Consider the following 144,179-nt stretch of genomic DNA (forward strand, 5'->3'; position numbering starts at 1 on the left):
CTAAGTCATTGTTTGAACAGGATTCCCCTGTAAAGAAAAAGGTAAAAACGCGCCAATACCCGATGAGGGAAGTCCCCCCGGTATGGAAGGAAGCAGTGGCGGCTGATGCCGCTCGCGGTATTGCTGCTGTACCAGCGCATTTTCAACGCGTTTGGGTACATGTTCCATGGAAGCGATCTGAAGTCATCGCGCTCAAGCAAACACTGCCCGACCCCCGAAAGAATCCCGCAGGATACTATAAGGAGTTGCCACAAACCACAGAATCATGCGTCATGAATTTGGCAGACATCGATATGTTGTTCAGGAATGTCGTTCCGCAGCCTTTGTGGGGACTGATCCGTAATGCGGATCATGCTGGTGAATTGGGTGATACGTGGGCTAATATCAGTGCCGCAGATGGTAGGCAAGTTGGTGGTGCAAAACCCGAGCAAGTAGTAGCAGAACTCCCGGGTAGGATACTAACTTAAATGAAAACTTTGATGCCCGCAATGCGCGTAAATTGGGACAAACTATCTGCGTGCAAGCAGAAGAAAGATGAAACAGTGTCCGATTTCTTCACTAGGTTTGAAGAAACGTTTCTCGACCACGGCGAACAAGATATGAGTACAGAAGGTGGTCAACGGTTGTTTGTCAATAAATTCGGACATAATTTGCTTCCTGAGTTATGCAAGAAGCTTAAGGACTCTGAGAGTTCTTGGGCGGTGTCTTCTTCAGCGCAAATACTGGCCACTGCGCAGTATTACGAAAATAGAGATAAGGATGAAAAAGAAAGAGAAGACAAGAAAACGAAAGAGTTAAAAACCAAGGTTCTATTGCAACAGGTTTACCAGCCACGTGGAAGTCAGAATAATTATCAGCAAGGCCAGGGTAACTATCAACAGCACCACCAGTTTCAGGATAACTTGCAAAGACTTGGGTATCTACAACGTGTTCCTGTAGGCCCGAATCAATGCTCGTATTGCAAACAAGAGGGTCATTATAAATATAGTTGCCCTATTCTGTCGCAGCGTACACATAATGCATATGGCGCGAGAGGTAGAGGTGGTCAACCAGCTCCCAGAGGAAGAGGACGTGGGAATGGCCCCCAGAGTGCGCGTCCCCTTCCACCTCAGAATACGATGAATGCCTTTGATCAGCAAGGCAATGAGACTGGCAAGACAGCACAGTACTATAATAACGACTATTACGCCGAAGATGGCAATACAGAGGAGAATGAATACTAGGGCTGCCACAGACAAAGAGAGGGAGTTGTTCCAGTACCAGTAGACCAAAGTGGGCCCTATGTCAAAGTAACTACAGCTGGTGTGTCAGAACCCTTTCTACTGGACACTGGCGCTGCAAAGAGTTCAATTATGCATTCGAAACTCCCTGGCGCACCTTTGTCTGGCGAAATGAACGTTTCCGTAGGTTTTTCTGGCGCCCCGGTTATGAACCCGATTTCCGATCCTATTGCCCTATCTGTTGGACCTTGTGAGCTGAAAGCACCTCTTATCCTGACGACAGGTTGTAATGAGAATCTGTTAGGATTGGATCTATTGAAGAGATTACATGCGACATTATATTGCTCCCCCTCAGGAGTGCAACTTACACTGGGCAGAGAGGTGATTTCTCCAATGTTTTTAGCAAAGGATAAATTGCCAGCTGAATTGTCGTCTCTTCCTAAAAGCCTCAGGGCCACCGGCCCTAATGATGTGGGTCTCTTGAAAATACCGCCATATGTGGTCACCTTGAAAGCTAATGTTGCAATGCCACGCATTCCCCAGTACAAGATCTCTAATGAGGACGAGAAAGCGTTATTAGCAATTGTCCATGATCTAATTGAAAAAGATGTAATTGAGGAGACAAGAGGAAACGTGTGGAATAGTCCTATCCTTCCTGTGTTGAAACGTACTGACCCTTCTCAACCACCTGTCTACAGATGTGTGATCGATCTTAGAGAGGTCAATAAGATCGTTGTACCACAGTTTCCAGTTGTCCCTGATATAACTGCCCTGTTAACGATGATTCCAGCTTCCGCTGCTTGGTTCTCGGTGATCGATTTAAAGAATGCCTTCTTTAGCATTCTGATCGCCGAGGAAAGCAGGGATATTTTTGGCTTTTGTTTAGGTGGCCGAAGTTTCCGTTTTAAACGCGCTCCCCAGGGCTACTGTGAGAGTCCGTCAATATACAGTCAGGCTTTGAAAGCACAACTTGACACAATTGTTTTACCTAATGGCGCAACGCTTGTGCAGTACGTTGATGATTTACTAATAACTACAGATACTGAGGAGAATTGTAAAGAAGCAACGTTGACATTGTTGCGTCATTTGTCTTCCCTTCATCATAAAGTATCTCTCTCCAAACTGCAATATTGTCGACAAGAGGTGACCTACCTAGGTCATCTCTTATCGAAGGAGGGAAGGAAACTGACCCCAGAGAGAATTCAAGCCATTGCACAATTAAATGTGCCTAGAACGCAAAGAGAAGTGCGTGCTTTCCTGGGTATAACCTCGTACTGTAGGCACTGGATCCCGAATTTCTCCTTGCTAGCAAAACCCTTGATAGCCTTAACGTATAAGGGCACACCGAATCCTGACCCATGGTCGGACGAATGTCAGAATAGTTTTTTGGAATTGCGCAGGGCTTTATGTTCAGCCCCTGTGTTGGGTACCCCTGACTACAGTTAGCCTTTTACATTATACGTGCATGAAAGGGACGGTTGCGCATTGTCCGTGTTAAGACAGCCTTTCGGTCACAGACCGCGTCCATGCGCATATTTTTCCTCGACTCTGGATCCGGTAGCGAGGGCATTGCCAAGTTGTTTAAGAGCCGCAGCAGCTGCCTCTATCCGGCAGTCTGCCGGGTTAGTAATGAATAACACATTGACTGTAATGGTCCCGCACGCAGTAGACACACTATTAAACAGGACCAAGACACAGCACTTAACTAGTGCTCGATTGTCAGGATATGAACTCACATTGCTAGTTAACCATGTACACGTAAAAAGATGCAACACATTGAATCCAGCTACGTTATTGCCGACTACGACAGAAACGGATGAGACAGAACAGCATGATTGTGTGTTTAGAACGGAAGAGGAAACGAAAGGAAGGGTGGATCTTAAAGACACCCCTCTGATTGGATGTGATGGTACCTTATGGGTGGATGGTTCGTGTTTCAAGCTTCCGAATGGTGACACAACTGCTGCGTATGCTATCACGACTTTGCACACGATTGTTGAAACTGCACAAATACCGCATGGCTCACCCCAAGCGGCAGAATTAATTGCACTTACAAGAGCATGCGCGTTGCCTAAGGGAATTAAAGTAAACATATACACTGACAGCCAATACGCCTTTGGCGTGGCCCACAGTTTTGGGCGCTTTTGGAAAGAACGTGGGTTCTTGACTTCTCATGGAACTAAAATTCTGAATGGCCAATTGGTAAATGACCTCCTAGAGTCATTAACATTACCATTGCAAGTTGCGATTATGAAATGCAGCGCACACAAGAAAGTGACGGATGATGTTGGTCGTGGTAATGCGTTTGCCGATGAAACAGCGAAAGAGACAGCGAAAGATGTGAAAAATCGAATGTATGTTGCAGGTCCTGCAAGATGGGCTGGTGATGTAGGTGTGTGCGAAGACACAATAGAAAGTGTGGAATCTATCCAAGCCGAAGCTACAGAGAGTGAGTTGAGTGTATGGAGAGAAAGCAAGGGTAAGTTGGATGAAAATGGTTGTTGGATTGATCTGACAGAACACCGGCGATGGTTGCTACCTGATGCGTATGTACTTGCAGTAGTGACCATGGCCCATGGAATGGCGCATATAAGTGTAAAAGGAATTTGTAAATTGTTGGCTCCAGTATGGCAAAATGTGGGAATTCCCAAGTGTGCAAGAAACGTAGTCAAGAATTGCATGGTATGTCTAAAACACAATCCTGGTAGAGGAACGCCAACTCCAGCTGGTCATTTCGAGCCTCCAATGTATCCGTTTGAGGTTTTGCAGCTAGATTTCATCCATATGGAAAGGTGCAACAATCTAAAATATGTACTTGTTGTTGTTTGCGCCTTCTCTAGATGGATAGAAGCCTATTCCATGAAAGACAATACCGCCTTATCCACAGCTAAGGTCCTTGTAAAAGAGTTTTTCCCTAGGTTTGGAATGCCGAGAATGGTCTGGAGTGATAATGGGAATGAGTTTGTTGGTCGCGTGATGAAGAATGTGTGTGAAGGATTAGGTATTAGGCAAAAGTTCCACGCTGCAAATCACCCCCAATCGGCTGGACTAGTGGAGTGCTACAATGGCACCCTCAAGCTTAAGTTGGCTAAAATACAAGCAAGCTCTGGTCTTAAATGGCCAGACGCTTTGCCCCTAGCACTCCTATCCACAAGAATGACTGTCCATTCAAGAGTGGTACTTAGTCCCTATGAAATCATCTTTGGCCGCCCGGCCAATATTTGGGGCGTGCCAAGACCAACTAAATTTAGCGAAATTGAACACCCAGTACTGCTTGACTATCTGTATGAATTGACGGCTAAATTGCGTGTCTTACACCAACAGGTTCACGGCACTCTGCCTCAGGTCTCTGAGACACCAGGACACCCTATCAATCCTGGCTCCTAGGTGCTGGTGAAAAATTTCCAGTGGAAAAGTAACGATGAGCCCCGCTGGACCGGTCCCCATCTCGTCCTTCTCTCGACAAGATCAGCAGTTCGAGTGAAGGGGAAAAAGAATTGGGTACACGGAGCCCACTGCAAATGGATTCCTTTGCCTTTACCTTACGACCAGTGGGTCCAGGAGGGGATCGCTGATTCAGAAACAGAGACTGTACCTCGTTTTATTCCTTTTAGCGATGCTCGCGTAAAGGGGACGACGTCTGAACAAGACAGCGATGACATTTTGCAAGAGACTGTGCCTCCGTCAGTTCGACTAGACACTTCCGAACCTGAACTTTTATTTCAGGACCAGACAGTACCTGGGAAAAATAAATACAACTTGAGGTCAAGATCTATGGACAAATAAAAACCTTCTTTCCTTTGCTAATTTTGATACTGCAGCTCTCCCATTTGAAGAACTTTTTTTTTGATTTTTGTTTTCCGAACCACCATCCGGGTTCAGCTGTAGGGTCGCGGTGCCAAGACTTTGGGATACAAGCCGGAGACGCTAGGTCAACGGTTCTGGTTGGTCTAGGGCGTTCCTCTGGACCATCAGGCGTATTCCTTAGCAGAAGACACCCAACCGCCGCGAACAGCACGATTAGAAGATGGAGTTTTTCAATGCGGGGAGACTTGCTGAGGAAGTGACTTTTAAGATCAGAATGTGCAGAGTGGTAAAAAGTAAAGATTTTATAGTGTTATGTTTATTTACCTTGTTTAGTTTGATAATATGTTCTGCAGGATCCATATTACTATCTTTCCAAGTATTGCCTACACCCACTATGCAACCCATACCTCCTCCTACTGTTTTTTTACACTCTTTTCACCCCTTGCCCGAACATGAACAAGCTAGACGTTCAGAGTTTGTAAACAACTCGTTCATCCAACCCCTGCATCAACACCAATTAGTTATAAATAAGACGAATTGCTGGGTGTGCGGCTTAATGCCACATAACATTGACAAGGGCATCCCATATTTGGTGCTGCCGTTTAGCTACAATGGGTCATCATGGGCGTTCCAGACTATGTTCCTCTATGCCCTTGAAACTTATTCCCCGAGAGCACCACGTTCCACTAAACCTAGCTCAAACAACAAAGCCTTGATAAGAGGGGTTGCAGATATGAGTAGGGATATTGATGCTTACACATCCATTCCTAAGGACGAATTGCGAGCATATGTGGGCTGGAATGCATCGGGATACAGGATTAGTCTGGGCGAAAAACAACGTGCAAATCCATCTCCAATTTGGGTAGTACCCCACATGGGTCGGTTTTGCTTACAAGGCAATGGTCTGAATCCAAGAGCGTAACTAGGGAAGAGTGACTGTGCCGAAACATACGCTTTCCCATCACAGTCTTCCCCTGCATTTTTGGCTGCCCAAGGTACATACTTCGTCTGTCACGATCGAGCATACACATGGTTGCCCCCGGATTTCTCGGGCGTATGTTATGTTGCGAACTTGTTGCCGCCAACATTTACCGCCGCCTCGGATTACCACAAAACAAGAGTTGTAAGAGGTGTTGTAAGTCAGGAAGATACTGCTGGTCAGGAAGCAGGAGACTTCTTTTTGGGTTTCCTGCCGTTTTGGGGACCAATGGTCAATAGTAGAAACCTAAGACAACTGGTCCGCGTGGTTGAGTCCACCATTAATGTGACGGCTGGTGCCCTTAGTAATTTGACAGCTGAGCTTCAAGCGGACCGCCTTATGACGCTGCAGAACCGTATGGTTTTAGATGTCATACTTGCCGACCGTGGTGGAGTATGCAGAGTGATCCAATCAAGTTGTTGTATTTTCATACCTGATAACGCTCCAACAGTCTTCCAGGCCATTTCAAAACTACACAGGATCTCCGAGTCCATCCATGTGGATAAAGGAGATTGGTCATTGATGGGATGGCTCTGGGGACTGGTATCCGCCTGGGGTTGGAAAATTCTAGTAGTCATTGGAACGGTCTTAGCAGTTCTGCTCTTGCTCTGTCTGTGTATGCAATGCGCACCTGCGCTGTGTAGCCTCTGTGTCACATCGTGTAAGAGGAGACATGTATCAAGAGACGAGCTGAGCAATAAGATGATGCTACAGCAACATCTCCATGACTTCGTGAATATAGACCTGGATTCGGATTAACAGGAGAATGGTTATTGCCCATGTAAGAGCAAAAGGAGGGTCTGTGGTACTCTGAAAATTCGGTACCCCGTTTTAGACTTAGCCCAACCATGTCGCTTCCTTTGCCAGTGAACCGCGTACTATAAATGCAGTACGCTTAAGTATTCACAACATGTAGAGGCAATATTTACACTGTAGGCATGACTTTAATGTCGAACCCCCGACTTCCATTTTGTACAATGGCTGTTTTTGTTGCCCTCACATAGGCAATACATGAAGCCCATGCATAGGCCTGAAAAGACACGTACACCTTCAAGTGACTTCTTCGTGACCCGTGCAAACTGCCCCGGCTGCCCGAGGTCGGGCTTGTCCGGCCAGTTGCTCATTCCCGCGGTCAAATGCGATTATCATCAGGGTCTGACACATCATAAAGTACTTCATTCCGCACGAGCCCTGCCTAAATCTCTTTCACACCTGTTTCTGCTTCCTACTTTATGGCTTGTTTACGAGGAGGAGGTGCCCGGTTTTATTAGGGTCTGCTGATATCTGATGAGGGATCTGAGCATTGCTGGGTAAATAATGATGGGTTTGGCAAACTGAAATGTGGGATTGTAATCATGACTCTGCTTGTCCTTTGAAGTAAGATATGTGAATGACCAACTGCAAGAGAAGGGCGGTGTTGCCCAGAGCGTAATATTTTGTATATAAGAGAAGATGGGTTTCTGGCTAAGAAGCAGTCTCCTGAGAACATACATAGTGACTGTACTTCTCGGATACCTGTGATTGGTCTGCAGCCAATAAAAGCGATCTTTGACTTCACCAAGAAGACTCTGTGTTTCTGTGGGTCTGAAACAGGAAGAACCCGAAGTCTTAGGGTGTGTTCCCCTGCACCGCTGGGTCATATAAAAACCCGGTACTTCATCTCTTGCGTAGAGTATTTCTGTCCCTCCACTCTCTGTGCGAAAAACTTTGATTCAGGCACTGGTGATCAGTTGTCTGGACTACTGTAACGCACTTTTGGCTGATACCAATGAATCTTTACTGAATAAATTGCAGGTGGTTCAAAACACTGCAGCCAGACTGCTCCAGAATAAGCCACCCGGTACAGCCTCTATCCTGCTTTTGTGACATCTACACTGGCTCCCTATACGCCAGAGTATTAGGTTTAAGATCAGTTGCATTGTACATAAAGCGCTAAATGGCACTGGACCCAGTTATTTAACCTATAAACGTATTCCTTATCTGCCGAGCAGATCCTTATGCTTAGGGGGAGAAATTCCTTCTTATCACCCCCGTTTTATGAAGTCCCACACCGGAGGTAAAACCATTTCCTACCTTGCCCCCCTCTACTGGCACCCTCTACTGGAATCTGCTGCCTTTGCAGCTTCACAAGTGCACAGATCTCCTCACTTTTATTAAACTTCTTAAAACCAAACTCTACCGCAATTAATCACACTGGGCTGGTGCTCCGTCTCCTATAGCGTGGAGATAGCCATTAGGGGGTGAGTCGGGCGCTTTATATAATTCATTCATTAACCACCCCTGCCCCTGAGCTGATCATGACCTTTGAGTCATCAGTTAAGCTCCCATTTTCTCTCTGTTGAATTGACTCATCTGTGCCAAGAGTCAGGTGCTGCCCAGTGACTGACAGGCTGAGCCAGGGCGTCTTGTCACCGGACCGGTCCGGGGTGCCACCGGGTGGTGGAAGTGGCTCGGCTGTGCCAAGAGTCTGGTGCTGCCCAGTGACTGACAGGCTGAGCCAGGGCGTCTTGTCACGGTCCGGGATGCCACCGGGTGGTGGAAGTGGCTCGGCTGTGCCAAGAGTCAGGTGCTGCCCAGTGACTGACAGGCTGAGCCAGGGCGTCTTGTCAGCGGACCGGTCCGGGGTTCCACCGGGTGGTGAAGTGGCTCGGTGTTAGACCTGGCACCTTGGCATGAGTCTCCCTTCCACTTTTTGTCGCTGTGCCTCATGTGTTTTTATGGTGTTGGCCGCTCAGAGTGCTGTGCCACTGCCAACCAGTGCCACAGTGCAAGTGCTCCCTATGTAAAATGTATATGTTGGTTGGATTCCATGATTGGCTTATTTGGTTTACTATCAGACCCCAGTAAAGTGCACCAGGAGTGCCAGGGCGTGTAAATACAAATACCGCTGGTGGGCTCGCAGCACTGGTTGTGCCACCCACAGAAGCGGCCTGGTAAGATGTATCTAAGGTCTGCCATTGCAGAACCTGCGTGCAGTCCGGTACTGACATGCTGACTGGGCAAGTGCACACACTTGCCAGTCCCTAGAACCTTCCCTTAACTTCATATTAGTCACCCCTATGGTAGGCCCCAGGGCAGGGTGCATTGTAAGCATAAGGTAGGACAAGCCCTGATGTGTGTGGCATGTCCTAATAGTGAATTGCCGCCATTTTCGTTTTTCACTATTGTAAGGCTACCCTGTTCTCACAGGCCAGAATGGGCTGTTAGGATTGTTACATCCTATGATCCTAACAGGCCCAGGGAACATGGTAGAAGATCGAGTTTAGTATGCCTGAACTCAGAACAATAAGGTACATCTTTTAGTAAGGTTTATTTTAATATTCTGCGTTTGCAAATGCCGCTTTTAGAAAGCCGGCCTTTGCTTGCCTGACCATTTCATCCCGCCTCAGCTTGATGTGTATCTGCGGTCTGGGTTGCGTGAGTGACAGGCCTGGGGAAACCCAGATGGGCAGGGCTAGGTAGCCTGGTGGTGAATAGGACGATTGACAGGTAGATGGGTGGGAGGAGTGCACCTGGACTCTGAATAGGACTGTGCTCTGCCACCACAATGCCGGCTCCGCCCCCTGTGGAGCGTCTGATGACTCTGCCCTGCATCCTGAATGAAGAAGCCTGCATCGCGTAAACAAAGTGCTCCCGAACTGGACTGAACTAGGCAAGGGCCCCCCTGGCCAGGGAGAACAAAAGAAATGTAGTATAAATGTAGGAGCCCTGCTCCTAAGAAATCAGATCCTGTAACAAGACGAACCTCTGCCTGAGGAGAAGGAACCGGGAAAGCTGTGGGAGGAATACTGTCCCTGACCTGAGGGATTGGCCTGCAGTGGTTGCCCTGCCTTGAAGGAGAGGAGAAAGATTGCTGATAAACTTTGCTTCAACTTGTGCTGTTTAAGATCTCCAAGGGCTTGTGCTGAGCTTGCCCCCTGAACGAAGTCCCAGGACCAGTGGACTTCACCGCCGTGTGAGAGAGCCGGAAAACGGACCGTTTTCCCTGTAATCTGGAAGAGAACTGCTGCATGCGCTTCCCGAACGAAGCGTACTTTCCCTGAAGCTTGCACCCGCTGTCCGGCCCGAACAACGTGATTGAGTCGCAACTCGCTCTGTAACGGAAGGACTGTGACCGTATTGCTTCACCCCCCTACGAACCAGATTGCCTGCGTACGCGCCTTCCCTCTGCTTTGGGGAAAGCCACGGCACATGTGGTGATCCCGTGCGTCTCCCCTGTGAGTAGCGTACGAGTGTTTGTGCCCCGCAGCTTGATCTTCAAGTTACCCATCACTGGCACAGCGCGAACGCCGCAACCCGCTGGAAAGTGCCCCCGGATGCCCGTCCCCTGAGCCTGCACACCCAAGGTCGCCGAGTACCGTAGTACGCATCGCCAGGACGACTCCGCATCAGAGATCGCACTGAATGCCGCGCAGCCTTCGCGCAGACTTCCACAAGTTAAAGGTACTGTGCCCGATCGCACCTTGAGGTGCACGCTCCCCCTTGGAGCGCCCGTAGAGCGAGTGAGACCCGTTCCCCCAACAGAACCGGGAACGAAGTGCACGGACCTCGTAACCATACGCTGAACTAAGAACTCTTTTTGCCAAGTAATATTGTGGGCCCGTTTTACACGTTTTTGGGTCTTGTGATAATTCTGAAATCTATAAACGAAGTCTATTTTTGATACACCCAGTGTGGAGTCCATTTGTGGGGGTAACATTGGATTGTTGTATGTGATCACAAATGCTTAACCATTACGCCTAATATAACGCCTTGTCTGCTCGCGCCAAGCTATCTAGAGGGTGAGCAGGGGTTATTGTTAGAGTGTAACCCCTTACCCTGACTGGAAGAAGGACCCCCTGTTTGTCCCAGGTACTCACCTGTGCCACCCACAGAATCCGGATTCTAACACTTGGCTGTGCCAAGAGTCAGGTGCTGCCCAGTGACTGACAGGCTGAACCAGGGCGTCTTGTCACCGGACCGGTCCGGGGTGCCACCGGGTGGTGAAGTGGCTCGGCTGTGCCAAGAGTCAGGTGCTGCCCAGTGACTGACAGGCTGAACCAGGGCGTCTTGTCACCGGACCGGTCCGGGGTGCCACCGGGTGGTGAAGTGACTCGGCTGTGCCAAGAGTCAGGTGCTACCCAGTGACTGACAGGCTGAGCCAGGGCGTCTTGTCACCGGACCGGTCCGGGGTGCCACCGGGTGGTGAAGTGGCTCGGCTATGCCAAGAGTCAGGTGCTGCTCAGTGACTGACAGGCTGAGCCAGGGCGTCTTGTCACCGGACCGGTCCGGGTTGCCACCGGCTGGTGAAGTGGCTCGGCTGTGCCAAGAGTCAGGTGCTGCCCAGTGACTGACAGGCTGAGCCAGGGCGTCTTGTCACCGGACCGGTCCGGGGTGCCACCGGGTGGTGCTGATGATAGGCTGAGGTGGAGACAGCTGGTGCACTAGTTTGTTGAAAGCCATTCATTGTGCAACTCTCGCTCGCTTCTTCACCCATCATCACGCTGTAACTGCACGTTGGTGGTTCTAACGCACAACAGGGAAACATAGTGCCAATATCGGCCACACTCACCAGCCCTCCTACAGCAACATACAGGTAGCATAAATAAGCAGACAGGACAACTTTTGGTGGAGAAAATTGCTTCAGGTTTATTAGCATACCAATATGCTAACATGGTGGGTTATCTTACAAGCGATCCAAAGGCAAGCCGCTCCTCGCGGCCTACCACCTGATGGGCCAATTTGCATCGTGGTCTTAGCCAATCGGTGCTTAGCGGTTGTGGTGAGGGGGTAGCTGCTCCCACTTCCGGTGAACCATTGGTCCACCATATAACTCACACCCCCACCTAAAGGGACGGAGCGTTCAAGCGACCCCCGGTTGTACAGGTTTCCAACCGCCCGTAGGACAGATGGGGCGCCGTACCACCCCAGGGTCCACCGCACAGACTTCCTGGGGATATTCGGCCTCAGTACCCTTTGTGCTCCTGAAGAGGGTATCCCTGAGTACCTTTCCGCCTCTGGATCCCCATGTAACTCCGCCACAGCCCTGGGTGTGGCAACCGTCGCAGCCAGGGCCCCCCACCAAGGCCGGCATTCCTACTTACATCCTGCTAATTCTAGGGCCTCTCCCCTATCCAGCAAGAACAGGTCCATGCTTGTACTGGACAGATGTACCCCATCGTCCTAAAAGCACCCTGTGAATTTGGCATGTAGCACCCGTGCCTAATAAAGCCAAACACCCTCTGCTCAGTGAATGTACGCATAGCGCAGATAAATCTCCTGCGTGCAGGCTCCATCGCCTCCCCCGTGTGAGCTCCATGCCACGGGAGCTGGGGGTGATTTCAGACCACTGGAGATCACCTGTCCCCAACTGGTTGCTCATTTGCACATTGTGGCCTTATTCTAGGGTGCATTACTTCGCCACATTGACCAGACAATTTCAAGTTATTTTCGATTGGTCCCTGGTGAACATAGTAATGGTGTCACAACAGGTTTGAGGGAATAAGTGTATGGTGTCCGTTAATAGGCACTGCCCCCTTTAGTGAAGTGACAACTTACGCAGCCTACCCTGCTTGCTGAACCTTCGACAGGTCACAGAATATATGACATAAGCAAGGGTGTCATCATGTACCTGCAGTGTAAGAGAGGGAGCAACATGAACGAATACTTACCCCTTCTTGAGCAGTGGGAACGCCAAAACAATCCTTCTTCGATCATTGTAGCCAAATATGCTCTGACCCCATGTTCCCCTCAGCTTATTGCACCGCAACCCACAAGTTAGCTGGCAGCTTCTGCAAATGCCTGGCTCCCTGGCTATAGGGCAGGTCTTTTTGTCTGGCCTGGATGGTCTCGCGGATCCATCTCTTGGTGCATGCTTGCAACCCTTAACATTATCACATTAGTTGGACAAGCCCACTGCCTGGCCGCAAGCTTAGCTGACGCTGCCAACGTTGGCGATATGCCGTCTATGGTGTTTAGCTTCCCTTTGCTCCAGGGGAGAGCAGCCCTGTCTGGCGGTGTGTGTACTGAAGGAGATGTGTCCTGGAAGTACCATTGATACGAGTTCAAATGTCACTACTTCACAGTACTTGGTGTGTTTATTAAAATTAATAACAGGTCCAACCCATCACTCGGGCATTCCTCGCTTACTTAGGCATGTTGGTTGACGGAATTCCGTGAAATATGTAAGCTATCTCCCTTGGCATACCCTCCCTTTAACACAGGTTTTTCCTCTTTAGGCATGTCACTAATTGTCTTCATCATGCGTTTAAGGCCAGTTTGAGTTCTGCTTAGGCTACATCCCTTCTAACACACCGTGTTGAGTAACTACTCATGTTTATCTCTTGTACAAGTCGTCCCCGTTTGCCTGGCACTCGTTGGACCCAAGGAAGCTTTCAACAAGCACCCTATACAAATGTATATACATGTTGCGCAACTAGGGGAACTATTACTTCCTCCCTACGTACTTCCCGGCATGTAAATACTGCAAAAGGTATCCCTACTTTAGTACCTGAATAGCCACTAAATAAATACTGTCTAGGTAAAAGCTTACCAGTGCACCTAGCCAAGGGCCCTCCTCTGCGTGTCAACCCCTGTTGTTTAGTTTTCGACTGTTGATTTTACCTGCCCACATCCGGACCCTTCATGTAAAACCAGCCACACCAATTGCCTACATGGCCATTAACGTGCCAACATGTGTCCAATGAGATTAAACAAGTTAGAGGCTTTATTGTATCAGCCAGACCCGAAGTGGAGCCTGAGCTGAATGGTCTTAGTGGGGTCAGACTGGAGGAGGTATGTGTGTCTAATGCAGGCCCGAAATCTGTGCAAATTGATAATGCATCACCATAGTGCCAATGGGCCTGAGTATAAGAAACTGGAGATGCTGTGATACAACTTATGTAAATGTCTCAGCGTGGGCCAGAATGTAGGAGGTATATGTGTGGCTTGTGCAGGCCCAACTAATCTGCAGGGCTACCCAGCTTGCTCAGGCAATGTGCTGAATATTGCCTGGTTTTTAGCCGCTATGTCATTGCCTCCCTATATTTACTACAAAAGGAGCACTACACCTACAACAAGCCCTTCTGTTGGCTTAGTCAATGCTTCTTAGTTGCATAAGATAAATAAGCCACACTTATAGCTTTCTTGCATAGCCAACCGAGAGCTAGCCGCCCCCATCCATGGCTGCCAAGGTTTCAACTGCTATGTGTGACATTTCCATCATTTCGGTGCACTATGAGTGACATTTAAAAGACTATGAATGACACTTTCTTGCTAGCAATCAAACAATGAAGATGAGAGAGACATACCGTTATCGGTAACTACTCCCATTTGAACAACAAGAAACCCTAAGAAGACCAAGGTTTAAGGCTGCTTTTGTGAGATATTCCCAAGCTTGGAGTGTGCATGTGTGAGATGGTAACATATATACGATACTTTGGGAGTCAAAGTGCCTAGTATGGTATGAGACTGACGTAGCTCAGATGGAACAGAGTATCACAAATATACACAGTCAGTCTGAACAGCCTGGCACCGTAAGTACAGGAGATGGGCGCATGCAAACTACAAGCCTTGCGCAATGTACACACCTTGCGCTGAGGGAGGAACCGGCTTGTGCCGGCTTCGCCTCATACTGAGCATGCCGCTCACTGACCCATGGTGCCATCATCAAGCTGAACCCCAAAGGCCCCCCAAGCAGCAGCTGCACCTAGAGAGAGAACTGCCCTCCCCTACCCAGGGACGAGAGGCCCAAATCTGTCCCTCTCGAGCACAGGACACCAACCAGGCGAACAGCCCCAATATGGCTTTGGTGTAGTGATATACTGAAAATGCAACGATTCTGGACAGGTGTCACATGTGCTTGAGAAGAACACAGTCCCTTATCAAATTGGCGCCAACCAAGTACAAGTCTCTTTTTATTCTTCTCAACCTGTGAGAGCAAAACTAACACCAATGGTCGCACTACCAACCCACAGCACTCCGATTCCCGAGCCCAGTATGTCTCCTTGCAAAGTTTCACCATGCGCCGCTTGGGCCATGTGTTCCACCCTTACAACATCACTAAAAGGTTTCTTTTAGATCAAAACAGAACCTTCTATATGCTAGTTGGTAGAGTCACCTATTATTTTCATTACTATTAGTGTGCTGCTGCTGTGTTAACGTATTGCAAACACGTCACCATCCCCGAATATTGTATGGAAACACATTTAGAAATTGGGAAGAGTATGCCCGTGCACTGTCAGTAACTCTTCCCAAAGTGGGCATGAAAGAGCTGGACTGTATCAAATTCAAAGCTGTTCCAAACAGGGCCCCCCAAATAAGTTTCTACCAAGGGCAACTGATAATATTACCGCATGTGCTGTTGTGCACGAGTATGCACTCCTGACCTGGTTTGGAAATTATATGAATTGTGCCCACTGTGGCGCCACTGCACCCTTTCGCGGAGTGACAACTTACTCAGTTCTCCCTGCAACTGACCCTGTTGTTTAATACAGCCCCTTGATGCCATTGCCTGTCAGTCACAGACCCTACCAACATAATGCCCAGCAGCATGTTGGAGGGGAGAGTCCCACGTACCAGTTTGCGTTTCCAGCATACCTTTACAGAGGCTCCAGTTCGTGTAAAGTGTGCGTCACTGTCCTGGCAAGGCATACCCAGTAACCCATCCCAACCCTCACAAGTTAACCAACCCTCTATCCCTATTTGGTGTAAACATTCCATTGAATCCATTGTTGTGGTCTGCACAATAGAGCAGTAGATTGGGGATCTGTAGGAACGGCATGCATTCTCTACATCATATTGTAATGCTCCTAGTATCCTGATTGTGCTACTACAGTGACAAAATGTGGCCCAAAGCCTGTATGTGGAGCACATGATCCACTTAATCGCAAATCACTCCACCCCTCCCCTAGTCAGGAACCAAGAGGGGATGGAAAAGTCCATGGCCCCTCAAAGGTACGACATTTGAGAGGCATAGTCCTGTTCAATAATACCCCATTCTGCTTACCCTACGTTCGTTTTTCCAAGCTTCCCCTACCTAAAATTCTGTTGATATCATTGTTCATGCACCACCTCCCGTTTCATAAATGTATATGATATGCCGATAGCCTGCAGGTGACCACTGGCGGTCAACAGGGTTCCATTTGTACCAACAGGGCTCTTCAATTCTATATTGTTAGGGAAACAACACAATACAGTCACGGGTATTGAACGGTATTTCCAACCCATCAAGCTCTTTTTCCATCTGAGGTGTATTAAAAGATTGCATATTCAGGGTCAGCCAAGTTCTAACTGCATATCCCTTACCACCGACAGCCAGCACATGCAGTTGGGTATGGGCCATTTTAACGAACAAAGCAGGAACGCCCGGACTGCTAACCACCTGCATGCCCAATAGTAATGGTGAAGTGTCACCCATGGTCGTAGAACTGTCCTATTATACTGAAATTAGGAACATGTCGGCCAGGCGCCATACGGTGTTAGTAAACACTCCAACCAATGTGTTGAACCCGAGGTTATTACATTGCTTCATTCTCTTTTAACCGAGTTCTTCCGGATATCCTTTGCACTAGTTGTAGCCGCTTTGTAGAGCGCGAACCCGCCCAGCATGTAATGGAGCGCTCCACGTGAGGACCCGTTACCTTCCACAAGGACAAGGTCAATTATTGTAGACCTGGGGAGAAAGGGATTTGCCCAGGATCAACGTTTTGCAATTCGAGCCAAGACTCGGACCACATGCTGCAGGCACAGAAATGTGCACTGGTTTAATAAGCAGTTGAGAACCCTGCCACCTGTACATTTCAACGCGGGAACATTGTTGTTTTAATCACGTACCCACAAGTACCTCTGGTGAACCCTGGGAAATGACTATTTTAATTAACCTGGTGCAGTCTGAGCAATAAGTTCTCTTCATTTATTCCAAAAACGTGGGGTGAAGGAAAATGTTTTTTCATGAAAAGGGACCAGAAAAGTTGGAAAAACAATGATGACCAGGGATGACTAGACTTTCGATTGTATAGTTTTAAAACAATGCAGCGTCAATCCATTTTTTAAATGGTCTGCTCTCTGTATTAATAAATACAGCAGTACTGTAGCGCTAGCCTGCGCACCACCTTCCCTTGTACATAGGCACGGAAGATAAGTGAGAAGCCAAGAAGCCCACCAACTGTATTGACGCATCGCATTACAATGCACTTGGCACGGTAGGTAAGTAATTTGCCCCGAAGCACAAACGGGATTGACTCGCTATGTGCACACGCAAAACCCGCAAAGCTAACCACCCACTGTGCCCCCTCAACCTGCTCTGCAACTACGGCTGATAATTGGCCCCATAGCAGGAGAATGCATGCAACATAGCTGGCAAGGAAACATAGCAGATCAGAGAACATATCCGACCCCGGTTATACACATTAGCATACCATACTCCTTGGAATTTCGAAACAGATACCTTGACTTCTGGTATCAGAGCACTTTACATGAGCACCAGGTCCATTATCTGGTAACGCATTCAATTTATAAGGTACGAAAAAGAATACAAATATGCCTGGAATAACCTGCAGTTAAGTGTCGTTGCAGAGGCTCCAACTCGTTTCCCCTGGTTCGCTGTATGACAAATGTCTTCCCAGTACCCCCATGACCGGCAGCAGCTCCGGGGAAATGCTCCTGGTAAGTGTGCGTGCAGGCAGGGGGGACAAGCCATACCTCTGCACTGACCCCCACATGCACAACCACTCGGGTGGCCGTGTTCAGTTAGTAAGTTACCCGGCATGGGAGGCTGCGACCTGGGCGACGGCCGGGCAGCTGCTGCGTCACACTGCCCGCCCGCACCGCGGGCACCTTGCCAGGCGTTTGACTCATGCCTCAATACCCGGGGCTCCAATCTCAGCCCCTCATCGCGCGCATTCAACAATAAACCGGCTCGCCGCAAAGCACCCACCGAGCTCCAAAACCCTGAGCCACCCGGCGAGATGAAAGATAGACCTGAAATGAATGTCGCAAACGGGCGCCGTGCTCAAACCTGGCATACCGCTCCCAGTTGGCAGCTCACAGCTTGCAGAAAGGCATATGAGCTGTGAACATTATGGCTGCAGGACGGCTTCAAATGCAAAGCTCTAGACTAGCCTAAGGTGAAAGCAGCCCGGCCGGAACGCCGCACGTCAGACTGTTTTGCAAGCGGCACCTACATTGTGCGAGGATGTGAACCCAGTCGCCCCGGGGAAGGTGTGATCAGGACAGCAAGTGCACCCTCTACCCCCGTTAAGCCGGCCCTGCCACCCGGCCGAGTCGCCAGTCATGGACAGCATAGGTACGACCTACGCCCCAGCGGCTCTAGTGCCCGATTCCCTCCCCCAACGGACCCCAGCCCAGCCGCCGAAGGCTCCGCGTACGAAGCCCCCATGTCCTCCTCCCTGCCGGAGCCATTTGCTCGCCCGCGCTAACCGGGCAGTGAAGCGATCATGCCCCCTAAGTGTGCGCCCCACACAGTGGAAGTTTGCAGTTCTAGCTCGACCCCCGCGAGCTCCAAGAAACCTTAGGAAGAGAGGGGGGGGGCACCACGGTGCTACCTGCTCTCCCCCTCTTCCACGCATCGGGAATCCCAGGCCCTGGAAGACCTACCCGCAGTCCGACTGCTGCCACGTGGGGGCCCCAAAGGACAGACCCCATTCCCTCGCTGCCAGCACAACCACTCAGGTGGTCGAGTTAAGTGAACGAATTACCCGGCATAGGAGGCTGCGACCTCGGTGACGGCCGGGCCGCGCGGCTGCTGCCTCGTTACCGCACCCCGGGCACCTTGCCAGGCACCACATGTGGCCAGAGACGACCGGGCCCTCCGCATACGGGAGGCCCAGAGAGAAGTGACTGTGCTGGGTTGCGGGTTTAACCCCACAAAGGAGGCCTAACCTCGTGGAAGCTGCCTTGTGGGCACACCACCCTTCACTACTGTTCCACACCCCCCAGCCCCACCACGCAGGCAGGCGCCGGCCTCTCGGGGCTGGCATGCACCCTATTTGGGACGGGGTCCCTCCCGGGCATGGCCCGCGTGGTGAAACATCCGGCGGGGGGGGCAACGAGGGCAAATGACTAACTGACTGGGTCTGAGGAAGCTGCTGCCAGCGGGACCACCATCCATCCCGCCCCGACCCCCGTCCTGCTCCTTAGCCCCAAAATCCATGGTACGTCAATATGATGGAAAGGGAGCATAGTGACCACACCGTCATCCGCTTCAGTCAACACGCATACACAGACATCACCCAATGATTACACTGACACTTTCTTTGTGGGTGAAGAACTGCTGCAGGTTTATTTCATACAACATAGTATGATAATAAAATTGGGTTATCTTACGGGCGATCCAGGGCAAGCAGCCCCTTGCTGCTCCGCCCGCCTGGTGAGCCAGCACACACGGTGGGTCGATGCCCGGCAGTGTGGCACATAATTATTTACAGATCATCCACTGGGTCACGTGATCTGTCTCCTACTCCCGCCCCTTCCGACAGGGGCGGAGCGTGTTGTGGCACACCCCCGGTTGGTCAGGCCCCCCAACCGCCCGAAGGACTAACGGGGCGCCGTCGCGGTCTTCCCAGAACCCCTTCGGCTCGTGGACCTTGGCTCGAGCACCCTTACTGTGCCGGACAGGGGTACCCTTACTGTACCGCCTGTCGCAGAGGTACCCTTACTGTACCCGTCTGCCTCCAGATCGCCCTGTAACTCCGCCACAGCTCTGGGGAGGCTACCGTCGCTGCCAGAGCCCCCCTTCCTCCCTTCGCTGTTATAGGTGCCCCGCCCCTGCGAGCCAGTTGTTTGTGGGCTAAATTATGGGTCCTGTTCCGTAACCCGAAAATGACGGCATTACTTTGCAACCTTACTCAGAAGCCCAGGGCAGGCTAACAAAGGATGTTGCTTGGCCCTACTGCCGTTCAGCTTAGACGTGACTGCTGTTCCTATCTTTCTTAGCAATGCCACTGCAGATTTTCCTAACGTAATTAGGGAAGATCTAGCACCTACATATGGAGCCAGAACCGAACCATAGCTGAATTCGTCAATCCATCGATTCCCTTCATATCCTAGCACGAAGGTTTTAATTTCACTTTGTCTACGAAGGTGATGTATAGATAGCGTCATGGTTCCTGAATTGCTGCTGTGGGGGATTGCATGATTTCTCAGCAGGACAAAACATTTTAACGTAACTGCTAAATGAACGCATTCTTATCATGACTCTGGATAAAGCCAATATGACTGACTGAGCTGTGAAAGAATACATCTCTCCGCTCGAGGGCCCAAATTTGTGAACGTTTCCCACCTCCCTGGCTCCAAGGAAAGGCTGAGCGAGAAGAGCAACACCTAAATCTGCTTCTCAGGCTGGAAAATATGGCATGGGTAACAAGGCATTGGAGAAATAGGCGCTTATGGACCTGTAGTCCTATTCAGATTTTCCAATTGGCCAAATTGGGTGCCTTCCTGGCTCGGAATTGTGTTCCCAACAGCTACAGCACAATAAGCCGGGAGAAGGTAACGTGTGGGTTAACCACTTTACCTACATATATAGACCCAGGCTGACATCACGAGTACCTAAATTTGCTTCCTTTCGCATCGTATCATCCTATTGTTTACTATAAACTGACCCATATCTTAGCAACATCCCCCCGTCTAAGCCTTTCTACTTGCAAATTAAGTTACATTAAATTGGACGATAGAGTCTTATACCAGTCCCGCTGTTTATCCCAATCTTTTCTTACTCTCCACTGGGACAGTGTATCCAATTTCCTTGCTTGTTGAATAGAAGCTAGCTTTTGGACTTTGTTGCTGCTGAAAGGGGTTAATAGGTTTGCCTAGAGTCCTTGTTATACCGGTGTTGCTGTGCTATAGGTATGTCGTGGCACCAAAATCGTGGCTTGAAAGGGAATCTTCTTATTTTTCAAATAATTTGTTGTGAGCCCCAGTTATGCTTTCGTTCCTATCCTCATAGTTGGCAGTGTCTCTCTCCTGCCATTACCTGGGTCACGTCCGCCTTAAATAATGACAATACATCTGGCTTTTCCGCTAGCCTTGCCCATTAACCTGTCAAATGTCAGTGGAGAGCAGCACATCTCTGGTCATGCTTATTTCAGACGGTGTTAAGCCCTTTCCATTACTAGAAAGTTTAAGTGCAAAATTCACGAGGTTTGGTCGCTCTCTGATCTCTCAATTATTACCATGTAGCTGAGGGCATGCCATTCACGGGTGTCTGGTTGAAGTATGCACCGGTAATTGACACTCGTTCTGGGGTGTCGGTTGAAGTATGCACAGGTCCTAGATACTCCCCCATGTGCAGTGCTGTGAACGTTTGAAGTAGTTCATCAAATTCAGCCAGTCACCCCCTAGGTGGAGGCTTGCACTCCCAAACTTCTGCTAGTGTAAAACCCGGCCACACCTCCAGTTCAGTGAAATTTAGTAATTCACGACACTGACAACCCCAGGGCCAGATACTGGGCTTTGTAAATGCGGCCCAATATCACCATGAACAATTAGCTTGGAGTGGAGGGGTGTTAACCCAGGCTGGCTGGAGGCAAAAACTTTTGACAGTCACTCCTGGCAGGATGTGCCAACGCAGGTAGAATTAAGACTTATCCAGCCCGCCTTACTTCCTTTCCCAGTTCGACACAGGTCGAAGAAGAATGCCCCTTCCAGAAAGGTCATGGCCTTATCCCTGAAGCCTATCCATACAGCAGTCTACCGTAACTCTACAGCATTGCTTTGTAAAGCTTTTGCTGGTTCCACAATTAATTGTGGTCGATATGCTCTCCCTCAGCTTGAACAAAATCTTAGCTAATCGTACGCCTGCCTAATTCCCAGGGCTGTCTGGCTTAATGCTTTACGCCTGGAATCGCCCCACCAAATGTAGCCTGCACTGAAACTTAACTGGGTTGTCTCAACTTTCCATTTAGAGCTAGAAACGCCCCCCGTGCTCCTTGTCCTTACTAAATGGACCCGCTCCTTAGTTTTCAGCGCACAATGCACTTAAAATGTCATCTGGCCATGGTGCCTATCAAACAACAGTGACAACCTCTGCCACCTTCATGTAATACAGAAACAAAACCTCACAAGGTCGCAGAGGCGGCAAGCCAGGCTAAGTCTCGGCAAACCGTGTCACTCTGTGCTTTCCCTGGCCTCCCTGTGGAACAGTGAGAATAACCTCAACGATGTTAAGCATGATAGACAAACCCAGGGCTTCCGCATGTCTCAAAAACAGCTCAGGCTGCTCCCTTTCCTGTATAGACTAAGCTGCCACTATGACAGGGTTGCAGAAAATATCACACCAGCTGTTACCGAATAGCAAGGCTAAAGATGAAAGGCAGCCGCATCTCTTGATTTAAGCGTGGAACTCACAAAATACCTTAAGATGTTACGTATGACACACAAAACCAGGCTTACAACTTGCCTCAACACAGCTCAGGCTGCTGACTTTTCTATTTACACCAAGCTGCCACTATGACTGATTTGAGAGAAACCTTACCCCAGCTGTTCTCAGGCTGCTGGCTTTCCTGTATAGACTAAGCTGCCACTATGACTGAGTTGAAGAAAACATTACACCAGCTGTTTCCGCATAGCAAGGCTAAAAATTAAGGCAGCAGCATCTCTTGGCCTAAGCGTGGAACTCACAATAATAGATCAGTATTCCGAATCCAAATATTTAACCAATATTCGATCTCATGTGACAATCTTAATCACCATCAGCCATGCCTATTTCCTTATTAAAATCACGAGTGGCTGGCAAAGGGTACGTTAGCAATATCAAAGCCATGCATGTTCGACCTGAAGCCAGGAATCCCAGGAGTCTGCCTAAGACACTGCATAAGCAATGTGGGTTTTTATTCCTATTAAATGCGTGCCTATGCACGATGATGCCGGGCCGATACCGAAGGCCATTGGCACTGGTGCGCCACAATGCAAGCCTGCCTGTATCCCCCAGAAAACCTTCCCCTATTGGACATACACACCCCCGCTTCTAGTGTCCTGCACTAACAGCTATTCCGAAACTAGCTGACGGAAGCTACCCTTGGCCAGAAATTAGGAAAACTAAACCCATTGTGCGACAAGCGCCAATCATTGACACCAGTCTTAAGAAAAGCACCATCAGCGAGTAAAAGAAGAAAGCATAAAAAGACCTACTAAAGTAGCATACCTTAATCATGTTTATAATGATTATAAGGAAAATAAATATACGTTCTTGTATATCGAAAGCTACACGAGCAATGCGTTTTTTTTTTTTTGGTTTTTTTTTTGCACTTGCCACAGAAAGTTTCATGATCTGACATTTATCTATTTATTTATTTATTTTTTAAATGTCATGCAACGTGTAATATGTCTCAGCTTTCCTGCAAGGAACCTCTTGCTGTAGCACAAAACTGCATCACGCTAAGGTGGCCGCTTCATTCCAAATGCCTGGCGTCCCTGTTTGTTTGTTTTGTTGCCCACTCGTCTCTTCGTATGGAAAGCTAGGAGGCCTGGCAGCAGTTCCCGGCCATTTTACCCGCTGCTACTTTCCTAAGACAACTGTCCACCTCGACAGATGATGGGAGCCGTGTTGTGTATCGGATTTGTTGGACTGCGTGTGGTTCACGCAAGGACAACATTACACTCTAAGGTCACTTGTAAACGGCTATGAGAATTAGTACATATATTTTGTGCCCTTACTTACTAAGTCGTAACTACCTTGTAAGTAACAAAAGAATGCCTCTTTTGAACATAAGAACCTGCTGACCTATTAACGTCATAACGGTATGTGCCGGAAGTAACACAATGCGGCAGTGCCACCCGGTGGCTAAAGCACCAATAGCCTCGATCCTACAACAAGACAGGACTATGGACTTCGTCCAAGGTTGTTAGTTGCATAAGAAAATTAAGCAGCAACTAAGGCTTGTGTATCATATTGAAAAAGCTTCCTCTCCCCCCTTTCCCTAGATTCAACTACCCGAGGTCCAGCCCTGGTAGCCGTCTGCGTTCAGCACCACCGGGCCGTTGTAGGTCGAGCCAGGGCCGGAGTCATGACAGGACTGGCAGAAACTATTACGCAAAAGGGGGGGGGGAACCACTCTTCTTCCCTATTCACCCCCAAAACGTGGCAGACCGAGTTTCACTCCTGCTTAGGTGGGTAACAATTTGCTAGCTATTATTTATTAATAACGAACCCTCCCCCAAGCCCGCTCACTCATTCTGGCCAAGCGGTTCGACGCACTGCCCGCACCACTATACCCGCCTCTCCTGTGTGCTTCGTAGTCAACGTTCTGAATTTGCCAGGCGCCCGCTCACAAGGGAATGTCAGACCAAAGATAAGGGGGACCGAGAAGGCAAAGTTGGTGCCCCTCCCTCCAGGGAACTGTGCCAAGCCGTGCTTTGCACAAGACGGAGGCGGCACTTACCCCCCTGGGGACATAACCACCACCTTGCAAGGACAGGGGATACCCGTCGCATCCGTGCCACAACTGGGCTCGGCATGTCACGCAGCAATATGGACACATGGACACGGCGAGTTCAGCCAGCGTGCTGCACCAAGTGTCTTGACTCCGACATCACGGCACTGGGGGTTTGGCATGCAGCATGATTATATCGCGCGAAATAGACCCGACGGCCTTGAAGCGCTATGCGTGAGCGCCGGTCTAACAATGCACCCATAGACACGTCGTACACTGCAAGGTACCTATACCGCATTACCATGCCCTAAGACAGCAGCCACAGACCATGCAGCCAGGTCAAACTAGCAAAACAAAACATAGCTATCACAAGCGAAAGCGGGAGAGCGCACCTAGTGTTCCCGCCTAGCTCCACCCTCCCGCCATTTTCCGTGACCTGTTACAGAGAACGGTTCTTATTTCGCATATCTTATATATAGCGCGAGCTTGCCCCGAAGGTAATTGATCGCGTTACATGGCATTTACATTACACATTCAGGCCAAGGATTCCTGCACGCACGACTTCAGTATTGTCGCTGTACTGAGGAGTGCTAAACATACATCCAGGTAAAATGACCCACAGCGCTGCGCTTGTGTGTGACACCCGGTACCTCGAAAGCATTCTCTCCATGCGCGCAGCGGTAGGCTGAAGGCGAGCGCCGTCGGGAGAATTGGCGGGGGATGGTTGCCAGCGCTAGAGCGCGCTGCCGGGGAGGGTGCGGGAGGCACAGGTGTAAGATGCAGGATTCTCGAGCCTCCGTGCTCACTGCAAGGCCGCGCTCCCGAACTTTGGGGGGGATCAGCGACGCCATCTTGTCTTACAGGGATGGCTTACGAAGCTGAAACGCATTCAGAACGGCACCCGCGCTTTGCAGCAAGCAAACCCGCGCACCAACACACAGCAGTAACTCGGCATGTTCTATCTGTACAAGGTGCCCCTAAACTAGCTGCCCCGGCAGCAGGAGCTTAGCATCGTGGATGCCGTTTTCTTGGCGATTTACTCTTAACCTCATGCCCCTACCCCTCAACTAATGAAGCGCACAACGCACACATAATTTGCCATCCGTGATCGCTTATCAAATGGTTGCTTTAAGAACCTATGCCCCTAATTAACAATTCAACCTAATAAACGTGGGGCCAAGCACCCATCAACAGCGTGTGCGGAGCCCGAACCCGTGTCCTGTAAAGTAGAATTTGAAACTTTTTGCCAACTTATGACACTTTGACAGCGTTTGCAGGACCCGGACCCTTGTCCTGTGAGATCCTTTATAACCCCAGGCACAGGACTCACCACCGAGCTACACCCGAAGAAAGTTTGCAATTTCGCCATACTTTCGGTCATAATAAAATGAGTTGCATGGAGTTCAGGAAGTGTAACATCCAGAGTTTAAAGGCCTGGTCGAACCACGGACCAAGATGGCCGGGTAGTGCTGGGGCTCCGCCGTAATCCCGGGGACAACGGGCATCCCTGAGCCCACACGCCGATATGCAGCACAGTGGGGCAGCGTGATTACACTCCCCAAGGCACCCTGATTGCAGCAACTCCTCTGTGTCTGGCATCGGACGTCGGGAACCGCTGTGACTCCGAGGCGCGTGTTGTGGCCTGCAACGCACTACCAAGCTGCGGGCTCAACTGATGCTCGCACGCCGTCTGGGGCAGCGGGCTGCGCTCCCTTGACTCCGGCGCGATCGCGCTTTCTCAGAAAGGGCGGCGGTACTGCACAACCCGGAGGCTCGTTGCACCTCGATTGCCACCGACACCACGGAGCGGCCAAGATCCTCGTAGGCTATCCGGTTGGCTGGGGGTAAACCCGCGCGTCCCTCCCGAAGCCCGGGACATTCGACAGACCCTTACTGAGGCCTGGTGATCATCCGTGTGCCAGACTGAAGGCGCCCCCTCTCTTGCGGGTTGGAGCCCTCGCCAAAGCCTTAATAAACGCAGCACCCTCTCTGTTACTATCCAGGCAGCAAGAAATGCATAACTTATGACACTTTGCAGCGTTTGCGGGACCCGAGCCCGTGTCCTGTGAGAGACTATTTTTTCCTAGGCACCAGGCTTAACATGAGCTATGGCTCCTGGTGGCGGAAACAAGTATTCAATTCGCCCAGTTATTCTGCTGGCTGAGAACGCGGCCCGCATGGGAGGCGCTGCATGCGAGCGCCTTGCTCCCCTCCCAGTCCCCCCAATATCGCGGCCAAAAGTCATCAGATTACCGAGTCAGGCTCGCGCTGGTTCAACGCTGCCTTTGCCGACACTGCATGAGAGCCGGTTTCTGGACAGTAACCAGAGGGTCACAGCAAGATGGCCGCGCGGGATGGGATGGGGAGGGGGGGAAGGTTAAAGGACGGCCGGCCGAGCAGAGTTTTGGCGCGAAAGTGCGGCTATCCATCATTCTCTCCCCCCCCCGATGCCCGACAGGAAAACCGCACGTGGCCGGAACGACCCACTCGCAACCTGCCGCCCTGGCCTCACTCGCACCACGCAAGAAGCCCCCTGACACCGCTTGCGCCCCCCACACCCGTGGCATCCTAGCCACAAAGGCCCGTCCACCTGGTCATGCCCAGGGACAGGGCCGGGGTGGGAGGGGTTAGCAAGACTCACCGCGGTATAGCTGCTATCTCGAAGAGCACGACGACGCTGAAGGGGGCCGGTCGTAATCGCGTGGAGCGGGCGGGAATTACGCGTGTCCAGGCTGGAGCGGCGTGCAGGGAACAGAGGAGGAACTGGGCGAGAGGGCCTCCTAAGTAGGGGGGCAAGCCTCGCCCCCACCCCCAACGGCCCGCCTCCACCTACACACTATTGGGAGGTCATAACCTTCGTGGGCGTAGCCTCGCGCGTGAGGCAGAATGGGGGAAGGCTCCGACGGGCGGCCACTAGAGGGCTGCCCTGCTGATGTCCAACTGCTTGGGACGCGGGCAGCGGCAAACCCGGGGCTGGAGTTTGGACAGGGCCCCCCTCGGGCGATGCCTGTGTGGCTGGGCCCTCTACTAGGGCCAGGGAGGAGGTGGGGGTAGGTAAGGCCCGCATAGCACTAACCTCATGGTCGACAATGCGACCTCGGCAGCAGTTACCAGCTCGGCGTCAGGGTAAGGGGACAAAGAGGCCGCCAGGTGGGCGGGGGAGGAATTTATACCTCTCCCCGACCCCACCCCGGCAGGAAGTGACGCGCGGGACCCCCAAGGGGTCTCTGGACACTAGGCTGCCCAGTGTGCCATCTTGTGGCACTAAAGGGGCCGCCCTCTTATGAGGGTCCCCTGCGGTGACTATGTCGGTCAGCCCGCACTTCTGCCACACAGGATGAAAACAAAGACACCAGCTTTCCAACCACACACACTAAATGGTGCAGTATTCTGCCCATAAAGGCTAGCGCTTCAAGGTCTCATTTCGGTGTAGTAAGTGCTATATAAATGTGGAAGTACAGAATAACCTAATACAAAACGGTTGGGCACCGGAGGGTCCGAGGGAGCAAGTTTAGAGACCGCACAGGATTAATTCCCCCATACAAGTACATATAACACAAAAGAAATCCTGGGGTCTAATAGTAAAGAGAGAAAGGTGGTGTGTATGGTGAGGAGGTAAAACCTAATGTACGTAGTGGAGAAAGTGCTTTGTTCTATGGGTATTATGCACTAGGAAAGAGGAATAAATCCACAAATGAGCCTGAAGTGAGTGGGGATCGCAGTGCTGATAGTAGTGAAAAAAACAGGGGAAGTGTATTAAAACTAATGACGGGACGGCCAGAAGACTTCTGTGAAACAATGCCGTACCGATATTAGATTAAAAAAGAGTAGGGGCAACACTAATCTGGTTTGATCAATGAGGCAACGTGAGGGAATCTAATATCGGTACGGCATTGTTTCACAGAAGTCCTCTGGCCGTCCCGTCATTAGTTTTAATACACTTCCCCTGTTTTTTTCACTACTATCAGCACTGCGATCCCCACTCACTTCAGGCTCATTTGTGGATTTATTCCTCTTTCCTAGTGCATAATACCCATAGAACAAAGCACTCACGTCTCATACAAGGGCGCTGCCGCCCCTTGAGATCTTGAGATTTTCTTTGGGATGAAAATCCCATGTGATGGGGTTAGTTACCCACGGTGATTGGATGACCATGGTCTTGGAGCTTTCTCCACTACGTACATTAGGTTTTACCTCCTCACCATACACACCACCTTTCTCTCTTTACTATTAGACCCCAGGATTTCTTTTGTGTTAGAAGTACAGAATAACACAATATTTACTGTAAATGCTCTTTTTTGCCACGTTTCTGATCGCGTACCCACACTCACGGCACTGTACACCAAAGAAAGAGAATGATTGCATTTCCGAATCTCCGCAGTATGAGCTGCTACAGAAACTTTATCTAAAGCTCACGTAAAACGACACCGCATTCATTTGCTTTCAGTACAATCAATGACTGGATGAATAGAGAGTTACATAATCATAGCTCGTTCATCGCAATCTTATTTTTATTTTTTTAATACTTTTAACAGTGTGAAGAACACCTTGCAGAGAATGTGTGTGCCTGGCATTCGGTACTTGCTGATTGAAAATGTCTTTAGGTCACGCGGATCGCGCTTCGTTCCAACATAGTTCAGAAAATCCCACCTCTTTGAACTTTCCTAGTGCGCGAAGCATAAACCGACACTTGGTTATATTCAAAGTAAAACAAGCATTTGCAATGCAATAGGTCTCGCATTTACGGGAGTTTGAGCGATTGGCATTGTAAATGACAATGCCTTTTATTTATGTTTTGGTTTTTAAAACATAAAATAAAAGGCATTGTCATTTACAATGCCAATAGCTTCCTCGCGTAAATGCGAGACCTGTTGCATTTTCAATGCTTGTTAGATGAGCTTCAAAGACTTTTGAATGGAAGCATTAAAAGAAAACCTCTCATAACTGTACCAACAAATAGGTCCTTTTTCTCACCAGGCACATGGCATGCATGATTAGAAGCTGTGTAGAAATAGCGCTTCGCGGTACTGTGGTAAACACTAATGTACTGGAATCTTTATTTGAATCCCTTTCGGAGCAGTCAGTAAAAGTGGCAAATATAATAGAAAAATAGAGCAGTTAACATGCACCTTTTGGTTTCACCTTTCCAAAATTATCCTACATAAAATCCTACTGAGCAATGTGCTGGGGGTTACTCACTTGGTGCACATGGGGTCTAAGTTTATACTTTTTGACAGGGCTGTTTTAAATTACCAGTCCGGTCCTGGACGTGTTCCAGAGTCGAGTCAATGACAAAGAAGTGGTCCAAATGCTACGTTCAGAAGGGGGAGAGTGTGGCTTAACGGCCAGTGCAGCCGACTTGGGCGCTGAGAGATCCAGGTTTAAGTCTCGTTGTGTGCTCAACATGGGCAAATCACTTCCCCCTGCCTACAGACAGCGCCTACAGACCCTCACGGGTTATTAGCGGCACTATACAAATCCAAGTATTATATTATAGTATAATTATTAAGAAGAGAAAGAGGCAGCCAAAAGACGAGGATCAAATGTCCAAGCAAAATGGAAAAAGTGGCCTAGAAGGAGACTAGATAAGAAGGGGGGGGAGGAGTGGCCCGAACGCTACTCTTAAAAGCTGATGAAACACAACTAGTAGAAATGGACAAAGTATTGAGGAACTATATGCAGCCGTTCCAGGCGTTCTGAATTTCCGGTACCGACGGGAATCTCTGTACGCAATTACGAGTTTGCAGACCAAGAATTACTTGGCATAATTCTGCATGGAAAGCTGCATGTTTAAAGCTACAGATCACATTTGTAATGAAACTGCACTACAGCAACAGCACCGACCCTGATATAATATTAATGGCCGCCGAGCAGCACGGTAGCAGCAGAAAGCCTTTTAGGCTCTTACGCAACACGTAGCTAAATTAATTATTTGCAGGGAAAGGATCCCATACCCCCGGCAGCCTCCGAAGGATCAGTGAGAGCCGGACTGCGGAGGCACTCATTAGCGACCCTCAAATGTCAGACATAGGGAGGAAAGAAGAGGCCTGACAGGGAAAGAGACACAGCGACACAGAGATCTGGAAGGGAGGGGGCGCGAGAAAGACAGGGACAGCGAGGTACAATGATGGAAGAGCTGGCGACGGAGCGGGCACAAAGAGGGGAGAGGGCGCGAGGTAGACGGGGACTGCATGTTAGACAGGGACAGCGAGGTACAATGATGGAAGAGGTGGCGACGCGAGAAAGGGAGCGGGCACAAAGAGGGGAGAGGGCGCGAGGTAGACGGGGACCACAGGTTAGAGATAGGAAATGATGGACGGCTCGTGAGAGAGAGCAGGATAGAATGGGGAGAGCGGGAGAGACAAAGAGCAGTAAATTCAGACATAAGCGAAGAGAGAGAGAGAGCAGTAAATACAGACATAAGCGAAGCGAGAGAGAGCAGTAAATACAGACGTAAGCGAAAGGGAATGGGGTCGTAAGAGAGACAGAGGCCTAGGAAAAGGAGGGGAGCCAGGTAGAGAACAAATGCGTATTACGAAGAAAACAAGACAAGCCCGGCTTCTAAAGTGCTCCGGACGCGAGCGAGCGCCCGCCGCGCGAAAGTGCAAGCAAATTTGTCACGGCGAGACGCGGCGGAGCATGGGGCGCGCGATTGGCGCGGGCGGGGGAGTGCATTCCAGGCGGGGGAGCGGACCCTTTGAAGTATGATGCCGAGGGCGCCAGTGGGCTGAAGCGCTTCCCCAAACGGATTGCATGGCAGCACGGTGATTGTGCGCGTGCTCGCCATGCAATCCACTCTGTGTCCCAGTGTAAAGTGTGTGCGCTCTGTGTTACATGTAGTGAGACTGGCCTGCCCTCCCATAGGAATGCATGGGGGATATGTGTGTCCATGGTAGTTCCTGATGTGAGAAGAGTGCAGGGGTGAGTTTGGTATGTGTGAACTCGTGAGAATAAATGCTGCGCAATGGTGCGCGCAGATTTATTGTGACTGGTGGAGAAGTGCCACTTCTAGAAGTTGGCATGTCTGTGTGCTGTGTGATGTGAATTGCCTGTCTGGCTTGTGATTGACAGGAGCTGGGAGGGCTGGGGAATTCCAGGAGCCAGGGGGAGTCTGCCTGGTGGTGAATGGAGAGATCTGCATGTAGATGGGAGGGAGGAGTTGCACCTGGGACCTGAATGGGGCTGGGCCTTCCCTTCACAATGCTGGCTCCACCTTCTGTGGTGCGTCTGATGTCTCTGGCCTGTCCTGTGAATAGAGAGGGGAGCTGAGCAAAACAAAGTGCTCCAGAACCAGTTGTATCTGGTTCTCCCCTCGCCCTACAGTTTTAGACAAAGGATTTAGCTGTATAAATATGGGGCTGTGACCCCAAGTAAATGTTCTTGTTCTGGACTTGAATCTACCAGGGGCGTGCTGCTGCTGGGTCTCAGGGGAAGGCTTGCCTCCCTGGGCCCTGCCCTGCCCCTGGATGCCTGAGGGACTTTCTCTTCATCTCTGGGACCCTTTTGCTGCATTTTTCTAGCACCTGGGAGCGCCTTGCCTTAAATTTGGCCCTTTATTTTGGGAGGGGCGCTGAGGCTTTGCAGCGCCGCGCTGATTCCTGGGAGAAAGGGGGAACCCCCAGCTGAGGGATTCCCCAGTGATACCAGCCTTGCGGGTGCCCACCCCACTTATTTTTAGCTTTTGGTGCGTTGGTGCCCACCCTGCGTCTTCGTTTTACTTGATGGATTGAAGCGGGTGCCCACCCCGCTTACGTGAGCCCTAGCGGGTACCCACCCCGCATGTTCACTTTATTTCCACACCGAGGGAGCCTACCCCTCTTGCCGCCGAAGGGAGATCGATGCCGCTGCCGCTGATCGGGGAGAGGAGGTCCGGCACGTCCGCCTGACCTGGGGCGGGGCCTGCGGACGGAAGCAGGAAGAGGAGTACGGCCGGAAGTCAGTGCGGGGCTCCTGTGAGCCTGGGAGAGCCCCGCAGGTATGGTGACATCAGCGGAGGGGGCCCGAGGCACATTGCCGGTGCCTGCCCCCACCGAATATGAAGAGGAGCCTCCCCCGCATAGTCGGTGAGTTCGGGATGGTGGGAGCGTGAGGTGCCGGTTGCGGGCACCAATCCGGAGCGGCCCCGTTGTGGCAGTGGGCCGCTCCAACATGTTTAGTATCTCCTTTTGTTTGGATGAGCGGACCCGCCGTTGCGGGCTGCTCCAGATCCTTTGGGGGAGGCCAGAGATAGGCACACGGTGCCCATTTGGTGAGCGGGCTCGCAGTTGGCGGCTGCTCCGACAGCGGGGCATCTTTTTATTTTAGAGCCCGCGTGGCCCTAGTGATGGGCAGGTTTATTTTCAGAGCTAGATGGCTCCAAGGCCCGCAGTATTTGTTATAGAGCCAGGTGGCTCCAAGGTAGGACATATTTGTTTTAAGGGCTACTGAAAGCCCAGGACGCATTTGAGTATTTACAGCTGCCCAGCAAGTAGTGGGCAGCTGCATCGTTTAGGCGTGCCGTTCTTTTGGGGTCTTGTGAAGTCAGGAGTCAGATGCGCTCCTTTGCCCCACACTTTCCCAGCTGCCCAGCAAGTAGTGGGCAGCTGCCACGTTTAGGTTGGCGCAGTGGCGCACCCTTGACTTTCGCTGCCTAGACAGCAACCCTGACTCTTGGGACCTAGGGCATTTGAGCCCTGTTTGAGAAGGCCAGTTGGCCAGGGGGGGACTGTGAGTTGTGTAGGGCGTCAGGCCCTAATGTGATTTATGTTCATGTGATTATGCCTACTGTGAGTTATGAGTAAGATGTTAGTGTCTAATGCGTTAGACTTCTAACGTGAGTGTGGTGCTAGGAAATGTAATGTATGTAGAATGATTTACGCACCTGTGTTGATACCTCTAAATGTGCGTTATGATTATGAGGTTGGTTCGCATATAATGGTTTATGCTAGTGACAGTTATTCCCTAATGTAGTTATACTTAGGAGGGTAGGGTCTAATGTGTTTAGACTTGTCAGAGAATTGCATAATGTGGCTATGTTGATGAGGTTGGCGTACAATGCGTTTGGCGCCTAATGTGATACTGTGCATAATGTAGTTTATGTTACAGGCTGATGCTAAGTGCAGTGATTACCAGTAGTACTGGTTGTGTTCTATGTTTATGCTAAATTCTACATTTACTAATTTCACTTTGTGATGGTACTGACAGTGGTCCAGTTGGCCCTGTCAGGTGTAAATAATCCCTTGTAAATATTGTCCAGTGCCAGTTGGCACAGTGTATAATATGTGCGTACTATTCTAATGTGTTCTGATAATACAAAGGCTATTTTTTATATATAACCTGCTGTGGAGTTCCTTTTGAAGTGTGCCTGGGATGTTGTTGCTGTGTGTGCGCAAATGCTTTACACATTGCCTCCGGGATAAGCCTGACTGCTCGTGCCAAGCTACCAAGGGGGTGAGCAGGGGTTATCTTTGGCGTGTAACTTCCTTGCCCTGACTAGAGTGGTGGTTTCTGCCTGGCTTTGGCGCACGCCTTAGCCAGCCAGAAATCCCATTTCTAACAGGCTGTAATGCGCGCCTCGTGGTGGGTGATCCCAGTGGTGCCCTAATGCGTGACTCATGGTGGGTGATCCCAGTGGTGCCCTAATGCGTGACTCATGGTGGGTGATCCCAGTGGTGCCCTAATGCTTGACTCATGGTGGGTGATCCCAGTGGTGCTCAAATACGTGCCTCATGGTGGGTGATCCCATGGGTGCTCTATTGCGCGCCTCGTGGTGGGTGATCCCAGTGGTACTCTAATGCGTGACTCATGGTGGATGATCCCAGTGGTGCTCTAATGCGTGCCTCGTGGTGGGTGATCCCATTGGTACTCTAATGCGTGACTCATGGTGAGTGATGCCATGGGTGCTCTAATGTGCGCCTCATGGTGGGTGATCCCAGAGGTACTATAATGCATGCCTCGTGGTGGGTGATCCCAATGGTACTCTAATGCGTGACTCATGATGAGTGATCCCATGGGTGCTCTACTGCGTGACTCTTAGTGAGTGATCCCAGTGGTGCTCCAATGCTCGCCTCATGGTGGGTGAACTTAGTAGTGCTCTAATGCGCGCCTTGTGGTGGGTTATACCAGTGGTGCTGTAATGCACGCCTTGTGGTGGATGATCCCAGTGGTGCCCTAATGCGGGACTCATTGTGGGTGATTCCAGTGGTGCTCTAATGCGTGCCTCGTGGTGGGTGATCCCATTGGTACTCTAATGCGTGACTCATGATGAGTGATCCCATGGGTTCTCTAATGTGCGCCTCATGGTGGGTGATCCCAGAGGTACTATAATGCATTTTCTCGTGGTCGGTGATCCCAGTGGTACTCTAATGCGTGACTCATGGTGGGCGATCCCAGTGGTGCTCTAATGCATGCCTCATGGTGGGTGATCCCATTGGTACTCTAATGCATGACTCATGATGAGTGATCCCATGGGTGCTCTAATGTGCGCCTCATGGTGGGTGATCCCAGTGGTGCTCTAATGCTCGCCGCATGGTGGGTGATCTCAGTAGTGCTCTAATGCGCGCCTTGTGTTGGGTGATCCCAGTGGTGCTCTAATGTGTGACTCATGGTGGGAGATCCCAGTGGTACTCTAATGCGTGACTCATGATGAGTGATCCCAGTGGTACTCTAATGCGTAACTCATGATGAGTGATCCCAGTGGTGCTCTAATGCGCGCCTCGTGTTTCCAGGCAGGTCGCTCTCCACGCCGCACAGCTCCACCTAACTGTGCCCGTGCTCCCGGCCTCTCTGCTGCCGCGAGTTCGAGCCACCAGTGGTGCCTTCTCCATTTTTCATATTCGCCATTTTTTGCTTAGTTAATTGCCGTTCTACTTGTCTGCTGTATCTATATTCTCTCTTTTCTTTCCCGCCTACTTTGCCATTTCTGCTTTTTCTCCATAGCCTCTCTCTAACTGTTGGCATTCCTGCCACCTCACTTTCCTGCCGCTGCGTCTCCTGCGTCCCTGCCCCCCTCGCTCGCCCATTCGCACCCTCCTCCCACCTGCTCCTCCCTCCCTCCCACCTCCCTTTCTTAATGGCAGCCGCTGGCGCTCCATAGGCGTGCCTAAGGCAAGCCCGTCCGCGCCTGGACCGCGCCCAGCACCAGACCCCTGGCCCCCGTGAGCACCACGACACACGACACGACGGCAAAATTTCTCCACAAACTCAACGCCGGCCGATCACCCACCTGCTTCCAGGCCACCCGAAGCTCACCCACGGACCCTTCACCTGCTGAAGATGCCGCTTCACCAGCCACCGAACATCAGCACGACCTACCCCTCCCACCAGAGCAGGTCACAACCATTTCAGATGCATACTTCTCAACACCCGCTCCGTCCACAAGCACGCCATCGAACTCTGGGGCCTACTCGACTCATCCTCCCCGGACGTTGCCTTCCTGACGGAGACCTGGATGAACCCCTCCTTGGCGCCCAACATTACCATAGCCATCCCAGACGGCTACAAAATTACCCACAGGGACCGCACCAACAAACCAGGGGGAGGAATCACCATCGTCCACAGGAACACCCTCAGAATCTCGACAAGCACCGAAGACACACTCAGCACTGCCGAACACCTGCCCTTCCAGATCCACATCGATCCCAACACCACCCTCAGAGGAACCCTCATCTACAGACCCCTCCGAGCCCCGACCACAGTTCAGCAACTCCATCACCGACGTCGTCAGCACACACTCCCTTGCATCCACAGACTACATCCTCCTCGGAGACCTGAACTTTCACCTTGAGAACACCAACTACAGCAACTCCATCACCCTGCTCGACAACCTCACCAACCTCACCGACCTCGGCCTCAAACAGCTCATCACGACACCAACACACTCCGCCGGACACACACTCTACCCCATCTTTTCCGCCAGCAACCACGTCTCCTTCAGCCACACCACCGGACACCACTGGACCGACCCCCGCTGCATCCACTTCTCCTTTAAGAAACACAACGCACAACCACCCGCAACAAATCCCTCACCGCAGCTGGAACAAACTCACCGAAGACCAGCTAATCACTACCCTCGCCCGTGACCCACCGACCAACCCTGCCGACACAGCCACCAACAACTTCAGGCAATGGATCGATGACTGCGCCAACACCCTCTCCCTGATCAGAAAACCCTCAAACAGACGCACCAACAGGAGGGCCATCTGGTTCACCACCGACCTCCAGGCATCCAAGCAGACTTGCCGAAGACTCGAGAAGAAATGGCACCACGAACAGACACCGGACAACCATACAGCCCTCAAGAACGCCAGCCGCAAGCACCACCAACTCATTCGAACCACCAAAAGGACCTCCTTCAAGGAACACATCAACAACAACACGCACAACAGCAAAGAGCTCTTCAGCATCGTGAAAGAACTCGCCAACCCCAGCTCCAGCTCCAATGACATCCCGCCATCGCAAGACCTCTGCAACTCCCTAGCCACCTTCTTCCACCGCAAGATCGCAGACATCCACGACAGCTTCAACACACAGACCCCCCCCCCCGACAGCCGCTGACACCTCAGACTCACTGCCCCCCAACCACACTGGCCTCCTGCTCTCCTGGACCCACGACGACAACACCATCAAAATCATGAACACCATCCACTCCGGCTCACCATCGGACCCCTGCCCTCACCACATCTTCAACAAAGCGAGCTCCATCATCGCACCCCTACTCCGGAAGATCATCAACAGCTCCTTTGTGACCGCCACCTTCCCGGAGAGCTGGAAACATGCCGAGATAAACGTCCTCCTCAAGAAACCCAAGGCAGACCCAAAGGACCTCAAGAACGCCCGGCCCATCTCCCTGCTCCCGTTCCTGGCGAAAGTCATTGAAAAGACTGACAACTGACCTGCTTCCTCGAGGAGAAGAACATCCAGGACTCATCCCAATCCAGATTCCGCAGCAACCACAGCACCGAAACCGCCCTCATCACTGCCTCCAACGACATCACGGCCATGCTGGACAACGGCGAAACCGCAGCCCTCATCCCTCTGGACCTCTCGGCCGCCTTCGACACAGTCTGCCACCACACCCTACGCACACACCTCCATGATGCAGGGATCCGTGACAAAACCCTCGACTGGATCACCTCCTTCCTCACCGGCAGAACCAAGAGAGTCCGCCTCCCCCATTCCGATCCAAAGCCACCAAGATCACGTGCGGCGTACCCCAAGGATCATCCCTCAGCCCGACCCTTTTTAACGTCTACATGGCACTGCTCGCCAGCATCGTCCGATCACACGACCTCAACATCATCTCATACGCCGACGACACCCAGCTGATCCTTACCCTCATCAGGGACCCCGCCACCGCCAAAACCAACCTCCACGAAGGAATGACGGCTGTCGCAGAATGGATGAAGAACAGTCACCTGAAACTGAACTCTGACAAGACATAGGTCCTCGGCTCCACCCCGTCCGCCTGGGACAACTCCTGGTGGCCAACCACGCTGGGAGATGCACCGAGACCCACCAACCATGCACGCAACCTGGGATTCATCCTGGACTCAATACTTTCTATGACCCAGCAAGTCAACGCCGTCTCCTCCTCCTGCTTCAACAACCTCCGCATGCTTCACGAGATCTACGGATGGATCCCCACCGGAACCAGAAGGACGGTCACCCAAGCCCTCGTCAGCAGCCGGCTGGACTACGGCAACGACCTATACGCAGGAACCACGGCCAAAATCCAGAAAAGACTCCAACGCCTCCGGTTGCCTCATTCTCGACATCCCCCGACACAGCTGTGAGAAGTTGGCCTGATGTATGATGTCACTAGTTATAGTGTACACCTTATATCAGTCCAAATACCCTTATGGTGATTGGTTGTAAAGTCAACCTTATAGACCAGCTATCCTAGTGGTAGCATGGACAAGAGCAGTCTTAGGCTAAACTCTGAATGGCATGTGAAGCCAGCTGTGATACCATATATAATCCCTTGAATACCAAATGAAAGGACACCACAACAGATATATATATAAAATAAAGTGTATTTATTCTAAGCAAACCCTCAGCACTCTTTATGAGATTAGAGGTAAGTACAACACAGTCTTATTAATGCATACAGTAAGTCACACAGGTAAGTAATACAGTTAGGCCCTAGGGGCCACGCAAACCATATACTAAGTAAGTGGTATAAGGACCACTGTCACGGAAATAGAGTAGGCCTAGGCCTAGGGAATCGCTGGGGCTACACTGCACTAGCAACAGTTAGGAAGTGGGAGGCCCACGGGATTCGTATGCAGAGTGGAAACACTCACGCGTAATGCGTAAAAGTCACTAGCAATAGTACAGTTTGGAAATAGATAGATTTAGGACACTTCCGGAGTAGCTAGGAAGTCGACACTTGAAACTTAGACACTAGGATAGTCACTATCCTGATGAGCACCGGAGTACCCAAGTTACCTAGCCCACAGGCTGCGGGTGCATAGGGTTGAAGTTGCGTCGGGTTTCGTCGTCGACTCCTATGGATGCCTGAAGGAAAGGTGCTGACAGGCAGTCAGTGAAGAGTGTCCGGTGGATCCCAAGGCTGGGATCAAGAAGAGAAGAGACCTGCAAGCAGAGGGGACAGAGTCAAGATCACTAGCCAGTGACCACGTGGAACCAGGAAGGAACCAGACGATGTCGTGAAGATTGCAGGAGAAGGTGAAGCTTGTCGCTGCAGCCAGGAGGACCAGGAAGCGTCGAGGACGACCAGGACCAGGAGGCGAGCTGTCCCACGAAGGCTCTTGCTGTCGGCGGCGTCGAAGCTGGGCTAGGACTCACCAGGCCTTGGCAAGCGGAACCCACGAGGATCGGAGGACTTGCTTCAGGATCAGACCAGGAAGGTCTGGGGTGCTTCTTCTTTGCAGGGAAGCAGGAGCCAGTCTGGAGGAGCCAAACCAGCGCAGAAGATTTCGGGGTGCGTCGTCACAAAGGCCACTAGCCAGCGGGCAAGCAACCGGACAGACGCGGCAAGCAGGAAAATGCTGAAGGGCCCCACGCAGGACTCGTTGAGTGTGGGGGGCTGGTCTTCGGTGCAGATGGTGCTTGGGGGTGGGGCTTCTCAATCCCCGGTGCACAACTTCGAGGGTACCTCAGAAGCTGCGCTTTAAGTTACTAGCCACTTTTTCCAGGTAGCCGGTCCCACGTCGCTCGTCGCCTCCACGGATCTCAGCTCTGCTGCAGATGTGGATGAGGGTCGGAGAAGTCTGAGAGTCAAGGCTCTGGTCGGGCTCTGTAGTCGGTTCCTCGTAGAACGTTCACAAAGCAAAGGGTAGTCTCTTGATGGTGCCTGTTTGCACAGGGTAGCCACTCCTTGGCCACAAGGGAGATTCTTCAGTCTTCTTCTTTCGTCGAATGTCGAAGGTCCAGAGTTTCTGTTCAAGATTGCAGGTTCAGGATAATCTAAAGTCTTGAGGCCCAACTCCCACTCTTATACTAATCTGGGGGGCTGGGATACCTGCTAGGTCACGCCTTATGGGTGGGACCTGGGAGGGGGTGGTTACACCCACTTCCCTTTGTCCAGTTTCGCGCCAGAGCTGGGGCTGGAGTGCCCCAGCGCCGGTTTGAACTGGACTATGCAAGGAACACCTTGTGTGCCCCAGGCATGTCTCATTCCTTTCAGCCCACCCTGCCCCAATACACTAAAGGCTGTCTGGAGAGGTGCTAGCACCTCCCCAAGCAGGAAACCTATTGTCCAGGCCTCCCTGGCTGGGATCACTCCCAGCTGCAGGAGGTCAGACTTGTGTCGTGGGAGCAGCATCCATTTTGTGATGCTGAGGCTTTGGTCAGAGGCTAACAGTGAAGTATGATTTTAACATGTCTTTCCCTCTAGAAGGGGGGAATAATATCCTCATGTCCAGAAATGGTATGGGGGTATTATTCCACAGTGTTAGACACCTTACACGACATGTTTCGATAAAGCCAAACCATAGTTACCATAACCGTCTAAGATTATAAGGCACTTTAAGAGTATATGGTAGGCTATATCATAGAACAGCTATAAGGACATGGTTCCGAAAGCTGCAGACAGGCTTAGCTCATGCTAGAGCCCCATCTCACATGTTACCAAGCACTCTGCCTCCAGGATTGTTAAGGCCTGCCATAGGAGTGACTGATAGGTACACATGTGTCTATATATAGGTTAGGTATAGGAATACTACACCTAAGCAAGGGGTGATTACACAACCTTGCCCCAGCTGAGTGATCAGCCAGTTGTGTCAAAATGGAAGGCCAGGCCAGGGGTGGCATAATACATGCTGCAGCCCCTGGTAGGCCTAGGGTACACCTATGCCCTGGGTACCTAGGGTACACTGTACAGGGGCCAATAAGGTGATCCTATCCAAATGGGTTATGCACCTAAAGTACATAGTATTAATTTAGAGAGAGAACAGCAGGGCTGTGGGTCTGATCAGCAGGCCCACAGCCACATCTAAGTCGAAAACCAGTAAAGCAAAAGCAAAAAGTGGGGGTGAACATAGAAAGCAGACCCTACTCTTCTACACAACCCCCCCCCCCCAAACTTAGGGACATTAAACTAACCTTGACCAGTTGAGTCTTCATGTTCTAAGTGGAAATATCTGGAGAGTCCATCTGCATTGGCATGGTCAGTCCCAGGTCTATGTTCCACTGTGAAGTCCATCCCCTGTAGGGAAATGGACCACCTAAGAAGTTTGGGATTTTCACCCTTCATCTGATTTAGCCACAAGAGGGGCTTATGGTCTGTCTGAATCTTGAAGTGAGTGCCAAACAAGTATGGCCTCAGCTTCTTCAGGGCCCAAACCACAGCAAAGGCCTCCCTCTCAATAGCTGACCAACGTTTCTCTCTAGGGGTCAGCCTTCTACTTATAAAAGCAATGGGCTGGTCTTGACCATCTACATTCAGTTGTGAAAGAACAGCTCCCACACCTAACTCAGAAGCATCTGTCTGGACAATGAACTCTTTGGAGTAGTCTGGACTTTTCAGAATAGGTGCACTGCACATGGCCTGCTTCAGGTCATCAAATGCTTTTTGACAGCTTACTGTCCACTGAACTTTCTTTGGCATCTTCTTGGAGGTCAAGTCATTAAGTGGTGTCACTATGGACCCATAATTCTTAACGAACTTTCTGTAGTACCCAGTCAGGCCCAAGAAAGCTCTGACCTGAGTCTGGGTAGTTGGAGGAGCCCAGTCCTTTATGGTCTGGATCTTGCTCTCCAGTGGTTGAACCTGACCCCCACCAACTAGGTGGCCCAGGTATACAACCTTGCTCTGCCCTATCTGGCACTTAGTGGCCTTGATAGTGAGGCCTGCCTTGTGCAGGGCCTCTAAAACATTCCTCAGGTGGACCAGGTGATCCTCCCAGGTGGAGCTAAAGACAGCAATATCATCAAGATAAGCTGCACAATAGTCATCCAACCCAGTAAGGACTTGATTCACCAGCCTTTGGAAAGTGGCAGGTGCATTCTTCAAACCAAAGGGCATTACCACAAATTGATAATGTCCTCCTGGGGTCGAGAAAGCAGTTTTGGCCTTTGCACTCTCAGCTAGTCTGATTTGCCAGTAGCCTGCTGTTAGGTCAAATGTGCTCAAAAACTTAGCAGCTGCCAGTCTGCCAATGGGCTCATCTGCCCTAGGTATTGGGTGGGTATCTGTCCTAGTGACAGCATTGAGACCTCTGTAGTCTACGCAAAACCTCATCTCTCTCTTACCACCCTGGGTGTGAGGTTTTGGCACAAGAACTACAGGACTAGCCCAAGGGCTCTCTGAAGGTTCAATGACTCCCAGCTCCAACATCTTTTGTACCTCAACTTTTATGCAGTCCCTGACATGGTCAGGTTGCCTGTAGATTTTACTCTTCACAGGCAGACTGTCACCAGTGTCCACCTCATGGGTGCACCAGTTTGTCTGACTTGGGGTCAGAGAGAACATATGTCTGTAGGATTGCAGAACCTGTCTGCAGTCCTGTTGCTGATGGACAGTGAGGCTATCAGAAAAGACCACACCATCAACTGAGCCATCATCAGGGTTCTGAGTCAACAGGTCTGGGAGAGGGTCACTCTCTTCCTCCTGCCCCTCATCTGTAGCCATGAGTAGCCCCATGTCTGCCCTGTCAACATATGCCTTCAATCTGTTGACATGAAGCACCCTGTGGGGGCTTCTGGGAGTCCCAAGGTCCACCAAGTAGGTGACTTCTCCCTTTTTCTCAACAATAGTGTGGGGTCCAGACCATTTGTCTTGGAGTGCTGCTGGGGCCACTGGCTCCAACACCCACACTTTCTGTCCTGGCTGGTAAACAGTCAGTACAGCCTTTTGGTCATGCCAAGCTTTTTGGAGTTCTTGGCTTGCCTCAAGGTTTTTAGAAGCCTTCTTCATATACTCTGCCATCCTGGAGCGGAGACCAAGTACATAATCCACTATGTCTAGTTTGGGTTGTCTGAGAGGTCTCTCTCATCCTTCCTTCACCAAACACAGGGGTCCTCTTACAGGATGCCCAAACAAAAGCTCAAAAGGGCTGTAGCCAACCCCCTTTTGTGGGACCTCTCTGTAAGCAAACAGAAGGCAGGGTAAAAGGATGTCCCATCTTCGCCTAAGCTTATCTGGTAATCCTTTTATCATTCCCTTTAGGGTCTTGTTGAATCTCTCAACAAGCCCATTGCACTGTGGGTGATAGGGTGTGGTGAACTTATAGTTAACACCACACTCCTTCCACATTGCAGTCAAGTATCCTGACATGAAGTTGGCACCTCTGTCAGAAATGACCTCCTTTGGAAAGCCCACTCTGGAGAATACTCCAAGCAGGGCCCTTGCCACAACAGGAGCTGTTGTGGTCCTCAGGGGAATTGCTTCTGGGTACCTGGTGGCATGGTCCACTATCACCAGTATGAATCTGTGCCCAGATGCTGTTTGTGGGTCCATTGGTCCTACAATATCTATGCCCACTCTTTCAAAGGGAACCCCCACCACAGGTAGTGGTATGAGGGGGGCCTTTGTGGTGCCACCTGATTTGCCACTGGCTTGGCAGGTGACACAGGAGCGACAAAACTCCTTGGTATCTTCTGACATATGGGGCCAGTGAAAGTGAGGGACAAGCCTGTCCCAAGTCTTGTTCTGGCCTAAATGTCCTGCAAGGGGAATATCATGGGCCAAGGTGAGAAGGAAGCCCCTGAACTTCAGTGGTATGACCAACCTCCTGGACGCACCAGGCTTGGGGTCTCTAGCCTCTGAGTACAGTAGCCCTTCATCCCAATACACTCTATGGGTACCTTGAGCATTCCCTGCAGCCTCAGCAGCAGCCAGCTGTCTGAGGGGTTCAAGAGAGGGGCAGTCTAATTGAGCCTGCCTCAGATCTGCCCTTGAAGGTCCCCCTGTCCCAAGAAACTCAACCTGATCAGGTTCAAGTTCTTCTAGGACAGTTCCTTCAGGGCTCTCAGAATCATCCTCCTGGGAGGGCTGATCCACCACCTGAGGCAGGGGGGAAGGCACAGCCTTAACCCTACTGCTCTTTCTCTTGGGTTGTGACTGGTCCATAGTTTCAGGATCCAGCACTTGTTCAGTGTTGCACTTTTTGGCCTGTGACCTGGTCACAGCAAGGACATGTGCATCTATCCCCAGCATTTCTGCATGGGTCCTATACTCCACTTCAGACCAAACTGAAGTTTCAAGATCATTGCCCAGTAAACACTCTACAGGAAGGTCAGAACTAACAACAACTTTCTTGAGGCCAGTTACCCCTCCCCAGGAGAAGTTAACAATAGCCACACTATGGGAGGTAGTGGCATTGCTAGCGTTGGTCACTAGGTAATTCTCACCTAGTATGATCTGTCCAGGGTCCACAAAAGCAGGTGTCACCATTGTGACACTAGCCCCAGTGTCCCTGTAGGCCTGAGCCATTCTTTGGTTGATAAAAGGTGTCTGTCTGTACTTGCCCAGGTTACTGGGGCCTACAGTAGAGGACAAAGCTAAGTCCCCATCACAGATCAGGACAGCCTGAGTAGGTACTATGACTAGGCCAGAATCCTCCTCAGTTCCCAGGGTTAACCCTACTACACCCTTTTGCTGGGAACCACCACTTACAGCTGAACTAGGGGGTACAGTTGCCTTAGGGGCAATGGTGGCTGGGGGCTTATCCTTTTTGGTGCACTCACTAAACCAATGTGAGTTGGACTTACAATAGTTGCACCATGGTTTCTTTTGGCCTTCTTTCTTTTTATCCTTTTTGGGACCACCCTCCCCCTGAGCCTTTTGGGGGCCTGGTGAAGACTTCTGGTCTTTTTGTTTCTGCTCATTACCCTTCTGGTCTGCCTTTTTCTGATTACCGCCGTGGTTCTGGTTTTTCTGCTTAACTCTAGTCCTGACCCATCTATCTGCCTTCTTTCCCAATTCTTGGGGAGAAGTCAGATCAGAATCAATCAGGTGTTGATGCAATAGCTGGTTTTGACAGTTGTTAAGTATTTGTTCTCTCATGATCAAATTATACAATCCTGTATAGTCCTTAACCTTACTTCCCAATAGCCAGCCTTCCAGAGCCTTAGTGGCACAATCTACAAAGTCAGTCCAGTCCTGAGTCTGTGTCTTCTGGGTATCCCTGAACAACAACCTGTATTGTTCAGTGGTTAGGCCAAACCCATCAATCAGAGCACTCTTCAGGACAGTGTAATTATCTGCATCCTCATCACTAACTGTGAGGAGCTTGTGTCTTCCTTTCTCAGAGAAGGAGAGCCACAAGATAGCTGCCCACTGACTTTGGGGTACCTGCTGTACTTTGCAAGCCCTCTCCAAAGCAGTTATCCATTTGTGGATGTCATCCCCACACTTGTAGGGAGGGACAATCTTGCTCAGGTTTCTATTATCATAGTGCCTGTCTCTATCTCTAGGAATGTTGCTGCCACCAGTGGGTTATGACCCACTTAACTTTTGCTCTCTAGCCAGAGCAAGCTTCTCCTTGGCAAGGGCAAGTTCTTCCCTCTGAATCCTCAGATTAGCCTCCCTCATTCTGGCTTCATGCTCCTTTCTCTCAGGTGAAGTCATTCCCCTGTGAGAGGAAGCATTAGAGATGCTAGAAACATGGGAGTGGATGGATTCCCTTGAAGGGGATCTGTCCCTCCTGCTTCTCTGTGAAAGCCTACTTGGGGGTCTGTATGGGGGGACCCCATGCAGACTCCCATGTAAACTTAGGTTAGCCTGGCTAAGTCTCCTTACTTGGCTCTGGCTGTCTACCTCCCCATCTGAAGCCCCATCTGACTCCTCTGTGGAGGGTAGACCCTCCTCTGTACCTAGGGTACCTGCCTGAGAGGCCCTAATAGTATAATACTCCTCTAGGAGCTCTCTTAACTGAAGGAGGGTAGGGTTTGCACCCTGTTTTATTCCTCTGGAGGTACACAATTGTCTCATCTCCTGGAATGTTAAGGTATCATACCTAGAGGGGGTCTTCTGCAGACCTGCCCCTCCTGAGAGAGCATCTACTTGATCTCCTCCCAGAGGCATGATCTAGTGAGGGTGTGGTGTGTGCACCTACCTACACTAGTTGTTTCTACTAAACCTCTCTAGTAGTTGTAGTCAGGGTGTGTTACTCCCTTCAACCTACAACCACTAAGTCCAGTAGGACTTAAGTATTATAAACTATGTTATATGTACCTAGACAATATCTGTGTGATCTTTCAATTTAGTATTTCAAGATTACAATGGTATTACAACAGCAAGCTCAGATCCCACCGCTGCCACCAATGTGAGAAGTTGGCCTGATGTATGATGTCACTAGTTATAGTGTACACCTTATATCAGTCCAAATACCCTTATGGTGATTGGTTGTAAAGTCAATCTTATAGACCAGCTATCCTAGTGGTAGCATGGACAAGAGCAGTCTTAGGCTAAACTCTGAATGGCATGTGAAGCCAGCTGTGATACCATATATAATCCCTTGAATACCAAATGAAAGGACACCACAACAGATATATATATAAAATAAAGTGTATTTATTCTAAGCAAACCCTCAGCACTCTTTATGAGATTAGAGGTAAGTACAACACAGTCTTATTAATGCATACAGTAAGTCACACAGGTAAGTAATACAGTTAGGCCCTAGGGGCCACGCAAACCATATACTAAGTAAGTGGTATAAGGACCACTGTCACGGAAATAGAGTAGGCCTAGGCCTAGGGAATCGCTAGGGCTACACTGCACTAGCAACAGTTAGGAAGTGGGAGGCCCACGGGATTCGTATGCAGAGTGGAAACACTCACGCGTAATGCGTAAAAGTCACTAGCAATAGTACAGTTTGGAAATAGATAGATTTAGGACACTTCCGGAGTAGCTAGGAAGTCGACACTTGAAACTTAGACACTAGGATAGTCACTATCCTGATGAGCACCGGAGTACCCAAGTTACCTAGCCCACAGGCTGCGGGTGCATAGGGTTGAAGTTGCGTCGGGTTTCGTCGTCGACTCCTATGGATGCCTGAAGGAAAGGTGCTGACAGGCAGTCAGTGAAGAGTGTCCGGTGGATCCCAAGGCTGGGATCAAGAAGAGAAGAGACCTGCAAGCAGAGGGGACAGAGTCAAGATCACTAGCCAGTGACCACGTGAAACCAGGAAGGAACCAGACGATGTCGTGAAGATTGCAGGTGAAGGTGAAGCTTGTCGCTGCAGCCAGGAGGACCAGGAAGCGTCGAGGACGACCAGGACCAGGAGGCGAGCTGTCCCACGAAGGCTCTTGCTGTCGGCGGCGTCGAAGCTGGGCTAGGACTCACCAGGCCTTGGCAAGCGGAACCCACGAGGATCGGAGGACTTGCTTCAGGATCAGACCAGGAAGGTCTGGGGTGCTTCTTCTTTGCAGGGAAGCAGGAGCCAGTCTGGAGGAGCCAAACCAGCGCAGAAGATTTCGGGGTGCGTCGTCACAAAGGCCACCAGCCAGCGGGCAAGCAACCGGACAGACGCGGCAAGCAGGAAAATGCTGAAGGGCCCCACGCAGGACTCGTTGAGTGTGGGGGGCTGGTCTTCGGTGCAGATGGTGCTTGGGGGTGGGGCTTCTCAATCCCCGGTGCACAACTTCGAGGGTACCTCAGAAGCTGCGCTTTAAGTTACTAGCCACTTTTTCCAGGTAGCCGGTCCCACGTCGCTCGTCGCCTCCACGGATCTCAGCTCTGCTGCAGATGTGGATGAGGGTCGGAGAAGTCTGAGAGTCAAGGCTCTGGTCGGGCTCTGTAGTCGGTTCCTCGTAGAACGTTCCCAAAGCAAAGGGTAGTCTCTTGATGGTGCCTGTTTGCACAGGGTAGCCACTCCTTGGCCACAAGGGAGATTCTTCAGTCTTCTTCTTTCGTCGAATGTCGAAGGTCCAGAGTTTCTGTTCAAGATTGCAGGTTCAGGATAATCTAAAGTATTGAGGCCCAACTCCCACTCTTATACTAATCTGGGGGGCTGGGATACCTGCTAGGTCACGCCTTATGGGTGGGACCTGGGAGGGGGTGGTTACACCCACTTCCCTTTGTCCAGTTTCGCGCCAGAGCTGGGGCTGGAGTGCCCCAGCGCCGGTTTGAACTGGACTATGCAAGGAACACCTTGTGTGCCCCAGGCGTGTCTCATTCCTTTCAGCCCACCCTGCCCCAATACACTAAAGGCTGTCTGGAGAGGTGCTAGCACCTCCCCAAGCAGGAAACCTATTGTCCAGGCCTCCCTGGCTGGGATCACTCCCAGCTGCAGGAGGTCAGACTTGTGTCGTGGCAGCAGCATCCATTTTGTGATGCTGAGGCTTTGGTCAGAGGCTAACAGTGAAGTATGATTTTAACATGTCTTTCCCTCTAGAAGGGGGGAATAATATCCTCATGTCCAGAAATGGTATGGGGGTATTATTCCACAGTGTTAGACACCTTACACGACATGTTTCGATAAAGCCAAACCATAGTTACCATAACCGTCTAAGATTATAAGGCACTTTAAGAGTATATGGTAGGCTATATCATAGAACAGCTATAAGGACATGGTTCCGAAAGCTGCAGACAGGCTTAGCTCATGCTAGAGCCCCATCTCACATGTTACCAAGCACTCTGCCTCCAGGATTGTTAAGGCCTGCCATAGGAGTGACTGATAGGTACACATGTGTCTATATATAGGTTAGGTATAGGAATACTACACCTAAGCAAGGGGTGATTACACGACCTTGCCCCAGCTGAGTGATCAGCCAGTTGTGTCGAAATGGAAGGCCAGGCCAGGGGTGGCATAATACATGCTGCAGCCCCTGGTAGGCCTAGGGTACACCTATGCCCTGGGTACCTAGGGTACACTGTACAGGGGCCAATAAGGTGATCCTATCCAAATGGGTTATGCACCTAAAGTACATAGTATTAATTTAGAGAGAGAACAGCAGGGCTGTGGGTCTGATCAGCAGGCCCACAGCCACATCTAAGTCGAAAACCAGTAAAGCAAAAGCAAAAAGTGGGGGTGAACATAGAAAGCAGACCCTACTCTCCTACAACAGCCACATTACTGCCCACCTGAGAGACCTGCACTGGCTCCCTGTCAATAAGATGATCACCTTCAAGCTCCTCACCCACGCTCACAAAGCAATCCACAACAACAGACCATCTTACCTCAACAAACGACTCACCTTCTACACCCCGAATCGCCAGATTCACTCTTCTGACCTCGCCCTTGCCACCGTTCCACACATCCACCGAACTACCATCGGCGGCAGATCATTCTGCCACCTCGCCACCAAGACATGGAACACCCTCACCATACTCCTGAGACAGACCCAGGACCTGCTGACCTTCAGGAGTTTCCTCAAGACCTGGCTGTTCAAGCAGTAGCAGCACCCTCTCCCTAACCCCCAGCACCTTGAGACCCTCACAGGTGAGTAGTGGGCTCTACAAATGATTGATTGATCCCAGTGGTACTTTAATGTGTGACTCATGGTGGGTGATCCCAGCCGTACTCTAATCAGTGACTCATGGTGGGTGATCCCAGTGGTGCTCTAATGCGTGACTCATGGTGGGTGATCCCAGTGGTGCTCTAAGCACGCCTCGTGGTGGGTGATCTCAGTGGTACTCTAATGCGTGACGCTTGGTGGGTGAGGCCAGTGGTGCTCTAATGTGCGCCTCGTGGCGGGTGATCCCAGTGGTGCTCTAATACGTGCCTCATGGTGGGTGATCCTATGGGTGCTCTATTGCGCGCCTCGTGGTGGGTGATCCCAGTGGTACTCTAATGTGTGACTCATGGTGGGTGATCCCAGTGGTGATCTAGTGCGTGCCTCATGGAGGGTGATCCCAGTGGTACTCTAATGCGTGACAGGTGGTGGGTGATCCCAGTGGTGCTCTAATGCGTGCCTCGTGGTGGGGGATCCCAGCAGTGCTCTAATGCCTGACTCATGGTGGGTGATCCCAGTGGTGCTCTAATGCGTGACTCATGGTGGGTGATCCCAGTGGTGCTCTAATGCTCGCCTTGTGGTTGGTTATCCCAGTGACGCTCTAATGCGTGACTCATGGTGGGTGATCCCAGTGGTGCTCTAATGTGTGACTCATGGTGGGTGATCCCAGTGGTGCTCTAATGCGTGACTCATGGTGGGTGATCCCAGTGGTGCTCTGCTGCATGACTCATGGTGGGTGATCCCAATGGTGCTCTAATGGGTGGCTCATGATGAGTGTTCCCAGTGGTGCTCTACTGCGCACATCGTGGTGGGTGATCCCAGCCGAACGCTAATACGTGACTCAGGAAGGGTGATCCCAGTGGTGCTCTAATGCGTGCCTCATGGTGGGTGATCCCAGTGGTGCTCTAATGCGTGACTCATGGTGGGTAATCCCAGTGGTGATCTAGTGCGTGCCTCATGGTGGGTGATCCCAGTGGTACTCTAATGCGTGACCGGTGGTGGGTGATCCCAGTGGTGCTCTAATGCGTGCCTCGTGGTGGGTGATCCCAGCGGTGCTTTAATGCCAGACTCATGGTGGGTGATCCCAGTGGTGCTCTAATGCGTGACTCGTGGTGGGTGATCCCAGTGGCACTCTAATGCTCGCCTTGTGGTTGGTGATCCCAGTGATGCTCTAATGGGTGGCTCATGGTGGGTAATCCCAGTGGTGATCTAGTGCGTGCCTCATGGTGGGTGATCCCAGTGGTACTCTAATGCGTGACCGGTGGTGGGTGATCCCAGTGGTGCTCTAATGCGTGCCTCGTGGTGGGTGATCCCAGCGGTGCTTTAATGCCAGACTCATGGTGGGTGATCCCAGTGGTGCTCTAATGCGTGACTCGTGGTGGGTGATCCCAGTGGCACTCTAATGCTCGCCTTGTGGTTGGTGATCCCAGTGATGCTCTAATGGGTGGCTCATGATGACTGTTCCCAGTGGTGCTCTAATGCGTGACTCATGGTGGATGATCCCAGTGGTGCTCTAATGCGTGGCTCTTGGTGGGTGATCCCAGTGATGCTCTAATGCGCGCCTCATGGTGGGTGATCCCAATGGTGCTCTAATGCGTGCATCGTGGTGGGTGATCCCAGCCGCAGTGCTTAATTTGTGCCGGTGCTTAGCACCGGTACTTATTTCTAAGGTCCGGGTCTCCACGGGTATCGATTTGTGCATAAAATATTTGAATTTGGAGCCCCGGTCACCTGCTTTCAACTGGCTGGGTGAGGTACCGCCCTCAAGTGTAAACAACTGACACAAACAGTAATAATAGTAGCATTAGTGCCCTGGACTGACCACCTTACCAGGGGGCACGTGCAGGCCCAGGTCCCAGATTTGATAAGTGAACTGTGCGAGATCACATGAGCCGAGGGCCGCACTAGACCCAGTCGCCGTGTGTGTACAAGCCGTCTCAAAACCCCCTCTGAAGAGCGCACCCCAATGTTGACTGAATAGGTGAAACGCCAACCGTAAAGAGCTGTGAGTGAAGGGTGTTGAGGAGATCAGATGGCCTCCTTTGGTGGTGTAGAGCGTAGATACACCGAGAGGGGCTGGGGAGGCACTCACCATGTAAGTGCCACAGGCGCATAGCACCTGCATCAGGCAACACTCCCCACCACCCACAATAGCATGCATGTTCTACGCATAAATAAAACACACCACAAAAATTTTGTTTGGGTGAAAAACTGCTGCAGGTTTATTACATACACCTTTATGTAATATGGTGGGTTATCTTACGGGCGATCCAAGGGCCGGCAACCATCTGGGCCGCCGGGCTGCCTGATGAGCCAAGCAGCACTGGGGCGAACCCCATCTGTGCTGCCCCTTCGGTGATCCTCTTCCCGGATCACGGTCCCTTATTACTCACGCCCCTTTCAGGGTGGAGCGTAGCAAGGCAAGCCCCCGTTTGTTCAGGCCCACAACTGCCCGAAGGACTAATGGGGTGCCGACACGGTTTTCCAGGAACCTCCCATGAGGCTCCTGGGCTCTGGCACCCTCTATGGTGCCGCGCAGAGGTACCCTTCGGTACCCATTTGCTTCCAGATCGCCCTGTAACTCCGCCTGCAACGAAAAAGGACAACATTACAACATTCTATGCCTCCCCAGCTGCTTTCACGCCGCGTAAGCGGTAGGGTGGGAGATGGCATGTTCAGGGCGCAAAAGAGGAAGGACAGAGGGTGGGGGAGGCCTATATACCCCCCCGGTCCTCACGCCCCGGAAGTGACACGCCCTGCGCGCCGCAGCCCTTGGCTGCCAGAGTAGGGGGACTCCTCCCCGAGGGGTCCCCATACTTAGAAGAAGGGGGGTGGGCTGGTGCCTTGCTGGCACTAGAGGCCCGCCCTTCTAGGGCACCCGCATAGCACCAGCAGGAGGCAACACTCCCCACCCCGCCATAATAGCATGCATGTTCTACGCATAAATAAAATACACCACACAAATTTTGTTTGGGTAAAAAACTGCTGCAGGTTTATTACATACACCGTTATGTAATATGGTGGGTTATCTTACGGGCGATCCAAGGGCAGGCAACCATCTGGGCCGCCTGCCCGCCTGATGAGTCAAGCAGCACTGGGGTGAACCCTATCTATGCTGCCCCTTCGGTGATCCTCTTCCCGGATCACGGTCCCTTATTACTCACGCCCCTTTCAGGGCACAGCGTAGCAAGGCAAGCCCCCGGTTGTTCAGGCCCACAACCGCCCGAAGGACTAACGGGGGCGACAACACGGTTTTCCAGGATCCTTCCATGAGGCTCCTGGGCTCTGGGTCTGGCACCCCCTATGGTGCCGCGCAGAGGTACCCTTCGGTACCCATTTGCTTCCAGATCGCCCTGTAACTCCGCCACAGCTCTGGAGGCGGCCACCATCGCCGCCAGAGCCCCCCACCAAAATAGCTATAGTCTTGCCCGCTAACTCTCCTGTCTAGAGCCTCCTGCAAATCGAAATGAAATGGAACATCCCTACTGGTTATCAATACCCCATCTATATCCCAATAGCCCTAGACGTTAGCTTGGGTCAGCTAGTGTGTGAAGACACAAAAACGCTCTTTATGGCTGTGAAGTTGTGCCAAGCACTATACACCTCACGCCGCAAAGTTCACATGACTCAGCCCAGTCCCACTCAGGGCGGGACAGTTTCAGACACCCTGGCTCACGATGCCCCACCTATTTGCTGATCACACTGTCTGCCGCCCTTCTAGCACCATGTGTGACTGGACACATGTGTCTCCCATCTCTGGGACAGCAGCTCACTTGTTAGGAGACCGTTCCTACCCCCGCTAGCCAACTAGGCTATTAGGGCGAGAAGGATTATACTTAACCTTTGCACCGTCCCTTTACTTGCTAAATCAATGCGCACAGGGATGTCCATAACAGGCGTATGAACAATGAGCACGGCTGCACCCCAGCACTTGCCCTGCATCCCATATATTTATAGGAATTTCGACCGCTCAGCTCCCTCTGGTGAAGCCCCCTAGGCATACCCGCTTAGACAGTGAGAGAGAGTAATTTATTTGTTGATTAATTAAAATCATTACAATAATGTGCACACACACAAAAATAAAATAAAAACACCTTTGAATAGAACCACTACTTGTAAATTAGTAATTAAACATTTTTCAACCTAACTTTAAAACCTTTACATAAAACAGTAATTAAAAAGCTTTATAATCCGTAGAGAACATTATACTTCCAATAATTTCCATTTAAAATGCAACAAAATAAAACAGCATATATTAGCAGTAGTTTTTGTAATTTGCAATTATTTCACTATTATCGTTTCATGTTAAATGAAAAAAAGAAAAAAAGAAAAAAGCATTATGCTTACCATAATACCTTTTACTAACCGCAAAAAATATTTTAGCAACATCTTTCTAAGGTAACATATATTAGCAGCAGATATTACAGTTGAGATCCTTTTACTATTATCCATTTATAAACTACTATAAAGTGCATTGTGCTTACTAAGGTGCTTTATGTTAGCAGCAAAATTATTTTAACTACATCTAATTAGAGTAACATGTTTTAACGTCAGATATTTTAGCAGTAACACAGTTGATATAATATGACCTGTGAGCGACAGCAACTTCTAATGATAACACATTTCATAATTTCAATAAGTAGACATTAAGAGATCATACCAACTAAAAAAAGAATGTTATCGCTAATAATTGTCTACAAACTCCTAAATTATATAAGTTGCTGGTACTCTATAGTCGTATGATATTATTCTTCAAGCAGCTATTTTTTTGCAATTTCTTTTCCACAATAGTGATGAACTTAATAAAGAGATGGACAAATTTAATATCATCACCACTTAAACAGGCAATAACTGCATTCCTACATGTTCTAACTCCCGATTCGTTAAAAATCGGTTTAAGGATAGACTTTCGAGCATCAGTTAGCCCTGGGCATATTGTTACAATATGCATTAAGGTTTCTTCAGTTAACCACAGAGCCTGCAGACATTAGATAACCATTTACTTTCCCATTTTGGTATTCCATCCTTTGTTGGATATCTACCCAACCTTAAATGAATAAATTTGTTCTTAATCAAAGGTCTCAAATGGTATGACAAATAAAGTTGAGGGGACAACCTACCAAAAGAGTTAGCTATAGTCCAAAAATGAGTTTTTTTTCTCAGGTCATCCTTGTCCACTATAGTGCTAAGCAAAGCAGCCATTTGATTTCTTTCTTAAATACAGTTTTACTCCTCACTTCGTCTTCTTAGACAGTGGTTCTCAAAGTGTGCGCCGCGGCACCCCAGTTCGCCGTGATGAGAAGCCAGTGGCGCCGTGCCACCGTGCAGGATGTGGGTCATGGAAATTGCAGCCGCAGCGCACGCGTCGTACGTAAGACATTGGCCAGAGTGTTTTCTGTCCACTTCCTGCTCTCAATCTTGTAATCTATCGCATCACAGTGAATTTGGCTGATAGAAAGAGCGGTGCGTCCTGAAGCATTAACTTGGACAGCGAGCATGCTGGAAATGCAATAAAAGGCTGCAACGTCCGTTTACCACCCTTTCTTCCAAGTATGTCCGCTTCACCCTCCGTACAGCCTCCTCACTCCCCGCCATGTCAGAACTACAAAAGACCCTTGCAGGAGACCTGGAGAGGAAGTGACGTCAGTCAAAACATAACGTCTCAGGCGCACTACGAAGGCCACATCCACCGCACTCAACTGGACCAGGGAACCCAGGCAGCCCTTGCCTCCACTCACCGCCTACTTCAAAGCCCGCGATGTCGACACCCTGGACGTCCTAGAGTAAGAACGGCGAGGAGGGGGGTGTAGCGTCCTAGCATGGACACGTTCTAGTGCTCCAGTGTGTGTGTGATACACTCTACACCCACCCACCACCTACGTCACCGGGTCAGGTGACGAGGGTAATAAAAGGGCCGAGCGCACGTGCTCGTGGCCAGTATTCCACTACCCCAACCATGTGTCCGCGTCACTCATTTCACCTAGCATGAGGGCCTAGGGCCCAACTCTACAATGGCGACGAGGGGGCTGTGCCCTAGCGTGCAGCAGCCCGGCAATCTAAAAGGGGGAGAGGAGATGCCTGTGGAGAGGCCCCCAACAGGCGAGAACAACGCCTGATCGCCTGCGGGCGTGCGAAGAGCCCCAGCGTGAAGCGAGGTGTCTGAGAGCCCACCTCACACCTCATGGGCCTGATTTAATCTGCCCCCCCCTGCGTGGAAGAGCTCTGGGGGAGAAGAGCGAACCGAGCGGAGCCCACCCGCATCGGCCGCGGCACCGTGACCCCGCAACACGAAGTCGGGTGTCCACCCCGACCCCGTCGACCCGGCCGCTGTGCTGGGAAGCGCCCTGAAGGACGGCACGCCGAGCGGAGCCCACTCGCATCGGCTGCGACCCCCACATGTGGCGCGAACCACGCGGTGCCCACCCGCGGAAAGGAGGAGGCCCGCCGGCCAAAGGTGAGCCCTGCGACGGGGAACCAGATGAGGTGTCCCGGAGGGATCGGAAGACAGCGGGAGCCCACCCTGTTCTGCCCCCGGTGAGAAGAAATGGCGGCATCCACGCGGAGCCCACCCACGTGGACGAAGAGGCCCGCTGGCCGAAGGTGAGGAGCCGCGTGAGGAAGCCAGCGGGTGCTCACCCCGCGGCCAGAGAAGAGCGAGGTACCAGCACACCCCTCCCCGCGCAGCCCGCGAAGTGAGGAGACCGGCTGCGGGGAGGGGGCGGGATCGATGTGAGAGCAAGAGCGCCGAGCAGCGACCCCTGTCTCCGCCGCCCACCGCCCGCGCAGCAAGCGAGCTGAAGGAGGCTGCCGTGGGCGGGAGGGGCATGGGGAGAACAGTGCCGGCACCACACGCGCGAGGCTGGCCCAGAACCTGAAATAATGCCCGTAAAAGCGGCGCAATGAGAAGAGACGCAGCAGGGGGAATAGCGCTGGCTCGAGACCCGTCTGATGTCCGCTATGACATCCCCCAACATCGGAGACTGCCCAAGCATGGAGGCGGCACATCTCCTCAACAGCGCTGGCTCTTATCCCCTTCCCCGGTGCAGCGCGATAACTGTGGGACTGCTGCAGGGCGGGAGCGGAGAGAAAACAATCAGGGGCAGGGGGAAGCCGGTGCGTGCCCCTCCCCAGCACGAACTGAAGAAAACAAAAGTAAAGGCCCACAGGGCAGCTGAATAAATAAAGCGGAGCCCACCCGCAGTGACAAGAGTCCCCCAACTCCACACAGACAGAGTAATGCCTTGACCTATGCAGCACACTGAAAATGCCTGTGCCCTCCTGCCTCCAAAAGAAATACATAAATGTAAAAGGACTTACCTGCTGGTGTCCTGCACTCCACTAGTCTGCCTGGCTCCAGCTCTCCTCCACAGCCCTGTGGTAAATAAAATTCCTTACCGGGACTTAATTTGATACAGAAACATAATAAAATAGCTCAGTAAAATGAGAGGCAGAATCCGTGGTATTAGAGGTTCGGAATGGGCTTTATTCCAATGATCGATTATAATCGGTTGCTCCAAGTTCCATCACCACGGAGGTTCAGGAAGTGAAGTACATACTTTATTGACAAGAAATGACTTTTATAGTACATACATTACAATGAAGCGAATGCAGTAGGCGTAACAATTGATAAGGAAAATGACGATTCATATGCGTAACCGAAAATGGGCGTAATAAAGAGTAAAAAGAAACATAATTGGTTAGAATGTCATATATAGGTGGATCTATAAGATAATAATTGGCATAGATGCGCGCGCAGCAGCATGACGTGTGATTGACGTGCAACTAGGGGGTGAAGGGGACTTGACATTTAGCTCTACATGTGAAGACGAAAAGTCTGGGGGGTCAAGTCAACCTAATCCCAAATCATATCTAACATCCTATGTTTAAAGAACTATGTTATCCACAAAAGAAGGACTCTCGGACAGAATCTATTCTATACTGACTGTGCGTGCGTGTACAAGCGTCTAAGTGTCTATACTAAATGCGAGGGGGTAGGAATATTCCATGGTAACAGGACTATGAATTACTTGCATAAAGACAGAGAAGCCGGGCCTTTTGCTCGGTAGCTGGAAGGATGTTTACTTAAACTACTAGACAGGAATGCATCGGCTAAGGAGTGAAGCAGATAACTCGAAGGTGAAATACAGTTCTTGGCAGAGAATAGGCTGATGTCAGGCTTCGTGAGCCGCGCAGAGAATGAGACAAAGTTCATGGTCACGGATGCAGGCTCAGACTGGAGCTTTCAGAGGCAGAAGGCAAGAAGAGTTTGATGACAGAATCAGGGCCTACTTGCCTGGACTGTAAAAATGGCATAAGTGAACCATATAAAGCCGGTGGCCTTTCATACTTAGGAATGGAATATCCGGCCTATTCATGGCGGATCTGACAGAGGACATGTTGACGGTGGACGCACATGTGTTTGCGTCTTCATAACTGGAACTGGAGGGAACATACATGTACTTGTAACATGCACATAGAACCGTTGGGGTCCAAGATAGGGGACATAACTGACCAGAAAAATCCATATTTCCACATTCCCTCCTTGTCCCCTACTTGCCCGTTAAGAGATATCAATCTTCATCAATCCATTGATCTGTTCATATAACATCATTTGTTCTTCTTTCTTCTTCCGTGACGAATGAAATCTTGGTGGTGGAATACACGATGTGGCACACAGGCCACAGATCGCTGGTCCACATTGTAGACATAGACAGCAACTGAATAGTATGAGAAGGCCAATACCTAGGAAGGATAGAACTCTCCATCCCCAGGCTGATATCACACTCCAAAACCAACTGGACCAAGTCCAAGTGCCTGGGTTCTGGTGTATCTGGCTTATAATCTTATGAAGGCGAGTTATAGCTTTATATACAGATGGCGAATTTTCTGGTATGAATACGCAGCAGCTGGATCCGATGACCCTACAAGCTCCGCCCCTATCAGCCAGGATGACGTCAAGGACAAGACGATTTTGAAGCACAACAATCCGCATAGCAGACTGCTCTTCTGTTAAATTGCCTAAGGCGGAAATAGTTTCATTCACTACTGCTTCAAGGGTTCTAGTTAATCTACGTATCAGCTTACTATTAGTAACAGTACCTATATAGGGAAAGATGCCTTTATTAAAATCTACATACTTGTCCCATGCCGTCTCAGTATAATCGACAATTGGGAGATCTCTCCGCTCTCTGTTGTGTACTAAATGAATATTTCTATAATAATCAGGAGGGGCTAGGAAAACAGGTGGCAAAAGAAATGCAATGTAGCAGGTACCATCCCAATCTAGAGGTAGACGCATATATGCAGTCTGACCACATATAAAGTAGGAGTGGCGATAAGCTCTAAATGAAGATTTGCCTTGATCACTGAATTCTACTATAGTAGTGCATTTACTATGGCCCATATGTATGGAACCAACTTTTCTTACACACAATTCACCTTTCGTTGGGAATACTGACATTGTTGGTAAAACTAGTTCAACTTCGGATTCGACATTTAGAATCATGAGATTAGGTGTAAAGTTACCTAATCCATATACTTCATTTTCTAGATCAGTTCCTGTTCCTTTGGGGCGACCCTCCTTGTCAGGGTAACAGACTTTGAATAAAACTAGGTTCAGATTTCCCCATACCCACTGGTCTTGATAAACTGCTGTGTCTGAGTCTATGGAATTCATTAAACTAAACCATGCTCCACAGGAGCCATTATGTGTAAACGGATGTGGGAAGAAAGGCAGGACTCCTTCATAATTCTGATAGGGAGGGAGTCGGCCACACACCCAACAATTAGTAGCATTACTAGTCTGGTGGGAATGATGTAACATACTAATGAAAGTGTTATTGCGCAGCGCAAGTCTATAAGACAATTCATGCGGGGGTAAGTCACTAAAAGAATGTTCGGCAGTAACATTGTAAACGTTTCTGGCAATAGGGTAATACATGTGCAACAATATACTTGCAGTAATTATTAAAAGACTTAAGAAAAACAAGATTAATAATGTCACTATGCAATGGCTACGCAGTGATTTACAATACGCCTGTCGTTTCATCATTTTTCGCGACTGTCCATGATTCAGGTCTAGGCGATACATGTCGGAGACAGATTCAACCGCTTCACCTAGGAGAGGACTTAAACAATCAAATCGTCCGACGGCCTAGGCCTTAATTTTAGTTTATAGAGTTCTTTACTGTCGGCCTCAGCCAGAGGTAATTTTGAGTCAATTGGTGAAGACACACGAGGTGGGTTATTTACATCTGCAGGAAGTCCATGAAATTTCTTGATATGACTTGAATGAATCCATCCTTTCCTGCCCTCGATCTTCACGGCTGTCCTTGTAGTCAGCAAGACCAACTGGGGTGTCTTCCACCTGGGCTCCAGCTGAGTCTTTCGGTCGAAATTTCTCACAAGCACAAGGTCCCCCGGAACTACGTCATGGGGTTTCACCTCAGTGTTGTCGGGAAAGGCTGCAGCTACCTGTGAACGACAAGATTGTAGTGCAGACATCAAGGAAGCCAAGTAATCTGTCAGCATATTACAGTCAATATCAGTTATTTTGCGTGGTATAGGCGTCCCCCACATATTTGGTGGTCTGCCGAAGATCACCTCATACGGGGATAGCCCTGTTCGAGAGTGTGCTACCATTCTCATGTAAAAGAGTGCAACTGGTAACGCTACTACCCAGTCGATACCTTTCTCTCTGCATATTTTGGACAATCTGATTTTCAGTATCTGATTATGTCTTTCTACGAGACCTGCTGCTTCGGGGTGTCGGACACAGTGGAATTTCCACTGATATCCTAACAGAAGTGAAACATGTTTCATTAGTTCGGATGAGAACGGCTGGCCGTTATCTGAGTGAACAACACGTGGTAGACCGTACCGTGGGAAGAATTCTCGAACTAACTGTTTGGCAGTAGTCGGGGCAGTGTAATCTGAAACCGGGTACGCCTCCGTCCAACGGGACAGAGCGCAGACAACTACGAGAACATATTTGAATCCTCGACATCGTTCCATCTGGATATAATCCATCTGGAGTACTTCAAAAGGGTGATTAGGAGGATGAAATCCACCTTGTTCTACGGGAACACTTTTTCCTGGGTTGAACTGGCAACAGATCATACAGGTACGGACCTTTTGTTTGGCTGCTGCTCGTAAATGTTTATTGAACCAAATGTGTTGAATGCTGTCTAGCATAGCTTTTTCTCCTAGATGTGCTGGACTATGTATAGTGTTAATTATAACTTGGACCATTGAATCAGGAAGGAACCACACAGACTTTTCCTTCATCATCCATCCTTGGTCCGTTTGGATCCCTCCTAATTCAGTCCATTTCTTTATTTCGTCTGGTGTAGCATGTGTCTGTATCTCAATTACGTCAAGAGTAGGATCTTTAACTGTCATACAATGTGTCGGCATCGGGACTATTGTCTTTGTCATGTCGGATGTTTGAGTTTGAGCAGTCTGTTTAGCTGTTCTGTCGGCTAGATCATTGCCTTGAGAAACGATATCAGTAACCTTCGTATGAGCCTTACATTTCATAATTGATATTGCAGTGGGTAGATGTATTGCATCTAATAAGGCATGAATGAGGGGTCCGTGCTGAATGTGGGCACCGTGGGAAGTTAAATAACCTCTCTCTCGCCATAGCACGCCGAAGTCATGTACAACTCCGAATGCATAACGTGAATCAGTGTATATGTTGACTTTTTTATTAGTGGCTTGAATACAGGCTTGTGTCAGAGCGATAAGCTCTGCGGCTTGAGCTGACAAAGTATTTATACGATCTGTTTCAATGACTTCAGTATCTGTTGTGACTGCGTAAGCAGCCACCAACTCTCCTGTATTTGTTCTCATACATGAACCATCTACATACAATGTCAGATCTGGGTCTGACAATGGGACATCGGTTAAGTCTTGTCTAGGTTTCGTCATTATTGTAATAACTTCAATACAGTCATGGGCTAGTGGGTCTGTTCCGGTTACTGGCAAAAGTGTGGCAGGATTCAATGTGTTACAGCGTCTGATTTCTATATGTGGCTGAAACAATGTAAGTTCGTACCCAGTGAGTCGCGCTATAGTCAAGTGTTGTGTTTGCGTTCTATTTACAAGAACCTCTACTGCATGTGGTACTTGTACTGTCAATGGATGTCCTAACACTATGGCATCGCTTTGTCTGATTGCTAAAGCTGTCGCTGCCACTGATTTTAGGCATGCAGGCAAAGCCTGGGCTACGGGATCTAATGTACTAGAAAAATAAGCACATGGTTTGTGTGCTCCTGCTTGTTCCTGTGTGAGTACTGACAAGGCAGTACCTTCGCGTTCTGTAACAAAGAGTGTAAACTGTTTTCTGTAACATGGCGTTGCTAAAACAGGTGCTTGACATAAAGCTTTCTTTAGGCTTTCAAAAGCTTGTGTATGTTCCTGAGTCCAAGGGAGAACAGTCGATGTGGCTGCCTCCTGTGTTGTCAACTGAATGAGTGGTTTTGCTAGAAATGCATACTGAGGGATCCACTGCCTGCAATATGAAGTGAGGCCTATGAAAGCCCGCACCTCCTTTTGTGTCTTGGGTATTGGCATGTTAGCTATTAACTGAATACGATCGGGTGTAAGCTGCCTTCCCTCCTTGGACAGCGAGTGTCCAAGATAAATAACTCGCTGGACACAGAATTGCAGCTTAGAAGGGGACACCTTGTGCCCCTTTTCGGCTAGAAATTGTAAAACTATCAGTGATGCTTTTTCACATTCCGGTTCGCTTCTCGCGGTGATCAGCAGATCATCGACGTATTGAAGCAGAGCAGTGTTAACTGGCATGTGGATACTGTTGAGTTCTCGTTTCAGTGCTTGGCTATAGATGCTGGGGCTTTCTGTAAATCCTTGAGGTGCGCGTGAGAATTTAAAGCTACGCCCATTCAAACTAAATCCGAACAAATATTGGCTTTCCGGATCTATTGGGACGCTGAAAAAGGCATTCTTGAGATCGATTACAGTAAAGAATGTCGCTTCGGAATCAATAGCTGTCAGTAATGACGAGATATCTGGGACCACAGGAAATTGTGGCACAATGCATTTGTTTAATTCGCGCAGATCAATAACCAATCGATATACTGGCGGGGCCTTTGGATCTGTTCGTTTAAGAATCGGAATTATCGGTGAATTACATACATTGGAGTCTGTTTCTACAACTACTCCTTGGGTAATGAGCTCGTCAATGATTTGTAGTAAAGCCACTACAGCATCTGGTGGTAACTTGTATTGTCGCATTCGTGGTAGCACCACTCCTGCCTTTAATGTGACTCGATATGGTGTAATATTCATGCATCCAACATCAGTAGGGCCTTGTGCCCATAGATGTGTAGGTAAAGTCTGCAGTCGGGGATCCATGTCTCTAGACACATACTGACCTTTAAAGTCACGTAAAAACAATCTTACTCCTTCCGGAGAACAACATATTATAGCTCCTAGAGCTTTCAGTGTTTTTATTCCTAACAGATTTTCTGGACATGATTTAGTAAGCAATAAATCTGTAGTTCGGGTCAAAGGTCCTATCGTAAGTGGGAGAGGCTGTGACACTTCATTAACAATAGGTTTTCCTGAAAAACCAAGGGAAATATTCTGTGAGCCTGAGAGGGGTGCCCCTGGAACTTCACTACGTTTTATGGTTGTTCGACTTGCCCCTGTATCGAGTAAAAATTTTCTGTCTTGGCCTAATAATTCACTATGTACATAAGGTCCTTCTTGATCTACAGGGATCTCGATAAGGGGTAAGTCAACTTCCCTCTCTAGGCTTGTTCATGCGTATCGTTGATAATCAGGATAGTCGTACTGTGCGGTCTGGTACAGTTGTCGTGTCGTGGTTTGTGTGGCAGCAACAGGCAGCGCTGGTGCAGCTGGCACAAACTGTATAGACTGTTGTGAAGCTGGCATGGACTGTGCATGCTGCGGAGCTCCTTGTTCATTCTGGTCCTGTCTAGGTGGCCGTGGTCTTTCTTGTGTTTTACCTATGGCGATATTATGTTTTAAAACTGGACAATCGTGTACGTAATGACCTGGCTTTTTACAATAATTGCATGTCCCTTTTACAGGTCCTGCTGAATCACCGGAATGTGTCATACCCTTTTTATGTCCTTCAGCTGGAACTGTCTGAGAAACTAGCATTTTCATTTTCGTGTCTTTCATGCGTCTGTGTTCATGTTCTTGTTCCTCTCTAATTCTATTGTGATGGTACTGTAACATTTGTAACATTTGTGATGGAGTGTTACCTTGCCAGGTACTCTCGAATTTTAATACTCTATTCTTTACTTGGGGCAGAGCATTTTCTACTAGTTTTGTTACAAACAGGTGTGGGTATGATTCGCTACTTGCTTTTAGGCCACTATTTATACCAAAACATTTTTCAAATCGGGCATAGTAATCACTAGTGTCTTCATCTTGCTTCTGCTTACAGGCTGAAATTGTACCCCAATCTTCCTTTTTCGTAGTTAATAAACGTGGCAGTACCTGTACTAATAAACCTGGTAGTGCTTTAGTTTTATCCCCAAGTCCTGCTCCTGCAGTTCGGGCCTTTTCTTCCGCTTCTAATACTGACCATTCTATCTTTTGGTCTCCTACCTCCCACTCTTTTTCCCTGAGTTTCTCATAAATGCCAGCAGGCATCAATACCTTTAATATTGTCATAATGTCGGGATAGGTATACTCTCCCATGAGTAACATGTCTTTAATTTCTCGGTGAAAACCCGCTGGATCTTTGTCATGACTGGGTACCACTTTCTTCATTTGTAACAATTCTATTTTCGATATGGGCGTATATACAAATACGCGCTTAAACTCGTTGTCCTCGCCCTTTATTGGGTGCACTTCTCGTAAGGGATTCTGTCTATCCATGTAATACGTTGTTCTTTCCTTGATGGGCAATGAGACACGGTCTGAACATACAAAAAGAATATACTGCTTTCTTGATTCTAGAATTTCTTTAATTAATTTAGTACCTGAACCTCTCCATCTATTCATAAGCAATTCAGTCAATATGTCAGGTAAGGGACCAGGGTCCGAATGCTGACTCTGATATAGTATAATGAGTTGTTGAATCATATAAATCCCAGCTAACCGCTGTTCATCTGGGGTGAGATTCAAAAATGTGCGTGCTACTGTATCATCACTATATTTTCCGGGACTGTCCACCCAATGGACAGCTGCCCTAGCTAAATCTTGTTCATCCATAGAATCGAGGAAATGATAACCCCTTTGTTCTCGGAGTAGTTTGTCGGCGGCTTGGAACGAATGCTCGTTAGACCTGATATTAATTATAGGTATTTGGAAATTCCTGTTATTATCTGGACATATCGGACGTATCGGGTCAATAGGACATCTATTACTATTACAAGATCCTCCTCTACCTACATAGGCTATGGTGTCTGACTGTCCTGCGGGCAGTCCAGACCCTTCCTCCTCGTTTTGTTCGGACTCGTCTACCGCTAATCTTTCTTCGTGTAGGCGTTCTATTTCTTTACGGATCTTTCGGCACATGGCTATTATACAATTTTGTTTATCATGTCTACCTTCTGATATATTCTGGCTCCATCTGGTAAGAATTTGCATTGCTTCCGGGTCTACCCCCGGTCGGTCTTCATTTCTGATCACACAATTTATGAGGAAACGTAACAGTTCCCCCTGTATCTCCACTTTCTGGTATTCCATAGCTCTGTTAATACATTCTGGATCTCGCCCTGTTTGGACAAAGTGATATATTTTATCTAGATGCGCAGTCATTCCTGGTAACTTCCCTAAATACACTGCGGCTCGTCTGATACGCAATGATGCCAGGATCATTTCGTCCTCTTTGCCGGGCACAGGGTCATATCTACAATCTATAAGAAGTTCCTTAAGCGTACGGGCATTTATGAGTTTGGGGGTACGTGAATGTGCTGACTCTTGAAAAGTAAGTTTATTTATTCTGGGTGGCGTAGAAAAAATGTTACTAGCACCTCCCGCAGCCCCATCTGGGGTGTCGGGTGTGAAAGGATTCGTTGAACGTGACACAGCAACTATAGGTGTGGACACAGCTATAGAAGCAGCTGTAGGAACAGATGTAGGAACAGATGTGCTTGCCGGAACTTGTGACACGATCTGTTGCTGTAGGGATACGGGTACTGGATCTTGGCGTTGAACTTCCCTGGTATGCGGTCTATGTGGGGCGGAATTAGCATATTCGGGAGCTGCGTCGTCTAAATATGAGGAGAGAAAAACATCTTCTGCGGTTCTAGGATGCCCCTTAGGATGTACCTTTATTGGGAATAATGGGGGTGGCAAGTCTTTCGGTATTTCTGGAGTAGCTTTAGGTAATCCTTCGGCCAGAAGGGGATACATACCATTCATAAGGCCATTTCTTTGTCTGTCTACTTGTTCTGACTTCACTCGGATACCTTCTTCAATTAATAAATTTTCTCGAACTTTATTTGAACTCTCTTTATTCTTTTCTTCCTGTCGGAGTGCTTTTTCTGTACGTCTATGAGATTCTTTACGCCATAACTCAATGGCGTCTTTCTGTGACTGTCTGACTTTCCTTTTCCATAACTCTTCTTCTACTTTCATGATGCACTCTGCATCCCAGGTTCCCGCTGTGGGCCACCTCTGACTTTCTGGTAATTCCTTGGTGTAGTCTACCCATAAATCAAGAAATAATATAGCGTCTAAGCCATGTTTGTGATACATGAAGTACCCGGGAGTGTCCCTAGGAGCAATAGGAACGGCTTCTTCGAGTACCCCTTTTCTAGTAGTGATTTGTCTTAATTTTGAAAAGAGCGGCATGTTGAGAACTGATCTGATACTTGATTTTTGAACAAACTTAATACAAAAGCACAATAATGAACAACCATTCACACCACGATATGCAGGACGTTTAACACATTAAACATTAAACATTAAACATTTTTTTTAACCTTTAAAATAACCAACAATGATGATCGTCTGCATAACTAATCACCAAGCATAATTCTTTGACAATAACTAGATACTTCGGAATACTTGATATACTGCTAAACAGTACAGATACACTGCTAAAACAGTGCAGACCGGATTTGTGTACCCAAACCCGTCTTGACCGGCACAACCTATGTGCACGTCAGAAATGCCTCCCCAGTAATGGTACTCACCGGGTAGCTTCGGAAACGGAAGGCCTCGGAAACTGAACTTGGACCGGACTGGACTCGACTCGACTCGTCGGAAACTGGACTCGACTTCGGGCTTCGGTAAACTGGTGGGCCTCTGTATACCTCGGATCTTGCTCTCTCAGCTAGGCTCTGGTCGGGATACTTCGCACTTCTCACCGCCTCGTCTGGGTGTTGATCGCAGCCTCAGTCGCCCCCGCTTGACCGGAGGGAGATACAGGAAATCCTGCTGGTACGCGTTATGGTCCGTCCAGCTGTGGCAGGAGACCGGGCCTGCAACTCACCGCCGGCGCGTGAGATGAGAAAGTGTCCCTATTCGGGCGCCATTCATGTGGTAAATAAAATTCCTTACCGGGACTTAATTTGATACAGAAACATAATAAAATAGCTCAGTAAAATGAGAGGCAGAATCCGTGGTATTAGAGGTTCGGAATGGGCTTTATTCCAATGATCGATTATAATCGGTTGCTCCAAGTTCCATCACCACGGAGGTTCAGGAAGTGAAGTACATACTTTATTGACAAGAAATGACTTTTATAGTACATACATTACAATGAAGCGAATGCAGTAGGCGTAACAATTGATAAGGAAAATGACGATTCATATGCGTAACCGAAAATGGGCGTAATAAAGAGTAAAAAGAAACATAATTGGTTAGAATGTCATATATAGGTGGATCTATAAGATAATAATTGGCATAGATGCGCGCGCAGCAGCATGACGTGTGATTGACGTGCAACTAGGGGGTGAAGGGGACTTGACATTTAGCTCTACATGTGAAGACGAAAAGTCTGGGGGGTCAAGTCAACCTAATCCCAAATCATATCTAACATCCTATGTTTAAAGAACTATGTTATCCACAAAAGAAGGACTCTCGGACAGAATCTATTCTATACTGACTGTGCGTGCGTGTACAAGCGTCTAAGTGTCTATACTAAATGCGAGGGGGTAGGAATATTCCATGGTAACAGGACTATGAATTACTTGCATAAAGACAGAGAAGCCGGGCCTTTTGCTCGGTAGCTGGAAGGATGTTTACTTAAACTACTAGACAGGAATGCATCGGCTAAGGAGTGAAGCAGATAACTCGAAGGTGAAATACAGTTCTTGGCAGAGAATAGGCTGATGTCAGGCTTCGTGAGCCGCGCAGAGAATGAGACAAAGTTCATGGTCACGGATGCAGGCTCAGACTGGAGCTTTCAGAGGCAGAAGGCAAGAAGAGTTTGATGACAGAATCAGGGCCTACTTGCCTGGACTGTAAAAATGGCATAAGTGAACCATATAAAGCCGGTGGCCTTTCATACTTAGGAATGGAATATCCGGCCTATTCATGGCGGATCTGACAGAGGACATGTTGACGGTGGACGCACATGTGTTTGCGTCTTCATAACTGGAACTGGAGGGAACATACATGTACTTGTAACATGCACATAGAACCGTTGGGGTCCAAGATAGGGGACATAACTGACCAGAAAAATCCATATTTCCACAGCCCGGTGAACCCTGAAAAGGAAAGTGAACAGGGAAGAAAGTTCTGGCAGCAAAGAGGGCTGCTGCTGAATGGAAGTGGAAAGCAACACTGCCATCTAGTGGCCGGTTCCAGCAACTGCAATGGAAGGAATGCAAACAGCATGGTGAAAGTCTGCAAACAAGGGGAAGACATGGAGGAAGACGACAGTGTGCCAGAGGGACGCAGTGCCATCCCACAGCGACAAGGAAAAGGGAAAAGACATGGAGGAAGACGACAGTGTGCCAGAGGGACGCAGTGCCATCCCACAGCGACAAGGAAAAGGGAAAAGACATGGAGGAAGACGACAGTGTGCCAGAGGGACGCAGTGCCATCCCACAGCGACAAGGAAAAGGGAAAAGGTGTCAAGCCTCATCCACCACAGCAAGGACTGCGCTGTCGCCGCATCAAGTGGAGCGATCTCTCGAGCGAACTAAAGGACTCCGCGCAGATGTACCCCGGATGCGGAAGGTACACTACAGCACCCACAGGAGAGGAACCCACTGAAGAGGATGGGCGCAGCAAGTACCAGACACTGGCGGGCACGGATGCAAAGCCACACCCAGTGGCGCCAAGAAGCCACCACATCAACAGATCACGGTACAAGGAGCAACGCTACACTGAAGATGTACCACGACGGTATGAAGAGTAGCACGCACCAGCGCCTGACAAGGCAGCGGACACAGGTAGTCACACGACGTGAGGCACCTCGTGAACACAGGTAGTCACACGACGTGACACACCTCGTGAAGCCGACCAGCCAAATGGTCGCACCACAAAGGCAAAGCCGACCTGCCAAACGGTCGCACCACAAAGGCCAAGCCGACCAGCCAAATGGTCGCACCACAGAAGCCAACCCGCCAGGGGTTGCACAAGGAGGTGACCGACGCACGGGTCAGTGAATCTACAGAACTGGAGGTCTGACGACAAGACCGAAGGTATCCTCCCAGTGATCGGCAGCGCGGACCGTCAAGTGGTCCAAGAAGCTCAAGAACAAAGAGGACCAAGAGTATGGCCCCACAAACTTCAACAACCAAAGTAACTGGTGAAAAGGACAAGATGAAGAGAAGGTCACGACCCTAACTCAGAATGCTGAGGAAGATGAAGAGAGTGTTCTCCGACGAGGACAAGACCAGGGGGAACACATGCAGAGTGCGCGCGCTGCATGGAGAAGCCTGGCCAGACCAAGAGGAGAACAGAAACGGTCCAGAGTAGGTCGTGAAGCGAAGGGAAGAAGATATCGGAGTGGCACGTTTGCCACTACAAGTAAAGAAGGAAGAAGATATCGGAGTGGCACGTTTGCCACCACAGGAAAAGAAGGAAGTTGACATCAGAGTGGCACGTCTGCCACTAAAAGGAAAAGGAGAAAGAAAGAGATCCGAGTGGCACGGTTGCCACTGCAACAAAAGAAGAAGTCAGAGTGACATGACATCCTCACGGAGAAAGGAATCGAGGAACGAGAGAAGAGTGTGGCAAGACTACTCACACCTCAAAGACAAGGAAGGTGACAAGCGCCAGAACACAGTGTGCAAGTCCTGAAGAACACCCGCGGTACGGAGAGAAGACCATCTGTTTGACGATGCTTTCAGCACACCTGGGATCTGCAGAGGTGAGCAGGCCGGACCATTCGGAACACCCACCTTTGGGGTTACACGGACACTGGACAATGCCAGCCGTGGGGACTCAGGGGCAAAGGCCTCAGGGATGCCAGTGAGAGAGAGCATCCCCGCGACGAGAGATGGTCATCAGCCGCCCTTCAGCAAAGGTCCCAGGGGGATGAAGACATCGCGCGAAAAGACAGGAGCCAACAGCTACCCTCCAGGTCTAACTGCGGAATCGGAGGTGAGACTTGTCGTCTCACAGGACACTCAACCCAGGACAGATCTGATGAAGAGGGCCTCAGGGATATCCCGTGGCAGGGGAACACCTGTGAGAGGGGCATCATGGTGAGAGGGGTGTCTTGCAACCAATCCGTCTTGGTGCCAAAAACAGAATACACGTCACAGATGAAGAAAAGGACAGGACGGAAAGACGAACAGCAACAGCTAGCGGTGAACCACAAGCACTTCAACTGCGTTTGTTGTCATGGAAGTACAGCAAAGATAAGACTGAGTACAACTTCAAGGCAGAGTCGTCAACGGACTGGATCCATCGAGCACCCACGGCTGGTGCCACAGTGAACTGGTAGTCTCTGCGACAAGAAGAACATCGTCTGGGACACCATGCAGCGGAGGTGTAAGAGACTCTACGGAAGTTTGGTCACTGTCTTACATATGTATGGGGTTTTTCTTTCTCCCACAGGTTGAACTTTGACTTTGGGTTTTTGTCATTAAAAATTGGGTGGGATGTAGCGTCCTAGCATGGACAAGTTCTAGTGCTCCAGTGTGTGTGTGATACACTCTACACCCACCCACCACCTACGTCACCGGGTCAGGTGACGAGGGTAATAAAAGGGCCGAGCGCACGTGCTCGTGGCCAGTATTCCACTACCCCAACCATGTGTCCGCGTCACTCATTTCACCTAGCATGAGGGCCTAGGGCCCAACTCTACAGGGGGGTGCAGCGATGAACAGCGATTTAAAACTCCTGGTGGAAGCAGAGGCATCCAGCCCCCACCATACGGCCTCAGGGTTTAAACAACTTTCCCCCAGGCTCACGCAAGAAATCCCCGACTCTGCCTCTCGGTCACATTAAGCACGCGGAGCCAAGAGCCGACCTATACACTGCATACCTTCATCACACATGCAGATCGCGGCCCCCCTGCCAGGAAGCATTCCCGAAGGCCATCTGTGACAAACGACCCCCCCCAGAGGCGAATAACACTGCCCCTCAAAGGGCGGGGGGGCAGACTCACCGCAAGTGATCACCGACGCCTCAGACACTACGCAATCTGAGCAAGACAAAACACATCGGCGAGACCACAATGACGACAGTCAAGATGGCGTGTCCAGGGCGCAAAAGAGGAAGGACAGTGGGTGGGGGAGGCCTATATACCCCCCCTCGTTCCTCGCACCCCAGAATTGACGCACCCTGCGCGACGCAGCCCCTGGCTGCCAGAGTAGGGGGGCTCCTCCCCAAGGGATCCCCATACTTAGAAGGGGGGTGGGCTGGTGCCTTGCTGGCACTAGAGGCCTGCCCTTCTAGGGCACCCTGCGGGCACCAGGGCAGCCACAGAGCGGGGCCACCATCAAGGCTCAGTCGCCCGGTGCTCAGCTAGCCCCCAAGACACCAGCTATTATCAACCACAGTGGACCTGCAATGCATGTGGGTAGCAGGGATGGCGAGCAGGAGCACAGCCCAGCATAGTGCAGCTAAGAATCTCTGGGAGTGGCAATGACCCAGCGCCAGTGCAATAAACGGGGCCAGCCCAGAGGGCCCAGCCGCAGAACAGGTAGCGGTGAGCCGGGGGAGCTGGCTATGGCCCATGCATGCAGCCCCACTCGCAATCAGCGGGCCGTCTAAGGACACGCTATCCTAGGCCCAGGCGTGTCTCCTACCGACAGAGATGGCCCCGCGCTTGCTGCTCTCAGATGTAGGCCAGCCTCAGCGCAGGCAGATTCGTTCCTAGCCGCCAATCCGGCAATGGTGAAAAATGCCTATGGGCCTAGCTCCTCCCACCTCAGGCCTGTGAGCAAGCACTGGGCCATTCAGTGCGGTGCACATCTGCCGATGATCCGGCGACAGGCAGCTGGAATAGCAAAGAGCGCTTCACTGGAGGGCACGGACAGTTGAGAAAAACAAGCATTTACAATGCAATGGTCTCGGCATTGTTAAAGTTAGAGCTATTGGCATTGCTCATGACATTATTTTTGTTTATGTTTTTGTTTTTGAAACATTTTAAAGAAACTGCATTGTTATTTACAATGTCAATAGCTTAATCTGTCTCAAATGCGAGACCTATTGCATTTGCACCCACACAGAGCCACACACACAAAGCCACCCACACACACACAGAACCACCTACACAGCTATTCAAATAGAGCAACCCACACACAGACAGAGCCACCCACGCATAGAGCCACCTTCAAAAAAAGCCACACACACACACACAGAGGCACACACACATAGGCACACACATACACACACACAGAGACCTCTGCAGCAAACACATTAACCCACTGATCCGGGGTGCATAAACCGAGAGGGGGTGCATAAACCGAGAGGGGGTGCATAAACCGAGAGGGGGTGCATACACTCACAGGGGGTGCATAAACCGAGAAGGGGTGCATACACTCACAGGGGGTGCATAAACCGAGAGGGGGTACATAAACCGAGAGGGGGTGCATTCTTGCGTTCTCTCTACTGAGGGAGAAGTCCTGGCTCACGTAACCCATGTCTGCTTCCAGGAGGCACTGCGAACTTCTGGTGCATCGAGTAGAGTGGCCTGAAGGCGAGTGCAGTCTATACCAGGTAGTCACGGAGACAGCTGAAATGGGACCTTTGGGTATTTCCGGGTGGGTAGGAAGGACGCAGTACCCGAGCGTGCGCTTTGCCGAGTAAATTAATTTGAACACTTATATGCAGAGAGATTAAGCCAGAGCAGGACTCGAGATGTCCTGGCTTGCTAGAGTAAACTCAATACTACCCATCGACCCCTCAAAGGGCTGGTGTCAGGGAGGGGCAGACATTGAAGTATTATTAGAATGCTAAGGCCTTATACAGGCGCAGCAGGGATACAGGTGAAAGAACATTCATTGTGCATTAGGGATGCGGGCCCTGGAATGGCGCGGCAGCTGGGGCACATAATGCCCTTTGACCCCCTCTTGTGATGTCCCTCCCCTGACACGGTGCTGAGGTGCACGGATGGGAAGCGGCTCGTGGGTGTGAAGGGCTGCTGTTGGTACAGCAGAGCACCCCAGCCATGGCGCAGAGGTGGAGAAGCCAGTCTGTGGTGGTACAGCTAGCTAGCACCAACCAGCGTGAGGATTACCTCACAAACCCACCAAAGGGAGCTCCCATGTGAAAGGGAAACAGGGGATCTATGATACTGGAAAAAAACGAACTGCAGGGTTTTTTTTAAAACCTGATGTCCTAGGAATGCCAGTAAATCAGGAAACATTGAGGAGTCAGCTTTGTGGAGGAAGTTTCTGCAGAGTCGGTGTCCTCAAGAGTTTTTTTTCCTCCAGAATCACACACAATCGTTGAAGTGGTATTCAAGGTGGAAGGACGTAAACTGCACACCGATGGATGTATTTACTAAGCATACATCCAAGAACACACTCCTGTACTGTGCTATTGTGCACACTACATCACTTTAAATAATGTTCAATTTGTGAAGCTTTTTTAGATTGAGACACAGCTGCGCACAATACGCGGGGTTTGGTAACAAGGCTTTGATTCTACAGACTAAACAAGTAGCTGACTTAAAGGGGAGCAAATGGTATGATCAAGAAATTCTGCTGCAGCTTCGGAACCAGGCACGTTGACAATTTCGTTTGTCTGATGACGCATAATCTATCAGTTAAGTAGAGCCGGCAGGCCGGAGCTGCTGAAATGCAGGAAGTACTTTTAGAAGCGGAGAGCTGTGGCATGCAGTCAGAAGCGGAACGTGGGACAGGAATGTACCTTTGAGCCGGAAATCAGGCGCTGTGCGGCGGGAAGTGGCTACAAACATAGACTCATCTTCCTTCACAGAAAATGCACTTCAGAGTACACTACATGAACAGGTGCAACAGTGCACACATGTTGCTTAGTCATATATGGCGATTACTGGACTGTTATAAGCAGAGAAGCGATGGCAAATATAATAATCGAATAAAACGTTAGTGCAGTACTTTTTTTTAAAGATTACCACTTCAGATCTGGATAATAATGCTGAAGTTATTTTAATATAGTAATATATCGAATGATTGCACTATTATCAATGCACAACAAATGAAAAAGTTAAAGTGCTCTTTCGCCTTACGGAATGTCAGCTTCTCTACGAGCGAGAATCTGACAGACTACAGATACAACCTGAAACTACTGTCTGAATAAACAAATCTGGTATAGGCAAAGTAGACAACCAGACTACTTACAGAGCCGCCCGTGAATTCAGCTTTAAGTCTATGGTCCATTGTTGATCTTTTCACGGATGTCATTTGCCTGTAAATCCAGCACTTCCGGGTCGCATACCAAACAGATCCCATTGCACAACATATTCAGGGAGTCTTGTGAGAGTGGGAGGTACTGGTAATGTGCAATAAGGGCAATCATTGGAGCAATTGGCGGCACCTCGGCCAATCCTAGTGCTCCGCAAAGAATTTCAATGTGCTGATTGGTTACGGAGTCTACACGTGCCTCCTGTCCTACCTTTCTTCAGAGGGTAGATACTCGGCAGGATCGTTTTATTTGTGGTTTGGCTGGCGCTCTTGATGGGGAGTCAGCCTCTTTCGGCTTAGTCAAGGTTGCTGGCTGATCCATGGTGGTCTACAGTGGGCGATGCTTGAACTCTGTCACGACTCGAAGTCACCGCGGCAGTCGAAAGGACCTGTTCACAAGGACAGCCAACATATTCAGGGAGTCTTGTGAGAGTGGGAGGTACTGGTAATGTGCAATAAGGGCAATCATTGGAGCAATTGGCGGCACCTCGGCCAATCCTAGTGCTCCGCAAAGAATTTCAATGTGCTGATTGGTTACGGAGTCTACACGTGCCTCCTGTCCTACCTTTCTTCAGAGGGTAGATACTCGGCAGGATCGTTTTATTTGTGGTTTGGCTGGCGCTCTTGATGGGGAGTCAGCCTCTTTCGGCTTAGTCAAGGTTGCTGGCTGATCCATGGTGGTCTACAGTGGGCGATGCTTGAACTCTGTCACGACTCGAAGTCACCGCGGCAGTCGAAAGGACCTGTTCACAAGGACAGCCAACATATTCAGGGAGTCTTGTGAGAGTGGGAGGTACTGGTAATGTGCAATAAGGGCAATCATTGGAGCAATTGGCGGCACCTCGGCCAATCCTAGTGCTCCGCAAAGAATTTCAATGTGCTGATTGGTTACGGAGTCTACACGTGCCTCCTGTCCTACCTTTCTTCAGAGGGTAGATACTCGGCAGGATCGTTTTATTTGTGGTTTGGCTGGCGCTCTTGATGGGGAGTCAGCCTCTTTCGGCTTAGTCAAGGTTGCTGGCTGATCCATGGTGGTCTACAGTGGGCGATGCTTGAACTCTGTCACGACTCGAAGTCACCGCGGCAGTCGAAAGGACCTGTTCACAAGGACAGCCGGTCTCTCACATGACCGAGACTCGTGAGCAGTAGTGGTCGGTGACTCGTGCTTCACACGAATCTTTCGGCAGTTTAATCTCTAATTTATTGAATTATGAGTTAACGGGAGTTACTGTGCATACTAAATTTGCATCGATCGTCGGAATTCTGCATAGTATTTCCCAGTTACGAAAGTACTCCTGTTTGTTGCTGGGCAGGGTTTGAGGGAGGGCGTTGAATACGTAACAGAGGAAAGAGGGAAAAAAGATGCCCCGGGAGCACCTGAGGTACTGTGGAGGCCTGAAAGCGCTGAGAACCAAGAGTTGGCTCCGGGGATACAAGGTAAGGGCTGAACAGCTATGGGCTCGAGCCGCAGGGACACCACCGCCTTTCTCCGAGGCTGAGAAGAACTGCCTCGGAGAAACGCAGCGTCCTTTTCGGATTTGGGGGCGTGTTTTGCTGTTGTCTCCTCCCGTGAGACTTCTCGCAAAAAACACGCCCCCCGATCCGAAAAGGACGGGGCATAATTGGAGTGACTGGACCTCTTCTCCAGTGGCTGGCCAGCATTTAAGAGGCCAGCCAATGGAGAACAGGAGAGAAGAGGGGCGGGTGCAAGCCCCTCTTCTCAAAGACATTAAATCTCCGGACTTCCGGTCTGCCGACCGGATGGTCCCGAGACCTAAAAACGAGCTGCAGCCATGGCAAGCCCCCGGTACACCAAACACGGAGAGTGCGGTCGCCCGCCTCAAGAACAACCAAGGCACAGGGCTCCCCAGTATCTGTAGGCTGCAGTACGCCGCTCACCTCAGCGGGTCATAGAGGTCAGCAAATGTCACCAAAATGTTCCATTTGGGGCCTCACTGGTTGCGGTCACTACGGCAGGCGCGCAACACCCATTGGACTCAAAGGGCTTCAGCCCCCCCCCGTCGTGTGTGGCAGCCCGGGATGAGACAGCTTCCCGGGCAAAAAAAGCAGCCGCACCCGAGCACTTCACAGGTCTTTAAAAGACCATTTGCATGTTAATGAGGCCTCGCTGTTGTTTCACCCCTTCTTTAAGAGCCCCTGCAGCTCCACTCTGCCTATTGCTTAAAGTTCAGCCCCCCCCCCGAAATTTTTGCTCAGCCCCCCCCCCTGAAATTTGGCTCTAGTTGCGCCTCTGCACTACGGTGACTGCCCGGGTGGGTAGGTAGCCCAGTGTTCGGAGAATGCTGGCAGGATTTTATGTTTATCCGTGGAGCCTCTCTAGAGGGTGGCTATCTCACAGCCCGGCTAAGCTCAGACCCCACACCTCAATATTTCATCTCCGTTTATCAGAGTTGAGTCAATGGTGTTGGCTAATCTTTATTGTGGCGACATCAATTTGACACCTGGACATCTTTGTTGCACTTGGCATATCATTGTATGAAAAGTTCCAATCTGGACTGAAACGAGTTATTGATTCATATGCTCCCTTTGACGTTTGGCGCGTCTGCCAGGGGTTAAGGATGGGGATTTACATTTCATTCGGCCTTGCACCAGTGCTTTAAATGGGAAAAAAAATAAGTGCAGGTACTCATTAAAATGAGCTAGAGGTGTGTCGGGTGGGCGGGGCTAGGGGCGGCGCTAAGGGCAAGACATGATGATACATATGATATAGAACAGTAAATAAAAGCATAAATCATGCAATCACTTCAAAATGCCATTTTTAAGCTCCGATTTCAGAATTGAACAAATATCTGGTACTTTTAACTGAAAAAAAGCGCCAATCCTAGCTTCAGCTATCACCTCACCTTTTTACATCCCTCCCTCCCCTTCGCTCTATGTTCATCATCTTGTTTTCCCCAGCCAGATCCATTGCCAGTTGTCCCGAGAGCTCCTTTCTGGAGCGCTGCAGTGTTCCCTGCTATGCATTGCTCAATGGGCAGAGCTACTTTCACACCCGCCGATGGACCCCTCGCTGTTCTGTAGATGCAGCCATTAATGTTGATGGGGCACACAAAGAGAAGCAGCTCGTGCACTGAATAAAAGAAAGCATAGTGACCACACCGTCATCCGCTCCACACAACACGCATGCACAGACGTCACCCAAAGATTACACTGACACTTTCATTATGGGTGAAGAACTGTCGCAGGTTTATTTCATACAACATAAGTATGACGATAAGTGGGTTATCTTATGGGCGATCCAGGGCAAGCAGCCCCTCGCTGCTCCGCCCGCCTTGCGAGCCAGCACGCACGGTGGGTCGATGCCCTGCAGTGCGGCACATTTTTTCAGATCCTCCTTTGGATCACGTGATCTGTCTAATACTCCCGCCCCTTTTAACGGGGGCGGAGCGTGTTGTGGCACACCCCCGGTTGGTCAGGCCCCCCAACCGCCCGAAGGACTAACGGGGCGCCGTCGCGGTCTTCCCAGCCTCCTTCGGCTCCCGGACCTTGGCTCGGGCACCCTTACTGTGCCGGACAGGGGTACCCTTACTGTACCGCCTGTCGCAGAGGTACCCTTACTGTACCCTTCTGCCTCCAGATCGCCCTGTAACTCCGCCACAGCTCTGGGGAGGCACCCGTCGATGCCAGAGCCCCCCCTTCCCTCTATTGCTGCTACTGATGCCCTGCCCCTGCGAGCGCCTCTTGCACGTCCAGCAAGCACATGTCCATCCCTACCCTGGACAGGTGTACCCCATAAGGCTCATAGAACCCCTCCACCTCATCTTGGAGCAATGCATGTCTGATGAAAACCCATGCCCCAAGTGATGTATTGAGAGTGTCATGGTTCCCAAATTGCTGCTGCTTCGAGGTTTGCATGATGTCTCGACAGGGCAAAACATTTAACGTAACTGCTGTATGGACGCCGTTTATCATGGCTCCGGATGAAGCTACTATGACTGACTGAGCTGCTGAAGAATACGTATCTCTCAGCTCGAGGACCAAAATTTGTGAACGTTTCCCAACTCCCTGGCTCCAAGGAAAGGCTGAGCGGGAAGGGCAACACCTACATCTGTTTCTCAGGCTTGAAAATATGGCATTGCTACCAAGGCATGGTGAAATAGGCGCTTATGGACCTGCAATCTGGCCGTGAGCATTGGACAGTATGGGAAAACAATTGCTCTAGATTTTGCCCGCCAGAGATGACCTTGCCTCCACTGCTGGGGATTGAACCCCTGCTTTTTAGGGACCTGCAACACCAAAGGCCGACAACAGTGCCACTGAGCTACAGCTCCTGCTGCAACAGCCTCCGTCTTTGTACTCACACCCAGCACACGGTAACATATGCTCACTGTCCCTGGCTGCATCATGTCACTGTCTCTGGATGGTTAATGCCACAACCTTAGCTGGTGACAGCATCGTTGGCAACTGTGTCGTAGAGACAATCTCACCTTCCTACAGCATGCCAGTACAAAGAACTGAAAATTCGATAAAACTGCTAACTCTGCCACGTTTACCTTTTCGGCCATTAACCCCCTACTTTTGCTTCCTTGCACATTGTATTATCCTATTTTTTAATGCAAACCGACCCGTATCTTAGCAACATCTCCTTGTTTTAGCCTTTCTACTTGCAAATTAAGTTGCATAAATTGGATGATAGGGTCTTAAACTAGTTCCGCTGTTCATCCCAATCTTTTCTTGCTCTCCACTGGGACAGCATATACAGTTTCGTTGCTGGTTGAATATTAGCTAGATTTTAAACATTATTGCTGCTGCAAGGAGTTAATGGTTTGCCTACAGACCTTGTTATACCGGCGTTGCTGCGTTATGGTAATTCGTGGCACCGACATAGTGGCTTGAAAAAAGAAACCTCTTATTTTATCAAATAATTTGTTGTGAGCCCCAGTTATGATTTCATGTACATCTTCATAGTTGGCAGTGTCTCTATCTTGCCAATACCTGGGTCACGTCTGCCTTAATTGATGACAATACATCTGGCTTTTCCGCTGGCTTTGCCCATTTAACCTGTCAAATGTCGTTGAAAGGCAACACATCTCTGGTCATGCTCATTTCAGAAGGTGTTAAGCCCTTTCCATTATTAGAAAGTTTAAGTGCAAAGTCCAAGAGGTATGGTCGCTCTCTGCTCTCTCAGTTATGACCATGTAGATGAGGGCATGCCATTCTGGGGTGTCTGGTAGAAGAATGCACAGGTAATGGACACTCTCCCCCGTGTAGTGCTGTGAAACGTTTGAACTAGTTCATCAAATTCAGCCAGCCGCCCCCCTAGGCGGAGGCTTGCACTCCCTAACTTCTGCTAGTGTAGAACCCGGTCACACCTCCAGTTCAGTAGAATTTAGTAATTCATGACGCTGATGACCCCCAGGGGCCTGATACTGGGTTGTGTATATGCGGGCCAATATCACCTTGGACACTTAGCTTGGGGTGGATGGGTGTTAAACTAGCCTGGCTGAAGTGCAATACCTTTGACAATCACTCCTGACAAGATGTGCCAACGCAGGTGGAAGTAAGAGTTATCAAGCCCGCCTTGCTTCCTTTCCCAGTTCATCACAGGTCGAAAAAGATGCCCCTTTCCATTCACTGGTTTTAAGCCCTGGAAGGATAGCCCGTGGGGGCAGACAAGTCTGTTGGAACCGGCGTTGAACCATATCTCCTGGCAGGATATCGGGAATGCCGAATGGTCTATACCCCTTGTGAATATTTGTGAAAGGTCAGGGCCTTATCTCTGAAGCTAGCCATGCGGCATTCTACAGAAAATCTACAGCATTGCTTTGTAACGCTTACCCTGGCTCCACTGTGAATTACGGTCGATATGCTCTCCCTCAGTTTGGGCAAAATCTCAGCTAATCGTACGCCTGCCTAATTCCCAGGGCTGACTGGTGTAATGCTTTACACATGGAATTGCCCCACCAAATGTGGCCGTGCACTGAAACTTAACTGGGTTGTCTCGACTTTCTTTTAGCACTAGAAACGCCCCCCCCGCGCTCTATGTGCTTACTAAAATGGACCCGTTCCTTAGTTTCCAGCACACAATGCACTTAAATGTCATCTGGCCCTGTTGCCTATAAAACAACAGTGACAGCCTCTGTCACCTTCATACGATACATAAACAGACCTCACAAGGTCGCAGAACAGGCAAGCCAGGCTAAGTCTCGGTCAACCATGTCACTCTGGGCTTCCCCTTGCCTCCTTGTGAACAGGGAGACTAACCTTAAAGATGTTAAGTATGACACACAAACCCAGGCCTTCCGCTTGTCTCAAAACAGCTCGGCTGCTGACTGTCCTGTATAGACTAAGCTGCCACTACGACTGTGTTGCAGAAAACATCCCACCAGCTGTTTCCGAATAGCAAGGCCAAAGATGAAAGGCAGCAGCATCTCTTGACTTGAGCGTGGAACTCACAATAATAACTACCTTCAGGATGTTATGTTTGACGCGCAAACCCAGGCCTTCAACTTCTCTCAAAACGGCTCAGGCTGCTGGCTTTTCTGTATAGACTAAGCTGCCCCTATGATTGTGATTTGAAAGAAACCTTACACCGGCTGTTTTCGAATGGCCAGGCAAAGATGAAAGACAGCAGTATCTCTTGACTCAAGCGTGGAACTCACAATATTAACATCGGTAGATCAATTTCTGTGCTACACCTTTCCACAAGCTGACCATTGCATTATGGTTGAGACTGGGTGTTAGGCTGAACCTTTGACATATTTGTACTCCTGCTACCAAGATAGCACGTTTGTGCTGATTGTCTGGACAAATAGCTTTTTATTGCGCCATACTTTTTGACCCCGCGTTGTTTTCGACCCCGCCTCTCACCCAAAAAAAAAAAAACGCAGAGCCAATCAATCATATGCATGCGAATCAGTGTATCGGGAAGTTACCTGAGCCAAAGGACTCGAAGTGTAGGAGACTCATGTCATCCCTGCTGGCAGGCAGTATAGTTTTATTGATGGAGTGTAGTTATTGTGCTGTGACCGAAGAATCTGGCACTTCCTGATCACATCTGGGATGACACTATGACCTTACATCCTTTGGCGCCCGATAAATTGAGTACCATTCAATTGCGTATTAATAGAACTTGTTATGTACAGCGCGTTGTAAGTAGTGTTGGGCTCTGATTAGATGCGCTATATAACAAATAAGTTGATATTATTATCACTCGTGTTCCATTCTGGGGGCTTAATAGAACTATCATCAGGTTGTCAGGCTTGGGACACACTGCAGCTGGCCCCTACGCTACTCTGCCAGTCTCAGGCCTCTGACAGCAAAGCACAGCGACACGGGGCGAACACAGCAGATATTCTATGCGCTTACGGCTGAAAATTGTTGCATATTTATATAGCGCGAACTCAACCCGAAGGTATTGGAGCGCTTTACATAGCACCGTATTTACGTTACACATTCTGGCATATGCTTTTCACTCCCCCTGGCTGTTACTCTGCTTTGTTGTTGCCTATTTATATAGCGCGAACTCTATCTGCGAGCGTATCTGCAACAATTAAACAACCCAAAAACAATGCATGTCCCGAAAACAGGGCGGCGTAGACCAAATTGTGAACATGCGTCTGAAACAAAGGTGCTCGGCGTTTGTCCCGAAAATTTCAATCTTTCTTGACCACACAGTGCATTTCAGATAAATAGAATGCTTTAGACCACACTGTAAACATCCCTGCACTACAAGCGCCCGGAATTTGTACCGTTTACGTTGCTGCTACGAAAACAATTGACGCCCCTGCCATCTTGGCTCGTCCCTCCGTTGAATGTTAATTACTGACCCAGAGTTCATATATTAGGCCAGGATCGACCGAGAGTTTGATGGGAGGCGCCATACAAATTAGACATGGCCCGCGTCATCAGCAATTTTACTGACACTCATTGCGTGTCGAGTAATAGAACCATCCCCATAGTGTCCGCCAGGCGGCATATATCTATCCCCAGCCGGTGCCCCAAACCACCCCACTAATGCTGTGGCTCATGGTGTGCAGGCAAATTTCCCCGATTCAAATAGTGCGCCGCATTTCTTACCCTGCCCTTCATGCTTTCTATGGGTACATGAAATCAACAATATGGGAACGGACCAGACTGCAATTGGAACATAATATTCACCGGGGATCATCACACGTCTATAACATGCACGTATTATCGATGCATCTAAGCCATATTTATTCGCATATCCAACTGTGGTTCGAGGGTTGCCTGACTTACGTCTACAGTATATCCTACTTTAAACCGGAGGGGTGTGTCCACACAGATAAACAACCTTGGCCACAGTGCCTTCCCAGATAAAAGCATTTTCAACAAATAAAGCACAATTATACCAATACAGAATCTTTCCAATTTCCTGCAGGCTGCTTAAGGTGACCCAGGCCCCACGTGCTTTTGGAGGCTAAACATAGGAGGAGAAATTTGATGAAGCGCCTGGGAAAGGATTCTTGGAAAGCTGTGTCACCCCCAGACCTGCTCCCGCCCTGTATGTGTCCGGTGCTCACCTCCCGCACTGAATATTGAATTCGATATTTCCAGTCTTTATAAATGGTATGGTTTGTTTTCAAACAGACCGCTTCAACTGTGGGAAACACGACAAATATAAAATAAGGAAGTTTAAAACACTTATAACGGCCTAATCTACTCTCACAAGGTCTCGGAACTGAAACAAACTCCGTCACATGATTATTTGTTGTAGCCAAGGGAGCAGATCTCCGGGTCTCTAGGAGAAGAAAAGCATCCTTAGTAATGCTAAGTACACCTTGTGCCTAACGTACCGGCCAAGCGTGAATACCTCCCCAGCACCATCCAAACCTTTTTAAGCCACAGTCAGAACCGGCGATAAAACAATACAATCCTTGAAGTGTGGCTTAATCACGCCCTGGCAAACAACATGCAAACATGCCCATTACTGCGCTTCTACAGATGAGCTCGGTGAGGTGGCTGCTCGACAGTGAAAAATGCATTCACTTTTCATGCGTATATGAGAAATTGTGTTTCAGAGCACTTTGCACGACTCTGGCAAAGTGTTTCAACCCACAAAGAATTAAACAGCTCTCCATTTACATGTCCTGGACACACAACGGGCCCCCTTCCACCACACGCAGAGCCTGACTTGATCGATAAACGGAGGGGGGGGGGTGGGGCATACTCACAGATGCACGTGCGCCTTTCAGCCTGGACTGTCCGGTCCAAGTTGGGTGGAGAGGCGCTGCCTCTCGGCACTGCGGAGAGTGGATACCCTTTGTGCACGCCGCAACCACAGAGGCCTCGGGTCCCCGAGCACCATCCGTCACCTGCTCTACACACGCCCTCGTCAGCAGCCCTGCAAATCACTCCCGTGCCTCGTATCGATTTCAGGGCGACGATTAGCTGCCGCTCTGTCTCGCCAGCCCGCTTTCCGGCCTGTAACCAAAGTGAAACTCCCTTTCACGCAAGATGAGAAACAACAACTATTAAACTTGCGTCTTTAAAAGCATCACGTGGTTACATTATGAGGTACAATGTAAGAAAAGATGAAAACTAAGTTCAGAAATACACAATGTACTTATAGTACATATATATTAGGCCATCGGTGACAAGGTGGCTCAGCCAGCCAGGTGGAAAACAAACCATGAGCAAATTACGGGACGTGCCATGGCCAACGGAAGTGGAATTATTAAAACATGTCGGACAACGGCCGCCAACAGCATGAGCCACGAAGAACGCTTGCTGCCAGAAAGCCAGGTGGAAAACCAACCACAAAGCGCCTCGCTAGTTGTAATTTTGTTCAGTGTAGCGCTTTACACGGCCGTAATGTCTGCCCTCACTATGCACCATACGTGGTCGCTGTGCTCGCATATATTACCCGCGCGCACAACTGATCCCAAGGCGGTAAATTCAAATAACCCGCTTGACTGATGCCGCCGGTAAACTTCTTTCAGCGCTGTTGCCTAACTCCCCAACGCAACTCTGCTCCGGCTGCCGCGCCTAACCCCGCTGATCCCTGGATGCATTCGGAAGAAGGACCCCACACGGGCAACCAGCGAACCACTCACTGCACAAACCCGACCCCCACTCCAAATGGGGCCCGGACAACTGCCACGGCGCCCGACTGTCCCCCGCATAGCCCACACTGCCGTCAAAAGACTACGTGGGAGGGGGCAACAACACCCCTGCACTCACCGGAAAAATGCCGACGCCAGGACCCGACAGCGGAAGAACCGACGCCAGACAATGGACCCATATCTCGCGTGGCCAGGAGCGCCAATTCGCGTGGCCAGGAGCGCCAATTCGCGCGGCCAGGGGCGTAGGAAGCAGAGGAAGATCAGAGGGGGTGAGGCGCTTAAGAGAGGGGGCTAGCCTCGCCCAGCCTCGCAGCACGCCTCCCCAAGACCAACCCATTGGGGCCTCCCCTCCCCGAGGCGCGGCCTCGCTGGAGAGGCGGAGCAGGGGGGGGGGCCTCCGACGGGCGGCCACTAGAGGGCTGCCCTGCTGATGTCCCCCTGCGTGGGACGCGGGCCGCGGCATTTCCAGCTGAATGCCGGTACACGCCTAATCAACAGTGCAAGGTCTGGCTAGATCCTGCTCTGTCAATCACAGCATGACGTAACCCCTCAAACCCCTGTATTGTGAGGAAATACAAAGGGGCGCCTCAGGACTTTACCAGCGGAACTCAGCAAAAGTCGACTTCATGGCTCAGTGTTATTGCAAGATCCGGAAGCAGAGCGTCATCTGTCCTGCTTTGGAGGGGATACGGACCCTAAGCCTGGCGTGACATCAATCAGGGTACCGGTACTCTCCCTGCCTGAAGAAAAGTGCCGGCACTGAGGGCTAGAAAAGTGTCGGTACTCCGTACCGGTGAGTACCAGTCCATTTAAGCACTGCCTCACACCACATACTGTCCCGCATAGACATGTTTTTCGCTAGTAACACAATTGTACTGGCCCTTGTGTCTATCAATGACAATTGAAAAATGGATTAGCCCTCCTACATCTGTTCCTCTTTGGAACTGAATTGTCTTTCCTCTCAATGAGCCGGACCAATGCAGAATAGACCAGTGTCTCCACTCTTCACCCGCCATACCGTACTGCGCAGCTGCAGCAGAGCTAGTGAGTCGAAAGAGTCGAGTCATCTCAAAAAGCAAGCAGCGTGTGTCGCGATGACTCCAGCAGCAGCAGGCCTCTCATTAAAACATAAGGCAAAGTAAGTAGTTATTTCATTTTAACATGCGCTAGTAGTACTGTAGTGTGAAGCAAGTATGTTGTTTTAATGGCGGAGGTACGTGCTGGAAACGTGCACCTCTCATTTGCTGCGCATTATCTTTATGTAAATAACCTGCCTGGCCATACAACCCTGATTGCTGGGCTCCCCGAGTAATAACAATGATGCCAGTAGCACAGGCAAGAGTTTTGTATGGTCCTATCACCGCTGCACCCTACAGCAGCATACACAGAGAGCGTGCACATCACTGGGTGTATGTAAAAAGCATTCTTTCACCAGAGTGCTAATGTAAGATTTTAGTGTTATTTCCACATCGTTAATATGCTAATTTTATTTTATTTTATATACTTTACGTTTCCCCAAAAAGGTCATGAGTTTAGTTCCCACATTTGGTTTGTAGTTTTGGTCTTGCTACAAATCTGTGTTTTGCTCATCATTGATTTATTTTTATCATGTCTTTATTGTTGTTTATTACAAATTATTTGGGCATTTTACATACTTTAACTTTGATGGCAGTGTTTAGATTTGTTTTTTACACACGGATTTGTTTTGTCACAAAAGGATTTGGTTTTGTAACCAATCGGTTAGCATTCATTGAAAACCATTTTGCTGATATGTTAAATAAATTTGCAGCAACAGGTATGGGCTAGATGAAGGCCAATAACATAACAATCAATATATGACAATCATTTTGGAGCAGATTTGGGATGGGCACTTAGCTATGTCCCATTGAATTAAGAAAGCTTAGGGATATCATTTATCTCCTATAGACGTTATGTATGCTATAGGTTTTGCTCATCAAATAGAAACATATGGCCAGTTAGCGCAGAAGATGCAAGTATTGTCCACTTCTAAGTAGAAAGGAAAGTGTTAACTGCCTGACTAGGCTATGGGTCAATCAAAGATAGGCTTGGGGTTGTAAGGTAGCTTGTCAGAGCGTGGCAAGAGGCGGGGAGCTCAAGCCACCAAAATTTCAAAATCTTTTAATCGGGATTAACAGAAAACTGGAATCCGCCTCTTTGGTGCCATCCAACCCACGGCAGACTGGCAGCTCCTCTTTTAGGGAATGGGAGCGCTGTGGTAAATATTTAATTACCTATACTATTTTTATGCGGTAAAGTCTAGTAAGAATAACTCAGTAAAAATAAGAGGCAGAATCCGTGGTATTAGAGGTTCTGAAAGGCTTTATTCCTCTACAGAGGAATTATGGTTCGAACCATAGGCATCAAATTCCATCACCACGAAGGTTCAGGAAGGGAAGGCAATACATTATTGACAAGTAAAGATATTTATATGAAAAGAATTACATTAAAACAGATGCAGGAGGCGTAACAGCTGATAATACAGATAAGAATACACATACGTAATGAAAAAAGGCGTACATATAGGCGTAAACTAGAAACGTCATTAAACATGATGTCACAAGTGGGTGGATCCATAAGAGAATCCTGCAATGTCAGCAGAAATACTTGGCAGAAATGCGCGCGCAGCCGCATGACGTGTGATTGACGTGCAACTAGAGGGTGAAGGGGACTTGACATTTAGCTCTACATATGGAGACAGAAGTCTGGGGGGTCAGGTCAACCTAATCCCAAATCATATCTAATATCTTATGTTTAAAGAACTGTGTTATCCAAAAGGAAAGGTCTCTCGGGCGGAATCTATTCTATACTGACTGTTAGTGCGTGTACAAGCGTCTAAGTGTCTACATGAGATGCGAGGGGGCAGGAATCTTCCATGGTAACAGGGGCTATGAATTACTTGCATGAGGACAGTGAGGCCGGGCCCTTTGCTCGGTAGCTGGAAGAATGTTTACCTAAACTACTAGACAGGAATGCATTGGATGAGGAGCGGAGCAGATAATCTTGAAGGTGAAATACAGTTTTTGGCAGGCAACAGGCCGAGTCAGGCACCGTTAGCCGCGCAGGGAGTAGGACAAAGTTCATGGATACAGATGCGAGCTCAGACTGGAGCTTTCAGAGGCAGAAGGCAGGAAAAGGCTTGATGGCAGAATTCAGGGCCTACTCGCCTGAACTGTAAAATATGGAAAGTGAACCACATAAAGTCGGTGGCCTTTCATACTTAGGAACGGAATATCCGACCCATTCATGGCGGATCTGAAAGAGGACATGTTGACGGTGGACGCACATGTATTTGCGTCTTCATAACTGGAACTGGAGGGAACATACATGTACTTGTAGCATGTACATGGAGCCGTTGGGGTCTAAGATAGGGGACATAACTGATCATAAAATTCATATTTCCTCAGCGCGCCGCCCTGTCCGTTGCTCCTTGGTGTTGAATCGTCTTTCCTCTCGAGGTCGGACCAATGCGGATCAGAGTAGTGTCCCCACTTTTCACCCACCTGGCGACTGCGCAGCTGCAGCAGCGATAGTCAGTCGAATTAACTCAAGAAGCAAGTAGGCAGAGCTGGGGAAAGTGGGTGTGGCCTCCTGCTTAAATCTCAGCACCTGGACTTAATATTTTACAAATTAAGCACTGCCCAGCCATACTCTAATCCGTGACTCATGATGGGTGTGAGAAAGTGCCATCTTTCTTGCATGGTATGCCCCCACTTTTTGCTGAATTGCTGATGTACTTTGACTGAGTGTGCACTGGGCTCCTGCCAATCAGGTGCCCAGGGCCTGTGTTCCTTCCCTAAAACTGTGTTGAAGCCTAAACCCAATTGGCATCTCTGGCCACAAATGTCAGCCCCTGGTAAATGGTACCATAGGTACCCAGGGCCCTGTGACCAGAGAAGGCCCCTAAGGGCTGCAGCACTTATTGTGCCACCCTTAGAGGCCCTGTGCCCTGACACACACACACTGCCTTTGCAGGCTGAGTGTCTTCGTGCAGAACAAAACAGAGAGTCGACATGGCACACATCCCTGTGTGCCATGCCCACAAACACACTGTCCTGGCATACCTCAGTCACCCCTCTAGCTGGGTGCACTATGCCAGTGGTGAGGGTACAGGTGCAAGAGCCCTGTACCCCTACAGTGCCCAGGTCCATTCCTGGGCCCTGTAAGTGCAGTGTTGCCATTAAGAGTATATGGTGCTGGAGGTCGACATTACAAACTCCACAGCACCATGATGGCTGCACTGAAGACTGAAGTTTGATATCAAACTTCTCAGCACAGTAAACCCACACTGATGCCAGTGTGGGATTTACTGTAAGATGCACGACAGAGGGCATCTAACCAACAACCAGTGTCCTGACTGAGAGGCTGCCTAGGCTGCCACCCAGCAGATGTGTTGCTGGACCCCTGGGTAGAGAGCCATCCGCTCTCGTGGGTCTGCAACAATGCACATCCTGGGTGAGGTGCTAGGTCTCCTCCCCCAGGATGGGCCGGGGAAGCTTCAAAGGCATGCCCCCTTTGTGAGCTTCTCCAGGCCACTTGCTGTACTCAGCAACTGGCCCCAACCGGTTCTAAACCCCCCACTCTGGCGGGAAGAATGGCCGGAAATCCCAAGGAAGGACGGGGTGTGCCAGCCTCTGCCAACCCCACCCCTCAGGTGGGGGAGGCGAGGTGAAGCAAAACCTCGGGCTCTCGCCATCTTGAAGATGGGGAGCCCTACCTAATCAGGACTAGGCTGCTGCCCCCCTCCCACAGGAGAGTGGCAGGCTAGGGGGGTGTACCCACCCCAGGGAAGGGACCAATTGGTCCCTGACCTCTACCTACCTGTAACGCCCCTAAATTTAGTATAGGGGCTCACTGAACCTTCCTTCCTCAGATCCCGAATCTAAAACAAGCAAGAAGAACAAGAAGAAAGAAGACATGCCGTGCAGCTGCTAAGAAGAGGACAACACCAACTGACTTGGCCCCAGCCCTACAAGCCTGTCGACCCTCGAAACTGCTCCTGCTAAATCCCGGCGTCTCCAGTGGACAGCAACCTCAAAAACCCCGGAGGACCTGACTGCCTTGTGACTCTAAAAGACTGGGACTCCCACGAGCAGTGGCCCTGCTCAACAACCAGCAATAACCCCTGGCACCAGCCAGGAACCGCAAACCCTGCACACTCTGCACCCGCCAAGCCTGGCCTGTGCCTTAGTGGACAAAGACCACGAGGATGTCCCCCCGGCGACTGTGACCCAGAATCCAGCACCCAAGAACCCATCTCGACACTCCTGACGACGCCTGCAGTCTCAGAACCAGGGACCCCTCCAACCGCGACCAGCAGAGGGTAAGATTTCCCGATGCAAAAAGACACCCCTGCACCCGGCGCCCTGCGGCCCCCTGTGCCCAGCTCCTGGGTGCCTACCTAACCTACAGCTTCCCAACTTACCTCTCGAAGTGGTGGTCGCACCTGAAGAATGTCCGTCCCCGAGCTTGCAGCCTTTGTTCGTCTTGTAGCTTCTCCATAGAAAAACATTGAGCGCCCGACAGCTCAAAAGCACTCTGCACAAATCCGCCCGAGGACCCCTGGAAGTGCAACATCTATCCTAACCTACTTCCCCACTTGCCCCGAGTAAGTGACCAGTAGCCTAGCTCCCACAGCCGCGTGGCCTGCCTGGTAAAGTCCTAATCACCATCATGAACTTGTATATTAAACATGAATGCACTCCTTGTCCCAGACACGGTAATTTTTTCAAGCACGAGACTAATTTATATAAATTTTATGACTCATTACCTGTTTATTTGCTGACTATGTTCATCTTCTGTCTTTTAAATTCAGGTATTTTAAATATTTGTAATGGTTTTTATTAACTGTACAATAAACCTTGTGTAGTGTGCCTGCAAGCAGCCACCAATCAAAGGCCCCCTGCACGCCATAGGATAACATTGGGCCTAACTCTCTCTGCACCCGGCTGCCCCTGTGCCGCTGAGGGTGTAACAACTGTACCTACCTGACCCTGGGAAACCCCCGAGTCTATGCCCAGAACCCTAACTCTGACAGTCGAGTACTTACCCAAAAATCGATAACTCACTTTTTCTCCATAGAGTAACATTGACTGGTTTCACTTGGAAATTCTTCTAAGGTGCCGATCACGATCTGGTAAAAAATATCCCCGTGCGACTCGTATCCGGTCTTTTTACCGTACGAATCGTACTAGTGCCGTACGAACTGGCAATCACGATTCGCATGGTAAAAAGTCCATACGAACCGCATTGGGAATATTTCCCCACACGTCCTCGGGTCGGAAAATGTGTCCGACACGTCCTCGTACGATTCACCGTACAAACGTGAAAGGTGAAGTCCGACCGGGGAATCACGATCCATCCCGGGCGTCCGAATGTACAACCGTATGGTGAAAAGACCGTCCGCACCGAACTCCCATAACGACCACGGAGACGTCCAAACAGGTGCCCGGTACGTGCCGTACCCCCCCCAGCCCCCGTAGGTATGCGCCGACCCCCCCCCCCAGCCCCTGTAGGTACGCGCCAACCCCCCCTGTGTGTACACCCTTGTACGCGTCGAACCCCCCCGTGTACGTTCGAGTCGTACCCCCCCGTGTACGTTCGAGTCGTACCCCCCCCATGTACGTTCGAGTCGAACCCCCCCGTGTACGTTCGAGTCGTACCCCCACCCGTGTATGTACGGTGCGTACCGTACATACACGGGTGGGGGTACGACTCGAACGTACACGGGGGGGTTCGACTCGAACATACACGGGGGGGTACGACTCGAACGTACACGGGGGGTTCGACTCGAACGTACACGGGGGGGTTCGACTCGAACGTACACGGGGGGTACGACTCGAACGTACACGGGGGGTTCGACTCGAACGTACACGGGGGGGTTCGACTCGAACGTACACGGGGGGTACGACTCGAACGTACACGGGGGGTTTGACTCGAACGTACACGGGGGGTTCGACTCGAACGTACACGGGGGGTTCGACTCGTACATACACGGGTGGGGGTACGACTCGAACGTACACGGGGGGGTTCGACTCGAACGTACAAGGGGGGTACGACTCGAACGTACACGGGGGGGTTCGACGCGTACAAGGGTGTACACACAGGGGGGGTCGGCGCGTACCTACGGGGGCTGGGGGGGGTCGGCGCATACCTACGGGGGCTGGGGGGGGGTCGGCGCGTACCTACGGGGGCTGGGGGGGGGTCGGCGTGTACCTACGGGGGCTGGGGGGGGGGTACGGTGCATACCGGGCCACCTACTCTGGTCGATTCGCGCCGTACTTCGCTTTTGCGGCACTTTTTGGGTGCCGTGAAAATATTGCCGTCCGGACTGCTGTCGGTTCGAATCGTAATTCCTGGTTCGTGAAACGCTGCCTGAAAGCGTCCCGACGTCACGTCGCAGCATTCCCGGATCACATTCGTATGTATATTTTCGTCGGTCGGTGTTTTTTACGAATCGTACGGAAATGGTGTTTCCGTGCGAATCGTAATTCCATGTTTGTAAAGTTTTACGACCGGGTACGAGTCGGACGGGGAAAACGCTCCGACCGACGGTTCGTACCCGGTTTTTACCGGATCGTGATCGGCACCTAAGTGTCGAGTTTTGAAACTTTATAATATTCGCTAGAAATCAGCCGAGCAACGAAATCGAAATTATTCACCTGTTATTAGGAGAGATCCCAGTGCTGGATCTTGGTGCCCAGCACTGACCCTAAAAAGTAATTACAACTGTACTTACCGCTAACTTGATTTTCCTCCATAGGATAACATTGCCTGGTTTTTGCCAGAAATTCTTCTGTGTCGATTTTTCAAACAAACAAATATTCCTTAAAAATCGCCTATAACAAAAACAATTTCTTTCAACTGTTTACAGGAGATGCACCAGTGCTAAATCCAGGATCCAGCACTGAGTAAGAAATAGAAACGATAACCCCACTTACCTGCTAAGTGAATTTCCTCCCATAGGATAACATTCGTGATTCTATGTGAAAATTTTTTTAAGTGTCATCTTTTAAAATACAATAATATTCCTTAAAAATCATACCTGTAACCAAAACGTATTTACTTACCTGTTTCCAGGAAATGTCCCAGGACTGAATCTAGGATGCAGTCCTGTGGTTACAAAAGTAATCCAAAGAGTAATTAATTGCATTTACTTAGAAATTCCCATTGAGCTCAATGTTATAATTGTGTTTGAATTGTGTTGCCTATTGAAACAACTGTAACTATTGCATTCAAAAGTCTATTGCCTATTGAAAAGTATTTAACTAAAGCATCTCATTCTGAGAAAGTATATTTTGATACCTACTTGTGGTTCTAAAATAAAACAACTATATATTTTTATACAAACCTTTGGCCTAGAGTTCAGTTCTTGAATGTGTGAGACCATTTGCTGACTGAGTGTGTACAACAAATGCTTTGCACTGTCCTCTCATACTGCCTTACTGCTCGACTAAGCTACCACTTTAGAGAGTAAAGTTTTATCTAACGTTAGCCTCTGCCAAACCTCTGGGGACTGTCGACTCTGTGCACACTGAACCTTACTTTGGTGCAGTATGTACAGAGCCACTTTCTTACATTGGTGGATCAGCAGTGGGATACAAACTTGCATTTGTTGGACTACTTGGTTAACATCTGATCACACGACAGAACTCTTAAAATTGCCTTTAGAATTCTGAAATTGGACTTTCCAAATTACTAAAAGTCTTGTCAGGACCTTGCTTAAGTCCCCTTAGAATATTAGAGAAATAAAAGTCACTGTAGTCAAGGGTAGAGGGTTAGAACTGTCAGGTTAGAATGTCTGAAAGAAACCCAGCTATTAGTGAAAATAATGCCATGCAGGACCTGGTGGAGGAGCTCGACCTCACACCTTACTTACACTTGTCTTTCAAGGAATTGAGGTCCTTATGCAGACTAAAATATTTACCAATGGGCCTGCATCCAAAGAAACAAGGGCTCCAGGAGCTCCTGGCTGAGTATGCAAAGGACCACCCATCTGGACATGGTGATGACCAGATAGATGGGGAAAGGGAGGAGGATGAGGATGAGGAGGATAATGGCCCCCCTCCAGTAATCCCTAGGGAAGAAAGGGCCACCATACCCTTGACTCCAAGAATCAACCTCTGGGAACCTACAGACCACATAGGTGGACCAGGTCTCAGACAACACACTGGGGGACCCCCCAGTAAAGAGGACAGCTTTTTAGCAAAGCTAGCCAAAAGATTGGATCTAGAGTCCAGGCTCCTGGCTCTAGAGAAATAAAGAAAGAAAGAAAGAAAGAAAGAAAGAAAGAAAGAAAGAAAGAAAGAAAGAAAGAAAGAAAGAAAGAAAGAAAGAAAGGAGATGAGTTTAGCACCAATCAATGGTGGCAGCAATACTAAAACTAAGGATAGGGAGGAAACTTCTGTTCCTAAAATCCCCAAAGGGATTGTCCCTAAATTTGAGGAAGGTGATGACATCACCAAGTGGTTCACAGCCTTTGAGAGGGCTTGTGAAATGAGAAGAGTAAAGAAACCTCTCTGGGGGGCACTCCTGTGGCAACTGTTCTCTGGTAACTGCAGAGACAGGCTTCTGACCCTCTCTGGGCCATATGCAGGGTCGTATGAACTCATGAAGAAGAGTCTGATTGAGGGATTTGGGCTCACCACTGAGGAGTATAGAATTAGAGTCCTGGGGGTCTCGCAAAACCCAGACCCAGTCCTGGATTGATTTCGTAGACTACTCAGTAAAGACACTGGATGGTTGGTTAGCTGGACATAATGTGCATGATTTTACTGGACTTTACAATTTGTTTATGAAGGAACATATACTAAGTAATTGCACAAATGAAAAGTTGCTTCAGCATTTGGTAGACCTAGGTCTAATTTCTCCCCAAGAATTGGGAAAGAAGGCAGACCACTGGGTCAAGACTAGGGTGACAAGGACAGCCACTGGGGTGACCAGAAGACGGTGGTTGCAAAACCTCCCCAGGGGAAAGGTGGTGAGAATCCCCAAGATAAAAAGTCTGACTCTTCCAAAGGGCACCAAAAACCTGTTCAGGGGGGTGGGTCCTAAACTACTCCCTATGTGCCTCAACCCTATAGGGGGAAGAACTATGATCCCTCAAAGGCCTGGTGTAACAACTGTAAGAAGTTGTGACACTTAACTGTAGATAAATCGTGCCCCCACAACCAGGCCCCTAAGGCAACCAGTATAGTTACACCTGGGGTGGCAAGACTACAGATGGAATCAGCAGTGTGCCCAGAGCAAATCAGGATGCACACTGAAGCAGTTCTAGTCTCAGAAGGGGAAGTTGAGTTTGCCACTGTAGCTGTGTGGCCACCCAACTTAAAGAAGTAATTACAATACCCCTGGGTTAATGGGACTAGGATAGAAGCTCAGAGGGATACAGGTGCCAGTATCACTATGGTGAGAGACACACTGGTTTCCCCTGAGCAATATTTGATTGGGAAAACCTACCCAGTCACCAATGCTGACAGTGTTGCCACTAATCATCCAATGGCTATGGTGACATTAGGCCTGGGGGGGGGGGGGTGGTCTCTCAAAAGTTGCCATCTGCATGTCTGCTGGGAAATGATCTGGAAACCTCAGCCTGGGCTGAGGTTGAGCTAAAGGCCCATGCAGCTCTGCTGGGCATCCCTGAATTGGTGTGTGTGCAAACCAGAGCACAGAGCAAGAGGAAGGGTGAAAAAGTAGGATTGGATCTTGGATCCTGAAAGTATGGCCCATCCGACCAAGAGAAAAGGTAAGAAGACTGGGGACCAGCTTCTGTACAGCAAACCACTCAGGACCCCTCTCCACAGGGAGAGGACTTGGACACTCCCGAGGGAACTGAGCATATGGAGCTTGACCCTTACCAGGTTGAACTCTTGGGCCCAGGGGGACCCTCCAGGGAAGAGCTGTGCCAGGGTCAGCAAGACTGTCCCACTCTTGAAAGTCTGAGGCAGCAAGCTGTTTCAGAAGCAAAGGGAGATGTCAGTGGCACCCACAGAGCTTATTGGGAAGAAGGATTACTGTATGCTGAGGCAAGAAACCCCACTTCCGGAACCACCAGGAGAGCGGTAGTGCCACAGAAGTACAGGGAGTTCCTCCCTTCTTTGGCTCATGACACCCCCCTAGCTGGAAATCTGGGGCAAACCATAACTTGGGAAAGGCTAGTTAGTCACTTTTACTGGCCCCAGATGCACCAAAAGGTGAAGGAGTTTGTCAGATCCTGTGTTATCTGTCAAGCCAGTGGCAAGACAGGTGGCCACCCAAAGGCCCCCCTGATACCACTGCCAGTGGTGGGGGTTCCCTTTGAAAGGGTAGGTGTGGACATTGTGGGTCCACTTGAACCTCCCACAGCCTCAGGGAACAAATTCATTCTAGTAGTAGTGGATCATGCTACTAGGTACCCTAAAGCAATTCCACTTAAGAGTACTACAGCTCCTGCAGTAGCCAAGGCCCTCCTGGGTGTCTTTACCAGGGTAGGGTTTCCTAAGGAGGTGGTTTCAGAGAGAGGTTTCAACTTCATGTCTGCTTACCTGAAACACATGTGGAAGGAGTGTGGAGTGCGGTACAAGTTTACTACACCATACCATCCACAAACCAATGGCCTTGTTGAAAGGTTCAACAAGACATTGAAAGGCATGATCATGGGACTCCCTGAAAAACTCAAGAGGAGATGGGATGTCCTGTTGCCATGCCTGCTTTTCGCTTACAGAGAAGTGCCACAGAAGGCAGTAGGGTTTTCCCCCTTTGAACTTCTGTTTGTTCATCCTGTGAGGGGACCAATTTGTCTTGTGAAAGAGGGTTGGGAGAGGCCTCTCCAAGAACACAAGCAAGACATTGTGGACTATGTGCTTGACCTAAGGTCCAGAATGGCTGAGTATATGGAAAAGGCATCCAAGCATCCTGAGGCCAGCCAGGAGCTTCAGAAGCACTGGTATGACCCAAAAACTGCACTGGTTGATTTTCAACATGGGCAACAGATGTGGGTTTTGTAGCCAGTGGCACCAAGGGCACTCCAAGATAGATGGAGTGGCCCTTACCCTATCCTAGAAAAAAAAGGAGTGAGGTCACTTACTTAGTTGACCTGGGCACAAGCAGGACACCCAAAAGGGTTATCCATGTGAACCGCCATAAACTCTACAATGACAGGGCTGACATCACCATGCTGATGGTGACTGATGAGGAACAGGAAGCAGAGAGTGAACCTCTCCCTGATCTCCTCTCCTGCAGCCCAAAAGATGGGTCAGTAGATGGTGTAGTCTTTTCAGACACCCTCTCTGCTCAACAGCAGGCTGACTGCAAACAAGTCTTGCAACAGTATGCTAGCCTCTTTTCCCTGACCCCTGGTCTGACAAACTGGTGTACCCATGATGTGGACACTGGTGACAGTGCACCTGTCAAAAACAAGATATATCGTCAGTCAGACCAAGTCAAGGAAAGCATCAACGCTGAAGTCAGCAAGATGCTGGAGATAGGGGTTATTGAACCCTCTGAGAGCCCCTGGGCTAGCCCAGTGGTTCTGGTCCCCAAACCTCATCCACAGGGTGGAAAGAGAGAAATGAGTTTCTGTGTGGACTATAGAGGGCTCAACTCTGTCACCAAGACAGATGCTCACCCTATTCCAAGAGCAGATGAATTGATAGACAAATTGGGAGCAGCCAAATCTTTGACTTAACTGCAGGGCACTGGCAGATTGGCATGGCCCCAGGAGCAAAAGAGAAAACAGCATTCTCCACACCTGATAGGCATTATCAGTTCACTGTGATGCCTTTTGGGTTAAAGAATGCCCCTGCCACCTTCCAGAGGTTGGTGAACCAAGTCCTGGCTGGGTTGGAGTCCTTTAGTGCAGCTTATCTTGATGATATTGCTGTCTTTAGCTCCATCTGGCAGGATCACCTGATCCACCTAGGGAAGGCTTTAGCAGCCCTGCAAACTGCAGGCCTCACTATCAAGGCATCCAAATGCCAGACAGGCCAGGGCACTGTGGTGTACTTGGGCCACCTTGTTGGTGGGGGCAGATACAACCCTTACAACCCAAGATCCAGGCCATCCTGAACTGGGTAGTTCCAACAATCCAGACGCAAGTCAGGGCATTCCTTGGCTTGACTGGGTACTACAGGAGGTTTGTGAAGGGATATGGGTCCATTGTGACTCCCCTCACAGAACTCACTTCCAAGAAGATTCCCAAGAAGGTTAACTGGACAGTTAGTTGCCAAAATACTTTTGACACCCTGAAAGAAGCAATGTGCTCAGCACCAATTATAAAAGCTCCAGATTATGCCAAGCAGTTCATAGTGCAGACTGATGCCTCTGACCTAGGGATATATCCCAGACCAATGATGAAGGCCAAGACCAACCTGTTGCTTTTATAAGCAGGAAGCTTCTCCCCAGAGAGCAGCGTTGGAGGGCCATTGAGAGGGAGGCCTTTGCTGTGGTGTGGTCCCTGAAGAAGTTGAGGGCATACTTGTTTGGTACACACTTCCTAGTTCAAACTGACCACAGACCTCTCAGATGGCTAATGCAAATGAAAGGGGAAAATCCAAAACTACTAAGATGGTCCATCTCCCTACAGGGAATGGACTTTGAAGTGGAACACAGACCTGGGACTGCCCATGCCAATGCAGATGGACTTTCCAGGTTCTTCCACTTAGACAATGAAGACTCCATAGGGCAAGGTTAGTCTCATCACCTTTTGTTTGGGGGGGAGGTGGGGTTGTTTGAGAAAGTGCCATCGTCCTTGCATGGTATGCCCCCACTTTTGCTGAATTGCTGATGTACTTTGACTGAGTGTGCCCTGGGCTCTTGCCAATCAGGTGCCCAGGGCCTGTGTTCCTTCCCTAAAACTGTGTTGAGGCCTAAACCCAATTGGCATCTCTGGCCACATGTCAGCCCCTGGTAAATGGTACCATAGGTACCCAGGGCCCTGTGACCAGAGAAGCCCCTAAGGGCTGCAGCACTTATTGTGCCACCCTTAGAGGCCCTGTGCCCAGACACACACACACTGCCTTTGCAGGCTGAGTGTCTTGGTGCATAACAAAACAGAGAGTCGACATGGCTCACATCCCTGTGTGCCATGCTCACAAACACACTGCCCTGGCATACCTCAGTCACCCCTCTAGCTGGGTGCACTATGCCAGTGGTGAGGGTACAGGTGCATGAGCCCTATACCCCTACAGTGCCCAGGTCCATTCCTGGGCCCTGTAACTGCAGTGTTGCCATTAAGAGTATATGGTGCTGGAGGTCGACATTACAAACTCCACAGCACCATGATGGCTGCACTGAAGACTGAAGTTTGATATCAAACTTCTCAGCACAGTAAACCCACACTGATGCCAGTGTGGGATTTACTGTAAGATGCATGACAGAGGGCATCTTAGAGATGCCCCCTGAAACTAACCAACAACCAGTGTCCTGACTGAGAGGCTGCCTAGGCAGCAAACATGTTGCTGGACCCCTGGGTAGATAGCCATCCGCTCTCGTGGGTCTGCAACAATGCACATCCTGGGCGAGGTGCTAGGTCTCCTCCCCCAGGATGGGCAGGGGAAGCTTCAAAGGCATGCCGCCTTTGTGAGCTTCTCCAGGCCACTTGCTGTACTCAGCAACTGGCCTCAACCGGTTCTAAACCCCCACTCTGGCGGGAAGACTGGCCGGAAAGCCCAAGGAAGGACAGGGGGTGTGCCAGCCTCTGCCAACCCCACCCCTCAGGTGGCGGAGGCGAGGTGAAGCAAAACCCCAGGCTCTGGCCAACTTAAAGATGGGGAGCCCTACCCAATCAGGACTAGGCTCCTGCCCCCCTCCCACAGGAGAGTGGCAGGCTAGGGGGTGTACCCATCCCAGGGAAGGGACCCATTGGTCCCTGACCTCTACCTCTACCTACCTGTAACGCCCCTAAATTTAGTATAGGGGCTCACTGAACCTTCCTTCCTCAGATCCCGAATCCAAAACAAGCAAGAAGAACAAGAAGAAAGAAGACCTGCCGTGCAGCTGCTAACAAGAGGACTACACCAACTGACTTGGCCCCAGCCGTAGAAGCCTGTCGACCCTCGAAACTGCTCCTGCTAAAACCCGGCGTCTCCAGTGGTCAGCAACCTCAAAAATCCCGAAGGACCTGACTGCCTTGTGACTCTAAAAGACTGGGACTCCCTCGAGCAGTGGTCCTGCTCAACAACAAGGAACAACCCCTGGCACCAGCCAGGAACCGCGAACCCTGCACATACTGCACCCGCCAAGCCCGGCCTGTGCCTTAGTGGACAAAGACCACGAGGACGTCCCCCTGGCAACTGTGACCCAGAATCCAGCACCCAAGGACCCACCTTGACACTCCTGACGATGCCTGCAGCCTCAGAACCAGGGACCCCTCCAACCGCGACCAGCAGAGGGTAAGATTTCCCGACGCGAAAAGACACCCCTGCACCCGGCGCCCTGCGGCCCCCTGTGCCCAGCTTCTGTGTGCCTACCTAACCTACAGCTTCCCAACTTACCTCTCAAAGTGGTGGTCGCACCTGAAGAATCTCCGTCCCCGAGCTTGCAGCCTTTGTTCGTCTTGTAGCTTCTCCATAGAAAACCATTGAGTGCCCGACGGCTCAAAAGCACCCTGTACGCAGCCGCCCGAGGGCCCCTGGAAGTGCAACATCTATCCGAACCTACATCCCACTTGCCCTGAGTAAGTGACCAGTAGCCTAGCTCCCACAGCCGCGTGGCCTGCCTACAAGCAGCCACCAACCAAAGGCCCCCTGCCCGCCATAGGATAACATTGGGCCCCTGTGCCGCTGAGGATGTAACAACTGTACCTACCTGACCCTGGGAGACCCCTGAGTCTATGCCCAGAACCTTAACTCTGTCAGTCGAGTACTTACCCAAAAGCAGATAACTCACTTTTTCTCCATAGGGTAACATTGACTGGTTTCATTTGGAAATTCTTCTGTGTCGAGTTTTGAAACTTTAAAATATTCGCTAAAAATCAGCCGAGCAACGAAAAAAAAATTATTCACCTGTTATCAGGAGAGATCCCAGTGCTGGATCTTGGTGCCCAGCACTGACCCTGAAAAGTAATTTCAACTGTACTTACCGCTAACTTGATATTCCTCCATAGGATAACATTGCCTGGTTTTTGCCAGAAATTCTACTGTGTCGATTTTTGAAACAAACAAATATTCCTTAAAAATCGCCTGTAACAAAAACGATTTCTTTCAATTGTTTACAGGAGATGCACCAGTGCTAAATCCAGGATCCAGCACTGAGTAAGAAAAAGTAATGATAACCCCACTTACCTGCTAAGGGAATTTCCTCCCATAGGATAACATTGGTGATTCGATGTGAAAAAGTTTCTAGGTGTCAATAATATTCCTTAAAAATCATACCTGTAACCAAAACGTATTTACTTACCTGTTTCCAGGAAATGTCCCAGGACTGAAACTAGGATCCAGTCCTGTGGTTAGAAAAGTAATCCAAAGAGTAAGTAATTGCATTTACTTAGAAATTCCCATTGAGCTCAATGTTATAATTGTGTTGCCTATTGCAACAACTGTAACTATTGCATTCAAAAGTCTATTGCCTATTGAAAAGTATTTAACTAAACCATCTCATTCTGAGAAAGTATATTTTGATACCTACTTGTGTTTCTAAAATAAAACTATATATTTTTATACAAACCATTGGCCTAGAGTTCAGTTCTTGAGTGTGTGAGACCATTTGCTGACTGAGTGTGTACAACAAATGCTTTGCACTGTCCTCTGATACTGCCTTACTGCTCGACAAGCTACCACTTTAGAGAGTAATGTTATATCTAACTTTAGCCTCTGCCAAACCTCTGGGGACTGTGGACTCTGTGCACACTGGACCTTACTTTGGTGCAGTATATACAGAGCCACTTTCTTACAATGGGTGATCCCAGTGATTCTCTAATGTGATCCTCGTGGTGGGTGATCCCAGTGGTGCTCTGCTGCGTGACTCATGGTGAGTGATCCCAGTGGTGCTCTAATGCGCGCCTCGTGGTGGGTGATCCCAGTTGTGCTCTAAAGCGTGATTCATGGTGGGTGATCCCAGTGATTCTTTAATGTGTGACTCTTGGTGGGTGATCCCCGGTGGTGCTCAAATGTGTGACTCGTGATGGGTGATCCCAGTGGTGCTCTAATGTGCCCTGTGTGGTGGGTGATCCCAGTGATTCTCTAATGCGTGCCTCGTGGTGGGTGATCCCAGTGGTGCTCTAATGTGTGACTCATGGCGGGTGATCCCAGTGGTGCTATAATGCGTGCCTCATGGTGGGTGATCCCATGGGTGCTCTATTGCACGCCTCGTGGTGGGTGATCCCAGTGATTCTCTAATGTGTGACTCATGGTGGGTGATCCCAGTGGTGCTCTAATGCGTGACTCATGGTGGGTGATCCCAATGGTGCTCTGCTGCGTGACTCATGGTGAGTGATCCCAGTGGTGCTCTAATGCACGCCTCATGGTGGGTGATCCCAGTGGTGCTCTAAAGCGTGATTCATGGTGGGTGATCCCAGTGATTCTTTAATGTGTGACTCCTGGTGGGTGATCCCAGTGGTGCTCCAATGCGCGCCTCATGGTGGGTGATCCCAGTGGTGCTCAAAAGCGTGATTCATGGTGGGTGATCCCAGTGATTCTTTAATGTGTGACTCCTGGTGGGTGATCCCGGTGGTGCTCTAATGTGTGACTTGTGATGGGTGATCCCAGTGGTGCTCTAATGCGTGTCTCATGGTGGATAATCCCAGTGATTCTCTAATGCGATCCTCGTGGTGGGTGATCCCAGTAGAGTTCTAATTCTCACCTCGTGGTGGGTGATCCCAGTGGTGCTCTAATGCATGACTGATGCATTCTAGTGCGGTGATGCGGACACCAGCACTAAAATGCGTTAGTCTAACCCTGATGCTTGGTCCTTGGCATGGCTGGTGACAGTTGTAATTACCATTTTTTGGGAAGGGGGTTAACAACTGTTGAAGTACTGCCATGCTTAAAGGTGAGGGGACAGTGGGAGTAATGCCGAAAGAGTGGTGATGAGGAAGGAGATGACATGAAATATGCAGATGGAGGATTTCTGAATGTTGTGAGGAGGAAAAAAGAACGTAATTGACTTGTAGACTGAGAAACTGCACATTAAAGTGGCATGAAGGAAAGAAACAGGAGTGGTTGAGACATTCTGGTTATCAATATCCCTTCCACTGTCCCTATCAGTTATCAATATAACATTTTCTAGCTATGGCGTCAAAGAATTTTCAGTTCTACTAAGGACATGGAGGTGAGGATTATGCTTTCTCTTGCCTTAATGCACAGCAGCCAATAAAAACAACCATCTTACAATGAAAAAACTTCATTTCCCATGAACACTTCTTATACCATGTACCAATCAGACCCAGGCGAGCTGTATAAGATGTTTTGACCCCATAGTACTTCCTCTTTCGTGGCGAGAGTGCAACATTACAATTTGGAACTTTTCAGAACAACTCCACCGGAACTGCTGTCATCCCCATCCGAAAGCATCATGTGCGACACAGCGAAGGAACTCAGATCGCTTTCTGTAATGAAGCCAGATCCAAATGATCTTGAACTTTAACCAGAACTCATTACTGTAGAACAGTGCTCAACCCTGCTTTGCTTCAGTTCCTGTACACAGAGTACTCCATGTGAGAAAACCATAACAGATTGTGCAAGGAAAACCAAGAATGGGCCATGTTATATAACCCAACATAGACTTGCAGAATGACTCAAAAAAGACATATGGTAGAATATTATGTTGGAGTAAACACAGACTATACATGCGTGGAATAATCCTCACATCTGTGTCCTTAATAGAATTTAATATTCTTTAACGCAATAGCTAGAAAGGTTTATATTCTATATCGGGACAGGAGGATTCGCGTTATGCTTGTTTAAAGGTGACCCACAACCATGGATGCAACATTAACAATCGGTTTATGATTAAACACCTTAAATGTAGAATTCGAAGACCAATGGGCCACTGCTATGATATCCTCCAACCAGGATCCAAGTGGAAAAGCCTTGGAGGCCACAGCTCCCCTAACTGAATCTGCACCAAACAGAGAAGTATCAATTCCTGCTTCTGAAAGCAACCACCTAGCCAAGGTGGCTGATTTTACAGGACCAAAAGGATAAGAACTTGATCGCCAGGAGACTAGCACAATTCCCTGGGACAATCTTCATAAGTTTTGAAACATCGCACAAAACAGAGTTTTTAATTATCTGGGAAAGAAGGGTAAGCTAAACATCTGAAAGTAACAGTTATAGATTCCTTACGTTAGAATATTCCCCAGGCATCAGATGGATCCGGAAAGTTTTTCGTCAGCAGTACCCCTGCGCGTCGGTAGGTGGCGTCGGTCGACTACGGCGTCGTGGTCGCCGGGATGATGTTGCGGAAGTTACTTAGACACTGCTCTCGCGCGCTGATGTCAGTTCTTTCTTTTTCCGCACCAGCAAGCACAGATCCGGAGAGAGCGGTACCCCCAGTCAATTTTTGACTGATTTTTTTGCGACTTTTTGTTGACTTCTTTTTGCATCGTACATCAACTCCTGGTGCACAAGGGATGCCCGGTTTCAAGGCCTGCGGTTCCTGTTCTCGACTGATGTCGGTGACGGATCTGCACCGTGTGTGCCTCTAATGCCTGGAGTGCGACCACGACCCCAAGTCGTGCTCCGACTGCTGGACCATGGCCCCAAAGTCTTTGTGGGAGCGGTCCCGAAAGCTCCGAGGCCTGGCAGTCGGCTCCATGTCGTTCGAGGTCCCGGTCGCGTGGCAGGTCACGGGACAGATCACGGAGCCATCATCATTCCTCATCGAAGTCTTCGCACTCGGGGACAGGTAAGTCGAAGCACAAGAAGAAGTCGAAGAAGCATCGTCGCACTTTGCTGTCACGCCTGGTTGAGGACGACTGGCTTTTCTGGGGATGTCCAGAACACCTTGATGGACATGCCTTTTGATGGCCATCGCCTGTTCGGCGACAAAGCAGACAATGCGTTAGAGCTCTCCAAGGACTCTCGGGCTACGGCCAAGTCCTTGGGCCTCTCCACCACATTTACTGCACGGTCTGCTTTTTGCCCTTTTCGTGGCTACAAAAGGGGTGCCCCAACACGTTCTTTTCAGAGCCACAGGCCAGCGCGGCTGAGGACGTGGGAACTACCGCCATGGTTCTGGGGGCCAGCGGGCGGGCCAGTCCACCACCACCCCTCTGCAGCAGCCTTCAAGCCCTCCTAGTCCGACCTTTCAGGCCCATCAAACGCCAGTGGGCGGCAGAATTCGCCATCACCTCCCCCACTGGCGCACCATCACATCAGACAGGTGGGCTTTGCAGATAGTCCGAAGGGGCTACACCCTCCCCTTCAAGACTATCCCTCCAGCCATGCCACCCCAGTACCATCGTATGTCGGGGGATCATCTGGTCCTTCTCCAACCGGAAGTTACATCTCTCTTGGCCAAGGGAGCCATCAAGCGCGTTCCTGCCCCAGAAGTAGGATGTGGTTGCTATCCCCACTGCTTTCTGGTACCAAAGAAGGGCAAGGGCCTGCATCCTATTTTGGATCTCAGGAACGTCATCCGCTTCCTCCGAAAGGAGAAGTTCAAAATGTTGACCTTGGCTCAGGTCTTGTCTGCCCTAGACCAGAGGTCTTCAAACCTTTGGATGCCGAGACCCCCCTGTCAACATTTTGAGGCGTAAGGACCCCCTCCTGACAAAAATTTCTAAACCTGTAGGCAGGGCTACTGGAATTATGAGGCAGGTGAGGACCAAATTACGCGACAGGCTTGACTAAATTGTGTGGGAAGAAAATGTAAATGAGGTTATGTGATGCCGCGTATTTTGGGATAGCATTGCTTCATTATTTTGGCATTTTTTACACACAGTAACACTGAGGAAAGATTTCACCCAATCAGTACCCGTTTATAACCAAAATACAGCAATTATCATCAGAAAGATTTCTAGTCAACCTTTGTGAAGGGCCTTCAACTCTGCAGGAATACGTGCTGCCACATTAGAAGCTCACCTGGCCCGGGCCGGGAGAAGCAGGGGTTCCTTAAAACCCTGGCGGTTTAGTGCAGAGTTAAGCAGTTTACCCATGCAGCTTTCCACTCACCCCCTCCCTTCCATCTCTCTCTCCTCTCCTAACCCCGGATACCTCTCTCACGTTGCAGGCCATTTTCTTTCACCCCTTTTTACAACTTCTGAACTCTCCCCATTCAACCACTCACTTCACCTTTAATCACCTCTTGCCATTCTGTCTTTACACTGCCTTCATCTCTAACAGTCTCTCGCATTTATCTCATGGCTTCTCTGGCCCTGTCACCTCCCGTGCCCCTCAGCACTTCTCATTCACCTTGTCTCTCCACTCAAATTTTTGTCTATTTGTATCTTACACCTCTCCAGTCCCCCATTCATCTTTCACATCTCCCCTTTGTTCTAACAGAAGCCCTCACCTTTGGCTCACACTCACTTCTTGCATGTCCACACTTCTCTTCGGCAATTCACATTTCTCCTCATCCCTGACCTCTTCAATCAAATTCTCTCACCCCCTTGCTGTCCTCTCTTATCCTCTCATCTCTCCTCACCAAGCATACGGGTCGGACCCGTATGCTCCTCTCGGCATGTGCCACTCTGCTTATTGTTCCCTAATTCAAGAAGGCATGAGTTGTCTGTCTCGCTGTTTTGATGCCGGCCGCGCAGTTATGGAACGTGCACCCTCCTTTGCTTCGCTCCACCAAGAATCTATTATCCTTTAGGAAGATATAAAAACCTTTCTCTATTCTCTGTAGGTTACCCCATTTGGCTGGTTCTCCTTCTGTGTGTTTCTTATTTGCCATCAGGCAGCAGATGGTTATTAGCCCCAGGACACCTTTTGGTAACTGTAACGCACTACAAATGTAAATAATAATAATAGGCAGAAGCAGGGGAGTCACTAGACCAGAACTTCGGATGAGGGGGCTAACACTCCCAGCCAGGGCTGATTCTAACACTGGTCGCACCCGGTGCAACAGTCTTTTTTGATGACCCACCCCCGTTTCCTCCTCCTCCATGAATTCCTTCACTGCCACTCACCAACAATGCACCTCATCTCTCTATAGCACCTTTCAGACAAACATTTCATTTTTTATAGCGCTACTCATAGTTTACTCACACTCATTTCTGTGATCTGCATGGTACATATTCTTTGTAGCAGGCACATTAACCCTCTGCACTGTGTGGGTGACAAGTGCCCATGTGAGTGCACGGTGAGCGATGCAACAGTGTGAGAGTAGGGCAAGAGGAGTGACTGCAGGGTGAGTGAGGTGGCGTATGAATTTACGTGCGGATGCAAGTTTAGAATGGGATGAATGAATGTATGATTACTGATGGGCTTGTTTGAGGGAGTTGCATATTGAGCAGTGAGTGGGACAGGTGAGTGAAGTGTCACATGAGTGAAGGATGAGTAGTGTACTCATGTGACTGCAGGGTGAGGTATAGGGTGAACAGCGCAAGTGCATTGTGAGTGCAGAGTGATCACTGTGAGTGTAGGGTGAGCGGGTGAATGGTGTGAGTGCATGGTGATCAGTGTGAGTGCATTGTGATCGCTGTGAGTGCAGGGTGAGCGTGAAAGTAAAGGGCGAGAATGAGGAATGAGTTGTCTGAATGCAGGGTGCATTCCCAGACACATGAAGTAACTCAGCATGTTATTGACGGCGGCGTAGAGTTTAAGATCCAAGTTAAACTATTGCGGCATTAATCGGGGATCGAGGGTGAAGGAAATAAATAATGTGCTGATCCTGCAACAAACTTACAGTCCTATGGTTAGGGTTGCCAGCAGATTATTTTGATGGCCCAGTCGGTACAAAAATAAGCAGTCACCTAAAGCTGTATTTTCAGCACTTATCTGTGCATACTTTGAACAGCAAATATGAATAGAAAGCACTTTTAATTGTGTTCTAGGGCTGCCTCAATGATACTGATAATTAAAGAGAACAAAGACAGAAAAGTCACATAACGAATGCATACATACTTTTTTATTTATAAGTCTATTTAGTGTCAAGAGGAGATCTTTGCAGGCTCTTTAAACAAAACACAGAAGGCATTTTTCTTTTGGCAACCCTACTTTATATTCCTTTTCTTTAAATGCATTCTCACACTACAGCAGTAAATGTAAAATATAAATGTAAGGAAAAGGCAGAGTTGGGGCCCAGGGGGTACTGGACCCAGAAAAATAACTAAGCCTCAGTAACCAGTTTACAAAGCCATGTAAATATGCAAATGGTCTTTAAAGACCTGTGAAAAACTCGGGCGTGCCGGAGATAAGACTCCAGACACTGCCCAGTTGAGCCCCCAGCAGCTCGAGTTGCACTGCAGCTGCCCGGGCTGAGACACAGGATGAGGAAAGAGGGAGGCTGAAGCCCTTGGACCTGGGCAGAAGTGTGATTGGGAAGGCGCGACCCCCTTTGCATCGCCCCACGGCCCTCCTGGGGGTCGCGCCCCACAGTTTGAAGACCCCTGCCCTAGACCCTGGAGACTGGATGGTAGCGTTGGGCTTGCAGGACGCTTATTTTTATATCCCCGTCCTGGCGGCCCACCGGCATTACCTGAGGTTCACGGTAGGCCACGAGCATTTTAACTTTACCGTGCTCCCCTTTGGCCTTACCAGCGCCTCTTGGGTGTTCACGAAAGTGATGGCGGTGGTCGCAGCTCATCTGCGCAGATCAAGAGTTCCAGTCTTCCCCTATCTCGGCGACTGGTTGTTGAATGCGGGCTTGCCCCAGGCAGTCATCTCCCACCTCCAGACTACGGCTGTGCAGTGGGACCTGAAGTTCCAGTGGGCGCAGCATCAGGGGAATCTGTCCGATTGCATCCAGATCTCGGCGGGCACTGCACGACAATTGCAGTGGTGGCTCACGAACCAGGATTGGGTTAACAGCAGATCCCTCTCCCTTCCCTAACCAGAACATACAGTGGTCCCCTTCTGGAATGGGGCGGCCACATGGGAGAGGCGGAGATCAAAGGACTCTTGTCTCTGGCGGAGTCCGAGCTTCACATCAACCTTCTGGAGCTCCGCGCGAGCCGTCTTGCACTAAAGGCATTCCTTCCCTCTGTCTGTAGAAGAGTAATGCTGGTGTTCACGGACAGCACCACCACCATGTGGTACTGCAATAAACAAGGCGGGGTGGGGTCATGGATCCTATGTCAAGAGGCCCTCCGTCTCTGGACATGACTGGAACATCAGGGCATATCACTGGTGGTTCAACACCTGGCAAGTTCACTGAACGCCAGGGCGGACGAACTCGGCCGCAGGTGCATGATGGATCACGAATGGCGTCTTCACTCGGAGGTGGTGCAAGGTCTCTTTCAACAGTGGGTAGAGCCTTGGTTAGATCTATTTGCCACCGAAGAGAACACGCAATGTCAACAATTCTGCCCTATGTAATTTCCAAGGTGGCAATCGCTAGGCGACGCTTTTCCTCGCGAGTGGATTTGCGGTCTTCTATACGCCTTTCCACCTATACAACTTCTGCCCAGAGTGCTGAAGAAGATCAAGTGCGACCGGGCCCAAGTAATTCTTGTGGCTCCGGACTGGGCACGAAGAGTCTGGTATCCTGAGCTGCTCAACATGCCCATTAATCCCCCGTTCCGACTGCCTCTTTGGGAGGATCCTCTGTCGCAGCAGCAGGGGATGGTCCTCTACCCGAACCTGTCCAGACTCCACCTCCTTGCGTGGAGATTTAGAGGCGGCAGTTGACGTCATTTGACTTGCCTCCCGAAGTCTGTGATGTAATCTTGGCAGCCAGGCGACCCTCCACTAAGACGGTATACGCCTGTAGATGGAATAAGTTTGTGGCATGGTGCACAGCAAAGGCTGTGGATCCCCTTTCTGCCCCTCTTTCTGAGGTTCTCTTATTCCTCCTTTCTTTGGCCTAGCAGGGCTCTGCTCTGGGCACTCTTAAGGGCCACCTCTCGGCCATTTCAGCCTTTCTCAGGCTTCCTGATTAGCCTTCTATTTTCAAGTCCCTTGTTGTAAATAGATTTCTTAAGGGCATTACTCATCTGTTTCCTCCTGTTCCCTTCGTAATGCCTCAGTGGGACTTGAACTTGGTGCTAACCTATCTTATGTGTGCTCCCTTCAACCCGCTACATAACTGTCCTCTCAGACTCTTAACTCTCAAAACTGCTTTTCTGGTGGCCATCACCTCTGCACACAGTGTTAGTGAGCTATAAGCTCTGTCTTCCAAGCTTCCCTTTCTGGCTGTTCATCCGGACAAAGTCGTCCTCAGAACTCAACCTTCCTTTCTTTCAAAGGTGGTCACTTCTTTTCATATTGGCCAAACCATCACTTTGCCCACCTTCTTTCCGCTTCTGCATCCTTCAAAAGAGGAAGAGAGGCTCCACGGTCTGGATCCAAAACGTGCACTCTCCTTCTATTTGGATCGACCAGCTCTTTGTTGCTTACGTGGGCGCCAAGAAAGGTCGGGCTGTGCACAAATGAACCATCTCCAGGTGGGTCGTTCTGTGCATCAAAGCCTGTTACCCTTTTGCTAAGAAGGTGCCTCCAGTGGGGCTACGTGCCCATTCTACCAGGGCGACGGCAGCTACTACTGCTTTGGAACAGGGAGTCCCCCTAAATAACATCTGTCTGGCAGCTAGATGGGCATCCCTGCACACGTTTACGAGGCACTACTGCCTGGACAGCCAAGTCCGGAGAGACGGCTTCTTCGGCCGTTCTGTTCTCCAGGACTTTCTGGTGTGATCTTGGTTTGCAGACCCACCTGGTATTGGTATTGCTGAGGTATCTATTCTAAGGTAAGGAATCTATAACTAACTGTTTCTTTCAGATGAACAAGTTACTTACCTTTGGTTACAATATATCTGTAAGAAACATAGGTTAGTTATAGATTCCTTACCGCCCCACCCATCCTCCCCGTTCTGCAAATTGATTTCTAGGGTTAAGGACATCCTTTCAGGGCCCTAGTTTTGTGTACCAGTGGTCAGTGTCTTGCATGGCTCTGACGTCAGCATGTGAGGGCGGTGTCTAAGTAACTTCCGTGATGTCATCCCAGCAACCACGACAGTGAACACGGAGTCGACCGACGCTACCTATCGATGCGCAGCAGTACTGCTGACAAAAAACTTTCCGGATCCAGTCTGACGCCTGGGGAATATTCTAAGGTAAGGAATCTATAACTAACCTATGTTTCTTACAGATATATCGTTACTGAAGTTAAGTAACTTGTTCAGCTATAATCAGTTTGGGTATGGTTAGAAATTCGGAATATAATTCCTGTAGGGGAAAATACTCTACCCCTTAAATCTAGGGTTCTGACATCAGAGACCTGCCTGCAAGAAATCGGGCATAGCAACAATGAGTTTTGCCGAAAATTGGTTCCTGGACAAATCTTCAAAAGGCCAGGCCTTCAAAACCCTGAGGACCATGTCAACATCCCATAAAGTTAAGTACTGCGGTTTAGGAGGTTGAATCAAACGAATACCACGTAAGACCAAAGAATGTTGACTCATGGGGTGACCTAATGACCTGTAGCTGATCAATAGTTAATGAATCGATAGGAGAGACCTTAATCCGCCACTTGGGATAGGAAATTAATGATTAAAGGCAGATATGCGAACAAGGGATCCACACCCCGCTCGTCGCACCAACAAACTCATCTCTTTCAGGCCGAAGCATCCCGTTTGTGGGTCCCAGGAGCCCGAGATTGTTTGAGGTAGAAGGAAGAGCGTTCAGAAAGACCCAGAATTTGCCAGTGTCCCCCGAAACCCTCCATGCTACTAATACCAGCTGGTTGCACAGGACCAGAAGATGAGGACACCAGTGGTGCTCTTGTTCGTGTCCCAACACCTTGTGCGGTGGCATCGCTTGCTACAACAGCGGCAGAGCTGATCACAGCTGAAAAAATAGCTCCACACGCTGCATGTGCAGGTAGCACAGTCACTATGACGCGGCATGATATATCCTGTGGATTCTCTATTCCTAAGATGGCAGTCGGTGTAAAGAGAGGGGCTAGTGCATATTATAATAAAGAAATAAACAGCAATGGGGCATATCAGCAAGCAGGCGTTAAAAAATTATCGCCGCTTTTGCATCTGTTTTCGGACGAAAAGCGGCAATAATATTTTTGCCTTATCTGCAAGGTCACGCTTTCGCGTGAAACCTTGCCTTCTCTCCATTTCCCTTAACGCCCATCTTTGCATCTCTAATGAGATGCAAAGTGGGCGTTCCTCCCCAGGATAACGGGAGAAATGTCGCTAAGCGACATTTCTCCTATTATCAAGCCTCACGCAAAGCAGCATAGCGACAGGGAAAGTAGCGATAACCTCTGTTATCGCTACTTTCCTTACGCCTGCTTTGAAACTGACTGGGCCATGATATCCTATGGAAGGTGGATATCATGGCTAAGTATGTGAGGCCCTATCAGCAAGCTATCGCCAAACTTCGTGGGATTATTGCTGGGTTTCCAGCGATAATCTCACGTTTGGCAGTTAGCGCTAGGATTTTTATCGCTATTGAGGTAAGCGTTGCTAATAGCACGCTATCTCACCGATAAAAATCCACGCTAGCTGGCGATAATTATCCTAGCGCAAAGTGCGCTTAGCGATAATTATCGCCAGCTGTTGCTGATATGCCATTAAGTCATAAGTCATTGTTACCCGGCCTCCAGAGTTGCCCCCCTCCATCCCAGTCAGCGATGATAGTGTTGTATGGGGTTTATGCTTTGTTATGTTGGTTTTATATGGATCATTTATTTTTATTATACACTTTATGTTAACAAAACCATCTTCAAACAACCATCTGCCCGGCGGGAATACAATCATTTAACAATATATTACATTATAATTTCAAAATGTGTCCCTGACCAACTAGGAACGCACCTTGCTAGTCCGCAGAACGTTTGGTTCTTGTACCGAAAGCACTGCCCTTGGGGCAAGCCTGGCACTGCCCATGTCCACATGATGTCCACGTTTGGCGATGCTGCCTTTGCTTGTTGTCTCTTGCCTGTCTTTGACCCACTCCTGCTCCCTGGATGAGGTGCAAAACTCTTAGATACCTGGGACAAGTCAACTAGCGGAGTTTGTTCAAGAGGAGTTTTACCTTTGCTTCCAGGTGTCCTCAAAGCTTCTTCGATGGCTGAAATGTTTTCCATTCCTAGCAATTCCCGGATACACCTTAGCCACATTCTATAATCTCATACTTAATCTGTGCCCCAAAGAGGTGATTACCTATCGGGTCACCTTGTGAGTATAATCAAAAGGTCTGTTTATTGGAGAGGCCATGGATCACATTTGCTGGGAACCTGGGTAGACGCATCTCAAACCCACTATCTGTGCTGTTCAGGACTTCTTTCTGTATCTGGTTAGTGTGGGACACTGCCAGAGCAGATGAAGCAAAAAACCTGTGCCACCCCCTTAACCCCCACCCTCGCTAGACCTCTCCAGGATCCCTCTGTACAGTCTGTCTTGGGTAAGGTATCAGGAGGTAACCATCTTTGTTGTGGCTTCTCTGTCCGACTTGCGCCTGGATGTGGAGCGAGCTCTATAGGAGACCAATCTTTGAAGAAAGTCCCTTGACTAATTCATTGTCCCACCTCTTTTGGCTCAAGAATTTGTTGTACTGTGTAGATCTTGTTAAGAGTTTGTAGATCTCTGAAAGAAGATGCTTGTCATATTTCTTTGGTGATGTACCACATCTCATAGGGTGTTAGGGATTTAGTCGCTATTGGTTTTATTGTTTTATGGGATACTCGGAGTTAAGTATGGTAAATCCCCAACCTTCTCTTACTCCACGAGGTCATAGTCTTAGTTAAGTCGGCAGAAGAGAATAATTCCATCCTGATCTAACAGGTTACCAATCTTCTTACAGCCCTGTGCTCTCCATCTGAAGAAGCCCTTGCCCGGTGGAATCAAGGTGAAGTCCAGGTTCCCCATTATTCCTATGAGGGGGGAAGGAAATTACGTAAGACCTCACTATTCAGCTGTTTTATCCCACACTGTCAGTGTGGACATCGTCATTGGTACGAGTAAAGCCCCATGGCTCTGCGTTTTTTTCCATCCATGACAAGCCCTGGTAATGCCAAACTTGTACTTCTCCTTGAACCTATGGTAATAGTGTTGTGTAGTTAATGTGTGCCGTGGTGGTGGTGCTGCCAGTTGTATTCCCAGCAAGTAACTGAATGAGGAACCCATGTGAAAGAAAGTTGTTTTGTAAACACTTGTATTGGTATGTAGGGACGGTTATGTTAAAGATTTAGAACTTATATATGTTCAATGAAAATCCCAACACCGCCCCAAAGTGGGTTAGCTCGGTTATTAGCGTCCGTAGCGATGGGGGTGGATCAGAGCGGCTTATTAAAACATCATCTGAATACCTGCTTGTAAGGCAATGCCTCTTTTTGCATGATCACCCCCACAGTTTTGGAATGATGCTTCTGGTTTTTCGACTCTGAGTGCACTGAGGCCTGCTAACCAGACCTCAGTGCCAGCGTTCTAACCTACTGCAAAGTGTATGTTGAAATGTAAAACTCCAATTGACAAATGCTGACTTACTTATAACTCCCTAAAGAGTGTCCGCCCTGAGCTGGAGCACTGCCTGTGCCACCCTGTGTGTGACAAAGTACAAAATGGCCCCCAGCCTGCCAAAGTAGTCTGGAAGAGTAGTTTTAAAACTGCCTGTTCCACTTTGCCATTTAAACCATAGGCACGGCCACAACTTTCCTTAATAATACATATGTCTCCCCTAAGGAAGACCTATGGAGCCCTAAAGCAGGAAGCAATATATCAGGATGTAGGAGATGTATTTTTATACGTCCTAACAGTAAAGCTTCCCAAATTGTCTTTTTAATGGGAAAAGCTTGGTAGCCCAATGGGTTAACACAGGGTGAAAGGGTGGCACCTCAGCTCTGCTGAATCTGACTACTGAACGGATACTTCCAGGTATCAAATTAATTGCGACATTAAACCCGACTTGACGCCCATTTTGAACTTAATGCACAGGAAAAGCAAATTTTAGAAAGTTGCCTCGCTGCTTGCCTGGCTTGGAAGTTCGGACTGGACTGTTCCTATGAGGATCAGAGTCAAGACTGATTTGCATAAGGCTGGGTCCAAACTGGAGTGGCGGAGTGAGCTGAGGAACAATGGATTGAACCCTGATCTCTTGACTGGGGCTGAGTGGTTGAAAAGTTTCACCACTCCGTCCATGTTCTTGTTGGATTTGCGGTTGCAAATGGCACACACACTTGGGGAGGGCTGCCCCTCTGTTCAGGTAAATGGGCTGGTGGCATAAACAGAGAGGGGAAACCGGTAGTCAAACTTGTTTTTCCCTCTAGGGTGGGCTACCAAGCTCCTCATGACCAAGGAAGGACATCTTGAGAGTGGACAGAATAGTGCACTCTAGGATAGCTAGATGTCATATATAGCCGAAAGTCGTCACTAGACAGGAGGGATCGTGGTAGCCTATTGGCTAGTGACCGCATCATAGCCCCAGGGCACTGTCAAGGCAAACATATGGCACCCCTGGCCCACTGAACCTCAGATCCTATCTGGAATGGAGAGGGGACTGAATAAGGACTGCCCTGCCGACCCCTGGAACTGGCAAGAGAGGCTGCAGCAACTGCTGGACACCACCGGCTGCTCCTTGGGCTAGTAAAGAGAGGACTCTTGGAAAAGTCGTTCCAGAGCCCCAGACCGAAGTTTAGACTCCAAAGGTCAGTCTGCTGTTCTTCTGTCCCAGCACCAGGGCTACAAAAGCAGGAAATAGCCCGTTTAGCAAGTTAGTCGCCAATGGAATCGCCACTGACCACCTACGTGCAGCCAAGAAGTCCTCCACTTCGAACTCAAAAGTTGCAAATGTGTCTTCCTGACCCAGGAAAGTTGCCAGAACGTAGTTTGGTCACCCAAGACACTAGCCCTCACCAAAGGATACCATCCCTCACCAAAGGACATTGCTGGGCCTTAAGACCGTAAGCCCAGCTCCAGCTACTGGCTCAAAGAGGACTTTGAGTGACCCCAACCTCTGTGGCCAAACCCACCCCACCTGACCTGTGAACTGAAGAATATCCATAAGGACACCCCTGTTGACCACACAACATTTGGAGCATCTTTCACCATCCTGTATCCTCCGCATCAGGACCACTCTATTAAAGTCTATGGCGGTTCTGGGGTGTAATGTGCGGAACTGAACATGAGGCTGCTTTGCTGACTAGGTAACTGTCCAGAAAGTACTATTGGCGTCCCTGACCTTTCCCTAGTCAGAACTGGGCACCTAGCAGGGCCGGAGTAGCTGAACACCAATTTCACAAACTTTTCGAAAGTCTCTAAATTCTACGGTTACCAATGCTTGTTTGCACTTTGGACTTAAAAGCGGATATTTATGCTATTTTTTTTTTATCTCTATGTTTGGAACACTTTAGTATATTTTTCTCATCTTGGTCTCTAAAAGTGAATAAAAATATAACCTATGTTTATAAACTAGTGTTGAATTTCATTTGTGTTGTGTGACTTTCTTATTTTGTTATTTGGTGCTAATAAATGCTTAGCAGTAGTTCCTTTGTTTAAGTCCTGCTGCTCAAAAGCTACAGCTTCTCAGGGTTGCGCAAATGGCCCCGAATGGACCCAAGACAGTTTAGCAAATGTATTACAGGGTAAGATGGCTTACCATATAATACACCACATTCCTCACAATCCTTAATTTGCAAAAGTGATCCACTATGTTACCTACAGAGATCCTTATTGTAGGAGAGTAGGGTCTGCTATCCTATGGTCACCCCAAATTTTTGCTTTTTGCTTCACTGGTTTTTGACATATTGAGGCTGTGGGCCTGCCAATCAGACCCCCAGCCTGCTGTTCTCTCTACGAAATTAAAACTATGCACCCTAGGTGCATAACCAATTGGAAGTGGATCACCCTGTCAGCCCCTGTACCAGTGTACACTAGGTACCCAGGGCATTGGTGTACCCAAGGCCTGCCCGGGGCTGAAGCATGTATTATGCCACCCCAGGCTTGGCCTAACAAATCTGACACAACTGGCTGATCACTCAGCTGGGGTAAGTTGGTGTAACCACCTCTTACTTAGGTGTAGTATACCTATACCTAACCTTAAATGGGACACCTGGTAACCTATAAGTCACTCCTATGGCAGGCCTTAACAATCCTGAAGGCAGAGTGCTTGGTTCCATGTGAGATGGTGCTCTGGCATGAGCTGGGCCTGTCTGCAGTGGTCGGAACAACTTCCTTCTACTGTTTCCAGATATCGTCATACCATATACTCTTAAGTGCATTATGAACCTCGCGGTTAAATGCTAACTTTGGTTTGGCTTTATCAAAACATGTCGAGTAAGGTGTCATACGAATTGGAATACTAACCCCTCGCCAATTCTGGCGACGGGGTTAGCATTCCACCCTTCTAGAGGGACACGACATGTACAGTACCTGAAACCCGGGTAAAATCAGACATAGCCTCAGCTCCACAAAATGGATGCTGCCACCACAGACACAAGTCTGCCCTCCTGCTGCTGGGAGTCCTTCCAGCTTGGGAGGTGTGGACAAAGGGTTTCCTGCCAGGGGAGGTGCGTGCACCACCCCAGACAGGATTTTGTGTATTGGTCAGGTAGGGCTTGAAAGAAACCAGACATGCCTGTGGCTCACAAGGAGCCTCGGGGCATATGCCAGTTCAAACCGGTCCTGGGGCACACCAGTCCCGGGCCTGGGGCGAGCTGGACAAAGGATTGGGGGTGTAACCACCCCCCTTCCTGGTTCCACCCTTAGGGAGGGACCTAGCAGGTAGTCCGGCCCCTAGAATCCGCTTAAAGGTAGGAGCTGTGTCCTAAGACTTCAGACATCCTGGAATCAACTTGAAACTAAGAAGAAGACGGGAACTTCGACGCTCTGCTGCACAGAGGACTGAAGCCAATCTCCCCTGTGGTCAGGGAGTGACCACCTTGCTAACGCAAGCACCATCCAGCGAATCAACGTCTGCTTTGCCGCCGCCTCCCGCCGGAGCCCGAGCCCAGAGACTGACAAGACCTGGACCTCCAGACCTCTCACCGCCCGATCCACAGTCCCTGCAAAGAGGAGACCCGTGGAGGCACCGAGACACGTGGAGCCAGCCATCTTGAAACGACTACGACAAGCTGACCAGTGCAACAACCGAGGCTCCCTCCAAGTTGTGCTTTGGGTCCTGAGAAGCCCAACCCTCGAGCAGCATCTGCACCAAAGGTGAGCCCTCCAGCATCTCCACGACCTGCGTGGGGCCCTTCTGCATTTTGCCACTCGACGCGCCTAACCGGTTGCTGGCCCGCTGGCTAGTGGCCATCTTGGCGACGAAATCTACGAGAAACACCGCTGGTCTGGTTGCTCCAGACTGGCCCTTGCTCCCCTCCAAAGGAGCAGTTCCTCTGACCTTGCTGGTCAGAACCATCAGCTTATCTCCTTGCCTACAACATTTGCTTTTGCCAAGGCTTGTTTGCTTCGATCAAGTCGCCGACACCGCCGACAGCGAGAGCCTGCGTGGGACAGCTCGTGACTCGACTCCTGGACGTCGTCGACCTTCAGGGACCACGTGGCTGCAGAGTCAAGCTACACCTTCTTCCTGTTTGCACCCGACATCGCCTGGTACCCACCTGGTGCCACGCTGGTCACTGGCTAGTGACTGTGAACACTGTCCCCTCTGCTTACAGGTCTTCAACATCTCCGATCCACCCTTGGATCCACTGCATCTCTTCCCGACCGACCGCCTGCAGCACTTTTGTCTACAGGCCCCACGGAACAGATAGAAGAAACCCGACGCACTTCGAGGCCTATGCACCCGCTTCCTGTGGGTGAGGTAAAGCTGGCACTTCTGTGCCCAAGCGTAGTATTACATCTCTAGTGCCTGTGTTCCAAATCTTAAGTTCCTAGGTCATCCGGAAGATTCCTTTTGCAGTAACTTTGTACTTTTTACGCACCCATTGAAACCTATGGGAGCACGCGTGTGACTATTTGCTCTGCACACGCCACCCGTGGACCTCCTGGTCACTAACTGAAGTTAGCTCCTTGTAGGCCCAGCGATTCTAGAGGCCCTAGGCCTTTTCCCTTTTCTGTTCGTGGTACTTATACCACTATTTTAGTATATGGTTCGAGTGGCCACCAGGGCCTATCCATATAAAGTGCAACTTCTGTGTATTCTGTGATAATCTTGTTTGACGATTTGTGCTCCTGTGCTCATAAAGAGACTAGGGGTTACTTTGAGAAATAAATACATATATATTTTGAATATATATCTGTGTGGTGTCCTTTCATTGGTATAAAAGGGGGTTACTATTGGTAAAACAGCTTGCTTAACACGCATCACGAGTTTAGCCTCAAAGACTGCTTAGCCTACGCTACCACTAGGGCAGCTAGTCCGAAAAGGTTGACTTACAACCACACCATAAGGGTTGCTTGGCATGGTACAAGGTGGTCACTAGAACTAGTGAACAGCATATACCAGGCCAACTTCTCACACTTATGTTCTTTCTTCCTCTCTGACATCGACTTGAATGGATCGTGAGAGAGGGCAGCCCTGTCCTCTCCCCCCTTATTTTGACAATGGAAGGGAGGAAATTCCGACCACTCTGACCTTTGCTGTTGGGCTTTAATACCCAAAAGAAACCCTTTTACAGACCCTGGAGTCAAATTCAAATCTAATGAATATTTCTTCCAGATAGGTTAAGATAAAGACCTTCTTTTTGGTTCTTTTAACTTTGTCAGTAAGGTAAAGTACCTTCTTCAGGTTGCTACTGCGACTGGGAATAATCCTGGATCGGTCTGGGCCAATAAGGCCCTACATTAGGAGATTGAGTCTCTGGGCAGGATTCTCACAAATAATTTGACATATACGTTAATTGATAAGATAAGGGATTTTACTGTTGGAAAATAAAATCTAAATGCTCCACCTTTTCACATACAGTACCCTGCCTAAGGGTGCATTAGGCCTGCCATAGGAGTGACTTACATGTATTAACAAGCATTGGCATAGCCAATAGGTCTGGCTTGTGGGACCTTATATGTATTTAGTTATGCAGCACAATATCCTTGTTGCAACAACATCAAGTGTTGCATGGCTAAACACTTAGAAGGTCCCAAAAGCGAGACCTATTGGCTATGCCAATGCTTGTTGTATGTGTTCCCCTTTACAGACAGCTGGTGGTGTGATGTTGTCAGTTTTATTTACCTGCAGCTGTCCCATCTCAGCTGGCTTCTAGCCGCTGCACGCGCCCCTTCAACTCCGGCCCTAAAGCAAAAACCAACTCAGCAGCAAGGGGAGTGCAGGGGGGCTTTATTCACTGCCAGAGAAAACACCAGAGTAGGCAAGCCGAGAACCGTGATGCGAAAAAGCGAAGTGACCGTATAAATAAACAAATAAATAAATAAATAAATAAAATAAAATACATCAGTAAATAAATAAGAATATAAACATTCTCGGTGTCACTGGAAATGCATCCCTGCTTAATACTCTGCCTCAATTTACAGCGCTCGTTTTGTGACGCAGTAGAAATTTACGCTGATTTGAGGACGTAATTAAGAACTTTATCCGTTGTTGTGCAGAAGCGAACTGACGATTCCATTCTCGTGTTCTCACCAGTGTACATGTCATAACCTTCAGAGTGCTTCTCAGATATGATGTGGAATAAAAAATTAGCTAGCATTCGCGCCAAGAATTTTCAATTCTATTAAGGACACGGAGGCGAGGATTATGCTTCTCTTTCTATTTATTGCTACTCACAGCAGCCAATGAAAACTTGTATTATGTAAAACAAAACTACATTTCCCATGATGCATGCACTACATCACTTCCTGCAATGCCCCATAAGAGCCAGCAATACCGGAACCTGTCCTCTTTCTTTGCGTCGAACATTAAAGTCCAATAATATAATCAAAAGTCCAACAACAGCTTCCAACGAGGAAGAACCAGACCAGCTGGGAGGAACGTCAACTTCAAGCAGGATTACATCTAATCCATCTTCTTATCGGATCCTGAAAAAACAGAGATAGAACAACCCGTAACTTCTGTGTAACCAGAATATATATGCAAAAAGGGCGGGTAATAATTACAATACTGTAATGTAACCGGGTGGGATAATCCTCGCCTCCGTGTCCTTAATAGAATTGAAAATTCTTGGCGCGAATGCTAGCTAATTTTTTATTCTATTACAGGACCGGAGGCTTCGTATTATGCTAGTTTAACGCTGATTAAAGACCACAGAGGATATGTCACCCACCGGTTTATAATAAAACTGTTTAAATGTTGACTCAGAAGACCAATCCGCAGAATGCATGATATCTTGAACAGTAGAACCCAACATGAAGGTCTTAGAGGCCATGGCGCCTCGAACAGAATGTGCACCAAAGACTTGAGTATCAATACCTGCTTCCTGCATAACATTTTTTAACCATCTGGCTATAGTAGCCGCAGTGACAGGTTTGTAAGGTTTCTGCAAGGCAATCAATAATTGTACCACACCATCAGGCCTAGTAGGCCTGGTACATCCTTCATAGGCCTTAAGACATTGAACCACACAAAGTTTAGCATTGTCAGGAAAAGCATGATAATCTACGCTGCGTGACATGGTTTTAGTTCTAGACGTGATATTAAAAGAAACTTCCTCCGGAGTAAATACTCTACCTGTACTATCTAGAGCCTTAACATCCGAAGAACGTCTACAAGCCGCCAGGCATAGCAGCATGGCCAATTTGGTTGATAATTGTTTCCTAGACAACATGTAGTTGTTGGGCCATCGGTTAAACAGGGAAAGAACCAGCGAGACATTCCACAAGGAAAAATATTTCAGCTTGGGTGAATTAGCTACTCTGATACCCTTTAAGAGTTTACATACTAGAGGATGCATCCCGACTGGTTTGCCCTCAATCGGAGAGTGGCCCGCCGATATGGCTGAACGGAAATTGTTAACGGAGCGATACGCTAAACCTTCAGAAGCTTTTTCGGACAGGAAGTTTACAACGAAGGGTAAGTCTGCCCCCACGGGATCCACATGTTGTCCCATGCACCAACGAACACAGCACCCCCAGGCTGAAGAATACCGCTTCCTGGTAGAGGGGACCCACGCTTGGTTGATGAAGCCTGAAGCTTGTTCCGAAAACCCAGGCATTTGCCAACGCTGCCGGAAAGTCTCCAGGCCATCAGAGACAGCTGCCCCGATAGTACCATCGGGTGCATCTCTCCATGAGGGTCCTGGAGCATCGTCGAGGACCATGGGATCCTCCTGGGGAAGTCACAACTCGCCTCCAGCAGTAACGGGAACCAAGGCTGCGACTTCCACAAGGGAGTCACCAATATCACCTCTGCCTTCTGGTGCATCACATGTGTGAACACGCGAGGAATGAGAATGAAAGGTGGAAACGCATAATTCAAACTCGGGGTCCAATCCTGTGAAAAGGCATCCGTCGCTAGAGCTAATGGGTCCGGCCTCCAGCTGAAAAACTTTGTCATTTAGCGATTCAGTCTGGAGGCAAACAGGTCGATCTCGCAAAGACCCCATATCCCCTGCAACCACTGAACTACCTGTGGGTGAAGCTGACAGTCGCTGTAGTCCTTGAGGTGGCGTGATTTCCAATCTGCCACTACATTCGACTGACCCGGAATGTATTCGGCTATGACCGAAATCTGATGACTCAGGCAATAATGCCAAAAGTCCTTCGCTAGCTTTACCAGCATTGAGGACCTCGTGCCCCCCAGTTTGTTTATGTATCGGACCACCGATATGTTGTCCATCTGAAGAAGGATGCAACACGAGACCTTTTTGGGAGATACGGTCCTGATCGCAAATGACCCTGTAATTGATGTGTAGATTTAACTCGTCTAGAGTCCAACGTCCCCCTGTGGAATTATTTCCGCAGCGCGCTCCCCAGCCCCAACGACTGGCGTCGGATTCTATGACCACTTCTGGTAAGGAGCCGAAAATTGCTCTGCCGTTCCACGCTTCCTCGTGGGCAAGCCACCACTGTATCTCTTCCCGCACCTCTGGGGAAAGAGGAACTAAGTCAGTGTAGGAAAGACTCTTCTGTAAGTGTTGAATCTTGAGTCGCTGAAGGGCCCTGTAGTGTAGGGGTCCCGGAAATATTGCTTGAATGGACGACGCGAGAAGTCCCACTATCCGGGCAATCACCCTGAGAGAAACCATCTGCTTGGCTAACAGGGAGCGGAGCTCCTTCTTGATATCCCAAAGTTTGGAATGTGGAAGACTGAGCTGGGCCGTCTGAGAATTTAGGACGAACCCCAAAAAATCTATCGTCTGCGTGGGGCACAGAACCGACTTGGGTTCGTTGATCACAAACCCCAGGTTCTGTAAGATACGAATGGTCATGCGCAACAGCTGAACTGCCAGCGTCGGAGACTGCGCCATGATGAGCATGTCGTCTAGATAGACAATCATGCGAACCCCTTGTTCCCTGAGGTAAGCTACTACGGGTTTCAGAACCTTGGTGAAGCACCACGGTGCCGAGGAAAGTCCGAAAGGAAGGACCAAATATTCGTACCACCGGTTCCGCCATTGAAATTGAAGGAATCGACGATGTGGATGAAATATGGGGACGGACAGATAGGCGTCCTTCAGGTCCAGACGGACCAACCAATCTCCCTGCTTCAGGAGATCCGCCAAAAGATGGATGCCCTCCATCTTGAAGTGCTTGTAAGTCATGTACTGGTTGAAGTCTTTCAAATTGAGTACCAACCTGTAACCACCGCCTTTCTTCTGCACCAGAAAAATATTGCTGCAGAAACCGTGAGGGCCCTCGTCGCAAGGTGCTATCGCGTGTTTCTGCAGCAATCCTTCTATTTCTGAATCTATGAAATCGCACTCTATTCGGGAAAAAGAAAGCTCTCTGGGCCGATGAACCTGATAGGGAGTCTGGGAGAAATCTAGATGAAACCCCTGAACTGTTTGCAAAACCCAGGCATCCTGCGATAGTTGAACCCAATTGTGATAAAACTGCTGAATACGTCCCCCCAAGGGAAGAAGGAATATGTCCGGAGCACTCACCTGAAGACTCGGTGTTCTGGAATCCTCCCCGATAGGAGCCTTTATTAAAGCGTCGCTTGTTGAAGCGCTGCCTGGTGGGATAGAAGGTGCCGCCGCGGGTAGAGTCCCACTCACCCCTGCCGCGACCGAAGTCTCCTCGCTGAGGACCTTGGGAAAACTGACGGCCAAACGAGCGTCCCCGGCCTCGTCCGGCCCTGTTGAAAACCCTATCCTGAAAAACACGTTTTATTCCTGCTTGCGCTTTATCCAAGGTCACGTATTTGGCCACATCCTTGACGAAACGTTCCCCAAAGAGGTTTCCGTCCGCCTGTGGTAAATAATTTAATTACCGGTACTTAATTTGATGCGGAAAGTTATTAAAAATAGCTCAGTAAAATAAGAGGCAGAATCCGTGGTATTAGAGGTTCGGAAAGGGCTTTATTCCAAGAACAATTCGAATTGTGGACTTCATATTCCATCACCACGGAGGTTCAGGAAGTGAAGAGCAATGCATTATTGACAAGTAATCATTTTTATAGAAAAGGCATTACAGTGAAACAGATGCAGGAGGCGTAACAATTGATAACAGAGATAAAACCATACATGCGTAACTAAAATAGGCGTAACTGGGCGTAACAAAAAAACGTCATTAGGTATGATGTCACAATGGGTGGTTCCATGAAAGGATTTCGCAATGTCAGCAGAAATACTTGGCAGAAATGCGCGCGCAGCAGCATGACGTGTGATTGACGTGCAACTAGGGGGTGAAGGGGACTTGACATTTAGCTCTACATGTGGAGACAAAAAGTCTGGGGGGTCAAGTCAACCTAATCCCAAATCATATCTAACATCCTATGTTTAAAGAACTATGTTATCCACAAGGGAAGGGCTCTCGGACAAAATCTATTCTATACTGACTGTGAGTGCGTGTACAAGCGTCTAAGTGTCTACATGAGATGCGAGGGGCAGAAATCTTCCATGGTAACAGGGCCATGAATTACTTGCATGAAGACAGAGAAGCCGGGCCCTTAGCTCGGTAGCTGGAAGGATGTTTACTTAAACTACTAGACAGGAATGCATTGGATGAGGAGCGGAGCAGATAATCTTGAAGGTGAAATACAGTTTTTGGCAGGCAGGCAGACAGGCCGAGTCAGGCACCGTTAGCCGCGCAGGGAGTGGGACAAAGTTCATGGATACAGATGCGAGCTCAGACTGGAGCTGTCAGAGGTAGAAAGCAGGGAAAGGCTTGATGGTAGCATTCAGGGCCTACTCGCCTGAACTGCAAAATGGAGTAACTGAGCCATATAAAGTCGGTGGCCTTTCGTACTTAGGAATCGAATATCCGGCCCATTCATGGCGGATCTGAAAGAGGACATGTTGACGGTGGACGCACATGTGTTTGCGTCTTCATAACTGGAACTGGAGGGAACATACATGTACTTGTAACATATACATGGAACCGTTGGGGTCTAAGATAGGGGACATAACTGATCAGAGAAATCCACATTTCCACATTCCCTCCTTGTCCCCTACTGGCCCTTAGGAGATATCAATCTTCATTAATCCATTGATCTGTTCATATAGCATCATTTGTTCTTCTTTCTTCTTTCGGGATTTTGAGTGAAAACCTTGATGTGGAATACACGATGTGGCACACAGACCACAAATCGCTGGTCCACATTGCAGGCATAAGCAGCAACTGAATAGTATGAGAAAGCCAATACCTAGGAAGGATAGAACCCTCCATCCCCAGGCTGACAATACGCTCCAAAACCACCCGGACCAAGTCCAAGTGCCTGGATTCTGGTGTATCTGGCTTACGATCTTATGAAGGCGAGCTATAGCTTTATATACAGATGGCGAATTTTCTGGGATGAATACGCAGCAACTTGATCCGATGACCCTACAAGCTCCGCCCCTATCAGCCAGGATGACGTCAAGGACAAGACGATTTTGAAGAACAACAATCCTCATCGCAGACTGCTCCTCTGTCAAGTTGCCTAAGGCGGAAATAGTTTCATTCACTACGGCTTCAAGAGTCCTAGTTAATCTACGTATCAGCTTACTATTGGTAACTGTACCTATATAGGGAAAGAGACCTTTATTAAAATCTGTATACTTTTCCCATGCCGTCTCAGTGTAATCGACAATTGGGAGATCTCTCCGTTCTCTACTGTGTACTAAATGAGTATTTCTGTGATAATCAGGAGGGGCTAGAAAAACAGGTGGCAAGAGGAGTGCAATGTAACAAGTTCCATCCCAATCTAAAGGCAGACGTATATATGCAGTCTGACCACATACGAAGTAGGAATGGCGAGAAGCTCTAAATGTAGATTTGCCTTGATCACTAAATTCTATCACAGTGGTGCATTTACTATGGCCCATATGTATTGAACCATTCTTTCTTACACATAATTCACCTTTAACTGAAAATACTGACATAGCGGGCAAGCTTGGTGCAGCTTCGGATTCAACATTCAGGATCATGAGATTCAGCGTAAAATTACCTAATCCATATACTTCATTTTCTAGATCAGTTCCTGTTCTTTTGGGATGACCCTCCTTGTCAGGGTAGCAGACTTTGAGTAAAACTAGGTTCAGGTTTCCCCATACCCAATTGTCTTGATAAACTACTGAGTTTGAATCTAAGGAATTGATTAGACTAAACCATGCTCCACAGGAGCCATTGTGTGTGAACGGATATGGAAAGAGAGGCAGAATTTCCTTATAGTTCTGATAGGGAGGGAGTCGGCCACATATCCAACAATTTGTAGCATTACTAGTCTGATGAGAATGATGTAACATACTAATAAAAGTGTTATTGCGCAGCGCAAATCTATAGGACAACTCATGCGGGGGTAATTCACTAAAAGAATGTTCAGCAGTAACATTGTAAACATGTTTAGAAATAGGATAATATATGTGCAACAATATACTTGCAGCGATTATTATAAGACTTAAGAAAAACAAAATTAATAACGTCACTGTGCAATGACTACGCAGTGATTTACAGTACGCATGTTTTTTCAACTGCATTTTTCGGTTTCTTTCTCTATTCAGGTCTAGGGGATACATGTCAGAGACAAATTCAACCGATTCACCTTGGAGAGGACTTAAACAATCAAATTGTCCGACTTACTAGACCTTAATTTTAATTTGTCTAGTTCCTTATCACTCCGTTCAACCAAAGGGAGCTTTGAGTCAATAGGTGAAGACACACAAGGTGTGACGTTTACATCTGACGGTAGTCCATGAAATTTCTTGATATGACTTGAATGCAACCAGCCTTTGCGACCTTCGATCTTCACGGCTGTCCTCGTGGTGAGCAGTACAAGTTGCGGTGATTTCCACCTAGGATCCAGCTGAGTCTTTCGGTCAAAATTTCGCACTAACACCAGGTCCCCGGGAACTACGTCATGGGGTTTCACCTCGGTGTTGTCAGGAAAGGCTGCAGCTACCTGTGAACGACAAGATTGTAGTGCAGACATCAAGGAAGCCAGGTAATCTGTCAGCATATTACAGTCAACATCAGTTATTTTACGCGGTATAGGCGTCCCCCACATATTTGGTGGTCTGCCAAAGATCACCTCATAAGGGGATAGCCCTGTTCGAGAGTGCGCTACCATTCTCATGTAAAAGAGTGCAACTGGTAAGGCTACTACCCAATCAACACCTTTCTCTCTACATATTTTAGACAATCTAATTTTCAGAGTTTGATTATGTCGTTCCACGAGACCTGCTGCCTCGGGGTGTCGGACACAGTGAAACTTCCATTGGTAGCCTAACAAAAGTGAAACGTGTTTCATTAGTTCGGATGAGAACGGCTGGCCGTTATCTGAGTAGACAACACGTGGTAAACCGTACCGTGGGAAGAATTCTCGAACTAACTGTTTGGCAGTAGTCGGGGCAGTGTAATCTGAAACTGGGTAGGCTTCGGTCCAACGGGAAAGAGCACAGACAACTACGAGAACATATTTGAATCCTCGACATCGTTCCATCTGGATGTAATCCATCTGGAGGACTTCAAAAGGGTGATCAGGAGGCTGAAATCCACCCTGTTCTACAGGAATGCTTTTACCTGGGTTAAACTGACAACATATCATACAGGTACGGACTTTTTGTTTAGCAGCTGCTCGTAAATGTTTGTTGAACCAGATGTGTTGAATGCTGTCTAGCATAGCTTTTTCTCCTAGGTGTGCTGGACTATGTATTGTATTAATGATAACTTGAACCATAGAATCAGGAAGAAACCATACAGATTTTTCCTTCGTCATCCATCCTTGGTCTGTTTGGATCCCTCCTAATTCAGTCCATTTCTTTATTTCATCTGGTGTAGCATGTATCTGTATGTCAACTACGTCAAGAGCGGGATCCTTGACTGTCATGCAATGTGTCGGTGTCGGAGCTATTGTCTTTGTCATGTCAGATGTGTGAGTTTGAGCAGTCTGTTTAGCTGTTCTGTCAGCTAGATCATTGCCTTGAGAAATGATATCAGTAACTTTCGTATGAGCTTTGCATTTCATAATCGATATAGCAGTGGGTAAATGAATTGCGTCTAACAGAGCATGAATGAGGGATCCGTGCTGAATGTGGGCACCGTGAGAAGTTAAATAACCTCTCTCTCGCCACAGCACGCCGAAGTCATGTACAACTCCGAATGCATAACGTGAGTCAGTGTATATGTTGACTTTCTTATTTGTGGCTTGAATACAGGCTTGTGTCAGAGCAGTGAGCTCTGCTGCTTGAGCTGACAAGGTGTTTATACAGTTTGTTTCGATGACTTCAGTGTCTGTTGTGACTGCATACGCGGCCACTAACTCTCCTGTACTTGTTCTCATACATGAACCATCTACATACAACGTCAGGTCTGGATCTGACAATGGGACATCTGTCAAATCTTGTCTGGGTTTCGTCGTGATAGTAATAACTTCAATACAATCATGTGCTAGTGGGTCTGTTCCGTTTACGGGCAAAAGTGTGGCAGGATTCAATGTATTACAGCGTCTGATTTCTATATGTGGCTGAAACAATGTCAATTCATAACCGGTAAGTCTTGCTATGGTCAAGTGTTGTGTTTGCGTTCGGTTCACAAGAACCTCTACTGCATGTGGTACTTGTACTGTCAATGGATGTCCTAACACTATAGCATCGCTTTGTCTGATTGCTAAAGCTGTCGCTGCCACTGATTTCAGGCACGCAGGCAAAGCCTGGGCTACGGGATCTAATGTACTAGAGAAATAGGCACATGGTTTGTGTGATCCTGCTTGTTCCTGAGTGAGTACTGACAAGGCAGTACCTTCGCGTTCTGTAACAAAAAGTGTAAAATGTTTATTGTAACATGGTGTCGCTAAAACAGGTGCTTGACATAGAGCTGTCTTTAAGCTTTCAAAAGCTTGTGTGTGTTCCTGAGTCCAAGGGAGGACAGTCGGTGTGGCCGCCTCCTGTGTTGTCAACTGAATGAGTGGTTTTGCTAAAAATGCATATTGAGGGATCCACTGCCTACAATATGAAGTGAGGCCTATAAAAGCCCGCACCTCCTTTTGTGTCTTCGGTATTGGCATGTTAGCAATTAACTGAATGCGATCGGGTGTAAGCTGCCTTCCCTCCTTGGACAGCGAGTGTCCAAGGTAAACAACTCGCTGGACACAGAATTGCAGCTTAGAAGGGGACACCTTGTGCCCCTTTTCGGCTAGAAATTGTAAAACCGTCAGTGATGCTTTTTCACATTCAGGTTCGCTTCGGGCGGTGATCAGCAGATCATCGACATATTGAAGCAGTGCAGTGTTGACTGGCATGTGTATACTGTCAAGTTCTCGTTTCAGTGCTTGGCTATAGATGCTGGGGCTTTCTGTAAATCCTTGAGGTGCGCGTGTGAATTTAAAACTTCGTCCATTTAAACTAAATCCGAACAAGTATTGGCTTTCCGGATCTATTGGGACGCTGAAAAAGGCATTCTTGAGATCAATTACAGTAAAGAACGTTGCTTTGGAATCAATGGCTGTCAGTAATGACGAGATGTCTGGAACCACAGGGAATTGTGGCACAATGCATTTGTTTAGTTCGCGCAGATCAATAACTAATCGATATACTGGCGGGGCGTTTGGATCAGTTCGTTTAAGAATCGGAATTATCGGGGAATTACATACATTGGAGTCTGTTTCCACAACCACTCCTTGGGCAATAAGCTCGTCAATGATTTGCAGTAAAGCCACTACAGCATCTGGCGGTAACTTGTATTGTCGCATTCGTGGTAGTACCACTCCTGTCTTTAGTGTGACTCGATATGGCGTAATGTTCATGCAACCAACATCTGTAGGGCCTTGTGCCCATAAATGTGTGGGTAAAGTCTGCAGTCGGTGATCCATGTCTCGGGACACATAGTGTCCTTTGAAATCACGTAAAAACAATCTTACTCCTTCCGGAGAACAACATATTATAGCTCCTAGGGCTTTCAATGTTTTTATACCTAACAGGTTTTCTGGACATGATTTAGTAAGCAATAAATCTGTAGTTCGTGTCAAGGGACCAATCGTAAGTGGAAGAGGCTGTGATACTTCATTAATGATAGGTTTTCCTGAAAAACCAAGGGAAATATTCTGTGAGCCTGAGAGGGGTGCCCCTGGAACTTCACTACGTTTTATGGTTGTTCGACTTGCCCCTGTATCAAGTAAAAATTTTCTATCTTGGCCTAATAGTTCACTGTGTACATAAGGTCCTTCTTGATCTACAGGGACCTCGATAAGGGGTAAGTCAACTTCCCTCTCTAGGCTGTTTCATGAGTATCGTTGATAATCAGGATAGTCATACTGTGCGGTCTGGTACATCTGTCGTGTCGTTGTTTGTGTGGCAGCAATAGGCTGCGGTTGTGGAGCTGGCATAGACTGTTGCGGAGCTGGCATGGACTGTGCATGCTGCGGGGCTCCTTGTTGGTTCTGATCCTGTCTAGGTGGCCGTGGTCTTTCCTGTGTTTTACCTGTGGCGATGTTATGTTTTAAGACTGGACAATCGTGTATATAATGACCTGGCTGCTTACAATAGTTGCATGTCCCTTTCACAGAACCTGCTGAATCACTGGACTGTGTCATACCCTTTTTATGACCGTCAGCTGGAACTGTCTGGGAGACGAGCATTTTCATTTTCGTGTCTTTCATGCGTCTTTGTTCATGTTCTTGTTCCTCCCTAATTCTATTGTGATGGTACTGTAGCATTTGTAACATTTGTGACGGGGTGTTACCTTGCCAGGTACTCTCAAATTTCAATACTCTATTCTTCACTTGAGGCAGGGAATTTTCAACTAATTTTGTCACAAACAGATGTGGATATGATTCGCTATTTGCTTTTATGCCACTATTTATACCAAAACATTTTTCGAATCGGGCATAGAAATCACTAGTGTCTTCATCTTGCTTTTGTTTACAGGCTGAGATTGCACCCCAGTCTTCCTTTTTCGTAGTTAATAAACGTGGCAGTACCTGTACTAGTAAACCTGGTAGTATTTTAGTCTTGTCCCCAAGCCCTGAACCTGGACCTCGGGCTCTTTCTTCTGTTTCTAATGCTGTCCAATCTATCTTTTGGTCTCCCACCTCCCAATCTTTTTCTTTGAGTTTTTCGTAAATGCCAGCAGGCATTAATACCTTTAATATTTTCATAATATCGGGATAGGTATATTCTCCCATGAGCAACATGTCTTTAATTTCCCGGTGGAAACCCGCCGGGTCTTTGTCATGACTGGGTACCACTTTCTTCATTTCTAACAATTCTATTTTAGATATGGGCGTGTATACAAATACACGTTTAAACTCATTGTCATCACCTTTTATTGGGTGTACTTCGCGTAAAGGATTCTGTCTATCCATGTAATACGTCGTTCTTTCCTTGATGGGCAGTGAGACATGTTCTGGGCATACAAAAAGAATGTACTGCTTTCTGGATTCTAGTATTTCTCTAATTAACTCAGTACCTGAACCTCTCCATTTATTCGTGAGTAATTCAGTCAATATATCAGGTAAGGAACCAGGATCGGAGTGTTGGCTTTTATATAATATAAGGAGTTGTTGAATCATGTAGATCCCAGCTAAACGCTGTTCATCTGGGGTGAGGTTCAAAAACGTGTGTGCTAGTGTATCATCACCATATTTTCCGGGACTGTCAACCCAGTGAACGGCTGACCTGGCTAATTCTTGTTCGTCCATAGAATCGAGTATATGATAACCCCTTCGTTCTCGGAGTATTTTGTCAGCGGCTTGGAACGAATGTTCGGGGGACCTTATATTTATTATAGGTGTTTGGAAATTCCTGTTATTATCTGGACGTATCGGACGTATCGGATCAGTAAAGCATCTAGTATTATTACAAGATCTTCCTCTACCTACATAGGCCATGGTTTCTAACTGTCCTGTGGGCAGTTCTAATTCTTCCTCCTCCTCGTTTTGCTCAGGCTGGTCTACCGCTAATCTTTCTTCGTGTATTCGTTCTATTTCTTTGCGTATCTTTCGGCACATAGCTACTATACTTAATAGTCTATCATGTCTCCCCTCTGATATATTCCGGCTCCATGTGGTAAGAATTCGCATTGCTTCCGGGTTTACCCCAGGCCGGTCTTGATTTCTGATCACACAATTTATGAGGAAACGTAACAGTTCCCCCTGTATCTCCACTTTCTGGTACTCCATGGCTCTGTTAATACTTTCAGAATCTCGCCCTGACTGAACAAAGTGATATATATTTTCTAAATGTGCAGTCATTCCTGGTAGCTTCCCTAAATACATTGCAGCTCGTCGGATACGTAATGATTCCAGGAGCATTTCGTCCTCTTTGCCGGGCACAGGGTCATATCTACAATCTACAAGAAGTTCCTTAAGCATGTTGGGAGTTACGAGTTTGGGCGTACGTTGATGTGCTAATTCTTGAAAGGTAAGTTTAGGCATTCTGGGTGGCGTGGAAAAAATGTTTGTTGCACCTCCGGTAGCACCGTCTGGGGTGCTGGGCGTGAAAGGATTCGTTGAACGTGATATAGCAACCATAGGTGTGGGTACAGCTGTAGAAACAGATGTGCTTGCCGGAACTTGTGTCGGAATTTGTTGTTGCAGAGGTACAGACACAGGGTCTTGGCGTTGAACCCCCTCGGCAGACGGTCTATGTGGTGCGGTGTTAGCATACTCGGGAGCTGCGTCGTCTAAATAAGAGGAAAGGAAAACATCTTCTGCGGTTCTGGGATGCCCTTTAGGGTGTACTTTTATTGGAAACAATGGGGGTGGCAAGTCTTTTGGTATTTCCGGAGTAGCTTTAGGTAACCCCTCGGCCAGAAGTGGATACATACCATTCATAAGGGCATTTCTTTGTCTGTCTACTTGTTCTGATTTTACTTGTGTACCTTCTTCAATTAATAGATTTTCTCGGACTTTATTTGAATTGTCCTTACTTTTCTCTTCCTGTCTGAGTGCTTTTTCTGTACGTCTATATGATTCTTTACGCCATAATTCAATGGCATCTTTCTGTGATTGTCTAGCTTTCTTTTTCCATAATTCTTCCTCTACTTTCATGATGCAATCTGCATCCCAGGTCCCAGCTGCGGGCCATCTCTGATTTTCTGGTAATTCCTTGGTGTAGTCTACCCATAAATCAAGAAATAATATGGCGTCTAAGCCATGTTTGTGATACATGAAGTACCCTGGAGTGTCCCTAGGAGGAATGGGAACAGCTTCTTCGAGTACCCCTTTTCTAGTTTTGATCTGTCTTAATTTCGAAAAGAGCGGCATATTGAGAACTGATCTGATACCTGATTTTTGAACACACTTAATACAATAAAACACAATAATGAACAATCATTCACACCACAATATGCAGAACGTATTTAAAACATTTAACATTTAGCGTTTAACAGTTAACGAACAATAACGATGGCCATTAGGGAACTAGTTACTTAGCATACTTGACATACTAGATATACCGCTAAACAGTACAGATACACTGCTGAAACAGTGCAGACCAGATTTGTGTACCCAAACCCGTCTTGACCGGCACAACCTATGTGCACGTCAGAACGCCTCCCCGGTAATGGTACTCACCGGGTAGCTCGGAACAGAAGGCCTCGGAACGGAACTGAACTGAACTGGACCGGACTGGACTTGGCTCGGAACTTCGGGACTTCGGAACCTGGTGGGCCTCTGTATACCTCGGATCTTGCTCTCTCAGCTAGGCTCTGGTCGGGATACTTCGCACTTCTCACCGCCTCGTCTGGGTGTTGATCGCAGCCTCAGTCGCCCCCGCATGACCGGAGGGAGATACAGGAAATCCTGCTGGTACGCATTGTTGTCCGTCCAGCTGTGGCAGGAGACCGGGCCTGCAACGCACCTCCGGCGCGTGAGATGAGAAAGTGTCCCTATTCGGGCGCCAATCATGTGGTAAATAATTTAATTACCGGTACTTAATTTGATGCGGAAAGTTATTAAAAATAGCTCAGTAAAATAAGAGGCAGAATCCGTGGTATTAGAGGTTCGGAAAGGGCTTTATTCCAAGAACAATTCGAATTGTGGACTTCATATTCCATCACCACGGAGGTTCAGGAAGTGAAGAGCAATGCATTATTGACAAGTAATCATTTTTATAGAAAAGGCATTACAGTGAAACAGATGCAGGAGGCGTAACAATTGATAACAGAGATAAAACCATACATGCGTAACTAAAATAGGCGTAACTGGGCGTAACAAAAAAACGTCATTAGGTATGATGTCACAATGGGTGGTTCCATGAAAGGATTTCGCAATGTCAGCAGAAATACTTGGCAGAAATGCGCGCGCAGCAGCATGACGTGTGATTGACGTGCAACTAGGGGGTGAAGGGGACTTGACATTTAGCTCTACATGTGGAGACAAAAAGTCTGGGGGGTCAAGTCAACCTAATCCCAAATCATATCTAACATCCTATGTTTAAAGAACTATGTTATCCACAAGGGAAGGGCTCTCGGACAAAATCTATTCTATACTGACTGTGAGTGCGTGTACAAGCGTCTAAGTGTCTACATGAGATGCGAGGGGCAGAAATCTTCCATGGTAACAGGGCCATGAATTACTTGCATGAAGACAGAGAAGCCGGGCCCTTAGCTCGGTAGCTGGAAGGATGTTTACTTAAACTACTAGACAGGAATGCATTGGATGAGGAGCGGAGCAGATAATCTTGAAGGTGAAATACAGTTTTTGGCAGGCAGGCAGACAGGCCGAGTCAGGCACCGTTAGCCGCGCAGGGAGTGGGACAAAGTTCATGGATACAGATGCGAGCTCAGACTGGAGCTGTCAGAGGTAGAAAGCAGGGAAAGGCTTGATGGTAGCATTCAGGGCCTACTCGCCTGAACTGCAAAATGGAGTAACTGAGCCATATAAAGTCGGTGGCCTTTCGTACTTAGGAATCGAATATCCGGCCCATTCATGGCGGATCTGAAAGAGGACATGTTGACGGTGGACGCACATGTGTTTGCGTCTTCATAACTGGAACTGGAGGGAACATACATGTACTTGTAACATATACATGGAACCGTTGGGGTCTAAGATAGGGGACATAACTGATCAGAGAAATCCACATTTCCACATTCCCTCCTTGTCCCCTACTGGCCCTTAGGAGATATCAATCTTCATTAATCCATTGATCTGTTCATATAGCATCATTTGTTCTTCTTTCTTCTTTCGGGATTTTGAGTGAAAACCTTGATGTGGAATACACGATGTGGCACACAGACCACAAATCGCTGGTCCACATTGCAGGCATAAGCAGCAACTGAATAGTATGAGAAAGCCAATACCTAGGAAGGATAGAACCCTCCATCCCCAGGCTGACAATACGCTCCAAAACCACCCGGACCAAGTCCAAGTGCCTGGATTCTGGTGTATCTGGCTTACGATCTTATGAAGGCGAGCTATAGCTTTATATACAGATGGCGAATTTTCTGGGATGAATACGCAGCAACTTGATCCGATGACCCTACAAGCTCCGCCCCTATCAGCCAGGATGACGTCAAGGACAAGACGATTTTGAAGAACAACAATCCTCATCGCAGACTGCTCCTCTGTCAAGTTGCCTAAGGCGGAAATAGTTTCATTCACTACGGCTTCAAGAGTCCTAGTTAATCTACGTATCAGCTTACTATTGGTAACTGTACCTATATAGGGAAAGAGACCTTTATTAAAATCTGTATACTTTTCCCATGCCGTCTCAGTGTAATCGACAATTGGGAGATCTCTCCGTTCTCTACTGTGTACTAAATGAGTATTTCTGTGATAATCAGGAGGGGCTAGAAAAACAGGTGGCAAGAGGAGTGCAATGTAACAAGTTCCATCCCAATCTAAAGGCAGACGTATATATGCAGTCTGACCACATACGAAGTAGGAATGGCGAGAAGCTCTAAATGTAGATTTGCCTTGATCACTAAATTCTATCACAGTGGTGCATTTACTATGGCCCATATGTATTGAACCATTCTTTCTTACACATAATTCACCTTTAACTGAAAATACTGACATAGCGGGCAAGCTTGGTGCAGCTTCGGATTCAACATTCAGGATCATGAGATTCAGCGTAAAATTACCTAATCCATATACTTCATTTTCTAGATCAGTTCCTGTTCTTTTGGGATGACCCTCCTTGTCAGGGTAGCAGACTTTGAGTAAAACTAGGTTCAGGTTTCCCCATACCCAATTGTCTTGATAAACTACTGAGTTTGAATCTAAGGAATTGATTAGACTAAACCATGCTCCACAGGAGCCATTGTGTGTGAACGGATATGGAAAGAGAGGCAGAATTTCCTTATAGTTCTGATAGGGAGGGAGTCGGCCACATATCCAACAATTTGTAGCATTACTAGTCTGATGAGAATGATGTAACATACTAATAAAAGTGTTATTGCGCAGCGCAAATCTATAGGACAACTCATGCGGGGGTAATTCACTAAAAGAATGTTCAGCAGTAACATTGTAAACATGTTTAGAAATAGGATAATATATGTGCAACAATATACTTGCAGCGATTATTATAAGACTTAAGAAAAACAAAATTAATAACGTCACTGTGCAATGACTACGCAGTGATTTACAGTACGCATGTTTTTTCAACTGCATTTTTCGGTTTCTTTCTCTATTCAGGTCTAGGGGATACATGTCAGAGACAAATTCAACCGATTCACCTTGGAGAGGACTTAAACAATCAAATTGTCCGACTTACTAGACCTTAATTTTAATTTGTATAGTTCCTTATCACTCCGTTCAACCAAAGGGAGCTTTGAGTCAATAGGTGAAGACACACAAGGTGTGACGTTTACATCTGACGGTAGTCCATGAAATTTCTTGATATGACTTGAATGCAACCAGCCTTTGCGACCTTCGATCTTCACGGCTGTCCTCGTGGTGAGCAGTACAAGTTGCGGTGATTTCCACCTAGGATCCAGCTGAGTCTTTCGGTCAAAATTTCGCACTAACACCAGGTCCCCGGGAACTACGTCATGGGGTTTCACCTCGGTGTTGTCAGGAAAGGCTGCAGCTACCTGTGAACGACAAGATTGTAGTGCAGACATCAAGGAAGCCAGGTAATCTGTCAGCATATTACAGTCAACATCAGTTATTTTACGCGGTATAGGCGTCCCCCACATATTTGGTGGTCTGCCAAAGATCACCTCATAAGGGGATAGCCCTGTTCGAGAGTGCGCTACCATTCTCATGTAAAAGAGTGCAACTGGTAAGGCTACTACCCAATCAACACCTTTCTCTCTACATATTTTAGACAATCTAATTTTCAGAGTTTGATTATGTCGTTCCACGAGACCTGCTGCCTCGGGGTGTCGGACACAGTGAAACTTCCATTGGTAGCCTAACAAAAGTGAAACGTGTTTCATTAGTTCGGATGAGAACGGCTGGCCGTTATCTGAGTAGACAACACGTGGTAAACCGTACCGTGGGAAGAATTCTCGAACTAACTGTTTGGCAGTAGTCGGGGCAGTGTAATCTGAAACTGGGTAGGCTTCGGTCCAACGGGAAAGAGCACAGACAACTACGAGAACATATTTGAATCCTCGACATCGTTCCATCTGGATGTAATCCATCTGGAGGACTTCAAAAGGGTGATCAGGAGGCTGAAATCCACCCTGTTCTACGGGAATGCTTTTACCTGGGTTAAACTGACAACATATCATACAGGTACGGACTTTTTGTTTAGCAGCTGCTCGTAAATGTTTGTTGAACCAGATGTGTTGAATGCTGTCTAGCATAGCTTTTTCTCCTAGGTGTGCTGGACTATGTATTGTATTAATGATAACTTGAACCATAGAATCAGGAAGAAACCATACAGATTTTTCCTTCGTCATCCATCCTTGGTCTGTTTGGATCCCTCCTAATTCAGTCCATTTCTTTATTTCATCTGGTGTAGCATGTATCTGTATGTCAACTACGTCAAGAGCGGGATCCTTGACTGTCATGCAATGTGTCGGTGTCGGAGCTATTGTCTTTGTCATGTCAGATGTGTGAGTTTGAGCAGTCTGTTTAGCTGTTCTGTCAGCTAGATCATTGCCTTGAGAAATGATATCAGTAACTTTCGTATGAGCTTTGCATTTCATAATCGATATAGCAGTGGGTAAATGAATTGCGTCTAACAGAGCATGAATGAGGGATCCGTGCTGAATGTGGGCACCGTGAGAAGTTAAATAACCTCTCTCTCGCCACAGCACGCCGAAGTCATGTACAACTCCGAATGCATAACGTGAGTCAGTGTATATGTTGACTTTCTTATTTGTGGCTTGAATACAGGCTTGTGTCAGAGCAGTGAGCTCTGCTGCTTGAGCTGACAAGGTGTTTATACAGTTTGTTTCGATGACTTCAGTGTCTGTTGTGACTGCATACGCGGCCACTAACTCTCCTGTACTTGTTCTCATACATGAACCATCTACATACAACGTCAGGTCTGGATCTGACAATGGGACATCTGTCAAATCTTGTCTGGGTTTCGTCGTGATAGTAATAACTTCAATACAATCATGTGCTAGTGGGTCTGTTCCGTTTACGGGCAAAAGTGTGGCAGGATTCAATGTATTACAGCGTCTGATTTCTATATGTGGCTGAAACAATGTCAATTCATAACCGGTAAGTCTTGCTATGGTCAAGTGTTGTGTTTGCGTTCGGTTCACAAGAACCTCTACTGCATGTGGTACTTGTACTGTCAATGGATGTCCTAACACTATAGCATCGCTTTGTCTGATTGCTAAAGCTGTCGCTGCCACTGATTTCAGGCACGCAGGCAAAGCCTGGGCTACGGGATCTAATGTACTAGAGAAATAGGCACATGGTTTGTGTGATCCTGCTTGTTCCTGAGTGAGTACTGACAAGGCAGTACCTTCGCGTTCTGTAACAAAAAGTGTAAAATGTTTATTGTAACATGGTGTCTCTAAAACAGGTGCTTGACATAGAGCTGTCTTTAAGCTTTCAAAAGCTTGTGTGTGTTCCTGAGTCCAAGGGAGGACAGTCGGTGTGGCCGCCTCCTGTGTTGTCAACTGAATGAGTGGTTTTGCTAAAAATGCATATTGAGGGATCCACTGCCTACAATATGAAGTGAGGCCTATAAAAGCCCGCACCTCCTTTTGTGTCTTCGGTATTGGCATGTTAGCAATTAACTGAATGCGATCGGGTGTAAGCTGCCTTCCCTCCTTGGACAGCGAGTGTCCAAGGTAAACAACTCGCTGGACACAGAATTGCAGCTTAGAAGGGGACACCTTGTGCCCCTTTTCGGCTAGAAATTGTAAAACCGTCAGTGATGCTTTTTCACATTCAGGTTCGCTTCGGGCGGTGATCAGCAGATCATCGACATATTGAAGCAGTGCAGTGTTGACTGGCATGTGTATACTGTCAAGTTCTCGTTTCAGTGCTTGGCTATAGATGCTGGGGCTTTCTGTAAATCCTTGAGGTGCGCGTGTGAATTTAAAACTTCGTCCATTTAAACTAAATCCGAACAAGTATTGGCTTTCCGGATCTATTGGGACGCTGAAAAAGGCATTCTTGAGATCAATTACAGTAAAGAACGTTGCTTTGGAATCAATGGCTGTCAGTAATGACGAGATGTCTGGAACCACAGGGAATTGTGGCACAATGCATTTGTTTAGTTCGCGCAGATCAATAACTAATCGATATACTGGCGGGGCGTTTGGATCAGTTCGTTTAAGAATCGGAATTATCGGGGAATTACATACATTGGAGTCTGTTTCCACAACCACTCCTTGGGCAATAAGCTCGTCAATGATTTGCAGTAAAGCCACTACAGCATCTGGCGGTAACTTGTATTGTCGCATTCGTGGTAGTACCACTCCTGTCTTTAGTGTGACTCGATATGGCGTAATGTTCATGCAACCAACATCTGTAGGGCCTTGTGCCCATAAATGTGTGGGTAAAGTCTGCAGTCGGTGATCCATGTCTCGGGACACATAGTGTCCTTTGAAATCACGTAAAAACAATCTTACTCCTTCCGGAGAACAACATATTATAGCTCCTAGGGCTTTCAATGTTTTTATACCTAACAGGTTTTCTGGACATGATTTAGTAAGCAATAAATCTGTAGTTCGTGTCAAGGGACCAATCGTAAGTGGAAGAGGCTGTGATACTTCATTAATGATAGGTTTTCCTGAAAAACCAAGGGAAATATTCTGTGAGCCTGAGAGGGGTGCCCCTGGAACTTCACTACGTTTTATGGTTGTTCGACTTGCCCCTGTATCAAGTAAAAATTTTCTATCTTGGCCTAATAGTTCACTGTGTACATAAGGTCCTTCTTGATCTACAGGGACCTCGATAAGGGGTAAGTCAACTTCCCTCTCTAGGCTGTTTCATGAGTATCGTTGATAATCAGGATAGTCATACTGTGCGGTCTGGTACATCTGTCGTGTCGTTGTTTGTGTGGCAGCAATAGGCTGCGGTTGTGGAGCTGGCATAGACTGTTGCGGAGCTGGCATGGACTGTGCATGCTGCGGGGCTCCTTGTTGGTTCTGATCCTGTCTAGGTGGCCGTGGTCTTTCCTGTGTTTTACCTGTGGCGATGTTATGTTTTAAGACTGGACAATCGTGTATATAATGACCTGGCTGCTTACAATAGTTGCATGTCCCTTTCACAGAACCTGCTGAATCACTGGACTGTGTCATACCCTTTTTATGACCGTCAGCTGGAACTGTCTGGGAGACGAGCATTTTCATTTTCGTGTCTTTCATGCGTCTTTGTTCATGTTCTTGTTCCTCCCTAATTCTATTGTGATGGTACTGTAGCATTTGTAACATTTGTGACGGGGTGTTACCTTGCCAGGTACTCTCAAATTTCAATACTCTATTCTTCACTTGAGGCAGGGAATTTTCAACTAATTTTGTCACAAACAGATGTGGATATGATTCGCTATTTGCTTTTATGCCACTATTTATACCAAAACATTTTTCGAATCGGGCATAGAAATCACTAGTGTCTTCATCTTGCTTTTGTTTACAGGCTGAGATTGCACCCCAGTCTTCCTTTTTCGTAGTTAATAAACGTGGCAGTACCTGTACTAGTAAACCTGGTAGTATTTTAGTCTTGTCCCCAAGCCCTGAACCTGGACCTCGGGCTCTTTCTTCTGTTTCTAATGCTGTCCAATCTATCTTTTGGTCTCCCACCTCCCAATCTTTTTCTTTGAGTTTTTCGTAAATGCCAGCAGGCATTAATACCTTTAATATTTTCATAATATCGGGATAGGTATATTCTCCCATGAGCAACATGTCTTTAATTTCCCGGTGGAAACCCGCCGGGTCTTTGTCATGACTGGGTACCACTTTCTTCATTTCTAACAATTCTATTTTAGATATGGGCGTGTATACAAATACACGTTTAAACTCATTGTCATCACCTTTTATTGGGTGTACTTCGCGTAAAGGATTCTGTCTATCCATGTAATACGTCGTTCTTTCCTTGATGGGCAGTGAGACATGTTCTGGGCATACAAAAAGAATGTACTGCTTTCTGGATTCTAGTATTTCTCTAATTAACTCAGTACCTGAACCTCTCCATTTATTCGTGAGTAATTCAGTCAATATATCAGGTAAGGAACCAGGATCGGAGTGTTGGCTTTTATATAATATAAGGAGTTGTTGAATCATGTAGATCCCAGCTAAACGCTGTTCATCTGGGGTGAGGTTCAAAAACGTGTGTGCTAGTGTATCATCACCATATTTTCCGGGACTGTCAACCCAGTGAACGGCTGACCTGGCTAATTCTTGTTCGTCCATAGAATCGAGTATATGATAACCCCTTCGTTCTCGGAGTATTTTGTCAGCGGCTTGGAACGAATGTTCGGGGGACCTTATATTTATTATAGGTGTTTGGAAATTCCTGTTATTATCTGGACGTATCGGACGTATCGGATCAGTAAAGCATCTAGTATTATTACAAGATCTTCCTCTACCTACATAGGCCATGGTTTCTAACTGTCCTGTGGGCAGTTCTAATTCTTCCTCCTCCTCGTTTTGCTCAGGCTGGTCTACCGCTAATCTTTCTTCGTGTATTCGTTCTATTTCTTTGCGTATCTTTCGGCACATAGCTACTATACTTAATAGTCTATCATGTCTCCCCTCTGATATATTCCGGCTCCATGTGGTAAGAATTCGCATTGCTTCCGGGTTTACCCCAGGCCGGTCTTGATTTCTGATCACACAATTTATGAGGAAACGTAACAGTTCCCCCTGTATCTCCACTTTCTGGTACTCCATGGCTCTGTTAATACTTTCAGAATCTCGCCCTGACTGAACAAAGTGATATATATTTTCTAAATGTGCAGTCATTCCTGGTAGCTTCCCTAAATACATTGCAGCTCGTCGGATACGTAATGATTCCAGGAGCATTTCGTCCTCTTTGCCGGGCACAGGGTCATATCTACAATCTACAAGAAGTTCCTTAAGCATGTTGGGAGTTACGAGTTTGGGCGTACGTTGATGTGCTAATTCTTGAAAGGTAAGTTTAGGCATTCTGGGTGGCGTGGAAAAAATGTTTGTTGCACCTCCGGTAGCACCGTCTGGGGTGCTGGGCGTGAAAGGATTCGTTGAACGTGATATAGCAACCATAGGTGTGGGTACAGCTGTAGAAACAGATGTGCTTGCCGGAACTTGTGTCGGAATTTGTTGTTGCAGAGGTACAGACACAGGGTCTTGGCGTTGAACCCCCTCGGCAGACGGTCTATGTGGTGCGGTGTTAGCATACTCGGGAGCTGCGTCGTCTAAATAAGAGGAAAGGAAAACATCTTCTGCGGTTCTGGGATGCCCTTTAGGGTGTACTTTTATTGGAAACAATGGGGGTGGCAAGTCTTTTGGTATTTCCGGAGTAGCTTTAGGTAACCCCTCGGCCAGAAGTGGATACATACCATTCATAAGGGCATTTCTTTGTCTGTCTACTTGTTCTGATTTTACTTGTGTACCTTCTTCAATTAATAGATTTTCTCGGACTTTATTTGAATTCTCCTTACTTTTCTCTTCCTGTCTGAGTGCTTTTTCTGTACGTCTATATGATTCTTTACGCCATAATTCAATGGCATCTCTCTGTGATTGTCTAGCTTTCTTTTTCCATAATTCTTCCTCTACTTTCATGATGCAATCTGCATCCCAGGTCCCAGCTGCGGGCCATCTCTGATTTTCTGGTAATTCCTTGGTGTAGTCTACCCATAAATCAAGAAATAATATGGCGTCTAAGCCATGTTTGTGATACATGAAGTACCCTGGAGTGTCCCTAGGAGGAATGGGAACAGCTTCTTCGAGTACCCCTTTTCTAGTTTTGATCTGTCTTAATTTCGAAAAGAGCGGCATATTGAGAACTGATCTGATACCTGATTTTTGAACACACTTAATACAATAAAACACAATAATGAACAATCATTCACACCACAATATGCAGAACGTATTTAAAACATTTAACATTTAGCGTTTAACAGTTAACGAACAATAACGATGGCCATTAGGGAACTAGTTACTTAGCATACTTGACATACTAGATATACCGCTAAACAGTACAGATACACTGCTGAAACAGTGCAGACCAGATTTGTGTACCCAAACCCGTCTTGACCGGCACAACCTATGTGCACGTCAGAACGCCTCCCCGGTAATGGTACTCACCGGGTAGCTCGGAACAGAAGGCCTCGGAACGGAACTGAACTGAACTGGACCGGACTGGACTTGGCTCGGAACTTCGGGACTTCGGAACCTGGTGGGCCTCTGTATACCTCGGATCTTGCTCTCTCAGCTAGGCTCTGGTCGGGATACTTCGCACTTCTCACCGCCTCGTCTGGGTGTTGATCGCAGCCTCAGTCGCCCCCGCATGACCGGAGGGAGATACAGGAAATCCTGCTGGTACGCATTGTTGTCCGTCCAGCTGTGGCAGGAGACCGGGCCTGCAACGCACCTCCGGCGCGTGAGATGAGAAAGTGTCCCTATTCGGGCGCCAATCATGTGGTAAATAATTTAATTACCGGTACTTAATTTGATGCGGAAAGTTATTAAAAATAGCTCAGTAAAATAAGAGGCAGAATCCGTGGTATTAGAGGTTCGGAAAGGGCTTTATTCCAAGAACAATTCGAATTGTGGACTTCATATTCCATCACCACGGAGGTTCAGGAAGTGAAGAGCAATGCATTATTGACAAGTAATCATTTTTATAGAAAAGGCATTACAGTGAAACAGATGCAGGAGGCGTAACAATTGATAACAGAGATAAAACCATACATGCGTAACTAAAATAGGCGTAACTGGGCGTAACAAAAAAACGTCATTAGGTATGATGTCACAATGGGTGGTTCCATGAAAGGATTTCGCAATGTCAGCAGAAATACTTGGCAGAAATGCGCGCGCAGCAGCATGACGTGTGATTGACGTGCAACTAGGGGGTGAAGGGGACTTGACATTTAGCTCTACATGTGGAGACAAAAAGTCTGGGGGGTCAAGTCAACCTAATCCCAAATCATATCTAACATCCTATGTTTAAAGAACTATGTTATCCACAAGGGAAGGGCTCTCGGACAAAATCTATTCTATACTGACTGTGAGTGCGTGTACAAGCGTCTAAGTGTCTACATGAGATGCGAGGGGCAGAAATCTTCCATGGTAACAGGGCCATGAATTACTTGCATGAAGACAGAGAAGCCGGGCCCTTAGCTCGGTAGCTGGA

Source organism: Triturus cristatus, chromosome 5_1, assembly GCF_964204655.1.
Source record: "Triturus cristatus chromosome 5_1, aTriCri1.1, whole genome shotgun sequence".
NCBI lineage: Eukaryota > Metazoa > Chordata > Amphibia > Caudata > Salamandridae > Triturus > Triturus cristatus.